The sequence below is a fragment of the Chanos chanos genome, chromosome 5 (genome assembly GCF_902362185.1).
Source record: "Chanos chanos chromosome 5, fChaCha1.1, whole genome shotgun sequence".
Taxonomy (NCBI): domain Eukaryota; kingdom Metazoa; phylum Chordata; class Actinopteri; order Gonorynchiformes; family Chanidae; genus Chanos; species Chanos chanos.
Window position 1 is genome coordinate 8456404 of NC_044499.1, and position 102360 is coordinate 8558763.

Here is a 102360-nt window from a genome sequence, read left to right on the forward strand (position 1 = left end):
AAAGCCGGTACCTCATTGCTTAGCACTACCTACAGGAGAGGAACATGCCTATAGTCGCTGTAGTGCTTCCGTGACATACTTATGAAATGATAAATTCATATATTTTCAGATTTATTTCGATTTTCATTCTATGTGACCCAAATGTGTAAATGAATGGTTCTACGAAAATGTCCTTAACATAATGAAAAGTGAGAATGCAAGCACATTTTGATGAGAAAACCCTAATTAGAAAAAAAAAATCTGGAAATGATCTTGGTAATGCTGAGAACAACAAAGCTACATTTTAGAGATTTGACCATATAAGTGAATTTTATAATGTCAGATTGCATCCACACCTGTTTTATGGATGTGACGGAGTAGAGACTGCAGTCCTTGATGAGCTGAGTTAAGCATGCCAAAGCTAATAATGCTGGAGGGAAGTAGGCATGTTGCAAACCGGATTTTATTAAGCAGCTATCAATATTCAATCAGTAAGTCAAGACATATTTACCCTATACTCACATGAAATGTCAGTAAAATAGTTTCACGAAAAGTTACAAAATTGCAAACCCAGACTGTAACCCAACGCCTGACATTAACCGTTAATATCAATCTTCATATGACCTCATTTGTAACATTATCAGACACTGAGAACTGAGAGATCCTTTCGAAAATCACTGACAGACTGTGGAGAAGCGATCGCATAGGTATTAACACATACCCACAAAATACATCAAATATTGATGCTTTTCCATTGTGTCAATATTTGACTTCTGTTCAATGAGACCAGGTTGCTGTGCAAAACTGCAGTAGAGGACCACATCTGAGAATGACGCAGACTTAACACAAGAGGTGAGAGTCAGGTCAGCCAAGCTAAACAGTGTCCATTATTCAGGCGGCGGGAAGAAAGCCGGATCACACCAGTGACTGTGAAAGCAGTGTGACAAGGGAAGCCATTAGTTCACTCTACCCTACGTCACTCTGCATATCTGTGATTGGAGGAAAAAGAGTTTGTGACTAATTTATGAACTGACAATGAGAGCATGATTAATTCTAGATGACATTTTACTGTGTAGGTCCCTCTGCTGCCTGTATGTTTTTTTCTCTCTGGTGCCACCTGTCAACAAGATTACACATGTAGAGATTTTACATAATGTGTAAAAGACTGGTCATGTGGATGTGGTTAATAGAGAGAGCTGTAATTATCAGGTTTCACAGGGCATTTGGAAGTGGTCACTGGACATTACTGGACAGAGGGGAGAGAAAGGGAACCTGGTTGAGAGAGAGAAAGAGTGAGTGAGTGAGAGAGAGAGAGTGAGAGAGAGAGAGAGAGGGTACAGGAACCACAATTTTTATTGTACCAGATCACAGGCAACTTTTAGGCTTGGTCAGCACATCTCTTCGTTCTCTCTTTTCTCTTGAGTACTTAAGTACAGCCTCATTGATTCTGTCGTCAGACGAGCGAAGGAAGGTAAATTTGGGGATGCTGTTTGCACTGGGGACTGCTACTGCTGAAAATCACATGGTAAGTTGGTCGACTCGGGACTGACAGAGACAAGCAGGCAGCGACCACAGTGCCATTTAGTACCACTGCGCCGCATCTCATGCTGAATCTTCCTACACTCAAACTGTTTCGCTCTCGTTCGGTAAGTAGACGACTTTCTTCAATAAAGATGTATACTTATACTTGAATTTATCTCTTTTTTTCGCAGGTCTTTAGGGAGCCTGTGGCTTATCATGTTTGCATGTTTGTTTCTTTTTTTAACCTGACATCGCAGGTTGACGATAAACAGTAGAAAACAAGCGCTGTTTGCAAACATATTGCTTTCATGCCTCATTAATCTTTTCTGAAACATGTTGCACTAATATTTTCAGCGCTATGTCATTTCTTAAACAGACCGTCAGTGTTAAAATGCAACTTTGTATCTGAGTGGCTAAGTTACAAAATCATGGCAGGCGTCCCATCGCGTTATTTCGTTTGTAATTTCAGAGCACATACCGACTCGCCTCTAATCGTATGCATGATTTACACTGGGACACATCCTAAGGAAATTGTTTTACGATGGTATACTTTTCCTGAACTGATATTTTTTGTTCACTGACAGTATAGTCCCGAGGACAAAGGAGTTCTGAAGTGTGTAATATATTAATGCTGTCTTCATCACGGTCGTAATGGCAATAACATATTCTTACACACTACTGCTTCTGTAATTAGTTTAAAAACAATAATCCAGTAATCGTGATGCCTGACAGTAAACCAGTATTAACTAGCTTGTTTTGTGTGTTCTGTAATTACACAATGTGGTGTTACATTCTGAATTAGGGGAACATCACCTGCAGTAATGAACAACGCTATTGATCTGCAGCCTGCCATTTCTCGGAAAAATGTTAATGGATTCGTATTCCAGACTGATATTTTTGCTTATATTTAGGATTAAACAGTAGGGAGGCAGGAGTAGGTTGTGAATGTCCTTGGTGCTGTGCTATTCTGTTTTACAAAATGCATGTCTAGATACCTTAGGGAAAGTGTCTGGGGTTTCCTGACGGAAAAGAGAACCACGGGTCGTTCCAATAGAGAAAAAAAAGTATTGTTTGTATGTCGTATATAAACCTCTTCACTCTCACAGGAACAGCGCGTGGTTTGAAAACAATGACGTTCTACTTCTAAATCACTTTTGGATGATTTATGCTTTGCTATAGCTTCATCTAATGAATAAATAGTAATTTCCTTTTATTTATGCAATGACGCACTCAGCATGACCATCTCAGCACGAAAATTGTTATTTGACCACTTATCTTTTATATGTCTTATTCTCCTTTTGTGTTAAAAACAACTAAGGCCACCCAACTATTATCATTTAAAGAGTTACTTCATATATATGAGGCTTTCTTGTCAGAAATATCATAGTCAAATGAACATAAAGATGACATTTTGAAGCAGAAGAAGAAAAAAAAAATAGAAGAGGAGAATTTTTTTATTCAGTCTGAGCAGGCCAAGAGATAGGTAAGACTAGTCATCCATGAAATATCCTTTCTCAAAATAATGTTTCCTTCTCATTGGCTATTCTTGGAGAGTGGGAAGCAACCACCATACAAAATCTCAAAGTCTGCAGAGAATGCCACCTGAGGTTAACCTGAACCAAATGTTTTCTGTTTTCCTCTCAAGCCAGTGAAAACACCGAAAGGGTACATTAACGTTGGAATATCAAATTAACAAGCTTTATTATTCTGCTAGAGTTTAATAAAATATGCTCTTTGAGATCGGGGTCAGAATTAGGAACTCCCACTTGCCAGATGTTGATGTGCAGAAATAAACTCTTCACGTCACACCCTATAGCTTTTGCAGTGAAATCTATGCTCTTTGACCTTAGCTGGCATCTGTATTCATCCAAAGCAATATCCTCTGTGTCTGTGTGTCTGCCAAGTACTATCAGATATGACATTTCAGTGTCTAGTCACAGGAATACACACCATCAGTACTCTTTTTAGTCTCATCTCTCTTTATTGAACCACTGGGGCTTTGTGAAAGCTTCAAGCTACATAAATTATCCCATTGCACGTTTTCTTTTTGAGTCTGATTTCAGAAACATAAAGTGTCTGTTGGTTAAAATTTAATCTTGTAAAACTGACTATGTAGCAGTCCGGGGGACCATAGATCCTGTTTTAACTGATGGTAATCTCTGCAGCTAATTTACAATGTGAGAACTGTATGCAAAACTCACGCAGGTCGCAAAACTCATTCAATGACAGGAGAATTTCATGTGTACTTTTGTGCTTTATTGCTTAAACTAGTTATGTCATCATCGTTACGTCGCCGTCGTCGTCGTCGACGTCGTCATCACCATCACCATCAGCATCATCATCATCATCCTCATCCTCATCATCCTAATTATCATAATAATATATATTTTTTTTATCTGTTTCATTATTCTTGTTTTATTCAACCGTTTTACTGGAAATTGCTGGACAGAGATATTTTCAGTTTAAGCTTTGAGTTCAGCGGTTATTTCAGTACCATGGACAGACGCCAGTCCAGTTAGTAACGTGAAATGACCGAGTGATTGCAACCTCAAATTGACTTCCCTACTTCCTCCACTCACCAGGATTGCCCTGAGTCAATTCGTATTTATTTCAGATCCCTGCTGCATATTGTCACCAACTAATTAGTCACGGCTCTAGTGACCCACTTACTTATGCCTGGTAGAATCAGTTCTAAATTTGGTCTCACCGTAAGGAGGAAATTGGAAATTTACTGAAAAATGATGGAGAATTTTATTAATACGTTTTGTAGTGTGATTGAAAGACACATACTCAATTTCACATGCAGTTAAGCAGGCAAATATGAGCATTTTTTTATCACCTGTTTATGTTAAAATCCAGGTAAATAGACTTTTTGTCGGCTCTGGTTCTGTAACATCCTATGGCCATGCAAATGACACGTATGTGTGTGTGTGGGTGTGCAGGCATGCATGTGTGTGTGTGTGTGTGTGTCTGTGTGTGGGTGTGTGTGTGTGTTACATAAGGTAACGTCGAGAGAATATCATCAAAACCAACAATTACTTGCATTTGAACAGTGAATGTGACAGGATTATTTGATACCTAATATATTTTGGTCAAGCACGCTAGGCTTGTTTTAACAGAGGGCTTTGGGTGAATCCCAGAGTGCCAGAAGGAAGAGCACACATAATATAATAATTATTGTGATCAATACATATGTACTAATATAGGGAGGTGCAGTAGAAACAGTGTTGTCTATATCTCAGCTAGCTAAATTAGAGTAGTCAACCATCAAAACGCCTATTCTTCCTCAGCTGGAGAGAATAATTATTCCATTATAATTGGAAGAACTGGGATGCTCAGCTGGGCACTTCTGTTCTCCAGCATTAAACTCCAACGTTAGGCCTATAGATTTAACGTGTGCTATGCATTGATTATTTATGTCTAGCCGAACGGAGACAGGCTGATAAAAGATATGCTATGAATAGCTAGGTCTGTCCGTCATATGAGTTTATTTCTTTGATTAAAACACCTCCACCAGTGTTTCACAGTGCCTAGAATCCCAGGAAAGCCTTGTTCTTGACACGGTGAGATGACAAGGGGGAGGGAAAGGAACCTCTAAGATGATTACATGCATCAAATTCTCAGCGCCAGTCCCCTCCTCTTGTATTCATGTATTCAGTGCGATCTGTCGGAGAGGGGGTCCTGTCTGCCGAGAGGATCATCTGACAACTATATATAGACATACAACGGAAGAAAACAGATGAAAAAAAAAAGAAAAGCGCACCTTTTTCCCTTTTTTTTTTTTACCGGACAAACAGAAGATTGTGTGGAGTAGAGAAGACTGTATACAGCAGCACTTTTTTAACAGTTTAGAGAATAGAGAAGGTGGTTACACTTGCTGGACGTACTCTAGCGTGGTCCAGAATATACAGTGGTAGACACAATATAGCAATGCCAATAGATCCAGAAGGTACTACACGTTTATTTCCAAATGCCATGGAGCCCCTGAGCATTCAGTGCAGTTTGATATTGTACTGGTTTGATGCAATAAATCCGAACATGCCTTTCTGGTTTGGTAATTTGTAAGACGCGTAAAAGGCTTTGGAGGATGGGAACAGTTAGCGCAAAAGTTACCATTACTGTAAACATCAGTTAGTCATGTCACACTCCTAATTAAACTGGTTGCATCGCAATCTATTAGCCCTGTTATTGGAAGGAATGTAAAGTATGTTTGATCAGCACTTATGGGATGATCATTCAGAGCTGCAGATGAAAGAATTGCTGTTGAACAATCTCTTGTACAAACAAGGTGGAACATTAGCCATCTCTATTCTTGGAAAATTATCTGTTGCTCTAAATGTGATAAAGTGGGGTACAAGACACATAATAGTGAAACAGGTATACTTTGTGATCTAGTACGTCGCCCAGCTGTTGTGCAAGCTTATAATAAGATAATTTATTATTATTTAGACACAGACCATAGCAGGTGAAATGTTAACGATCAAGATTTATAGATTTTTTTTTTCAGTGAAAGGGGCTAATTCCTCATTATCAAAATCTTTCCACAGGTCTCCTGCCAGTCCTAGTTAGCTAACATTTTGAACACTTATTTGATCTTGGGAAGTAGAGGGTGTGCAACTTAACTGTTCTGGACAATGACATTGAATTTTCTAATGAATTGGTTAATAAAGCATCTCTGCAGACTCATGCCATGTGGCTTACTGCATAAACCTTAAAAGCCTGTACTGTGTATTTATATTTGAAGGCTGTATGTGTGTGTGTGTGTGTGTGTGTGTGTGTGTGTGTGTGTGTGACAGAGAAAGAGAGAGAGAGAGAGAGAGAGAGAGAGAGAGAGAGAATGTGTATTTCTGTGTGTGTGTGTGTGTGTGACAGAGAGAGAGAGAGAGAGCACAGGAAGGGGAGATGTGTCAGGGCATTTCATGTTATTGCCTGCAGGATGAAGGTTGGTCAGTCAAATGGACTATATGTACATGTATGGTGTTCAAGAAAGTAGTCATGCAATCTACTTTAAGCTGAGTGTGAAAAGACAGAGAATTGAAATGTCAGATCCAGGCAGTGTTTCAACCTGTTTCTATCAAGCCTGTCAGTCACGCCTGAAAGACAGAGAATGGGCTGAGGTTATTATTATTATTAATTCATGGAAGTGTATGACAGCTTATGATGAGTCAGTGGCTTGGTACTAATGAGTGAGGAGTGAGGCTTTGGTTTGAAAATGACGAAAGTACATGTCATTCTGTAGGTGTGCTTTTCAAAGCATGTATCTATCTTCACTGTGATTGAATGATCTGTGTTTTCCCACGAGTGATGACCTTGCTTGGCTCGACAGAACATGCTGGAAAAGTTTAAGATTATGCATGGGGAGCATGATGGATTTTCTAGTTTGATAGATCAATAACAGTCCAAATGAAAAGCATACACAAGTGATACTGTTTTTAGGCGTAGTAAAAGTAAAATAAAGCCTGAAAAAAAAAGCATTGCTTAACTTTAAATAAATTTTGATCGACAAGATAATGTTCCTTATCGTATGTTGCCTGTGTTTTTGGTTTGATGTAAGGGATTGAAGTTAGGACATAAATCTTAAAGGAGAGCTATTTGTGTCTTTGTATATATCTCTCGCTGTTTGTGCATCGGATGCATGTGTGTGTGTGTGTGTGCGTGTGTGTGTGCGTGTGCATATGTGTGTGTAGGTGTGTTTGTGTGTGCGTGTGTGTGTGCGTGTGCATATGTATGTGTGGGTGTGTTTGTGAGTGGGTGGGTGTGTGTAATATGACCTGTGAAAGGGAGGTGAGACTATTGGTGTCAGAGCGAGTGTTCCTCTTTGTATGAATCTCACACCTCTGAGAACCTGCCTGTAACTCCGCCATAGCCTCTCTCACTTTGTCCCTGTGTCAAGGCAAGAGTGCTAAGAGGCAGAATCACTCCTTTATTTCACCTCCCTTCTGCTTTTTTCTGCTTCATCCTCTATTTAATGTGACGGAGGGGAAATAAAACACACGACTTGAAGAAGATTGAGAATAGGACACTCCATTAACGTTTTTTTTTTTCTTCTTCTCTCTCTCACCATATAGCAGCAGATATTTTACATTAGGGCAGGTAATACCACTTAAATACCCCCCGAGCAAGTGAGTGTGTGTGACATGCTGCGCTGAAATCTATATGTGTACGTGTTTGTTCTGTGTGTGTAAGTCCAAAACTCCTCCGTTTTAAGTCTCAGTTTCCCCATAAGTCCCAAAAGTGACCTTTTCTCATTTCTTTTTTTTTTTCTGTTTCTTTTTCTTTTCTTTTCTTTTTTTTTGAGGGACTGAGTGCATGAGTGCTCACTGCCTGTTTCCTTGGAGACAAGTCAAACTACACATCTTGTGCTATACCTTGCTAAGATCTTATTTTCACCATCAAAAGAAAAAAAAAATTAAACATGACTTCTCACTTCTATCTTTGGTGTGTGTGTGTGTGTATGAGAGAGAGAGAGAGAGAGAGAGAGAGAGAGAGAGATATTTCGGTCTGGCCATTTTGAACACCATTTATTGAATGTACTGAAGCTGTCGCTGTAGCTGTTTTCAGATCAGTAGCAACAGTAGTGACAGTGGAGTTCTGGCTGGACTTGTATGGTCAATCTATGTGCTGTTTTCTTGAGCTATGCTTTATGTAAATGTTTTCTGACCTAGAGGCATCATTCATTCAGTGCTGTAAATGCTTTTGTGTGATGTGAACTGTTTAGTAGACTGCTCTCAGATCAGTGTTATGCATATTTTAACTACTGGTGGTATCCCTAAAAAATGTCTTGGCTGGTTCAAGTTGTATCCCTATAAAATGTCAAGATTTTCTTGAAATTATTTTGTAATTTATGAATCTTTGGTTTTGAGATGTGTAGATAAAGAACAGTGCATTGAACATGTCGTTTTCATGCATATTGTATTTAATAAAATCATTACAGTCATCATTTAGTGTTTGATTCTGAAATATGGCTATTGATCACTATGTGTGCGTATGTTTATCAGGAGTCCGCATTCTGAAGGAATGACCGGTAAGACACAGACGAGCAACGTGACCAATAAGAATGACCCTCGTTCCATCAACTCCAGAGTGTTCATCGGAAACCTCAACACCACCGTTGTGAAGAAGAGCGACATAGAGGGTATCTTCGCCAAATACGGCAAGATCATGGGATGCTCCGTGCACAAGGGCTTTGCCTTTGTTCAGTACGCCTGTGAGAGAAATGCACGCTCTGCCGTAGCAGGGGAGAACGCCCGAGTCATCGCAGGCCAGCCCCTTGGTAAAGCTTTACTTTTTTACCAGCATACTTCACTGTTTTGCCTGTTTTTGTTTGAGAAAGAGACAGAGAAAGAGAGAGAGGGAGAGAGAGAGAGAGAGAGAGAGAACCAGTGCATATACTGTTAGATCTAACAAAATACTAACACTGAACCCATGGCCAGAGGAGAACCTTAAAAGGCTTTGCAATGATATAATTCCTGAAATAGACAGACAACAGTTATGCACAAGTACAGCAAGTACACAAGTACAAGTACAGAGTGATAGCTTGAGTCCAGTGATATGAGTAAGGCAGTGTAATAATGTTGATGATGATAATACTGATGATGATGATGATGATGATGATGATGATGATGATGACGATGACGATGACAGTGATGATGAGAGTGATTATGAGGAGAAGGAGGAGGTGCAAGAAAAGTACAAGCACAGGGTTTAGTGGGATAAGGGAGAAATAATGGGGATTATTTTCGCATGCAGACTCCTTCAAGACCACTGGGTAAATCTCCACTATTACTTATTGATCATCTTCCGACATCCTTTATTAAAAACCGAAACATCTTTGGCTCAGGTTTAATATGAACAGATGACTGATGGGTCAGTTCACTCAATTCCGTGCAGCTTTCACCTCAAGGCAGCGGCTTGGCGTTCACATAGCTGAAGATTATAGTGACGAACCCACTGTGTCTCTCTTAAAAAAGCTGGAATTTGAACGGAGCTGTGTTCTCCACTATTATTGGATGCCTGAGAATGTTATGAGGTTCTCAGAGATGATGCCTACAGGGCTTCTCCTTCTCCATAGGAACAGTGCTTTTCTCTGCGTTTCTGAAGATGGAAACATACTAAATATCTCTTAGTGTGGAATATATTTAGTTAGATGAACATGCTGTATTTTTTTTTCCTCACAGTTTCATCATTTAAACAAATCTGAATATCTCAGGAAATGTGTAATGCATCAGCACAGTGAATTGTAATAGATGCCATTAAAATACTGGGAGACAAAAGAGAGCAATACAGATGTAGTGTGTTTGTATCTGCACATCCCTAAATGTAGTTAGAACAGGACTACATTGTACATATTGCTTAAAGTACATTATGGCATAACTCCTCATGGATGATTTGAGTGTTTTCTTTACAGAGGAATTATAAAACATATATTCAAGTGATACCACAGTCTGCTTTTGCTCTAAAAACATGTACACACACACACACACACACACACACACACACACACACACATACACACACACTTGTACTTCTATCTTTGTGAGGACACTCACTGACATAATGCATTCTCTAACCCCTTGCCCTAACCTTAACCATCACAGTCATAACCCTCAAACAGCCCTCTGAAGAAGTGAGGACCAGCCAAAAAGTCCTCACTTTCCCAAAATATCCTCACTCCCAAGGTCTTAAACTCAAACTAGTCCTTACAAGGATAGCATGTACATGTACACACACACAAACACACACACACACACTGCTACCTGCTTTACATTGGGCAGAATTTGAATCTGTTTTCCAGTGCAGCAAAACATGTGGTTTTTGTGCAGGTTTCTCCATGTCTCTATGTGCTGTGCTGTATGTATGTATGTATGTATGTATGTATTGTGTATTTACATATGTATATACCTATGTATTATGGAGGTTTCTCTAAGGTTGTGCAGTGTTGTTGGGTGTAGGTGTATGTGTATGTGTGTGTGTGTGTGTGTGTGTGTGTGTGTGTGTGTATCACAGAGGTTTCTCTGAGCCTGTGCTGTGTTGCTGTATGAATAGCCTAAGTGCTGTTTCATTGTGGACAGTGGGCGAACTGCAGAAGTCTGTAATTTCCATGGCAGTTTCATCCCTTCAGTAGAGCACTTGAATTTTGTGCAGTCAGAGTGATTCAACTGGGCATAAGCATAAAGTAGTTCAGTAAGGGAGAGGGGCAGATAAGAGCGAGACAAAGACATACACATTTCCAGGTATCAATGAGCCAAACGGGTCATAAGTGAGCTGCTTCTCTTCTGATAGTAATAATAATTATGGATATTCTAATAAAACCCAAATAACTAACAGGTAACACAGGAAACTAAAATCAGGAGAAGCTACAAAAACAGCAGCGTTTTTATTGCATGCCTCTCAGCTCTTCAGTCATTGGCAAGTGCAGATAACAGAAGAACTGGCACGTAATTGTCATTTATGTACTTCTTCTGCCCCCTTGTGTCTATTGATAGAAATGCAATGACAATGTCTGGTTTCTCTTCAGTATTTACATGAAGTATCCATTTATGAGCTACACTTGTTTTAGACGATTATTTGGAGAATGTATTTGGTTTGGAATATAAATAAATAAGCACCATCCTTAATCTTAGCAAAATACATAAATTGCTAATATTACTGAAACACAAGTCTGTGTTGTGGGTATGTTAACTACAGAGTCTATGGAGCGGGACCGTGATTTTCAGCGCAACACAAGATGGCGATAAAAGACTGTTAATGATCAATACCTGTGTATTAGAACAAGGAACAGCTCTGTTGCTCATAAATGGGAATTCAATTAATTAAATTACTTTAATTACGCTGCTTTGTAGCCCTCATTGTTGACTTAACCCTGTATGTGATGTACTTTCTATATTTTTTTCTTTGTAAAGCAATTTGCCTTACTATTTCAAAGCACGATTTAGAGGAAAAAAATCTTCGGCAGTCTTGGCCAACTACTTTGAATTCTGTCATGCTTGTACATTTTATTAATTAATTGGCTTGGCAAAAAAAGAGTCAACTCACTCTAGATAATTACATATGTCAGATAATATTGAACCATGTGGTGGTCCTCAGTTTAAAAATGAAATATGCCTTTTTCAAGCTTATCAGTACGGAAAGAGGGAGGAGGAGATGACATTGTGGGAACGACAGTTTCTGATGAGGACAGCGTCACACGTTTTCAAACGTGAAAGTTGCATGAAAGGCCTTTGAAGCAACTTTCTTTTTGTTGATGTGAAGAGGGAATCGGCTCATCCTCAAATAACTTGTCATATGTCGCCCAGAACAAAAGGTTTTTTTCATAATAAAGACGTCAACTAAGCTAAAACACATCCAGGGAGCTTCTGTCAATGTAATTAGAAACTTTCTTTTCCAGAATTAAAACCCAGCAGGCAAGAGTCTTTCAACTGCAATGATAATAGTACGGTATCTCTCACAGGAAAAACATCCTCATTTTTCCTCACAAACGGGCTAAGCATATTTCCTTAGCTCCTGCTTACATAACGCTATGATTAAAAGCCATAATACCTTGGTTATGTATTACGTTTGAGACCATTTTAATCTTATGTTTATTGTCATTTTTACTCAATTTGCCTCTTCTAACTTTATCACTACGGACTCAATAAAACGTGTAATTTTTACATCGCTACCCCTCTCACACACAGACTTTGGATATACTGTGGGCCATTCATGAGAAATGCTCAAGGAAAGAAAAAAAAATTATACTCATGTTGAAACGGGGCACATGGCTGCTAATGTGTAGGCACAGGTATCAGCAGTTTCTTAGTAACTTCAATACGTTCAACACCTTCGCTGTCTAGACGCTTGAAATGCTGGCGCACTTCAAAGAGTGCTCTCAGTGAAGCCTATTTGTTCACCCCCCGAATGATCATGCCAATGGTACGGTCAGGACACGTTTGGAGCAGCCTTTATATATAACACCTAGGCAACTTCCATCAGGGAAAAACTCTTGACAGCGACTGGAGCCGCATCACTTTTAATTCATCGAGTCGCATGATACCTGACTTTCGTTGCATAAAGATGTACATGGGCAAGCGTCGTACTCAGAAATGTGAGTATTAAACAAGGCTGTTGAACATTTCATTGTGTTTTTTATGAAGTAAAGTTTGTACTAATGTCTATATGAAATGTGTTCTGTTATTTGGATCACTGATGTTGAGTGATAAGATTAAAAAATCGTACAATTAAATTAAATTGTCATATTTTCTTCTCATTTTCTACCGCAGAGAGAACTAATCCGTTCTATTCTTTTTATGAATGTGAACACAGAACAGGTCAGACCTTTGGCACCGTAGCGTAAATTACATCAGTGTCTCCTCATTACACTGCATTAGAATTTCTACTCTCTTGAACCGGCTGATGAGTTGTTTGATATTAGCCTGCATACACAGACGAGAGGACTGTGAAACTGTCTTGTTGTCGGGTTAAAAAGAGTAACAAAAATGTTGAAAGCACGTCACGAGAGGGGTGAAGACAGCGATACACTGTTTGATCTTCTCCCATGAAACTAATGAGTAAATCAGTGTAACGTTTTGATCCTTCAAGGTCCTCGTATGGCGTGCTTTGCTCTTTAAATGAATAAGAACAGATAAAAGTGTGCGGGTGTTTCATCCCCCGTCACGTTTCTGTATATATATACAGCGCCTGTTAAGCCATGCTGGATGTACATAACTGGCTGTACATAACTGCTTTATCTACTGCGCTAATTAACACAAATTGCGGATGCCAAGCTTTCCATTATGTATAATAAACGCATTAAGTTCAATATATCTTTAAATTCTGCTCGAAATTCCTGCTCAAGATCCACGCTACATGTGCACAAATATCACGATTTGTTAGACTGGAAGGAAAGCAGAGATATCTGGTTAACAAACTGGTTGTTAAGTGAAGTATCCTGTTGAGTTTCATCAAGACATCAACTCTGTGTTGTTTCTAGCCTCTGGATGTAGATGTCCGTCTTAAGATGACACATCAAAGCTCCAGTGAGGACCTGTGTGTCTGGGAACTCAGCAGGCATGAATGATAAGCAATTCTGCTTTTCAAATGGTCTTCCTCAAGGCTGTGGACCACAAACTGTTGCAGACAATTGCACACACCAGTTTCATGGTTACATCATGACCAAAGAAGAAGAAGAAGAAGAAAAAAAAAACTCAGGAGATTGGCATGACAGTCAATATATGAATAAAAGAAAAACCTTCAGAAGTAACAATTTCTATTAAATGTTCTTTTTTCCCCAGTTCTTTAAAATGGTGCGAGTTAAATGATCCACCAACAGAAGTCAAAGCAAAATAGTGCATTTCCTTTGCATTTTTTTTATACATTCACCGGTCTGAAAACAATGATAATGGACTTTTAGATGCAGTATTTTCTTTGTAACTGGAATTAAGTGTGTGTGTGAAGTGTTCTGAAGCTCTTCAGAGTCTCGCCTGTTGAAGGAACGTTTATTGACTTAGCTGTGGAAGTTTGGCTTGCACTGATATGCTCACCTAATCCTTATGCATTTTCTGCATGAGTTTTGATGCACAGCAGTCAGCTACTCCTTGACATGAAAAATTACATATTGTTTTTACCACATCTTCATCCTCAACTCTCACCCACCCCACCCCTCTCTATCCAGCTCTGTCTCTCTCTCTCTCTCTCTCTCTCTCTCTCTCTCTCTCTCTTTCCATCTCTGTCTGTCTGTCTGTCTCTCTCTCTCTCCCCCTCTCTCTCTGCTGCTGCCGCTGTGGGATAGTAATGACCAGGAGTGTCTCTCCCTCCTCTTAAGCAGAGACAGGTTGATTTGGTGACATTGAGTAGAGGTCATCACTGCAAAAGATGTCAATCTCTCCTCTGCCTTCATACTGTCGCTCCTCTGAACCAGTGACAAGAATACTGATCACAAGCACCCGATAGGGACCTGAGTTGAAGTAGATGCTGTTACCTATTCTTCTCAGTTATCTGTATCCATTTAGGGGTGAGTGTGTGTGTGTGTGTGTGTGTGTGGTGTGTGTGTGTGTGTGTGTTGTGTGTGTGAGTTGTGTGAATTTTGGGGTTTAGCAATTTAACAATTTTTGGGTGATTTTACAATTTAAAAAGTGATGCTGAAAAAACAAATACTCATGTATTGCAATTTATTCAGTTTTGTGTGGGGATTTAGCATTTATTGGAAGAAAAATCATATATCTCTATTGCGCACTGTATACAAGAATGGGATAGATGATGTTTCATAGAATTTCATGTGTGTCATTTGCTCCAGCAAAATATATCCTGATAACTATTTATTCTACCAGAGAATAGTCTTTTCCTACACCCCGCCCTGAGATTCAGAGATTACACAACATGACAAAACTCTGAGAACAGTCAGTTAAAGTCTAAGCAGAGCCGTGCCATGTTTATATGGTAAATTTAAAATATTCAGAGGATGCTAACAAGCTAAAACCCTAAGCATGGCAGATAAAGTGACGTTATTGTTTTCATGTCCTCTCTCATTAATCCATTATGCAGAACAGGAGTATTGAAAGCATGCAGAACAGAGGGTACCCAATACAGAAGAGTGGTCTTACGCTCTCAGAACAGACTCCTCTTAATAAGCAGGTATTATGTATGAAGATAGAGTCAATAGCTTGAGTGCTAATGTACAAACCCTTCTACTCTTGTCGCCTTCGCTGAAAGGGAGTTGAGATGGTTTGACTATAAATACTTCATTTTTATTCTGTGACCAAAATTTCAAAAACCCATTCCAATCAGGCTAGCTTGTTTTTTTTTTTTTTTTTGACTTTTCCCTTTTTAAAATCAATCATCAAACGGCAGTTATATTCATAACTGTGACTAAACATTGATGATGCAGTGATACTCAAGGACATATAGCATCGGTTTTCCTGAAACTCACACACTTCAGGGTGCTTGTTAATGCCTCTCCTTGCCCTTGTCATAAATATGGATGAAAAACAAGTAATGAGTTTTGCTAGAATGAGAAGGGGATGTTGGGATTTGCCTCTGAAGCAGCTCCGCTAATGTAATATTAAAAACAAATTAGGGCTCTGCTGTTTTTCTCCTGTCACTGTTTTGACATGTTGGACCTGCCTCGGGCATATCCGTTTTTTGGGGGGTTTTTTTCCCCCGTTTCGGTTTGGGTGCTGTCTTTTAGCAAAGAAATTAAAGGAATATTTCCTCATTTCTTTCAAAGTAAAAATTTATTATGAATTCAGGATGGATTTTGAGATTGCTTTATTTGACAGAATCAGTTTCAAAGAAGATAAAACTGTTGGATCATTTGTTTTGTAATGTAGTCTACAGTAAATTGGCAGTATCGCTTAAGATTCAGCTGTTGAATTGAAATGAAACTATTGTGTAAGCATAATCTGAATGAGTGTAGTGTTTCAGATTTTTGTGTGTGTGTGTGTGTGTGTGTGTGTGTATTTATATGAGACTGAGACAGAGACACGGGGGGAGGGTAGAAAGAGACAGAGACAGAAAAGAGAGAGAAAAAGAGGGTAGAAAGAGAGAGAGAGAGAGAGAGAGAGAGCTCCTGTGCTCCTGGTACAAGGTAACCTATACTGTCAAATATGTGTGTGACTACTATTTTTTCTCTCAGCATTAGCCATCTGTTTGTAGGACCATTAAAGTGAGGGCTGAAATAGCTTGTAACTGATTTAAAGCTCAGATTGGCTGCCTGCTTCTTCAGTCCGCTCTCTGTCTCCTTTGGCGACCTTGAGGAGTGTTCAGGAGTGATTGTTAAAAGGACTGTGGGTAGAGGCTTGCGCGCTGATAAAAATGTGTCTGGCTCATGAGTCTGTGGAACGGCTTCTGTCAATCAGACACAGGGCCGACGCTTGGGCCGGTGACAGGGCCATCGACCGTCTTTAATTCAGCACATTCATATCCTTCCAAAACCCCTCGCCAAGGCTGAGTTTACACCATAACAACACCACAGACTTCCGACTGGATTATACAAAGGAATGTTTCAGACATCTGGTGGCTGGTGAACATATCAGAAAGCAGTATTTAATAGTCCATACTTGCTCCTTTCCCACAGATATTAACATGGCTGGGGAGCCAAGACCCTACAGGTCAAAATTAGGGTTTAAACGACCCCTCTCCTGCATGTACAGGTAAGAACCAAATCCCTGGTTTACCTTTCTGTTGTCAGGACTCATCATTAATACACTGGTGTTGCTTTCACTTTGTGGTTTATGCATAAAAGAATCAGCTAAATTATTTTGATCATATGTCATTTTAGTTCATGTTGATTAATATTCCTATTGTTTTCACAGTGGCTATGATTTGGACTATGACTACTACAGGGGTGATTTCTGCAGCAGGTATGGTTGGCCTTGCAGATCTGAGCCCTGTGTGAACATAATGACACAATTTCTGTGACTTCAGCAAACACAGATGACACTGATTAGTTGTTTGATATCTGCTGTATCAACGTTAATGCTTTGCACTGTCTAATGTTTGACTTATGCGAGGTTATAAAGTCATTGTTGATCTCTCCTTGCACTTTCCTCCTGTCTCACAAAAGCTCCCTGACACAAAAAAAGAAAGGAAGGAGAGACAGAGTGTTTGAGTGTGTGTGCGTGTGCGTGTGTGTGTGTGTCTGTGACAGAGAGAGAAAGAGAGCGAGCGAGAGAGAGAGAGACAGAGACAGAGACAGAGAACAGAGAGCGAGAGAGAGAGACAGAGAAACAGAGAGAGAGAGAGAGCGAGAGAGAGCGAGAGAGAGACAGAGACAAAGAGACAGAGAGAGACAGAGAGACAGAGAGGAAGAGAAAAGAGATGGAAGGAGTCCACTGCAGTTGTCAGGAGCTCATTAATCAAAGTGCGCTGTACTTTTATTTCTTTTGCCTTTCATGCATCGCTCTGGCTAATGATAGACGCTCACATCTCATCTCTGCAGTGTTAACCAAATGTCTGATGCCCTCCAGGTCGGTAATGAACCAGGCAAGACAGGGCATCTGTCCTCACTCTGACATTTTTATCTTGGTCTCTTCCTGTCTTTTTTTAGACTTGATTTTTTTTTTTTTTTTTTTTTTTACGCAGCTCTCTGGAAAAAAGAATGAATCCCATGCGGACAGTTATGCAACAAATTTGAAACAGTAATATGATTACACAAGTGGTATTTTGTATTTTCACCGTTGGGCAGTCTACTCAATCTGTTAATGGACTTTATAGTGGATGCATTTCCCAACTCGCTGCCTCATTAGTCCGAGTTTTCCAGGCATCACCCTAAGAGCTGCTGCGACTCGGTACGGATCCTTGATGATGAAATTCGTTTTATGTTTACGTTGCCCTCTTCAGTTGAGGCAATGCCGTTTGGAACGCACTGGATATTAAATGCTGCTGGTTTACAGGATGGTTTTAATCCAGGGACTCTGGAGTAGACCTCCAATTTTCCATTTTCTTGATGGATAGCTAAATATTTCACTGACACGTCACTTTAATTAGATGTCACCGTTTCATTGTGCTGCTCCTCCGTTTCTGACAACCACCCCGTTGCTCCTCGTCTCCTCAGATTATTTGACTATCACGGACGAGTGGCACCTCCTCCGCGGGCGGTGATACCCATCAAGCACTCCCGTCTAGTCGTCCCCTTTACACGCAGGGCAAAAATTTCCATTGCAGGCAAGATAACTCCTTCCCTCTCCTCTCCTGCCTCTTTAAAACAACCAGCCACAAGCTCCTCAAACTCTGGACCCAAACGTAAGCCTGTCACTTCGTTTCCTCATTTATGAAAAGATATTACCTGGAGATCATGCCTTTCTACTCGAATATCCAGTGTTTCACACATGTAACTATTAACTAACCTGAAATGAGGATGGTAAATTGTAGGTGTTTCATAATATTCAGGTTGAACACTGCTCCTAACAGGTTTCATTCAAAACTATTTCCATTTGTGTCTAGTTGGAAAACGGAAAATGATGTAAAACTAGAAGCGATAGATAATGGATGTGATGCTTTATGTTGTCATCTCGTTATTCATTTAGATATTGTTATGACACCGTGAATTGTGAATATATTTTCGTTTCTTTTTTTTCTCCTTTTTTCCGTGTTTCAGTGAAAACAGATCAGCTCCTATTGGTCAAGCAGGAGCTGACACAGATCAAGAGGAAGATTGATTCTTTACTGGGTCGACTGGAGCTGATAGGGAGGCAGCATACTGAAGAGACAGGTGAGAGAGAGAGAGGGAGAGAGAGAGAGAGAGAGAGAGTGTGTGTGTGTGTGTGAGAGAGAGAGAGAGAGAGAGAGGCTTTCTGTCATTGTAGAGGACATGCTGGCAGGGGGTTAATGAAAGATACTTGCTTCCATTACTTTCTTTGACAGTTCAAGTGATGGGGCAGTTCAAGTTCAGCACTCTAAGCACAAATCATACAAACAAAAGGAGAAAAAAAAAGAAGTGTGTTGAACTGTCCGGTCGTTTAACCCATTTGTTTAACTGTTATTTTGTTCTGTTTCTCTGAAATGTGAACTTTTTTGGATGACACCGCGGCATGTTTCCGTTACGGAAGTAACGAGGAAGCACAAAGCTCATGACACACTTGTGAGAAGAAGTGTTTGCGGGATGGCCGAAAATGAAGGAGAGGAGATCGATCAGGAGCAGTCAGAAGGAGAGACCAGCGAGATGACAGATGGAGGCGAAGATGACTCTGGTGATGAAGGTGGTAATGATCTGGTGAGAAGCAATTTTGCTTCATCCTAATTTTGAGGTTCTCATTGTCTGGGACAGACTGTGGGGTAAAATACTGTTGTAAAAGCCAGTGTGTTTGGCCAGTGTGTTTGGAAGGGGATAAAAGTTGCCTCGGCAAAGCCACGGAGAAATCGGCTTAAATGTGTTTTATTTGTGTTTAAATGTGTTTCACGGTCATCTGGCTTCTGTTTGTTCGGATATCAGATTTATAACTATCAAAATTCAGATTAGCCAGCATTCACGAATCAATCCATTTGCTTATATAACAACATTAACAACAATGTACATATTGTTATATATAACAATGGCTTGTTAGATGAGACAGCGAAGGTGACATTTGTAAGTGTGATATTTTAATTTTAAATTTTATTCTTTAGATAGAAAACCGGATATCCGATGTTGACAACTGAAAAAGGTGTGTATGCTCCATTGATCTTTGTAGATGGAGAAAACTACATTTTTGTGCATGACTGATCATATGTCTATGATACCTGGGCTCCATATTCACTAAAATCATTTCAGAAATTATTTCAGGGGTTTTTTTCATGGATGTAGTGGGGAATTGTTTTGAGTTTTCTTCTTAAAAAGAGAAAAAAGATGGATTAATGTCATGGATTAATGTATAATGTCATGTAATGTTTCTCATCTAACGTTCCTCACATCAACGTATATTCTCAGCATTTAGCTTTAGAGCAAGATACTTCCACTTTTAAACAATGTACAATAGTTTTGACCTAGACCAACTCAATTTGGCCTCTATTATCAGTCAAATTAATGGTTCACAGTTATTTTACCACATCTAACAGTCTGCCGCCCACAACCTGAAGACCACACGGCAAGACTAAATGACATAGCACACATCAGAGCATGAGTTTTCAGGCTACTGATCCTGTAGTCTTTCATTTTGATGTTTTTATATGCAACAATCAGTCCAAACACAATTTATTTGCACGATAATCATCCGGATGGAATGTATAGTAGAATTTATTTGTGTAAATTTTTCTTTTCAGGAGTTCAAAAGCCAAAATCACATGCTATTTCGAGAAAGTTGGAATGCTTCATGTCCTGAGATACCTCTGATATGCAGAAGAGTGTTAGACAAACATGACATCCACCTATTGCGTTCAGCAGTGAGGACTGTCCTCTACACATCATATAAAACTGAGCTTGAGAGAGAGAGAGAGAGAGAGAGAGAGAGAGAGAGAGAGACTGTTGTGAGAAGAGTCTTTAGTAGTTGTAGGGAGATCATTAATCTATGTTTAATTTATCAGGGAGTGAGAGAAAGAGAAAGAAAGAGGGAGAGAGAGAAAACAATAATAAAACATAATATTAAATGGTTGTGGAGAAATAAATACATCTACCTACAATTTATCTTTAACTTCTACACCTACTTGTGCTTTGCTGATGCGACTTTGTTTGGAGCAAACTTCAAATAACCATACCTGCCAAGGTCTAAATTTATTTAAGTTTATTAATGGAGAGTCCACAGAATAATGTGAACCACTTTGTATTCAAATAAGACATGCACTCTGTACTTTGTTGTTTATCCATGCTACAAACTGATATATTAGAAGTTGAGTTGAGATCAAGTGTTATTGTTAAACTCATATTTCTATGGAAACTATCCATATTATGATGCTCTTTATTTTTCTTATTGTGAATCATGTTTCATGTTTACAATGAAATCCTAATTTCTGAAACGATGGCATTCATCACTATGTAAGATTTTGTTTACATTTGGGTGACATTGAATAATAGAGTGATGGTGATCTATTTATGTATATTCATGTGAGAGTTTTGTTCTAAATGTATTTAACTGCCTCCAAATATCTGACCCTAATTAACAATGTGATGTTTACCTTATGTTTACCCTCATAGTACTTGATGTAAAGTCCTCCAGTTTATGAATGTATATTCTGACACTGTTGAGTATTTAACCCTGTGTTCAGACTTCTGTCAGCAATGAATGAGTTATGTGGTTTAATCGGTTTGCGGAAAACCCTCTGGCTAAAATGTGAACAGTAAACACATTTTATAAAGATATTTTATTATCTGTACATTGACAGCGTCATGAAATATTTCCTTTATTTTTTGGTTGATATTTACTTCATTTCTTAGTTATTTCCAACCATGCACAAACAGAGAAAGACCTATAAAGCTTTTGATACTATGTATCCTAAGGTGTTAAGTGGTTTTAAACTTATTTAAATGGGAATATTCAAGCTCACTGACCAACACAATTGCTCATCAGAACAGCATACTTAACAATATATTTAAAATGTTTAAACAACATTCACAATTATCAAATTTCTGGCACTCTTAAGAGTGCTTTGACTTGAAAGTTCAGAACATATTTATGTATCTAAGATATGTTGACTGCGCTCCTGGGATATAAGTATGAAGCAACTTTTCATCAAATGAAACATGCAGCGGCTAATATTTGAACTAGAACACTATATCATCCAAAAAGAGCACACATCACTACTTTGAACCATTATACTGGCTATTTATATTACACTCTGTCAACCACTGCAAGATAGTGTACGATTTAGCAATATTTTATATTTACATGTCCTTAAACTACACATATATAGAACATACAGTATATGTAGATACATATGTGTCCTTAAAGATTACACATATGCTACATGAAACACAAGAAGGTTTCTCATTACGATGAAGTCAAAAATTTAAGTGTGGAAAATAGTTTTAAATCCTTTGAATGAAATTATCATTTTGTATTTTATCCTTTATTTTTTTTCTTCAAAGGTGTTTTCTTTTTTGTAATGTTAGGAATTTAATTTAATTAAATAACACGTCTGTCTGTTTATGTGTTTATTTCACCATTCTTTAGTACTGTGCCTTTCGTATTCACAACTGCTCCTCTAAGATTTGCTTTTCTGATTTTCATCTCTCTCTCTCTCTCTCTCTCTCTCTCTCTCGCAGTTGCCACAATCATTATTAAACATATAAATAGATCACATTATCACATCCTTTTGTTAGTTTTACAGCTATTATGTATTGCAATAACAGTCATACATAATGCATCCATCTTTCAAAAGAGACGCAGTAACTAGGCCTGCCTCTTGGGTGAATGCATATAGTCAAGCGCAAGGAAATTACATACTTGCCTTCCTACGAGTTCAAATGTGCTGTAATTATCACAGTTTCAAATGGGATTACAAATGAAAGCTGATAGGGACTGCGACAAAGATCACTGCTTTTGCTAAATAGCGCTGCCATTTATGGGTGATTAAGGTGTACTGATGGTGAACTTCAAAGCTCTGTCATGTCTCAGTGAGTTGGACGGTTGACTGGGTGTTTCAAATGACAAAGTGGCCTGTCCAAATTATGCAGTCAGTCACTACAAACTCATCCGTTCCTAATTCTATCGTAAGTGAGTTTTTCAAATTAAGGATAGATTTAAACTCAGATTAAATACTGGCCTTCTTAAATTTTTAAACAGCCATTAGAACTTTGATCTGTATGCAAATTTTCACTTCAAATCACTTCAGCTTGACAAGAATGCAAATTTCTTTGCAAGTTCAATCAAGTGTACATGTTTCCTCCATTTGTGCTGGAATTATTTAACATACTGCAGACACAAAAGTAGATTTCTTTTTTTCTTTTTCAATTTCATAACTAATTTCACACACTTCAAATAAATTATTTTTAACTCACAGAAACGGCAAATATCAATTCCATCAAGAACAAGAACAGAATAATTTAGTACATTCAAGTTTCAAGTTTATTTAGAGCCCAGTATCACTGTTTAAAGTCTCAAAGGGCTTTACGGCCCTTGTGTGGAACAAGTAAGATTTAATAATGCAGGCAGTATGTTGTATGTGTTAATAATCCTTTACCTCTGCGTAATGTTACTTGTGCGAGTTGGTCATATCAATTACACAGATCACTACGCATTTCGCCTTGGTACTACGATGCCCCAGTAACTCTGATGTAATGTTATTTAACATTTAAAGCCCTAGTTAATTTATTATTTACGAACTGTTATAAGCTCAGCGCACAATTTACGACTGTAATTCAGTTAGACATTCCGGTCACACGTAAATTCTATAATATAATCACACTACCTTCTGTGCGGTGTGAAGGACCTGAGGTCATATTGGTGTATGATTGGCTGTCTTTTATGCTGTACAGGAAGTTGTATAATGACGCAACGTAACAAGGAAATGCGGTAGTGGTAAGCGGTTAATTTAACTTTCTGAATACCAAAACAAAGTGGAAATCAGAGGATTCTCAACTCAGCAGTCATGTTGAATATTGATTTTGGTACGTTCCCAAGTTATGAACATATCATTTAATATTTTTGACGTAGACTAGTTGTCATTCCTTATTTTTTTTGTCCTCTGCTTGGATTTTAATGATCCAATGCTATGTTAGCCACTCAGCCAACATTAGCCTGTTATCCGTTGACACGCAGTTAGCAACCAAGCTCTAGGGATTCACAATAAGAAAACTCGGCGATCGAAGTAGGAACACTGCTTCACCGGATGGATATAAACGGCCTCACATGAGATGTATAAGTCAGCATATATCTAGGTTTTTTTTTGCCAAATATCTGTCCTAATATTAAACATCATGTAGTTGTATGGTACTGACAGCCGCACGACTTGTTGTTGTCTCGTTTCAGTTTATCTATGCACATGTTGAATATGTTCATTATGTAAGTCATGTAAGTTCGTTTGAATAAAAGCGTCAGCCAAATGTATAAATGCAATTGCTTTCATCTCGGTTGCTTGTAAACAAAGCCTGACGTTGCCTGTTGTTAAGGACGTCTAGCTAGCAGTCTGTAACGAACTCCTGAACTTATAGCAAACAAATAATTTTAGGTAAGATAAGTGTATAATGTAACTGAAGTCTGATGGTGTGATGCTGTCTGACAAGGTAGCCTAAACCCGTTTAACGTAATACTGTGTCCCCCAGCAGGACATGGCTGACAGAGAACTTTGTCTGATTGACAAAGATATATCGAGGTAATTATGCATGGCATTCATGATATTAGTCAGTTTTCTCACTACAGAGAGAGCAAAGAAGATTTTAATAACAGTTCTTAAAACATTTTGACGTTGTGAATGATCAGCCTCAACTTTATGGTTTTCACATTTCTATTTTTTTTTGCCCCCAGACTGCTGAATAACCTAATTTATACTCATCATCTTCCTCTCCAGTTTGTTAGAGGTGCCTCTGAACTCTAGAGTTACATCTCTTAATCTTCACTGTAATCAAATTAAGAAGATCGAAGGATTGACAACTGCATGGCACATACGACATCTGGACCTTTCGTCCAATCACATCTCTCACATCGAGGGCCTTGGATGTCTCTCTTCCTTACGCACTCTAAACTTGTCATGCAACTTGATCACCAGGGTTGAAGGTAAACCATAAGTCCAAATTTACTCTCTTCATCTGTACAAATTAACATTATGTGCTCTAGCAAAGTAAGATCAAGGGCAGGTGTGTGGCAGGTTCTTTGAATAATCACTAATCATGTCAGTGGTTTTGCTTGAGATAAAGAAATTTTAACATGATAGCAGTGGTAAATTGCACCTATATTGGACCATTGTTCATGAGACATGAATTGTACACGTGTCTGAGGTTTTAAATCCTCCTCTTTGTTTCAGATAGTTAATACTAGTCTTAGTACTATTTTGTGAATACTGGTGAAACGCTTGCTGTCTTTTTTCAGGTCTTAATGGACTTGTGAACCTTACCAGACTGAACTTGTCCTATAATAAAATAAACGACCTTACTGGTGAGTCTAAATTTTTAATTATTGTGTATAATAAGCATACAGACACTCCATAGCACTCTTTAACTCTAATGTGTTATCCGTCTGTGTGTCGAAAATATTACAACTCAGATATTTTGCAGGGTTATCAAAGGCTATCCCTATCTCAAGGCAAAGAATGGGTTTTATCGTTCTTAATATGACTGACACTCTTATCCAGAACAACAGTGGTGAGAAATAAAATATGAGGTCACTAACCACTGCATCTTTTCAGGTCTGCTGTACTTACATGGACCTGGATACAAACTGAAACAGCTACATCTCCAGAGCAACCATGTGGACAGCATGAACCATATGTTGCAGTGCATGGTGGGACTGCAGAATTTGAGAAACGTCACGCTCTATACTGATGACGTTGGTAATCCAGTTTGCGCGGCTCAAGGTTAGTGTGGAAAGAGAAAGCTCAGTTACAGATGCCGGGAGTCATGTGGCACCATTTTGACGCCCATATGTCTTGTCTTCCTTAAAGGTTACAGAGAAATAGTGCTTCAGTCCTTGAAACAAATTACCACTCTGGATGGAGTGGGTCGTCTTGGCAACCCAGTACCTTCAGAGGAGGACGACCCTGTAGATGTGCCTGGTCTTGAGGACTTTCTAGAATTTCTGGTCTCATCTGATGCAGAGCCTGTCAGTTTTTATGCACTTAATTTCTAGTTAAATACTATCTTTTTGAAGTGTTTTTGTCATAGTAATCCCCGACTGAGCATGCCATGTGTGCTAATCATATAGGTAAAATCAGATGCACCTCTAACTACACCACGGATCGATGAGGTTCTGACCCAGTTTCGACAGCGTACTGAGGCTCTGGCTGAGACAGGCGGACCGGTGATATCAGAGAGATTACAGCCTGACCCAGACAGACGAAGCTCAGCATTAAACCACCAGAACAATGAGCTTCGCATTGAAAAGCTGGAGCAGCAAGTGTCTCAGCTCTTTCATAAGGTCGACCAAGAGCTTTAAAATTTTGTGCCCACACAGAGCAAATGTAGTACTTGGCATATATCTAATAAAAACTATTCCAGAATGGATGGTGCCTAATTGGACCATTGTTAAATCAAACACAGTGGCCATTTTCTTTGTTCTAAATCACATTTTCTTCGTACGGTTATGATACTTGAAATTTGCTCTCCTTTTGAAGGTTTTTTTTTTTTTTTTTTGGTAGCTTTTGGCAGTGAATGCAGCCAGTTCTCTAAACTTTGCCTTTGCGTTGCATAGCTAGACATTTTTACATTCCTCCTTTCAAAAAGTGACTTCTTCTACACGTTAGATGAGGTTGTTTAATGACTTTTTGAATTGATACTTTCATTCACACTTTAGTGCTCACTTCGTAAAATTCATAATTCATGAGATGCTTTGCATGAACTTTAAACAGAAGACATATCGTTTGTAAATGTTTTATCTCTATTTCGCCTCTACCGCTGATTCGTGTTAACTCTCTTTAACTTTTTCCCAGGCTAGCGGAGAAGATCGTTCTAATCTGAATGTCAAGTCATCCTCTGCGGTACGGAAAGCAAAAAGGGACACTGATCTGACATCAGAGAGTGAAAATGACAGCGGCAAAGAAAACCAGCACCGCGCTACTACCCCGGCCCGACCCAGGAGTAGCGTGGGGAAAAAGCCAACCAGACTGCCTAAGGGCAAACCAAAATCAGACAGGTACACATGGCCTGTTTGACCACAGGTGACTTCGCCACTGCAATGACAACAAAATATGTCAAATAAATCTCCATGGAGCAGTCATTAACATGGCATTTTCTTATGGTTCGTTTGGTGAATGTGTATAGCAGGTGCCCTCTGAGTGCATTACGCGACCGATCCCTTAATTAGAAGACTGAATCATAAGGCACATGACGGGCAGCTTTTTATTGCTAATTATCTCTTTTTGACATTACCTGGGGCTGCATTATGTTCTCTTATTAATGGTCACGAAGAAGAACACTTACCTTCATTGATTATTCAATTATTTATACTGTCCCCTAACATTGACTGTCTGAGTTCTCTCATCTTGTTTTAAAAAAAATCGCAGTTAGTGACACCGCTCGGCTGTCTGTATGCAGTAATTCCTGAACGAGGATCACGCCATACGGCAGTTCCTTTAACAATGTATATTTTCCAGGTCATTAGAAGAAACTGCAAACGACTGTCGGTCAGGCGGCCTTTTCTGTCTGACAGGCATTAAACTTTCTATTCACTTCCAACATTGGGTTGAGGTGATTTTCTTAAGAGTAGTCATGTAATACTGGTGTGAGTTGCCCAGCGTATGCATCCCGCTTTGCCATTGGCCGAATTCAGTTTAGCTTAGATTTGTTTTGTTTTTGTTGTATTTTTTTTCCTGCGCAGTGAATCAGAGGATCGTAAATGGAGAGGCTCAAAGGCTGTGGTAAACCCACAGAGGAGAACAGCAGCTCAAAGAGCAGGCTCCACACAGGATGTGGGGGCTTCAAAGAAAGGCGTGAAAACAAGCAAGGCTAAGAGGAGCGCTAATCAAACTGAGGAAGATACTTACAGGGTACGTGACTTAGACAGAGCACGCTGTGTATTTAAACACTTATCCTGCATATAAATAATGCACTGCATTAAAAAGTTATCCTGGGTTTTCCTTGGCAAGTCCTTAAACATACAGTTTTGTGTATATATATATATATATATATATATATATATATTTAAAAGTATTATAGATAGAATTCAATAAATATTCTGTGTTGTTTTTTAATATCAGAATTTGTGATTATCATTTGTGATTATCAGTTATATGTATGCCATGAAAAATACTTATGTTGAGCTTTAATCTATTATTTTGCAGTTTCTCCTGAACTTCCTTTGTTTTTATTGTATACTATGATTTATTAAATATGGTAAATGACAGTCTTATGATCAATATTACATTTTATTATATGAGCACTAACAAAAAAATGAAAGGCATTTGGACCTTGAGGAATACAGAGCAGCAGTGTTTGAGAGAGGATTAATAATGAATCTGGGCAGGCAATAGTGGAGGAGCGTGACCAGGAGAGGGAGCGTCGCTGGAAGGCCGAGCAGGCTGTGAAAAGGCTCACAGACCAGGTCAAGAGTCTTCAGACACGGGCCAGTGAGGAGAAAGAGCTCCAGAGCATGGCTCTGCACACTACGGATAGGTCAGTACACACACACACACACACATGCATACACAGACACACATTTTCAAGGCAAGGTCCTGCCCACGCGTCACAGACAGGTAAATATACACACAGTCAGAGTGTGTAAAAGCATACAGAGTGTACTGCTGTTTTTTGTTATGTAGGGAATTTTGTCTGGCATCTACCAAAGAATTAGATCAAGGGTTTCCCTTTTGAATGTTTTGAGTGTTTTGAATATCAGTATGAAAGTGAAAGCACAACTGGATGCATCATGGGAACGACAGTTCAGATTGGGTTAATGAAACGAGTAACCTCATTCTGACAAAAAACTCCCCCCAAAAAAACAGTGTTTGCTGGCTTGAAAAACTATTTCATCCTCTTCGTCACTGTAAAATAATTAGGACCTCGAGTCACGGCAGTATCACTTGGATTCAGGCCTTCCTTCACTGTTATGTCTGGCTCACACCATCATCATCTTTTGGATGCAACATTCAGTTGTGCGAACGACTTTTAATTAGTGTCAGCTCTAGCTGAAGCTTGAGATTTAATGTTTCTGGTTATAATTATGTTCAGTTGAATGTTCCCAGTGCCCTCATAACCCAAACCAACGATGCCAGACTGTATGATTGCATCCCAGCGTGCGTATATTGGTGGTAGCCTCCCTGCTGCTTTTAAACGTTTTAGCAAAGACTCCTCCTCGGTGATAAATCGTAATTATGATGGAGATTAAAGCCCCAGTGACGGGCATATGACTGCAGAGGAGCATAAATCAACCGCCACCTCCTCTAGAATGCCACTGCTAATGACTCCATATCATTATTAGCATTAGAGTCAGCCTCATTAACACTTTCTCTGCTCTGAAAAATGTATGTGTACAAATGTAGATTTGTTGACGGAAAGGTACACGTCCTGGGACGAGGTGTATCGGTTTTGATTACTGAAGTGTTCTTATTTTGTTCTTACTTCTTTTATTGGATATTTGAGTCTCTTTTTTCCACTCACTCACTCTCTCTGTTTTTGGACAGGTTGAAGGAGGTGTTGTTAAAGGAGCGCTCAGACCACAGAGAGCTGCAGTCTCGAGTTGAAGAGTTGGAGGAGAGATGGAGGACTGCAGCTGAACAGTTGGAGCAGGCCCAAATTAGGGAGGACCAACACAAGAGGGCGCTACGCAGCTTAGAGGACGCCGCGTCCCGGGGTGAGGCCCTCAGGGCCCAGCAGCAGGCCGAAGAGGTAACCCTGCATCTGATAAAATATATTTAAACAGGACCTGACACAGTGTGATAGATGAGCAGATATTGTTACCCTCTCTTGGTATGATACCAATTGCAGTTCTGACAAAATATTAACTTCACGCTAATCTATAACCCGCCGGGGTTAGGGACTGGGCTTGAAGGGGTTCACACAGAGGGGCTGTACTTGGAACACCTCAGAACTGTATTACTTGGTTCTAGCTCTAGGCACCCACAAAATAGGAGCACAGTTTTTGTTCTAGTTTGCACAAATGAACCTGATTCAGCTCATTAAAAGCTTTATGATTAATTGTAGAACTGCTGAAAGGTGGAAAACGCTGTGTTAGTGCTGAGTTACAACAGTAATTTGCATTCTGGTCGGCTCCCAAAACTAGCATGAATACACAATCAGTGTAATTGACATAGTATAGAAACTCGTAACTACTGTATTTTTAGGTTTGTTATCCTGTGTTTATGAGTACATATGATGTCTTTAACTCTGCACCCCCTCAGATGAAGAGAAACCAGGAGCTGGAGAAGAAGGCAGCCGCTTTGAAAAGGGAAACTGAGATCCTCCGAGCATCGTTACGGCAACATAAAGACAAATTACAGCAGCTGCATGAGCTGCTGGCTGCCAGAGAACAGGACCACAGGTAACAGCACTGCACCTAATTATTAACATCAGCATTCTTCTTGCGTTGCTTGCGGTGATGACTCCACGACTCCAGTTTACAAAAGTTCATATTTAATGCATCTTAGAGTGTATGTGGATCATTTATAACCATGTGGGACTGAAGATTTGATCACTATTTGTCATTCTGTATCAGGAAACAGGTGTCTAACTATATTGTCTTTATTGCGGAATAAAGCACTAACGCTACCATACCATATGCCAGGGATAAGGTTAAAAAAAAAGAAGAAATAGAAGCCTTTATGTTTGTAACAGGGGTCAATCAAGATTTTTGTCTTAACACTGCTTTTTGCCCTGTTGTTTCACTTTGTAAAGGAAAGAGTTAGAGTTGAGGCTGGTTCCTGGTGGCCCAGAGTTTAGAGAGGCAGTGGCGAGAGAGGTGGAGGTAGTGGAGCAGAAACATGCTGAGAGACTGGCTGTGATGGAGCAGAAGATTGCCGACTCTCAGAAGCAGTACGCTGATCTAGAGGATGAGTTCCGCATGGCCCTCACCATCGAGGCTTCCCGTCTCTCTGAGGCACGGCTGTATTACTAAAAACACACACACACACACACACACACACACACACACACACATATCTATACTCCATGGAGAAATGTTGATGTAATTAAATCTCATTAAAGATTAAGTCTACTTAATAAATGTAAGGAGTTGTCTCATAATGAGGGCTTGTGTTTGCAGGTGAAGGAGGGTTTTGACCAGGTCTCTGCAGAGCTTACACAGGTCAAGGTACTTCTGACACAGTCTCAGCAGAGAGAGAGACAGTCTGGTTCTCTGGTCCAGGAACTCACCACCATGGTGAAGGAGCAGAAGATTCGCATCACCGAGCTCATCAAAGCCAAACGAGAGTCTGTGTCTGAGCTGAAGGCAAGGGGAAAGCTGCCATTAGTCATACTGTTTTTTTGTCTTTGCTTCTGTCCTGTTCAGGTTTTGACTTGTGAGCACCTTCAAATTCTTCATCTCTGAAAAGGTTACAGTGGCAAATACATTTAGTTGCTGTTGTTGTTTCACTGAATTATACTGACTCTTGACACTGCACATTCCTCACATTTCAAGGTTATTCTTCCGTATCCCATATTTCTAAAGTATAAAAACATTAAATAAGTCGTTGTCTGCCTTTTCAAGACCAAGTTTATTATAATCATGAATGGGAGGTAAAGACGGTGTCAGTGTAACAACCAGTGCTTACTCCTGAATCTCTCTGTGACGTTTGTGTCTGTCAGGCGCGTATACAGTCGCTGGAAGCTGGAGCAGAGGAGAATAAGCATCTCGGCCTGCAGGTGGAGCTGCTGAGAAAAGACAAGTCCAGGCTTCTCTCCCAGCTCACTGCCCAGGAGTCCGTCGTAGACGGCCTGAGAGCTGAGAGGAAAATCTGGGGCCAGGAACTGGCCCAGCAAGGTAATGACAACTCTGTTCACAGTCTGAGGTATGTCAGGCACGGAAATGTTCGCTAATAAAATATTATGTTTCAACTGTATGGCTTGTCAGTGGATCCAGTAAGTTTTACAATGTATTATGTATTATTGCCTTGTAAGTATTACTTGTGGATTGACTGAGAAAGACGTACGCGTGTATACGCAGGGGCGTCTCTTGCACAGGACAGGGGTCGCCTGGAGGCACGGATTGAGGTCTTGTCCACCGAACTGGAGACACAGAAAAAACAGAATGAGAGAGACAACGATGCACTGAGGATTAAAGCCAAGATCGTTGACGATCAGACAGAGACCATTCGCAAGCTAAAGGAGGTCATTCTAACTGCCAGTCAAAACTAACAATGTTATCAGTTAATCTTTTTTTTTTTTTTTTAAGTTTGGTGCTTTATGTTTGTGTTCCTTTTCCTTTATGTTCCTGTGTATCCCTCTTTGTCCATCAGGCGTTGCAAGAGAGGGATGAGCAGATCCGGAAACTGCGTGAGGAGAACCTGCAAGCCCAGCGCCAGTTTCAGCAGCAGCTGGAGGAGGAGACTGCTCCTCTGTTGGAGCTCAGAGATCGAGTCGAGCAGCTCACTCTGAGGAAAGAGGAGCTCAAAGAACAACTTCAGGACAAGGAGACCGAATTAGATGAAATCAAAGAAGCCTACAGGTGCAAAAGATGTACCATGCAGTTCACAAATACAGCTTATGTACCAAAGTACCAATTTGTCCCTCACTCTTGAATGCACTTCACTTTTTATCAAAAAGATAATCTTACATGTTTTAAAATACCCTTTGTTGTTTGTGATTTCTTTATCTTTTAACGATCTTTGAGACCATAGTCTGGCTAACAGGCAGAAACTATGTTCAATTTTAACCTTGGCAGAGCCTCCAATAAGAAGTGGCAGGACAAAGCGGACCTACTGACAAAGCTGGAGAGTCAGGTAAAACGCATGAAAGAAGGCTTTGACACCAGAGAGAAGGCACTTGTGGAGGAGAGGGACAAGGCCTCAAAGGCCCACAAGTAAGTATTTTCAAGTCCACCCTGTTCTTAAGTCTGTTACATTTGTTCAAATAGTTTTGAATGCCTTGTTTGCTTTTAGTGATTCAGTAGAGTCATGTTCATCTATACCTCCGTCCCTTAAAATATGCCGGTTTAGCATTCTCAAAGTCACAGAGTCCACCAGGTGTCTGACTATACAAGACTGACAATTTCAAGGACTAGGCAAATACATCATGTCACGGTTTCTCAAATCTCATCACGGAGATCTGGAGTCCTGCTGGTCTCCTTATCGACCAAACACCGTAGTCTCTGATTGGCTGAGGAGTGCACATCTGTTTGCCAGATGAATCATAGTTTCTTATTAGGAGGTTGAGACAGAAATCAGCAGGGCTTCAACCTTGCAGGACTAGATTTTAGAAAGCCTGTTGTAGTATATAGCCCGTAGAGGGGGGAAAAAAAAAAATATTTTGGTAATGTCTATTGCATATTTTCAGTGTGATTAATTATTTCTTTATTATTCTTTCAGAGCAGCTGTGGAAAAGCTTCATGCTGTTGACGATGCCTTCCGCAAGCAGCTGGAGTCTTTGCAGGTTTCCCATCAGGCCGAGCTGCTCAGCCTTGCCAGTGAAAAAGAGAGACAGATCGAGTTGGCCAATCAAAGGGTACAAGAAGAAGAACATTCATGTTGCTCTGCTACATTGCTCAATATCCACCTGGCCTCCTTGCCCCCTCCCCAGTATCCCATTTGTGTTCACATATCTGAGAATAGGCTTAACAGTTAGGGTAAAGTGCCACACAGGCTATTACTGGGTGTGATGGATTCATCGCTACTCATTATTTCCTTTCATACTGCATGAATCTAAAGTAATTGAGTTTAAATGAAGGGGTTACTGACTGGCTCTGTGGGGTTAGGTTTAATTCAAGAACCAATCCCCCACACCTAAATGATTCAAAAGAGAAGTCCCCCCCCCCCCCATATCAATGTTGCATGTCCTTTTACTTCTGCATGAGGTTCATAAGTGGAAAAATTACCAACAATGTGAACTATGCAAACTGGTCTAACTGAGCTCTTTTGACTGATTCAGGTGTTGGAGGTGGAGGATGAGATGAGGCAGCTTCTTCTCGAAATGGAGAACAACAAAAGGACAATGGAGGAGAAAATGAGACGTCTCACCAACGTGCTGAGAGAATTCTGACCTCAGAAAAGGCATTACCCTTTCATTGCCAATTCTCTTAGTTGTGCCTTCAGGATGGCTGGTTGATTCAAACGTGACATAAATGTGAAGTCAGCTCTCTGAAGGCTCAGATGTAGTCTTCATATACGTCAACCTCTGTTCCAAAAAGTCTTTCGACCCCGTCCTGTACTGTGAGGCGTGTCTCACCATCACAGATAATGCAAGATAATGTCCACCTTATGTGTTTATATCATATTTTTAAGTGGTGTTGTGTTTTTTGTTGTTGTTGTTGTTTTTTTAAAGTAACCTATTTATTTTTAAATTGTAGCAAGTGATGCAACTTGTGACCTGGTCCATGGGTTTAACAGTCTTTGAACCCTCTGTATGAATGTTGTTTTGTTCACCAGTTTTAATTTATGACTTTAACCTGCACAACCGAATAAATGCTGTAATTCAAATCTAAACGTGTAATTGTCCTGGATGCAGATATAAAAATCAGAATGTATTTCCTAGGTTCACTGTGGCTCCGTCTGTCGTTACGTTTGCCAAATGATAAAGATGATATTTTCTCAATAAAACAGCAGGTTTGACCAAGGTGTTCTGTGTGGCCCTTCACTACAATGTTCTTATGAGTAGCAGAGCTATCTGAAAAATCGAACTACATTGTTTTGTCCATGGCCTGTTACTTAGGGCGTGTGTACTGGACTGGAGGTTGTTGAATATACCGGTTGTCTTGGCAACGGTAACCGAACGTCATTTCCTTTCATTTAAAAGCCCTCGAGCTGCGAGGGCTTGAGTTGCCTCGAGGTAAATAAAGTGAATGAGGAGATACTGTCTGTGCTGCTGAAATTATTGTAGTTGCTGCCAGGCTAGCATTTGCCTTATTTAACCAAGGCTGTCGGAATATTTAAGAACTGTTGTAGACTGAAGGTGGAACTATGGCTGAGTCAAACAACTCTAGCCTCTCAAATTCAACACCGAACGGGTCTAGTCGCCATGAGAAAAGTTTGGGTCTACTCACAATCAAGTTTGTGTCACTGCTGCAAGAAGCAAAGGACGGAGTACTCGATTTAAAAGTGGTCAGTTCATAAATCAGTTCATTTTTCATCGGGGTGTACTTTATTTGAATACAATGGGAAAGTTAATGTTAGCTCGCTAAACCTCCGAAGGAAATGTCAAGCAGACACACAAAGAAAAGGCACTCACCTGGAAACCTGCTGGCTTAGTTAAAATTCTCATCTCTGCAAACTGCCTGGCTGTGTCCCAATTCCCCCAGAGAAGACTGTTTTAATCAAAGAGGAAGTGAACAATTCAAGTGACAAAAGTTGTGTACACTATAGCTGAAGCAGCTTGTGAGGCAAATTATTCATTCTGGCAGGTGCTTTGATTTTTTTTTTCTTTTTAACCCGTTCGCTGAGGTAACTTACCTGACAGGATAACGAGTCACTGTCAACCGCTTCCAAGTAAAGTGTTTTTTAATTTTAAGCGAACTGACAGATACCTAAAGACCAGTTTCTTAAGTCAGATATTTGTGAGATAAAATCAGTTAAGCGGTTCTGTCACAACAAGATATTTAACAGGTGTGCTCAGCTATGTGTTATGAATGACTGGTTGTAGTCTTTCGGAATCCTCAAACGGTCGTCTTGGCGCGGTGATGAATTTAACTGTTCAAACATGTATTTCCCCTTTGTTTGCCGAATAATTGTTCCACTCCACTAAACTGACAAAAAGTTCTCGCCAGTTTTGTCTAAACCAGCTACGTGACGACAAAACGACGCACCACGGCATAGTTAGACTAAGTCTGTCTTCAGTGGAGTGAACATTTTCATCCTGGTAGAATTTGTCCTAAATTGGTGGAAATATTTTACGTATCCTCAGAGATAATATGATAAGACGTACTTAACCCCCCAACCCCCCCCCCCCCCCCCAAAAAAACCGCGCGGTTTCTTAGAGGACCATCACTGAAACGTGGTTAGAAAATTCATTTGTGACTGATTATGGTCTAAAAGGCGAAAACAAAGGCAAAATTTGGCTTATTAAATCTGATTTTTAACCACGATTTTCCTCTCGCCTTACACCTTTAGCCTTTGGCTGTGACTTACCTTGTTTAGGATTCCTGTACATTGAAGCAGTACCGGCTGTATTTGCGCAGCTGGTCAGGTTAACTGACTGCAGCACTCATAACACTGTCTTATCGCAGTGGCATGTTTAGTCACGGTAAACATAACACTGATTTCTCCAGTATTGCAGAGTGTGGAGGTGCCCTCTTCCTTCAGCGAACAGTTATTGGTTAATGACCCGCTGCCCCTGATAGCAGATGAGCGTTGACGGTTCGGCTTACCTGAACTGATAATTACATACACTCTCATTCATACATTATCTGATGATGAAACTTACTGTTGATTTCTCGAACAGGCTGCAGACAGCTTGGCTGTGAGACAGAAGAGGAGAATCTATGACATTACAAATGTTCTGGAAGGGGTTGGACTCATAGAAAAGAAAACTAAAAACACCATCCAGTGGAAGTGAGTAAAATTACTTTTATTCAGATTTACATGCTCAGTAAATGCTAAAAGCATTCATAAAACACACAAAAAAAACCCCTATAATGTTTCTTAGATTATGAAACAAGGAGAAAAAGTATAATTAATATGTTTGAAATCGTATGGTTCCTTTACTGCATGTAGGTCAAGGTGTTTTGACCATATAGTATGTCTTGGACTTTTTGTTGTAACATTAATAATATTAGAAATTGATCGTTTTCTCCTAATCATTCTCTGCCCTGGTCAGGGGGGAAAATTCAGGGTGCCAGACACAAGAGGCTCTGGAGCAGGTTGAGCAGCTGAAGATCCAGATCTCTGAACTGGACGTGCTGGAGAGAGAACTGGATGTTCAGAAAGCCTCTTTACAGCAGAGCATTAAACATATGAATGAAGATTCAGTCAGCAGCAGATATCCTTTATGAATGCACATCACTGAGCAGAGGCTGTCCTTTGCATGACCTCTAACAGCTTTTTATGTCCTTCACGCCCCAAAGAGCTTCAGTAACTGAAAACTGGTTTTGGGAGCATACACTCATAGAAATCATTTATTTAAAACTCCTTTTCAAAACCAAGCGCTGATATTAGGAAGGCGTAAACATTCCATCGAGTGGAATGCTCAGAATCTCTGGTGGTGGGCACTTCCATCTGAATCATTTAATAAGTGATGACTATGTCTGTATAACTGAGCATTCCAGCATTCTGTCATTTTAGCTTTATAACATAGGGCTTAAAGTCTGTAGGTTTCTTTAAACGCTGTTGTTTTTCAAATTCTATCAGTCCTCCTACATCCACCCACTCATGGCCCTTCTTAAACCATTGAATTAACTGATGGGAGTCCTCACATTATGAAAAACAGAAAGGAGAAAAAAGAAATATGAACTGGGTCCAAGTCTTATTGTCAGTGCAGTGTGGCTAATTATATGGGTGATAATTCATATTTAAAGAGGCGGTTGCAATTTTGTGGTTTCTGGTCAGTTAATCTTGGCACAGTGGACTTATTCCAGTTTTTCCAGTTCACATTCTCAAATTTCACTCCACTTAAAGTATTTGTCTCTACTTGTCCCACTTGTGTTTCCTATCACATTAGAACTTAATGAAATGGCTGTCAAGTGAGTGCCAAGTTAGTCTCACTGAATCAGTGTGTGAGGTTGTTTGACATGATGCTGGTATTTCCTGAAAGGCTTTGAGTTTAAAACAGGTTTTTCATCCAGCGCTGTGAACACTATGGTGTGGGTTTCTTAACACTTTTTCACATATAACTATGTGACTCATGAGGACATCTGTGATGCGTTCAGTGAAGACACTCTTCTTGCTGTTAGGGCACCATCAGGGACACAGCTGGAGGTCCCTGTTCCTGAAATGGTAACGTAATCACACAAAGCACTACTTATCTCATCTGGTCTGATTAGGCTTTTTTTTTTTTGGTCCCCCACGTCTTAGTTCACCCCCCCTCATCCCCTTGCACGAGGTTCTTATGAGTCATAGAATTTCTTGGATATAAAATTTGGAAAAGTCCACTGGAAATGAGGAAGCCTGGGGATTTGATAGTTGATGGGGATTTGCCATGGAATTTCAGCCACAGTTTTAAAAATGAGTTATTTAGCCAGCAAAATACATTATTTCACATGTAGAGCATTGCCTTTTTTGAGTTATGTAATATTGAAGTTGCATTAAGTAGATATTATGATTACATGTGCATTACGTTAGTTTGAGATCATGGAAAATCAGCATTTTAATTAAGCAAAGTCATGGAAAAGTTTAGTAGTTTCATTTTTGACTAAAAATGGAAACCCTGTCAAGCCCACAGAAAGTGATGGATGTTTCGTGACTTTGAAGAGAATTTTTAGTAATTGGCATCATTAAGCGAATGATAATTATGATTGGTCAATCCATTTATGTACACTTCTAGGGCCAGAGTGGTCTGAAGAAATATCAAGTGAACCTGAGGAGTGAATCCGCTCCCATCCAAGTCATGCTGATAAACAGAGAGACGAGCAGCTCCAAGCCTGTGGTCTTCTCCATTCCACCTCCAGACGACATTGCCATGATGCCCACCCCGCCCAGCACCCCGGCTGGCCAGCAGAAATTCCCCCTCCCGTCGGCAGAGTTCTGTGGGCTGCAGCCTTGCCTGCTGAAGGACACGCTGCCAGAGAACCAGCACACCCCTTCCTCCACACCCCCAGACATTCACATGGGTGATTTCTTTTGTCCTGATCCCTAAGGGTTACTGATGGGTGGTTTTGGCTTTTGGAATAGAGTATACGACATGAACGCTCTGTTGATGCGATCTGTAAAGTTTTTTTTACTCGTAGTCTTCTACCGTTGGAACTGGAAAAGCCGCAGCTTTCTTTCCTGACTTCTAACCTCACTGTTAAATCGCCTGTTGCTATTTATAGGAAGCATAATATTGTTACTTTACCAGATAAGGGCGTTTATGATAATCTGTTCACGCGCTTTATTTACGCGCAAGCAAACACAACAACCTTTTTGAAAAGTATTTAACATGGAAGAGTTACAATCTTCGTTTTCCCCGCTCACGTTTTTCTCAGAGTGCCATCCTGATTCACCGGCTAGTCAGTGCTTGATGATGCAGGAGCCTCTGGCTGACGCGGAAACCGATGTCCCGCAGCATGGGGAGATGGAAGGTCAGGACCTGCAGTCCATGCTGGACATGGGCAGTCTGCTCCGACTCAACACGGTGGACCAGATGAAAGAGGAGAGAGAGGGTGAGTGAGAGGGCACAGACAGAATAAAGTCGCGTTAATTTATGTTCTACAACAGTTTTAATCGCTTTTTAATCATTACCAGTGCAGCAAAGTGTTTTTTTTTTTTTTTGTTCAGTGTAAGTTCTTAGAAGTTTATTTGTTTGTTTGTTTTGGTCTTTCAGGAGTTGCAGACCTTATAGATGAGCTGATGTCATCGGATGGTGAGGGTTTAAAAGCGGATGGTCAAATATTTATGTTTCACTAATTGTGATGTGTTTGTTTTCATAATCGAACAGTAACACATACTCCAGAGAATGTTCAGCAGATGGGTTAGTAGGAACTAGAACTCAAAAGAGGGACTTTTTGCAGTGTTGACTAGTTTTTGTCAGAGTATCTTATGTCAGTCCTTTTTATGCTTACATTACCGTTTGAGTGAGAAAGGTTAAACAGGGGGGAAAAAAATCCAGAGTCTAAAGATTGTGTTTACTTAGGGAGGTAGTCCTCCATGTTCAGCCTGTATATCTGCTTTATCTAAACTGCTATAAAGCACAGTGTCCTCACAGTTACCATATAACTAAATATGAACTCTTCTCCAATGATATTCATTTAGTATCAGAAACCTGCTGAATTTCACTTAACCAATGTCTCTCTTTTTTTTTTTTTCCCTCTTCCCCTCACAGTTTTCCCCCTATTACGACTCTCACCTAACCCAGGCGTGGATTACAATTTTAACCTGGATGACAATGAGGGAGTCTGTGATCTGTTTGATGTGCAGATTCTAAATTATTGAGACAAGGAGAGGCAATGCTTCACTGAGCCTGATCTCTGCATGATCAACAACATCCCTTTTTTTTTTTCCTCTGCCTTTACTGAGTCAAGCTTTACATACCAAAACAACGCCTCTGTGCCTTTGTAGATCCTAAACTCCTACACTTGGATCTTCTTACAGAATGTTAACTCTCGGTGTAATATTTAAAACGGCCTGAAATCCATGCTGTCAGTTTTCCTAAGCAATAACCCAACCCCCCCCCCCCCCCCGCTTCATTTCCTTGGACCTACTTTAGGTTTGTCAAGAATTCACCTCTGTTATGTAGTCAGATGGATGGATCCAGAGGAGTGTGTGTCAGGTATCAGAGCAGTGATTGTTTAGTTGCAGATGTCAGAGAAGGTTATGGGTGTTGTGTGGCTGAGGTTCAGTGTTATATGAAGGAAAATTGAGCTTTTTTTTGGATTCATCAAACATTTTTTTTGTATCCTTTCTTTGATGCAAACGTATTGAAATTCTGCCTCAAGATTGTTTTTATTTATGTTCTTTTTTTCATTTAATGAGGATCTTGAATAATCTAGGCCACTGCTAGTGTTTTCTTTACCTACACAATTCCATTGTAATATATATATAGTTCACATCGATGTACATAAAGCACACATATATAAAAATGTAAAGGATGTGAAGATGGTTTAGCATGACAGAATATGGTATTAAAGCTTTAGTGATCTTTTTCTAAACAGACTAATTAAAGGACATGTGATATGTCTAAATATCAAAGCACTGATAATAATACAGGGACTATATTTTTGTCCTGTCTTATTTTTTATGTGAATAATTCATCCAGATTGTTTCACATGGAGTATATGACAGGCCTGTGGGCATTTATACACTTGTTTTTGGTGTCTGTTCCTTTCATTTACTGTGACACTGCCATGCTGCAGTCTTTGACAAGAGGTTTTTGTGTGTGTGTGTGTGTGTGTGTGTGTGTGTGTGTGTTATTTGCTAAATTATTTACTTCCATATAGAATCTCTTTTTTTTTTTAAGACTAATTTAAGTGCAGATGTGTTTGATTTGTAGTTATCTTAAAAAAGGTGATGTTAAGCTTGTTTATTGTTATGGGTAATATGTAATAGGCATATACTGACCAAAAGAGAGTGCCTTCTCTTGCACTTTTTCTAGTTTCTCCTTTGTTACTTGTTTAATCAAAGCTGTACTATTTTTGTTTATTTGTGCACGTTTGTGTTTGCCACAATTTTATATAAAACACACATTACTGCCTAGAGACTCTTGTCATGGTGTATTTTGTGCTGTGAATTTGATTGGACATTGGTACTAAAACCAAATGCTTTCCATTTCCATTTAGTTATCTGACATGTACTTTTCCCCAAAGCATCTTACAAAAGAGCACAGCAAAAGGGCTTAAATCAACATACCTCAGCACACAAAAGCTAGTGCCAAGAACCACTGCAAGGACACTAAATGAATGACTGAATGCTCGACTGGGTCTGAAATAATTCTTTTTTTTTTTTTTTTTTTCAATATACACCTCGCACCTAAAATACAGACAAATAGAGTGATATTAGTGGTTAAGAAGTCAGAGAGATTTGAAAGAGATGAGCTTTGTGATGTTTATTGAATGTGTGCAGTGTGTCTGAGCTTCTGACGGAGAAAGGCAACTTGTTCTGCCGTTTTGGAGCTAAGTTTGAAAAGACTCCAGATTGAGACCTTGACCCGTGGCCAGTCAGTACCACTAGTCGCCATATCGGGCTATACTTTTTATTTACCACACGGTTTCAGATACGGGCACAAACTAAATGAGAGAGAAATGTGATCTTTCATTCAAAGCCGTGCAACTCCTTTATTAAGTTGTCTGAGCAGTTTATATTAGTAAATATAATAATATACCAAAGGAGGGCAGTATAATGCTGTCTATGGTTTAAACTTACACCAGCCAAAGTTTATGTTGACTCTTGAGTTTCATCAGTGTCTGTTTCACAGGGTGAATATGTTCCTCGATGTTTTAGTTAGTACCCCCAACTCCGTATATTAGATGTGGCATGTAGTCTTCTGGGAAGACTGTTGGCTCACGGCATGTCCGTTGTGATCTTTCAGTAGAACGAACTTAAGAAATGAACAAACAAACAAAAAAGTTATTTTCAGCTCCAATTTGGCCTCAACAGACTGTGGTTTTCTTGTATCTACATTTACAAGGAGTTAAAGTAAAACAAGTGCTGGTTCATTGAGCATTAAAAAGCTCTTTCCTTAAGTGGAACAAAATGTTTAATTGGCGGGCAAAACACAGAACCCTTCAAGTAACCCAGTAAGTACAGTCCTTTAAAACAAAGCATGCATGTGTGCATAGTTTGAGCCCCTTCCTCAAGTCATCCCACATTTCTGAGATGGCATCTGTATTTAATTAAAATAGTGAGACAAGGAACATACACATTCCTCAGGAAGAACACATGGATTTGAATTCTGCGTTTGGAATTATGAGGTGTTACTTCTGGTGTTAGGCTTTGATATGTGCATTAAAGTAGGCTGGGTGGGTCTAGGTTGGTCTTCTTGGGTACAGGGATAATGGTGGACGTTTTGAAGCATGTGGGGACAACAGAATGGGACGGGGGGATGGGGGAGAGCGAGAATGCAGCCCCCCCACTACCACAAATTATGCAGTCGAGATTCCTGCATTTAGGGGAATTTGCACGGGTCAGCATAGCCTAAGTGCAATGGCTAAGCCTCACCCTGGGTGAACCACCTTCATGATCCTGGTGTCTCCCCTGCCAGGAAAGTATGTTGTGACAGTCTTTACCAGCAGGTCATCAGGCTTCTCAACTCCAAAATCTAAATATTACACACCACATATTTGCTTACCTGCTTGTCTGCACTGTTTACTTTTTACTGCATTATCAGCCATGACTGCTGCGAGTGAATCCAGGACTGCTTCACACCCAGTGTGCAGTAGTGTTGTATATACTCATCACTTTTACATATTAGTCCTCATTTTCTGATATGTATATAGTGTTATATTTTATTTATATCTCAATCCCATTTTCATTTTAAATCTATTTTATCTTATATTCTATATTTCGTACAACTAGCGCTCTGACTGCTGAGCTGACCTATTTTTCTTGTCCAGCACATTTCATTGTGTACCGCTGACCCTACGTATGACTAATAACTCTGAAACTGAACTGAAACTGAACTGAAATACCGTAATTGTCTTCTCTGTGGTCACGAGGAAAGCTTTTTAGTGTTGGTACGATTTCCGGGGCGACCTTCTGAATGTTTGTGTGAAATGAATGAACTGTGCAGCTTCCTAAAAGCCTCTTTTCACTGAACATCTGTATAAAAGGAATTCTGACAGTGGATCTTGTCCGTAATGAATATACCCATTCCATTTAAACAGGAAATGACAGTGGGATTCTCCAGATCCCTATGCTGACAGGAAAAGGATAATTAATTTTTCAGTTGTTATGGTAATATTTTCATTCGCACACAAGAAAAGTAGTCAAACTGACATGCATAACTGAATGTAGCAAAACTGTTTTTCAAATGAATAAAGCTGTTTATTTTATTCTATGGGTATGATAAAAGAGGGCATTTGCATGCATGTGCTTTTCCGTTAAGCTGACTTTTTTGGGTCCACTAAATTATTCAAAACAAATGAAAGGAAATGACATCAAACAACTCCTCAATGAATAGTTATCCATGTTTTTCCACAGTTTATTTTCATATAAAAATGATACATATAATTTTTTAAAAAAATCTCTTGTGAAGCTGGCTGAGCTTTGTAATAACATGGATGAATCTGCCTTGCACTTAACAAAGTATGGCCACCAAATGACCAGTTTAATGAGATCATTCATTACAGCTTGTATATACAGGCCTGGTAAGAATATACTGTAAACAAAAGAACAATCTAGCACATTTCCAGAAACCCTCCTCAGAAAGAGTGAGAGTCATATAATCTGCCATGATAGCAATGCCTAAACAGGCTCTTTTTGTCACATGGTAAGAATCAGGCAACCAAACAGTGCCAAATTTATGTGATTGCCTAATAAGTTACACTTCCGATTTGAACATGTGTTTGTACATATGTGATTATTTGCCTATTGCACCTGAATAATCACAAACAACCCCCCCCCCCCCAATTATATACATCGTGGATGATTTTCCATGCTGTGCCAGTATTTCTAAGTTGAGTAAGTTCATTTTACCGTTAGTCATAACCGCAAGATCAGTACATTTACTTGGAAAAGGGCTACAGTTCCTGTTCCTGTTTCATGCCATGGACTCCCCTTTTTTCGTATAGAGGCTAGGGCAGTGCCCGTTGCAGGGACTTTGGATGTGGCAGTGTAGCTCTTTACTCGACCACGTGCCCTTGCTGACGTCAACCGTGGCTCAGCCAGGCTCGAATTCCCGAGCCACCAAGCCACGGAGGCTACGTAAAAGGCCTATAGTGGTACTTCTTTTTTTTTTATTCCATTTTCTCCTGTAACATGCAGCGAAAAAAGTGAAACATTTTAATTACATTATCAATCAGAACACACTTCAATGTCTTCTAGAAAAGTTATGAGAGCTGCTTAGAGACGCACCAAAAGTTGCTGCTGCACTTAAGCAAAACACTGCTGGCAACGTCTAGTAAATTTAGTGATCAAAAGTCCAGGCATTAACAAAGTGCTGTCAACACTGTTATAAAACGGCTAGATAAACTTATGAAATAGATAAGGCTTGTGTGAAAGGAAACCACTCAAGCTTTCATGCTGTGTCTTGTGTGCGCCAGTTGAGCTTTTAATACTTTGACCACTGAACGCTCAATAACTTTCTGCCTTAGCGTGGCATAAGGTTTCATCCCTGGACGTGACATCACCTCTTTTACCTCTGGTTTACTGTGAAACATAAAACACGATACTATCATAATGTAATCCCAATTAGGTGAGACGCTTTCTTTTACCATGACGCTGAGTCCAAAGGACATAAAAACACTTTCGATAATGAATAACGATGCAATAACTTTCCAATAATACAAGAAAAAAAAAAGATGTAACAGTACCCCCCTATGTTTTGAGTGTTGGAATATTATCATCTTGGAGATTTAAGGAGATAACACAAGCATTTTGCTCTAAGTGGTGAGTGCAGTCACGCACAGAGTAGCAACACTGCTCTGAAAGTGCAAACATATATCCTTACGTATGTCTTCTCTTTCTCTCACTTTGACTCATATGGAGAATGTACTTGTCTCTTCTGAGTTTGCCTGGGAGTTCAAGGAGGTTTCCATTCCTATTTCCTCTCTCTGTGCCAGGGTTCTTCTCTTCCTCTCTCCAAATTCCTTGGCGAACTTCATTAAGTGTTGTCTGAATGAGGATCCAACAAAAGCATACAGGATTGGGTTTAGGCAGCAGTGGATCAGGGCCAGGCCCTCAGTAACTTGGCTGGCCCGATCCAGACCTTTGCTCACACCGCAGTGAGTAATCAGCGTGTACATTGTGTCCACTGCCCGACAGAACTTCACCACGTTGTATGGCAGCTGGGTGACCAAAAAGACTCCTACCATGACCAGCAACACACGGATAGCTTTCCATTTCCTCCCTCTCCTCTCCAGTGGGAATCCCCGAAGGACCTTCACCACACGGTAGTAGCAGAACAGCATTACCAGTAGTGGGAGCAGGAAACCTAGCAGCATCTCCATCACTTCCAAGCTAGTCTTGGCTTGATGGAACATGTGTGATGGATACATTGGCATGCAGATCTTCCTGGCAGACGAAAACTCCATAACAGAGGAAAAGACCAAATCTGGGATACCAAGGGAGAAAGCAAAGGCCCACACCACCAGAGAGATTTTGACAGAGTGTTTTCGCCTGTAAATTAAACCCAGGCCCCGTTCCCTTGCCCCTGGTATTAAAGCCAGGTACTGATCCATGCTGATGCAGGCCAAGAGCATCATGCTGCAAGTGAAATTGATGGTGTACATGGCAGACACAAGCTTGCAAAGAACTTCGCCCAAGTTCCAGCCATGGACGGCAGCAGCCGCCCAGAAAGGCAGGGTTAGGAGAAGCAACAGGTCAGCCACAGCTAGATGAACAATAAACGTGTCTGTCAGCGTCTTCAGGCGCTTGTGATACGCATATACGGCCAATACGAGAGCATTTCCCGCTATTCCGAGCACCAAAGAGATGCTGTACACCGCCGGCACGAATATACTTGCAAAGGAACGAACATCACTCTTCTCACAAACGGTATGATAATCTTCATAGCTGAAGTTGTGGCTGTAGTTCTCATGGTCATTGTAGTCATAGTATTCCTCTCCCATTTTCACTTGATGTCTGCAAAACACACACAGTCCCTTAGTTAATATTCTTTAATGAATTATTCTTCAAAAAAAAAAACAAAAAAAAAACTTTGTTACGTGTCTTTTTCAACATAAACGAGTTGAAGTACTTATTTGTTTTACTGGTCTACGTGTATTTAACGTGCAAAATGCCCTCGCTTAAAAAAGGAAGAGAGAAATGAACGTGAACATGTGGTTGCCAGACATTCTGATAGAGGTTGCCATAGGCGAAATACAGTGTCGTTCCAAACATTCTCCTGCTGCTCACTCTAACACTGTGTGCATTTTATGACGTACACACTACCCTTACATGATCATTACGCAGACATGACTGAAACTTATCAGAGGCAGTTAAATAAAACCAGCATGAATTTTTTAAGTACACTGACTGGATCTCTTTGAAGGATTTTGGATATTTAAGCACTGACACAATTCAAGGCATCATTTTAAACCCAGACACAAACATTTGTCATACTCTGACGGACTTGTGATGAACGATAATATAACTGGAGGAATGAATCTGAGGAGAAAAAAAAACAAAAACTTGCACATCAATGAGACTACAGCAGATTTGTTGATTTCTTGCTCAGTATGTCGACTTTATGGACTGTGTAAATGAGCAGACTGATCATGAGTCAGGGAAAGCACCAGGACTGCAGGCTGAAAAGATCTTGTCATAATTTAACATTTAAAGATGGCTACTGAAATTAATGTTGCCAAATTCAAACTGAATGAGACTAATAAAGAATGAAGAATGCACAAACAAGGTTGGAAAAAAACAACACATATTCAGTTTAGTTTTAACACAGTCTATTACACATAGCGTTACAGGGGACTTTTTTTCACTGTGTGTGTGTGAGTGTGTGTGTGTGTGTGTGTGTGTGTGAGTGAGTGAAATACAATGTGCTCAAGACTTGAAACATTGCCTTATACTTGAAACATGACCTTCTATGGTTTGGGTTCAGATTAATCCAATAATAGGCCCAAGGACATAAAAAATTACAGGGTTTCATTCAAACAAAACTAATCCATAGGGCAATTGTTCATTAAAAATTTTTAGTGAAGACATCGGGGCAGATTTTAGGTAGACTCAGCATCTTTTTCATGTTGAATATGTCTCATTGCAAAAGTAATCTGATTAAAAAAGAGACTTTTACACTAAGAGACAGTTACACTACTAATGAACTGTCCACAGACTTGTCTGGACGTTTGGGGCAGTTTTTTTGGGAGGGATACACTGACACTCCGCAGTACACTTTAATGTAGGTTCATATGGGGTGAAGCATGTTCCTCAAGGTTACATTAACAGAAGACAGTAACGTTAAGGAATCAAACCCACCTTCTTATGTTTACTGTTATGTGATATGACTTGAATAGCACTGACTATGTAATAAAGCACAGCATTAAGATAAACACGAGCGCTTAAGTGGACTGGAAGTTTCAAAGTCCGCTAGACTGTATGTTCAGGTAGCGTACGCTTACTGTAAGTGACCCAGAAATAAAAATATTTTGTACATTTAATGCAATTTGCAATTCATGTAAAACAAGTACCTCATAACTGAAATAATGGGCAGTTATCTGAGTTCATGTCATGCAATAATAAGTTAAATTATGTTCTATGTATAAACAACTTTCTGTTTACATTAGCAGTACAGTGGAGGTAAAAACTAAACAAATTCTCTCATTTTCAGTTCACAAAATCGCACTTTCCTGGGAAGGGAAAAGCTGTCTTCTGTACAATCCTGTGGTTTTAATGCATTTTAATGCATTTTCCTCTTTCTCAGATCGACCATGCACTTATTTGCTTGTCAAACACTGCTCAGGAACTGAATCAAGGTTATAAGATTAGTGTGCTAAACACACTACGTCTGTCCAATTTTTCTTGATAAACATACGACTTTTTACACTCATCTCAGTGCTCCACTCAATGCAATTTTTAGACACAGATCTGCTAGACCAGATAATGTTCTCTTGAGACTTACCTTATGTGTGAAGCAGAGCCGAGAATGAGAGCTTGGCGAATCTGATCTCTGCTCTGTCTTCTCTCCACTGAGCTCTGTCAACACTGACTCTATGAGTCATCCCATTTGAATGAGCTTCAAGCCTGTGGAAACACCTCTCCACACTGTGTGTGTATGTGACAGGAAGACAGTCTTCAGTGACCAGTTTCGAGAGAAATCCAGATTCGATTTGAGAAAAAAGGTAATCAGTCAGATCTTGTTTGTTGTGTTAGTGATTACATTCTCAGTGGTTTACTGCCTTAAGGCATGATGACATGCTGGATTCTGATGTAGTCTTTGATTCTCCAAAGTACGGTTAATGATGCAACTACTATAATAATATGTGTTCTCTGGGAAAAATACCATCTGAAGAGAAAACAAACTCTGATGTGCACAAACTCAATGGCTACTGATTTTTTCTTGCACTTTTGGTACACCTGCATTTAAATTCTCTCTTTCTCTCCCTCTCTCTGTCAACTACCACCCACCCACACACGCACACACACAAACCCACACACATATATTCCGTTTTGGGAGAGCATAAGGTGGTATTTCAAAATTCTTGTCAGTCATTTGAAAAACTGATAATACTTTGACAGTTTTGCTCAGTTATATCAGACACATTCCTCTCCTTCTCAAACTAACTAAACGCTCTAAAAAAAATTAACAAACCGTTTTTGTGCAAATAAAGAAGATGTAGGATACAAACAGCTTTTACACAGTGAATAACATTCTACTGAAAAGTCAAACAAACACTAAAACGTTATGTGATGGTTTGTAGGAAAATACTTGTCCCCGTGGCGTGTCAAGTAAACATGCTTCTTCCAGGAAAAAAAAAATAAGCGTAGAATGCTTGGTGGAATTAGGAAGCCTCAGTTTAGGCATGATCATTTTTTGAAAAGACAAGTTAGAGATGATGGATGATATTGTTATTTCAATCTTGTCTGATAATGTTTGAATGAATCTGAATATCTGAAAGAGTTCTGATGACTCTTCTTCATCTCTCTGTGCAGAAATGAGGAAGGAAGTGAAACTTGCACTATCAGCCAGAGTTGCTGATTTATTTTTCTTACGATTTGACCAAGAGATCTTAAGTAAATATTTTCTATCTGAGCTCTACTTTTCTGGCACATCAATCAAGCTGCACCACCCAAAAATGTTAGGGTGGTGATAAGAGCAGTCTGTCTGAGACTGAAAATCAACACAACTGCAGATGGAACCATGTTCACATTCCATTCTTTATATTCAAACAGTCCCGTTTCTCTACTCAACGGTCGCGGCAAAGAGACACTGTGACAGCACAAGATACCTGACTCAACGCGATCCTTCAAGGCAAATTGTCCAGCCAGTCACTAGAGAGTGTTGCCAAATTTAGTTCTGCTCACAATGAATCAATTTTCTAAACTTCATTTTACTGTATACAGTATTTAAATTAAAAATATATATTTTAACATTTAAACTTTCTCTCTAATATGGAAATTCAGTTTGTTAAAGTAAAAACAATTGTCTCTATCGGTTTTCCAAAAACAACAGTGAATCCTGACTGATATCCTAACATCTTTAATACTGACTGCTGCTACCATCTACTGGTATAAAGTGGAATCGCAAAAATTGAAGACAAGGTGTGAATCACTCTTAATTTATTGTCAAGTGAAAGTCAAGAATGAATAATTATTGATTGATACAAAAATAGGTGCATAAAGAAACACATGAATGGTTATGTATTATACGTAAAATGCATCGGTTATGACTCACCTCTTTCTATTTGTGTATTTTATATCACCACCGACTTTTTATTCAATGCTCATTGTCCAGTACTAAGATAACACAGTTCTGAAGGACTACAGCATAATCAACCCCATCCCGCCAAATACAATTAAATAATAATTTCTGGTGCTATTTTAGGTAACAATACGATTACAGTAAGGTAGGCTAGGTTAGGTAACAGTGAGATAAAAGCTTTATTTATTTTTCATTCGCGCCATATAAGAATAATCCATCGATATCAAAGAGCCCTCTTTGGATTAATGTGTAAAATTTCTTTTTTCTTTCTATCTTTCTTTCTTTTAGCTGTCCATGATTCTTTCCCGCAAGTTGTGCTCCAGACGTCTCCATCTGAAACGCGAAAGACAAAACAAAATATTACATTAGCCTACAATTTGAGCATAACTAGCCACCATCAGTGTGTTACACCACATTCGTCCCAAACATATATCTGAAACAATGTTCACTCCTCCACCGTTATTTAGCCTACCAGCGTAGAGCCAACCGAAGATTTTAGAATATATGCATATTTTTTTACCTACAGTGAATCTGTAGACCTTATTTTGCTTGACCCTCGTTCTTCATGTTCGGTGGATTCCTGGTCTATTAGAGAGAACGCACGTGCTTTAAAAATGATTGAATTTGCGGTCTTCGAAGGAATCCATTTTCTTACACAGAAAGATATTCCATTTTTAAATCAATTAATTATATTTTGCCTTACCGGGCCAGACATAGCAATCAAGGAATGTTGTCCTGGCCTTTTCCCCCGCGAGCGTCGTTTGCCGTTCTGTCTCTTAGAGCGTTCCAACTTGACGATCATGTCTAAACTGAGACTTCCCACATCCTACAAGGCAGAAAAGCAGAACAGTAACATTATTTCCGTTTTTCCAATGTAAGACATGTATCTCCAAATGACGACAGAATAATCTGATCTTGCTTTTTGTCGCTACTGTAATTGTCTAATTTGACAGCAGATAGATGCACTGAATTTCACCGGTTCCGGGCCAGGAGGCGCTCCTATAGGGCTGAATGCTCCCGAGTTTTTCTTGTTCTTTTTCTTGCCACTTCTCCTTTTCATTTTGGCCGAATCCCTGGCCAACTAGGGTGGGGAGAAGGGACAGGGAAGAGAGGTTTAACAGTGTGAGGAGCCAGCACATTGTCTGTCTTCTTTTCAAAGATGTTATGTAACCATATTAGTTATTACATGTTTTGCTCGAATGCTATACAGATACGTTAAGTACAAATATAACGAGTGCTGTTATCAACACACAACATACAAATACGCAAAACAAGGCGGTCTTATTATTTTAAATTTCAAGTGATAAATACTGCAGCCTATTGTCAGCTTTGAAACCATCATCAACATGGCTCCTGGACAGTTTTTGTTTGTGTGTGTGTGTGTGCATGAAAGGTTAAGGACAATTTCATTACTTACCGTTGTGTCAAGTTCTGCTTCCTGTCTGGGTCCAGGAGCAAGGGCCAGGTCAGTGGATTCAGGTGCTGTGACTGTATCTGCTCCATGCAGGATTGTAGAGAGAAGACAAACTTGCAGAAAAATCAGCATCAACAACACTTTGGTCTCCATGTTGCTGTGTGTAACCCAACTACGCCACAGCAGGGCTATATAATCACACTCCTAATTACTACCAGATGAACGGGGTGGGGAAATGAAGCATGTGCATCTGACAGATAGATATGCTAGATAAAGGTTGTTTTGTGCAAAGTATGGGACAAAAGAAAAAGTTTGTTTTTCAGAACTGTTCCAGTTTTTAAACGGTCACTCCATTAAACAGATTATTTATTGCTAATGGTTTGGGCTGAGTGACACATCAAAGCAATGTGGAAGACTTAGCTTTTGCTTTGTATTAAGTGAAGGGATAGGTGTCTTGCCCAGTTTCTTCAGATCTGGTTGGCATTATTCATTTGTTTCTTCGACTCTGCTCCTAAGTTAAAGTGAAGACGTTCTGTGATAAAAGTTACTCATTAGCAAAACAAGATCTTGATCTTAGTAACTTTGTAAATCCAGAATGACTTTAGTAAATAGGTTGAAAAGTAATCTAGACCAATCAGTTGTGGTAAAGGTAATTCTAACTTTATTCCTTTTTGGTGAACAGCGTGTGTTACTGCTAAGTAAATACAATATGCGCAGCGTGTTTGCTTTTATCCAATTAGCAGCGTGAAAGGGACAGTCCATTCCAATGTGCTTCCAAGAGTGCTTAGTGGAGATGCTTCCTTAAGGAGAAGCTTAAGCATAGTTTGTCAGTGAAACTATTTTCCTTCCCTGTAGCAGTAGACTTTCAGCAGCAGGATGCGTAAGCAGCATATAACTGGCTATGATTTGAGAGAGAGAGAGAGGGAAACACAGAGTATTCATCACAGAGTGGCAAGATTTTGCAAAAGGCCCACGATCTGCTTTGTAAAATGCTACTCGATTCCCATAGCCCATGGCCAGGGCACAAATGACCTTAAGTTTGTTTAGCAAAGCCATACAAGCATCCCCAAACATCAAAACAATGATCTCCTCCACCCTGCATAGCCTAAACAAGACTTCCATAAAAAGCACAATCTACAAAATCAGCGCCAGTGTCTCAAGGGATAATGCTCTCAGATGTCTACGTGGCTCACCACCAGTCTCAGAGCTCTAAGACCATATTCAGCACAGAAACTTAGGTCTTCTCATCTTTGCAAAGGCATTCAGAAACCGCAGTCTCAACTGCGACATAACACTGAACCACACAAGCGGCAAAACAACTCAGAGGCCAACACATCTGGACCCTGCTGACCGGGTACAACCCGTGTAGCATCCCTGGCTGATTAAAGGTCCTGGTCTTCAATGGGTGGTTTATGAAAATTGTTTTATTGGCCATATGTTCCTTACAAACACACCGTAAGAGCTTGTGCCCCTCAGCCGGGTGCTCAACATTAGAATGCAAAAAACAATCCAACACCTTATCCGTAATAACTCTCCTTTTTACCGCCGCTACTATTAACAACTGCGCATGAACACTAGATAGCGCAACTGAATTTCAAAATAAAAGCGCGTTTTCCGTTTTTCAAGAAATCGTAAATCAATAGATACAAACATAAGAGAGGGGATACAAAAATAACAGTAAAATTCAGTGAAAGGTTATTTACACTCCCACCAATCATCAGTGGTTTTCAGAATGCAAACATGAATGATTTATAAACTCAAATGACCTTTACTCCAATAATCACTTAATTAAAGTCTATACATCCATGCAATAGTCTCTAGCATAATGGCAGTTACACAGCCTCTAGCAGCACAACCAATTTCTGAACCGGGCGCTCCATGATGGATAACTTGCTGAAACGCTGTCTTTCTCCTCCCAGTTTTCAGTCTCCAAGACATATCTTGGCTCTTCTCACAAGTCCATCTTTATCAGTGGTAGTCTCTACAACTCTTCCCAGCCGCCATTCATTCCTGGGCAGATCATCAGCTTTCTCAGTGACGATATCACCTATTTGAAGATTTCTCCTTGTAGTATGCCAGCGCTGTCTGGTGGCAATGTTGGACAGATATTCTTTTCTCTATCGACTCCAAAACTGTTCTGCTAGATATTAGACATGGCGCCACCTCTTGCGTGCATACATGTCTTCCCGGATGAATTTGTCAGGTGGTGGTAAGGCTGCGACAGATTTGATGGTGAGCAGGTGATTTGGGGTGAGGGGTTCAAGGCTATTAGGATCATTCAGGTTGTCCACAGTGAGTGGTCGACCGTTTACAATAGCCATAGCTTCGTAAAAGAATGTGCGAAGGGAGGCATCGTCCAGCCTGCCAGGGGAGAGTGACAGCGTGGAACGAAGGACACTTCTCACAGTTCTAATTTGTCTTTACCAGACACCGCCTACATGACTTGAATGAGGTGCATTCAAGTTGAAGTCACACTGCTTCTTGGCTAAAAATGCTGTCAGCCGATCAGTGTCCATCTCTTTGAGAGCCTCCGTGAATTCATTCTTGGCTCCTACAAAGTTGCTGCCTTGGTCACATCTAATCTGACGTACTGACCCCCGTATGGCAATAAAGCAGTGCAAGCCATTGATGAAAGAATCTGTAGACATGTCATCCAGCATCTCAATATGAATGGCTCGGGAGCAAAAAAATGTGAACAGAAGACCGCACCTTCTGTGTACCTTACGTCCTTGTTTGATGAGAAAAGGGCCAAAACAATCCATACCACAGTATGTGAACGGTGGTGATGGATCTAGACGTTCTGACAGAAGATCTGCCATTCTCTGTTCTTCTGTGGGTCTCCTGAGCTTCCAACATGTCACACACTGATGCACATAGGATGTCACAACTCTGCTGACTCCTGGAATCCAGTAACCATTTGATCTAATCTCATTAATGGTGAGGCCTTTACCTTGGTGCCTGATCTTCTCATAATAATGAGCAATTATCAATTTGGTGATGTGATGATCTTTGGGGATAATCACAGGGTGTTTGACTGAGTAAGGGAGCGATGCAGCACAAAGTCGTCCTCCCACCTTGAGCAGTTCATCTTGATCCAGGAAAGGGTCAAAGTGATACAGCTTACAGCGAGGTAAAAGTTGGATTCCTTTGCTTAGTGACTTCACTTCTTCAGAATACACTTGTCTCTGTTAATCCTTGATGATGATACGTTCAGCAGTCTCACGTTCCACGACTGTGCTGAGACTGTTTGACTTGTCCTTCTTGGTCCGACGATAAAGACGTGCTACTGCTTGAGTAGCTTTAGACCACGAAGACAACTTTGACAGACGATCTGAAAGACTGGATCGCTCTGCTGTTAGTGTACTCAGTGTCTGAGCTCTTTTTACTTCAGGGTCTCCTATTGTTAATTCTGTGCTAACATCTGCAACAGGAGGTATATCCTTCTCCCATAGAAATTTTGGGCCTGTAAACCAACTGGATGTGAGAAGCCCTTCAGCGCTTAAGCCCCGCGAAGCGTGGTCTGCAGGGTGTTCTTCAGTGGAGATATATCTCCATTGCTGAGGAGTCAAACTCAGATGTATCTTCTGCACTCTGTTTGCCACGAATGTGTGAAAACGGCGTGCTTCATTGTTGATGTACCCCAAGACTACTTGGGAGTCAGTCCAAAAGTATTCTACAACATCTGTATATCCCAGTTCCTCTTTAAGCATACTGCTTGCTGCAATTGAGACAACTGCAGCTGTCAATTCAAGCCTAGGAATAGTTGTGACTTTAATTGGGGCAACTCTGGATTTTCCCATGATTAGGGCACAATGAATGTCTCCTTCTTCATTCACGAGTCTCAGGTAGGTACACTGGCCATATCCACAGGTGCTGGCATCAGAGAAATGATGGAGTTCTCTTCTCATGACCCTTCCAAAATCATCAGGCACATAGCAACGGGGTATGTTGATCTTCTCCAGGTTGATAAGATCACCTTGGCTGCAACACATCGGGGGGGGGGGGCTCATCCCAACCCATGCCATGCCTGCACATTTCCTGCAGCACTCTTTTTCCATTGAGCAGGAATGGAGCAACGAACCCCAGTGGGTCATACAGGGAGGCAACTGTGGACAGTATGCCACGGCGTGTTGCTGGCTGGTTCTTAAGGTTGACACAAAACCTAAAACCGTCTGACTCAATGTGCCAATGGATCCCTAAGGCTCTCTCCAAAGGCAGGTCATCAAAGGCTAGATCAAGTGCCTCAGTATCAGTGGCACACTCAGAAGGTGGTATACTCTCTAAGACTGCTTTATCATTGGACACAAATTTGTGCAGTCTAAGTCCACCTGAGGCACAAAGTTGACGTGCCTCTTGAGCAAGCTTAATGGCTTCATCTGTACTAGCTATGCTGGTGACGCTGTCGTCCACATAGAAGTCTCGGTCTGCTTCATCCACGTGGAACTGATGGAACATTTTTTCAATGTCACACATCAGTGCCACAGGGTGTCGTCTGAATCGTATAACAACACCAGTCAGATTGTTCATCAAATCTGGTCCAGAAAGCAAGTGATCATTTAAGCTGGTTCCCTTGTATTTAGCGGAACAGTCAAACACGACATGAAGTTTCCCTGGCTTCTTGGAGTGATATACTCCATGGTGAGGAATATACCATTTCTCTCCTTCCTTTCCTTCATTATGAACTTCCTCTGCATCACCATTTCCAATGACCTCACTCATGAACTTTACATAGTGTTCCTTATACCCTTCATCCTTAAGCAGTTTCCTTCTAAGATGACTGAGTCTTATAATGGCCAGCTGCTTGTTGTCAGGAAGGTGAGGTCTCCTTTTGAATGGGAGAGGCATCTCATAATGACCATGGCTGTTCTTCCTGATGCCTTCTTGTAGTTTGTTCAAGAAGAGGATGTCATCTTGAGACACCATCTTGCCATCTTTACTGGCATCCTTGAAATCGGACTCTAATACCTTGATAATATCTGCTGGAGTGACTGGAGGAAGCTCTTTGACAGTAACCCTGTGACACATATTGCTGACATCTGGTGAGTGGTAGCATGGTGATGAGCAGCCCACAACGCTCCATCCTAGGTCTGTGCGAACTGCATAGGGTTCGTCATTTCCTCCCAGAATCACTTGTCTAGGTGCCAGTGTTCTTGAACAACTGTAACCTATCAAAAGACCAACCTCACAATCCTGCAGTGGTGGAATTTCATCCGCTATTGAGGTAAGATGATTCCATTGCCTGGGCGTTTCACAGGTGGGAATGTGGGTGCGGTTCACTGGTATGTAGTCTTTGGTGTAGGCTGGGGGAAGTTCAATGACAATGGTGGAGCTGTAGCCTCTCACTCTTAGACCTGAAACCTTTTCACTTTGCATGACAGAGTCCTTTCCAGCCAGAGTGGTTAACTTAAGTCTGACTGGGATTGAGTCAGCTTGTAGTTCATTGCACACTTCCTGTTCAATGAAGACAGTGTCACTTTGGGTGTCAAGTAAGGCATAGACGAGTTTTTCAGAACATGGATTACTCTGAGAGGATACCCACACTGGCACAATCATTGAAGTGTTAGCAGATGATCTATTAGACTCCACATTGAGAGTCATTGTGGTAGCGGTTTCGTGTGTGCTACTCTGATTTGAAACTGTTGCAGTTTTATCTTTCTTCATGAAGTCATCATCATGCAGACATGTAGGATGCCTTCCTTTACAGGTTTCACAGGAGTGTCTATGACGGCAGTCTTTTGCACTGTGGCCTGGCTTCATGCGACCATAGCAAAGTTTATTTTCTTTCACATACTGTCGTCGCCACTCTAGTGACTTTGTCCCAAATTCAGAACATTTGTGAATCTGATGTTTACTGTCTTTACAGAATATGCATGGCTTAGCATTTCCCTTAGTGGATCTTTGATCCTCGTTCTCTGTAACTGTTTGAGTGTGGAGGACACTGGCCTTACCCTTCTTGTTGTCTCTGGAGTTGCGTTTCTCTGTAGTAGGCTCTGAAGCGTGAAGAGCACAGAGAGAGGTGATTGGATTACAGGCAATCTCAGCTTCCACTGACATGAAGGCTGCAAAGTCCTGAAAATTTGGAAATACATTAGTTTCATTTAAGGCCTGTGTGACTTGACGGTTCCATCGAGCTGCTGCCCAATCAGGTAACTTCTGAACAAGCTTCTGATTCTCCTCAGAGTCATTTAGTATGTCAAGTCCTTTAACATGTGGCATGGCCTCTTGACATGCATTCAGGACATCTGAGAAGCTCCTGAATCCTTCTGCATCCTTTGATTGGATCTTTGGCCAGTTTGCGAGCCTTTGTCTGAATGCTCTCTGTATAACAAATGGCTGGCCATAACGGTGGTTCAGCTTGTTCCATGCATCCTTGTAGGCTTCATCGTCATTTCTATAGAAGATGCCATCAAGGATTTTATGAGCGGGGCCACCTACATACTTCTTTAAGTAATGCAGCTTGTCTGCTGAAGAGATGCTTTTTCTATCAATGAGTGACAGAAATGAGGCCTTCCACTCAATGAACTGGATGGTATCACCACTGAACACAGCTGGCTCAGGCATCGGGAGCCTGTTGAGGGCTATACTATCTTGGACAGCCTGAGCAAGGCAAGACACATCTGTGCGTGGAGGTAAGGGTGATGCTATGACACTAGCAGGCTGTGGGATCGGAGGTAAAGACACAGTTTGCTGGGTGGGTAAGCTAATATGCTGCTGTGCTTTGGCATTGTAGTCAGGAAACTGAAAGTTGGCTTCCTGTATTATTTCTTGATTGTAGACTTCCAGTCTGGCTCTAGCTGCTCTTACGTCCTTCTCCGCCCGTAGCCTTTCCAACTCACACTTCTGAGCATCAAGATCTCTCCTCTGTTGGTCTTCTAAAAGCTGTATCCTTTCCCTTTGTCTCTTTTCCTCGAGTATCATTTCATACTCTGCTTTCTTTGCTGCTAACTCAGCTGCTGCATCCGCCCGTTTGGCTGCTATAATGGAGCTCGTAGAGTATTGACTCATGAGTAAGCTAGACTTGCAGCTTAAATGTGAGGCTGTGGATCCATAGATAGAGAGGGCATAGTCTCTATCAAGTAGCTCACGGAGATGCTGTTTTACGCTTTCACCATCGAAATCTCCGTCAATACCTGATATCCTTTCATATGCGATTTTGACAATGTCCTTTGTTACTGCCTCACAAGTGTCAATCTGGCATCTTATTTCATTGGATGGAGTGATGTGATCTCGAATGTCCGTATAAATGCTCATAACATTGTTCTTTCCATTCTCCAGAGTGTCAATAAGTGATATGAGTTGACTTTCAGGAATGTCCGACTTAAGCTGTTCTCTTACTGTGCGGGCCTGCACTTTCCATTGTTCATACATATGGGTAAACCTTTTCTCCCTTTTATGGGCCTCCTCCTTCTTAAATGCAAGCATCTTCTCCGTTGGATTCTGTTGTCGACCAGAGCGGCGAAGCTCCTCCCTTTCTGTTCCATTATGAGGGGCTTCCATCTGTTGGTCTGGTTCCTTACAGTCGAGAGGTAAGTTTGCTGATGCTTCCATTTTTCATACAGGAGTACCACAGCTTTGGACCGTCACATCAAACCTTTGCATAACAGTCACGGACTTCAGTCAAAAGAACAGCAGGACTGATGAAGTGGAAAAGCTCTTACTGTAGCATCCCTGGCTGATTAAAGGTCCTGGTCTTCAACGGGTGGTTTATGAAAATTGTTTTATTGGCCATATGTTCCTTACAAACACACCGTAAGAGCTTGTTCCCCTCAGCCGGGTGCTAAACATTAGAATGCAAAAAACAATCCAACACCTTCTCCGTAATAACTCTCCTTTTTTCCGCCGCTACTATTAACGACTGCGCATGAACACTAGATAGCGCAACTGAATTTCAAAATAAAAGCGCGTTTTCCGTTTTTCAAGAAATCGTAAATCAATAGATACAAACATAAGAAAGGGGATACAAAAATAACAGTAAAATTCAGTGAAAGGTTATTTACAACCCGGGTCTGCCTTAGCTCAGATACCGTGAGCCCTGATATCATCAATGGGGAAAAGAGACAGAAGGCATCGTGGGGACCACTGATCACCCACTAACTACACCTGAGAGCCCAGGGTCACCCAACACGCCGTGACCTCCTCAGCTACAGGACTTCCAGCTAAACTAACCTGAGGCCAAGGCAGAAACAAGATGCCCAGGCTCAAGAAAGAGACAGCAAACAGATGCTCACCCTCATCTGGTCATGGATCATGGGGTTATGACCCCTGATAAAACAGACAAAGGACATCCAGAAAAACTATCTGATACTGTATGTACTCTGGACATATTAACACAAAACAAACCACAAGTAACTTGGTCTAAAAAATGAGCTCTTCAGGCATAATTTGCTTGTCTGTGAACATACTGAAAGAGAAAATCAGTATGGCTTGAAATTAGACTGTACCTCAAAAATATTCAAATCATTAATTGAACCACTTTAAGGCAATGAGGTGTGAAGTTTGCTAAAAGAGCATAGCTGGGCAAAGTGGGATCAACATGTCCCGGGTATTTGCATAAGTACTCTAAAAGCACAAAGAGAGTCACATAAAAACACATGCAGGTTAAGCCTCGCTACTAAATATCCAAAAAAGAACCACCATTTTTCGGGGAATGTCAAAAAAAGTGGTCCTCTCTAATGCTACCACAATGTCTCGAACTGCCTAGAACTGAAAATGAAGTGAACTTCCCTCAGCCCACAGGTCCAAAGCATTAGTGGACTAATACTGATCAATTACAAGCCAATGTGGGAAAAACTAATTATAAAAAGTCCAATTTGCAAGAAACAAGGAAATAATGACACAACAATGACACAAGCCCCTATAGAGACTGCACACAGTAGCATCTTACTGAGCAGCACAGATGATCAGAAAACTCAAACACAGACAATGTACCGACTTGGCACAGTCTGGCCATAGAAACTGACACAGACAAAAAACCTACCAGGAGAGGACTGCTATGCTTCCACTGTGACCAAAGACAAGTGGAAACAGAGTAGCACTTCCTCACACAGTGCAGCAAAGCAGCAAATACAGTCTAATTAGAGACCGATATTTGTGCATGTGTGTGTGTGTGTGTGAGAGACAGAGAGAGAGAGAGAATTGGGGGTGGATTTAGAGGAAGCACAACTAAAATGTACTTTGCCCCAGCTCTGCCACTGTTCACGTCACCTGACTGGACTTCCATGTGATGAAGCTTAATGGTGCGAGAGCTTTCAGCCTGATTTATAAGCCAAACGGTTTGATGGTGCAGATCAGAGTTTCCCTCTGTGACCATTAGGGGACAGAGTAAAAAGGCCTAAACATGAAAAAGTGCAAGAACAATCCACCCCCCCCCCCCCCCCCCCCCCCCCCGCCTTTTCCCCTACCCATGCACATAGGATTGAATGAGTACAGCATAAGAGTCCCCCTCTGCACAGAGCGACGGCCTAGAGGAATGTCTGTGTTTATTACACTCTCTAGAGCATGTACAAACATTTTAATATGAGAGTACATAGACGACACATTTGATTACAATGTTCAGCAATAGTGAGAATTAAACTTACATGTCCATGGATATTTTGAAAAGCCAAAACAGCAGAAATAGCAAAATTTGTACTGCATTCAAGTAAACAAAAAGAGATAAGTTGGGGCTAACCTTGTGTTGTTCAATCGCACTAATATGCATTCTTGTATAAATAATATTAGTCATTGTATATTATAGAATTTCTTCAAAAATCACGCATTAAGTGACTTTGACTGGAATTGTTTTGATATCATGTCATTCTTGGACTCACAGTTTTAAACACAGTGACACTTAAACTCACGGACTGTTGGACTGTTCCACGTGATGTAACCAAAATCTCAGGGACTGTTTAAATTGTTCTCTCTCTCTTTCTTTCTCTCTCTCTCTCTCTCTCGTCCAGTAAATGTTTCTAAGTTTCAGTATTTTCAATGCTGGACACTGTTGACTACGCCGAAACAGAGCCATGAAACGGTACAACGAAAGGAAGTGGAGGACTTGCTCTGAGGTCCAGTCAGTAACACGTCTGCAGTAGCCTACTCAAATCCCGTGGCTGGCGCGCTACGCTTGAGCGCCTTAGGTGCACAAATAGCCTACTGTACAAATCTATACCGAGAGAAAACCAACTACGGGTCGTGTAAACGGCAGTTTATTTTACGAATAACGGGACTCTCTTTGATATGGCTACTATCTACATGGAGTTATCTTAGCACATGGGAATGAAAACTCTGTCTTTCCTTCCCAAACCATAGCATCTGGCGGTGAATGATTTTTTTAGGGGTGGGATTCACAGACGCAGAGAAAGGAAACGGTAAGTTCAGGATAGTTTTTTAGAAGTAAATTTCATTCGTTGTTTCATTTAATAATTCATACTTAATGTTCCTGTTTACGCCATAGGAAGACTTTGATACCAAAAATCCGGTAACACTGTTCAATTTATGCTCTAAGAAAGTGGACGACACCTGAGCATTGGTCAGGTGTTCTTTTTGTAATTAGTGAATTTCATCGAGTTCGACAGGCGAGGAGGTTACATGGCTAAACTGATATTCCTCCGGAAGTTAACTGAATGGAATTTCAATATAAAATATCAGTTAGTTTGTTTTCCTAAGTATTGCTTGGTCCACGCTGAATGGCCAACCTGACAGAAGGCAGGATAAACACGATCTGTCGCAAACGTCAGAGGAGTCGCTGCGTTTAGAGGAGAGTTAAGATAATTTGGTAAATCTCATAATGACCTCTTTAGACTTTTCTCTGCTGACGTTTCTGTAAACTGTAACTTGGTATTTTTGTTTTTACTCAGTTACACAGTCTAGCCACAAAGGGTTGGCTTCATTGTTTATTTATTTATTTACACACACCCTATCGTTCTCTAGGGTTAAAACGAATTCCTTTGCATTACTTCAAGATTGTCTGTCTGTAAATACATCTAAACATCGTTTGTGGTAAAAGTTACAACTGTGCTTTGGGTCTCTCTCAACATTCACAGCCTGTGTTATTGCTTTACCACGCTTATCCTTCACACATGTGATTCATCTGCATCTTAAGATGGATGTGTTCCAATCACTTGCCTTTCTGAGATGTTAACAGCTGACAGGGCTTTACTTTAAAATGCCTGCTGATCTGTAGGCTATCTAAGCCACAGGAGAGGTAGCTCTCTAAAAGATCTTCAAGCTGTCACAAACCATTTTTTTCTCTCTTTTCGCACATTGTCACGCTTTGACAGCAGATAACATGTGTAATTATGCTTCAAGGATAAGAGGTTGGTTTGTGTTTGCTCTTTCTGCTGATTAAACAGATGATGTTAAAATAACAGGCACTAGCGTGACAGTTTCATGGTGTGAGCGACAAATCTACTTTGATTCGTTGCACCGGCGTCGGTAATCTAACAGTTATGATTTTTCCTCAGCGGGACAATGTCTGATTTTAGACGACATTACTCTGCAGAATATCTTAACCCCAACTCTAGTTTACATATAGAGGTAAATATGTTTTTGCTGATTGTATTGAAAGATTATGTCTGTGAAATTACGTCTGACACATCGTGTTGTAACTGTCCTTCTCTGAACCGTTGCTCTGTTTATCATACAGACCATTTTGACAGCTCTTAGCCCTTGTAAAATCCAAACATTTATTCTATCATTCCGAAAAATCCCACTAAAAATTGAATGTTTTTCTACACATGAGTCTTACAGGTAAAATGACTGCTCTAACATACTACTCTATCCACATGCAGCGGAAGACTGGATTAAGTCATTTATTACATATTACTAATACAAAAAAAGACATTCTAAGATAGACATATACTTTTCCTTCCTAAGTCATTTCCTTCCTAAGTCCTTGCTTTTCCTTCCTAAGTCATTCAAAAGATGAGTAACTGTGGTCGGTGTGCCAGAAAAAAATAAGTCATGTGATTTTGTATTTTTTGCTGAACCCCTCCTTCAAGTGATTTTATAATCCAATCCAATCCCAAAGATGTGATTTAGACTAAGCCTGTGGGGTAACACTCACAGTGTGTCGTTGGGTTAAAGTAAGTGTGACTGTAATGTTGTCTGTATTCCTACCAGACTTAACTTGGGGTAGACTACGCAGCTGATTGGCTGTGAAGAGCTGAGTGATGGGTCGGAAGCTGGATCTGTCTGGTTTGACACAGGAGGAGGCGGACCATGTGTTACAGGTGGTGCAGAGGGACATGAGCCTGAGACAGAGAGAGGAGGCGCGTTTAAGGTGAGTCCCAGCCACTCACAAACATCCTAGCTATGCCTTATTACATATTTATTATGTATTTAAATGAATAGAGTATGAACGAATGAAAGGATGTATTGTTATGAATTAGTAATTTCTATACTTCATGACTGTAAGTGTTGGATTAACTTCACTAGTGGCATTTAATTGCATTTTTCCCCTGGATAGCGTTAAACACCCTCTATCATGTGTCAGAATCTGCATTCCAGGCATTGCTAGAGTGCATGGTAGATTTCACATCCTGCCTTTTTCCTGGTTTATGTCCGAAAAGACAAAAGCCAGGAAGGGCCTTCCCTTCCCTGTCGGACCGACTCACTTCCTGTAGCCCACCGTCTGCAGGATTCAAACAACATGTGTTTGTGTTATTGTTTGTCTGCATAATTTTAAATTATTAGAATCTTGAAGAACAAAGAGATTTAAAAACAAACAAACAAACAAAAAAGACAGAATGCTAACCGTTGTACGTCATTGTGCATCTGTCAGTGTATATTATTGATCCTGAGGAGCAAGGCTGACTAACTGTTCCATTGAAATCAATCTGGATGTCCTGAGTGGATGAAAAGCATGATGCTGGCTTTGGGTCAGAGATGAAAAATGACCCCCTGACTTCTTTTCCTCTATTTACCCAACAGAACATAATGGAAGGAAGTGACTTGTGGTCTCTCTGAATGGATCTTCAATGGTATAAATAGCAGGCTGTAATAATGTTTCTATTTATTGACTAATGGAAGCGTAGACGCAGCTGGGGACTACAGTATACACTCCCATATACTGGGAACAAGTTATGCCCCTGGATCACACACTTATTCAACAGCCCTCTTTCATCATCAGAAACTTTGTTTATCCTAACTGAAATGCATATTTCTTTGCGTTATTTTTATGATTTGTTGAAATGAAAACTTAAATATAAAAATATAAAATATATTAATACATAAAAGTGAGATAAAACCCAACCAGAATGAATTGTGCCATCACTGGTCTGTATTTACGTTGTGCTCCTGTCAAATCTACAGTATGTTTCAGGGACAAATCTCCTAAATTTCGCTACAAATGTACCTAAACATTGCTCTGTTCTGCTCCCCCAAATGAGTAATTCATTAACCAATCAAAGCTCCAGAGCTGTGTTTGCTCTGTTTCATATACTGACGGGCTGCATGGTGTTCGGTTGGGTCATGAATTGTGTATGTCTGGCTCACTCCTGAGGACTTCTTGAAGATCTACCTGTCTGGCCATACTACTACTACTGCAGGTTGAAACTGAATATGAAAAGAGCAGTTCCCTATCCTATCGCCGTGTTCACCGCCAATGATAAATAAAGGAATCGCTGGACTGTCTGAATAGCATGACATTATGTTTAGCTCACGTCAGAGCATGGTTACCTGAATGTCTTCGCTTTTTCACTCTCAGCATGGGGTGTATTATCATTGGGTGATAAAATTAGTAATGGATTGTTCTTTTCTGTGACGAAATTAAACCCACAGCTGTGTGATTTCTTATGGAGCTTAAAGCTGACGTTCAGGAGAGGCCTCTGTGCTAAGATCGTTGGATCGGCTCTCAGAGATTAGCATTGCCACGCTTGTTTTGTTGGATTGTTTTTCCTAATTATGGCGGTGTAATTACCTGTCTGACCGCTAAGGAAGTGTTTTTTTTTTCATTGCTGGGACCAGTGATGATGTGTTTTTCATCACTGGGACCAAAAAAAACACGAGTTCCCAGAAATCCGTTAAGCAACACACACTTGTTGCCAAAGAATGATATGAGAATGCGATCACATGACCATATCAATTTCCTGCGGCTTTAACGAGCCATGGAGGCCTGCACACCAGCAGATTTTAAAATGATATTTTGATTAAAAGTAGCTTGTGAGAGATTGGATTTTTATATTATTTTTGGACTATGAGGCCTGAAAGATATTGGGACTGTGCCTAACTGGTTCATTTCATGCACATGGGTAGCTTTCAGCCTAGAACTGTTGTCTTCTGCCCCCTCTTTTTTCCTCCCCCAAGTGTGCACTGTCTGCATGCATTCTCTGTTTTCAATTTCTCCACTGACAACGTGAGAGAGTGTCGCAGAATCTCAAACAGGGATGAGAGACAGTGCTAAGGAGGAATGAAAGGCTAAACAAAAAAGGCCCTCCTGACAAACCTGGAGTAATACTGTGTGAGCTGTAAAGCGTCCACTCTAAACTCAGAATGTGACTCGGCATTTATGTCGTCTGTTCTGAGATTCTGGTGAATCTGATTTTTTTTTGTTTGTTTTTTTTTTTGTTTTTAGAGAATGGTACTCTCCAAATTCACCAGTGCTGAATTAACTGCGAGCATTTATTTATGAGTCCACGTGGACTCTGGTGTACAGTCTCGGTGTTAATTTGACAGCGGTGAATTTGCTGTGTTAGGGGAAATCCACAATAAACGTGAAAAAGCATCATGTAAAGATCAATATCATTTCTGTACAAAATGACAAAAGGAGCTGAAGAAATGTATGTGATCTAATTATATTTACATCTCACTTTATTTTGCAAGCTGAGAATCGGTGGAATTTTAGAATCGACAGAAATCTCAAACGCAGCTTTTGGATTCTGAGAATCTGTTGAATGTTCCGTGATTTGTTTTCAGCAGAGTTGTTTATTTCCTTGTTTGTGTGGGTGTGTGCTCAGTTTCTGGACAGATGGTCAAGCTTGCTGTAGCAGGCATGGTTCCACTGTAGATGCTGTGAAACTGCGCTATAGTTTCACATCTCGCTTGCCACCCAAACCAAAAGCCACTGAGTTGTAAATGAGCTAGACTCAGATGAGTCAAGTAAGTTCTTTACGCTGAAGTTAAATGAATCAATAATCCTTTCTAGTGCAGTGAAAAAAAAAAGTGAAGCATCAAAAAAAAGGAGTAAAAATGACATATATAGCTTCAGCTAGACTGTTGATATCAGGTTGTCGGAGTGAAACCCTGAAAAGTCTGTCTGTGGGATGAAACCTTTGATGTTCTAAGAATGAGAGCTGGACACTGGTATGTGAATAGTAGAAAAGACATGTCTCTAGTAGAGGGCGATGTTGGAAACGTTAGGATACTCTACCTCCCTCATATTCTTTGTCAGAACAATTTAAGTCTCATAATTTTAGTCTTTTCAGCACATTCTCGTGTGGTTAGAGTTTTCATTTTTACCCTGTTCTTTTCACGTTGTCCTCAGCAACAGCTTAAGTAGTACAGACCAAGTTTTGTAGTCAATATTAATGCTACGAAAACATGTTCTTTACCATGCTGTGTTTATGTTCTGTCTCAGAATTTCAGTTACACAATACCCTTCAGTAAATGGAAAATAACTACTAATGATCATCAGCTTTGAGCTAATTAATCAATTAGACTTTAAAGCATTTCAAGATATTTAAGTGTTTCAAGTGTTGTTTATAACTCAAACTTGTGTTTTTTTTTCTCAAACCATTGAGGAATGCAGCCTTTTTTCTTATGACTAAAATGGACTTCTTTGTTCATGATTCAGATTGTGTTGTGTAAACCTGTATTTGGTTCCAAGTTAGTAATCACATCTGAGATCTGGGGAGAAATGAAAGTTGCTCCAAACTTTCAGCAGGGTTTCAGGAGATACTTTCTCTCTCTCTCTCTCTCTCTCTCTCTCTCTCTCTCTCTCTCTCACACACACACACACACACGTACACACACACACACGCACACGCACAGCACTTGCAAACTCTAAAACATGCATACACACTGAAAGAAAGGGAAAGAGAAAAGAGATTAATTTTTTTTTATCTTCTTTACAATACAAGCCTTAAACCAACAGTACTCAGCTACAATGCAAATAGAAAATTCTCCTACATACTCAGACTGATTAAACAAATATGCCTGAAAATTAAAGCCTCATGGCACTAAGTAATCCCAGAACTGCCACGTGCTTATCATTTCATACAGTCAAGTTCATCTCACAGATGAGAAGTACAGTAATTGCCATGCACAGTGGATGCACTGTTTGAATGGAGTGAGGTGTTTAGCTGGAGTGTGTATATTTGCATTCTAAACAGGTGATGATATATTTTAGACATGCGGTTTGCTTTCCTGAGTAAGGACATACTTGTTTTACCATCTGTCGAGCTCAGTGCTTCCGTGGTTGATGGTATATCTGCTTTACCCTTATAATAAATGGGAAAAGGAATATATTGCAGCTTCATTTATCTCTCAGAGATCTGCTGCCCTGCAGAGATAGCTGGTGTAATATGTGATACCAGTGCTCAATGGCATATTAAACTCTTTTGGCATCCCATGTGATCATGTGTACGGCTCTTGAGAGAACTCAGAAATAAGTGTAGAAATAAGTTTTTACACTCTTCAGTTGACGAGAGATGATAGTGCTAGGTTGAGATGAAAACCAGCGGAACTCCATAGAGCCATGATTTGGACCTTAAGACCCCTGACATAGCTCATTCTGTATTAAACATTGTTTTGTGACTTAAACGTATTGCTCCGTTAGATTTTCCGTCATTTCGTAGGGCTTACCGCGTTCGCTGGATATCATTTAAGCAGCTGTTCTAGAGCAAAAGGATTCATTGTTGCCAATACAGGAGCTTAACGGAGGAGCAGAGCTTCTGAATCATCTGTTTTAAAAAGCGGTCAGAGGAATGTAGGGATCTGTTCCATAGGGTTTTGGCTGAGGTTTTTATTCCGTAAGGATAACTGTTATGGATCATTGAGATGGAAACAGAAGTAAAATTCCTCTAAGCTCTGCCATCAGCTGACCTCTGGAAAGAACAAGAAATGACTAAAGTGTGGTGATTATTTACGAGAGCTTCTATTTCCTCTCTCTGTCGCATTTAGCTGGAAAACATTTTTGCGTTGAACTCTAATAAAACCTTTTGTGAATGTGAGGTGTGGGGTTTTACATCGGTCTGGTTGCAGTATTATTGGAGTTAAAAGAGTACACGAGTAATATTAGACTCAGTAGCATGGCCATTAATCATGACGACGCTGCTTGTTCAATCGCCAATCAGACAAGCATCTGAAGCCACTCATTGTGTAACAGTGTAGGATCTTTTCATATCTGCTATGCACAGAGATATAATATCTTCAGTATGCTTGGAAAATGAGAGTTGTCACTTTTAAAATATCTTAGAGCTTTCGTTCTGGCCTGTTACTCACACTTGGGAACTGCTGAATGTTTATGGAGGCATGCTGGGTAGCAATGTCTGTTGTAAGCATTCGTTTTCGACCAGTTCCAGTCTGGCTGCTTGGCACGAGTTTTTCTGCTGTGTTCCCTGTGGACATACACCTCCTGGCACTGCCTGTGTCTGGATGAACTGTGCCAAATGTGCTCTGATGAACTAATCTTAACTCTGTGGATGAGTGCGTCCATGACAAAATGAGTTCAGAAATTGATGCAGAATTACTTGGTGATCATTCACTAAACACTGCACACACACACGTGTGTGTGTGTGTGTGTGCGTGTGTGTGTGTGTGTGTGCATCTGTGTACTATAGCCATTGAATACATTTTGTGACTGCAGAGTCAAACCACTGTGGTGGGATGCTATTTATAACCTCCTGTTATTGCTAATGGAGGCTAACTGTTGCACCCAGAGGTTAATGTGCACAGACAGAAGACACGCATCATGGCACTGGTACAAGCCTTCTGTGCCATTGTGCTTTTAAATGCTAGGATACTTTAGGCAGAGAGAGAGGGGTAGAGAGAGAGAGAGAGAGAGAGGGGGAGAGAGAGAGAGAGAGGAGAGAGAGAAAGAGAGAGAGAGAGGATTGCACGTTGCGTCAAGAATTAACATAATATTTTCATTATATGACCTGTTGTTTACCAAGGAAGTGTTTTTTGTCTTCCTTGCTTTATAACTGGTATAACCCAGTCTGTCCTCTGTACCCTGCATGGCCTCTCTCTCTCCCTCTCCCTCTCTCTCTCTCTCTCTCTCTCTCTCTGTCTTTCTCTGTCCCTTTCTTTCACTCGGTCTGGCTGGCTGGCTGGCTCTCCGTTCTTCGTGAGCTTAGCGAAGAGTGAATAATTCATTCAATTATCTACCTTTAATCATCCGCAGGATTACACATCCACAGCCATGTGCACGATGAGGGCATAATCATTTAATATGCATTCATTCATTCACTCATTCACTTGTTGTTTAATCGGTCGTAAGGTCATTCTTGAACGTCTCTATAAAAAGACACCTCTTAACTTTTTTTAGACCAAACTTAAACTAGTCAAATGAACCAACACAGGGATGGATACGTGTTGGTCAATAATACACTCTTCTTTTCCCCTCTCACAGCCTGTCTCCTATAGCATGAGATTTTGTTTGTTATAAAGCAACGGCAATCTCTTTGAGCATCACAAACACAGCGACCTGTGCTTTAATATTCTGAGTGTGTCAGTGACCAGAGCTGCAATGAATCACAGCCTGTACCTCTGAAATGCTGCCGTTTTGACATGCAGTTGTACTCTCATCTGTAAACTAGTCGCTGCAATGCAATGCAATGATGATAATAAGACTACATAGTAAATGTAGCACAGCTGTCAGTGTGCAGCTGTCATTTAATCTGATCGGTCACTGCGCTCTTCATTTGCTGAGGGGACGTGATTACTTTTTAAGTGTCCATTTTATTAGAGAGGTTACATTATCTCTTTATCTGTTTGCCTCTCCTCTCTGCCCTTTAAACCCCCCCCCCCCATCACGAACATATACACCCTCCCTCTCTCTGTCACTCTCTCTCTCTCTCTCTCTCTCTCTCTCTCTTTCTTGCAGTGAGATGAAACAGAAGCTGGATGAGGAGGTTAGTCGGTGCTCTCTGCTCTCCAGGCAGCACAGGTTTAATGAACGCTGTTGCATCCGCTGCTGCTCTCCCTTTACCTTCCTGCTCAACCCCAGACGCCCCTGTCTTGACTGCCGCTACAACGTCTGCAAGGGCTGCTGCTCCTACAGCCAGGGGGACCGCGGCTGGATCTGCTCCGCCTGCCAGAAGAGCAGGTCAGTGTTGAACACTGGAGCACGTTTTGGGATGCCTTTGCGCGCGCGTGCGTGTGTGTGTGTGTGTGTGCATGTGTGTGTGTGTGTGTGTGTGTGTGTGTGTGTGTACGATAAAGTTAACGGGGGACTAGTGCTGCTGTTGGTCAGTCATATATAAATGATCTATAGAAATGAAAGGGATCTTGGACGAATAACGATCCACTAACCTGGTGTATTGTGCTCATTTAGAGTACTCAGGCAAAGAAACTGTTGTTTAAAAGGCTAAAGGTATTCTGGTTGCATTTTATTATGTGTTAGATAAACCCAGGGGCTCAATATTCCTCAGGAAAGACATAGTTTTAAGAAATAATATGCTTTCAAAGAATAGCCATGTAGGAGTTGAAGGCATGTTTAACATGTTCTTGTGTGTGTGTGTGTTGTGTTGAGTGCGTGCAGGTGTGTTTTCGCGAGGACACTTTTGTGGTTGTTTTGTACGGGATGTGGCTGTCAGTCTGTATGTGCCTGGGCTCTGAAGACATGCTGTAATTGTTTGTGACAGTTTTTGCTGAGTAAGTGCGAGCTCATTAGATGAGGGTGGTTGCTTCCAGCGTTAACAGAAAAATATCCAAGCATGACTCTGCAAAAGGAGTAAGCCGTGTGAATTAGATATACCCTTTCGAAACACGCACACCCACCCACACACACACTCCCACATGCACACACAGTGGTAGGGCGAGAGAGAGAGAGAGAGAGAGAGAGAGAGCGAGAGGAAGAGCGAGAGAGAGAGTGAGCATGATTAACATTTGTTACATTTGACTGTCATGTCAAAACGTTTTGTGGTATTTGGTATTTAAGGATAAAATCAAACAGAGAATAATGGTATTACACATGGAAGGCTTTTAAAACTGACTTCATACTTTGTCTGATTTGCTTGCTCAATTATTTTCAGCCACTAGGCACATACAAAAGGAAATTAACGGATCCAAGAAATTGTTGTCTATCTTCTTTGTATGCATTTGACATACAACGTGCAGTAAACCAATATGAATTGATATTTTCCTTCCCAGGGACTCTCTTGAGGCAAAGAGAAAATCCCATTTCTTGATTCATTGCAAAGACAACATTCCAAGACAACTATTTACTGTTTAGAGCTGATGTGTGTGTGTGTGAGTGTGTATATATATATATAATTGACAAAGAGCAGATGTAGTTTGACAGTAATATCAGGTCTGGTCATTGGGCTCTGGTTTTGATTAGCTGTGTACAGACGACTTAATTTGAATAGACCAGAGGAGCTTAGAGTATAGAATCAGAGAATCAGAGAAAACCAGAAGGGAGTTTCTGCAGGGAGAATGTGATTTGTCCTCAGGACTATCTGCAGTGATTAGAGTCATCTTTAATGCATGGAAAACCCCTACACTACTTCTTTGATGATATTTTAAGATTTACGCTAACTGTGGCTAATGAAGCTATCTGAAGCGTGTCGGATGTCTCCTTGAAGGGGCGTCATGAAATTGCAGTGTGATCAAAGTTTATTTATGATTTCTGAATGCCAGTCCTCCTTATGAATCTTATGATTGAATCAGTGGCTATATGAATACTATTTCATGTAACATTAGTAATATTTTTTTGGAAACATGGTGGATTGTTATTGGGTTAGTTAGTTACAGCAGCTCCAAATTGCTAGTTTGTCCCAAAAAGGGTGGGTTTTCACAGGTTCATGTTTAACAACTGAAGTAGTAAAAGCACTTCCTGTACCTCCCTCACAAGTTAGATTTTGGTTTTGAGGTTAAGGGAATATGAGAAAAGAAAGAGCCAAATTTTAGCCAAGTCTGGAACCTATCTCTTAGCTCTCTGGTCTCTATCTGCTCTCTGTAACACTAAACCTTTTGGTTCAAATCTCTGTCTTATTTAAAAGGTGTGTATAGACAACACTGTGTGCCAGTATATCCTTATTGTGTCCCTGTTATGGTTTGATTGGTTGGCCTTGTTACAGAGTTAAGACACATTTGTGCAGCAAGGACATGACTGTGATGCTGAAGTTGACCAAACAGGTGACGTAGACCAATTCAAAGTGAAATGAATTGGTGTAATTAGGAGAGCCGCAGACTTATGTTATGCTAATGTCCGGTTACTCAGCGGTCAATCCTTTCAGGCCTCCTCACCTAGCCTAAATGCCTTGACTTGTCAGAAAAGTGAACTAATTATAGGTGTTCTGGGGGCTAGAGTTTGCACGCTCTGAATTTTTATAAGCTTTTGAGCACTCTTTCGCCCCTGTTCCAGCTGGGTAGTTAGCTAATGTTCATTCAAGCAGATTTTCAGAAGACCCACACACACACACACACACACACACACACACGTAGACACCAGTTGTTTGTATGTGAGAGTGACTAAATGTTTGTATGTATATATTCCGTGTATGTTTAGATCTTACACCTTCAGTGTCATTGCCAGTGTTTTCATTCATTCGTCAGCAGAGTATTATTCTTGTGTGTCAGTGACCTCTGTGTGTGTGTGTGTGCGCGTGCGTGCGTGTGTGTGTGTGTGTATTTGCATTGTAAGGCTACTGAAAACCCAGTCACTGGAGTGGTTCTACAGTAACGTGAAGAGGCGCTTCAAAAGGTTTGGCAGTGCCAAGGTCCTCAGGACCCTGTACAGAAAGCACCTGGTCCAGCACGGGGCCCTGCCAGAGCTCACAGGTACAACGCTTTTCCGGATGTTCCTCTGTTACTCTCACGTTCACTCTCGCATTTCAAACGTACACATCATGACATCTTTCATCTGTGTTGGTCCTCTCAATTTCATCTGTCTAGGATCCGTCTGTTTGGCTTGAATGTTATTGAGGGGTTGTTGTTTTTTTTTCTGGACTACTTTCCAGCACTGTAATAACACAGAAACAACATTACGAGCCTGTAGGCTTTCAATTTATATAATAGTCTCTCCAGAGTATAGTGCAAGGGACAGCAAATGTTTTGGGTTTGGAACAACAGCGGCCAAATACAATGTTACAGTGAGGCAGTCTATATTTGTGAGAGTGTGTGTGTGTGTGTGTGTGTGTGTGTGTGTGTGTGTGTGCATGTGCGTGTGTATGCATGCATGCCTTTGTATGTGTGTGTGTGTGTGTGTGTGTGTGTGTTTGTGTATTTACTCCTGTTAGCTGTCCCCACTAAATCAGAGAGACAGCAGAGAGGTGGCAGGGGGTAGTTCACTCTGCCTGACTACCTCTGGATCCGATTTACCAGATGAAGGATTTCAGAGAATTACTCATGTTTGTGGAGGAAAGGTGCGCATGCATATGCTCTCTTACACAGGCTTAGTGATCGTTTTTTTTCTTCCCTGGATGCTTGCAGTCTAAAATACAATTTTCAACCTAATATAAATCATGACACTCTCTGTACTTGCCTGCATCAACAATTTGTTAGTGAAAATGAACACAGTGTAACCATTACAAGATTAAAATGATTTTTGTTTTGTTGATGCAGTAAACAGCCTGTCAAGCACTTTTGATGCTGGCTGTCTATAAAATGATTTATATGCCTGTAATATTTTTAGTATCTCTAATTACAGATCATCTTTATGTAAGCGAGAGCGTGATGCTAGACTGTATAGTCTTTTGTTTTCTGACCCCCTGAAGCTGCCGTATTGGTGTTTGTTGGCATTATATCCATTTAGAACACTCTTGTGGCCTGATGGCTTAGGCTCAGTCTCTTTGTGGTTGGAATAGACCTCTGCAGCTCAGAGCTTTAATTGACCAGCTCTGTCAGGTCAAACATGCTGTAGCTTTGACAACAAGAAAAAAGTGTAGGGTTGGGGAAAAAGCCATGTCTGGTCACATTAAGTATTGATGAAGGCTTTTCGCTGAAGATACACAAGTCCGGGCCTTGATTACCGACGCCTGAATGAACCTCTGTGATTTCAGACAGAGGATGAAGAATAAAATATCTAACTGAGGAAAAAGCCTCCAGAGCAGGAACAAAGTACTGCCACATTGTTTGGAAGGGATGATTGGTGAGGTCAGAGGAGGACAAGAGCAAATTCACTACATAATCCCTCTTGGAATTGTACCAGAACTTACAAATATGTTCTAGAACATTTTTTTAACCATTTTTTTTTCTGCATGAAAACCTTGCCAGTGGGGGATGGTTAGGTCTTGACCATACATCCACTGCCGTATCGGTTACCCCGTCTTTTCAGTTACCCAGTTTCCAAACGTCTCCGTGGGACTGAAGCATGTGTGGAGGTGCACGCTGTTTCCCCGGACACACCCGCAACTGTGCTGACACCTTAACGTCCAGGACGAGTCACCGTTCTGTAATGGCAGAGAGATGACAGAGAGAACACAGCCAATTGCGTTCTTAGCACTGGGATTCAAAGCTCCAGAACTCCAGTTTGCGGCTCAGTGTAATAATCACCTAAACCGCCCAAGACAAACAGGTAGTGTTTTGGCTTTGACAGCAAAATTGCTAGAATTAAATTAAGACATGATTTTGGCAAAATTACTGTGTGCCGCACCGGTCTCTGAAAAAGTCCAATACGACTTCAGCTGTGTAAATATTCGTGTTATCGAGCACGTGGAGTGTGTCGGTAGGGTGTGGTTGAAGTACAGTGGCTGCTCATGACATTAGAGGCAGTTCAAACGTCAGTAGTCCGGGGGGGGGGGGGGGGGGGGGGGGGGGCGAGGCCTTTGAGAAGCGAATGTGTGGGATTGGGATCATATTGATGTGTCAGAGAAGTTATCTGTCAAAGGATTTGCCCCTCGCAAAACCCCGTTTGAATCTTTTTTTTTCTGCCCTTTTCGCTGAGAAAGGCAGTAAATTCCCATAGCAGGCAGTAAATCGCATTATAGGACATGGAAAAACCCCGCCGTTTTTTCTCAGATTGGATGATCCCTGAGTTAGAGACGCTGACTAATGAAAACCAAATCACCTACCTTTGTGCCAGAGGCCTAATTCGTTGAGCCCTGCTAGACTTTATTTTCCGCGTCTTCTATTACTGTTATTTATTCTTTTTGCACAGTGCTACAGCCACATTTTTATCGATCCGTTCCAGTGCTTTTAGTAAACCAGAGCACTGTTCAGTCCCTGCAGAATGACATGAACATGACACTGAGAAAAAAAACTGCTGGACTAATGTTGCCATTTTGTCAAAGCGGTTCTCATGTCACAATGACACTGGATATTAGCACTAAAGGGTTCTTAGAATGTGTAAATACTGATGTAGGGGAAGGACTAACATTACAGTTCATCCATTCTTAAAGAGAACCCTAACACAGGGAAAGAATTAGAATGTGTCCAAGATTCTGACTCTTTTCATCACAATTTACTGGGACATTGGCAGAGCATGGTTTTATGAATCCGAATGTCTAATGAAAACATTACAGTTTTCTTACTTCTCTCTAGTCTCTCAAGCTGTTTTGAGCAGCCTCTTGAATCTGAATCAATACTTTATCACCAGTTGGCAAGTGGCGATAGTACCTTACACAATACCGGAGTAATTCAGTTTCATAACAGCTTTAAACAGCATTGTTTTTTGTACATGAAGATGGAGACAATAGGTGAAAATTCACACTGAATATTAAATCTTGCCCTCATCCTCAAACAAATATGGAATATCCACATGTGAGCTTTCTCTTCTCTACTTCATATGCCATGTCGCTTGTATGTGTTATTTTAAGCTTTCTGCTCACACGTTTGGTACTGTGTTTGCTCCATACAGAGGGAAGCACATATGAAGAGAGCACTTGCAATGAAGGAAGCGTGTATGAGAGTGACTCAACATTCTACAGGCAAAGCGAAGGTGGGAAATCTACTCGAATCTCTCCTCTTTCCTCTAAAGAATAACGTGTGATTGCCACATACGCTGTAGTCTACAAAAATGAATTTACTCGTATATGTAGCACACATTGTTTTTTGAAAGGCCTTTTTTATCCTGGAAACATCTTTTACCCTGTAAGACAGTTATGAAGATGTTCAGTCCTCTCAGCCAACCGACCACAAATGATTTCGCTTTGAGTGGCTCTTCTGTTTGGTGCTAATAGAATAGTGTTGTGTCTACAAGGCTCTGACTGGCTTTAATCCCATCAGGTGGTTAATAAAGAGCTCTGAAAAAAGCTTCTAATCCTCCTTGAACAAATGTTATTCAGTTATCAATTCAAAGGGAATTTCCATGCGTTCCCATTGGATATGATGCGCAGATATGATGCGTAAATGAATGTATGTTTTGAAATGTTTGATTTCTCACTTCAGAGAAACTCTGGCTGATGCTTTTTTGTTTTTTTTTCAGTTGAAGCCGACCTTGAGTAACATAATGCATTTTTTTTGTCTTTGTCCCTGTATCTAGAGCATAGTATGGCAGAGACAATCAACGTGGCTTTGCGTGTAGCAGAAGAAGCCATAGATGAAGCCATCACCAAAGCGGAGGGTCAAACTGAAAATCAGGTTAGACCTCTGAACAGTCAGGCATCTTTATGTGTTTTTTTTCTGTGTGCATTTCTCTCACACTGCTCATTTCACAGACAGGGCTGAATGTTAAGCTGTCAGTCAGTGAAGTTCAAAAGGACATGTAAATCCATGTAAATTTAAAATGTTTTTTTTTTTTCTTTATCCTCAGAACTCTTATAGCAAAAGGGCTTTGATGTTATTGTGCACCATCCTTGTACACTTGTTTGTAGGGGTTGAAAAGGCTCTGTAGGTCCACCTCCTGAAATCACTAAATTTTCTGAAGCACTAACGGAAATCACATTTTTTCATTTATTAATGCCATTCGTAAATGCAAAAGTGCACTAGAGTCAGAATGTTTGTACCACCCGGCAATCTGCCCACATTTGATGAGATATATAAAAAGCGTGGAGCTTAAAAGAGATCCTTATTGATTGGTTGAGCTTTAATCAGCTTTGATATTATGGAGGGGGCGGATATGTTAAATTCTGAGAGGAAGCGCATACATGAGACAGAAAGGGAGAGAAAATGAGAGAGAGAGAGAGAGAGAGATGTGAGCTTTCAAGTCTGGTCTACTTTTGCAATGCTGTGTAAAGCTTAGATAAACGGGAAAGGGCACATAGTTCTGTGGGCAGTTTATCATCTCTTCGTATGCCAGCTGTCGGAGCAGATGGATGCAGATGCACATCTATGTCTCAATTCATGCTAAAGTATCATACATCACCCATGACTTATGGTTCACAGCAAACATTTCAAAAAATGTAAAACAAATTATCCTTCAGATGTCTGCTTTCATTGTGTTTCCTTTGAAAGGAAAAACAGAAGGAGAGGCCCAGTATCTACGAAGAGAACAGAGGAGAGCTCGTTGAAGAGTTAGCCACAACAATTGTGCCAAAAAGTGAGCGTAGTTTGTTTATTTATAAATACAAATGGAAATTAATTGTTATGAATGTAATTTAGGGCACAATTATGTACATAGGTTTAGTTATGTTTTTAACCCAGAAATGGCCGCCAGTGAAATACAATACAACGCTCCTCTGAGATCTTGATGTATTATGCCTCTTTATGATGACACTAGTGCTAGTGCAGTATTTATGAAGATATAACATAGTGCGTAAGGTTATTTCATAGCTTTGATTCCATCAAATTTTGAATAACTTAATCAATGTTCCTAAGTGCCTCTTGACCCCCCTTGATCATGGAAATCAGAATGATCTATAATAATGCCATCCCTCCCTGACTACCAGATAATCCGCAGGAGGAGGGAGCTCTCAGATATGCGACCCGAGTATAATCCAGACTGGCTAGCTCAGCGGGAGAATGAGCCGTCATCTCCTGGCTGCCCTACCAATCAACCTCAGAGTGCTTTTCCTTCACATGCTAGCCTCAAGACCTCTCTATGGGTAAAAGCTTAGGACTTCACACTTCTTAAGATGACTGAGTTGGTCCAAATGCATGGTTCTCCTGTTTTTGCTTCTTGGCACTGAATTCTTATTCCTGTAGTGGACTAAACAGTTCTTTTCAATGTACACAATTGCTCAGCATTAGCTGGAATCATGAAGATATGAATTTTTGAACACATTTGGCCAGGTTTTTGAATGTCTAACGGATTTTATTTGACGAGAGCATGTTTCAGGTTTTCCTTTGTGTGCAGTGTAAATATCCTGCCTGATTGTCTTTAAATTCTGATCCTTGTGTGTTCTGTTAGAGGTCCCAATCTGCCTTTTCTCTTCCTACTGATGACATGCTGGACCAAAATGGGACAGCCCAGCAGAGAGCTAGCCTCTCCCCTGACTCTGCACAGAGGCTGAAGAAAGAGGGAACAGTCCTGCCTTCCTGGAAAAGTGTAGACCGACTGGACAACTGCAGTAAGAGCTATAGGATCTATACAATGGAACCTGTTGGACAGTTTAGTCCTGTCTGATATGTACTGAATGTGATGAACTGACAACTTAGGAAAAAACTGGCAAATGAATGAAATGTATACCACTCTCATATTTAATGTGATGATTTATGCATACTTCAGTTGCACTGCTTTGAAGTAACCACATGGTGGTGCAAACACACCATCATATGTCATCTTTTCCTTACGAGACTAAAGTTTGCCATTTGGTGTGTGTCTGTGTGTATGCGTGTGTGCGTGCGCATGTGTGTGTGTTTATGTATGTGTGTGGACGGGTGGGTGGATGTGTGCGTACCATACGTTCTTGTCTGCAGGTCCTTCCTCAATGCTGAAGAGTCCAGATGGCAACTGGATTGCCCTTCAGAGCACCCTGCTATCTCGGCCGAGTTTACTGATCAAGCGTAAGAGCCTTGTGTTTAGCATGCTGGAGAGAGAGTCAGGTGTCGTGTCTGCATACGATGGTATGGGTTCAGACACAGAAGCTGAAGGCGCCGCCTTGCTTGAATTCCGCCGCAAAATGACCTCTGGCCAGAACCAGACCAACCCGCAACCCCAAGACAATCAGTCCATGCCAGCATACACTATTCCAGACCACTTTGACTCTGCAAATACCCTTGAACTTTCCTAATGCAGACATCCGAGAGTTCCACTGCCCAATCAGGCCAGGACGCTCCACGTCTCAAGTCCCACAAACCTTTGCTGCACCTAGTGAAAAGGAAGATCGCCCTGGAACACAGGCGAGGGTCTTCTTCTCGTCGGCCCAGCGTGATGGACATTAACTTTAACCCAGAGGGTGCAGAGAGCAGTGAAGATGGTTTGGAGGATAGCAGGGTCAGGAGGTCACGCCGTAGGAGAAGGAGCAAGAAGGAGGAGTCAGCAAGTACTGCTTCCTTGCTGGTGAGTTAGACACCGTCAAAATTTCAGAATATGTCAAAATGTGACACTTAGGGGTTATGACCATAAATAATAATCTATTCAGAATGAGCTGTCTTGGTTTAATAGGGGACTATAATCTTTCTGATTTACAGGAGTCAAGTGGCAAGCTATTGGATGCTCTAGAGAGGAGGCGGGACATTAGGCAAGAAACACCTCTCCTGAGTGACCAGGTTATGGATGCTGAAACCACTGACACTGCTACTCCAGATATTCTTAGCTCTGGGTTTGTGACTCCTGATGCTTTAGACTCAAAGGACAATCCTTTGGGTGAAGATATTCACTCAGCCCACGGTGTCATAGGTTCTCTGGATCAGAAACTGGTGTCAAAACTCCAGGAGCTTGCCAGTCAAGTCAGCGAAGCACAGTTATCCTCTACCGAAGATGAGCTTGACAAGGTGGAAAAGAATCAAGCAGAGAAGGATGACAGTAAAACAAAAGAGATGGAGAGAGAGGAGATGAGGGGAGAGGCAACATGGGATATGGAGGTAGACCTAAATGGAGAAAGTTCTGGAGAATCAGAGGACCAGGAGGAAGAGCAGATGGAAGCTGTCAGGGCGATAGCGATGGAGATAATGGATGAGGGGTTTGGGATAGTACTGCAGGGAGAAAAGACTCAGGTCTCCCCAGCTGGTGGAGTGTTAGATCATATGGGAGTGTTGGATGTAGACCACTGGATGATGGAGAGTGACGGTGAGAAGAACAGACAGGAAGAGAAAGGGAATGTATATGATGAATTGTGTAATAACACTTATAATGAGACCAAGGAAAGACATGACAAAATCACAAGTGAATATGAGACAGAAGAACCATATGAAGGGGAGACAAGGTTGGGTACTGAGAAAGGACCAGAACTGCTACAAAGTGAGGTAGACAGCAAGGAAGAAATGGAGCCAAAAAGGGGGGCTGAAAATATTGAAGATCTAGTCATTTTGATTAAAACAGAGAGGAGTACAGAACATACTGACTCTGAAAAATATCTAGAAGAGACAACAGATGTACTTAAGAAGAATCACACAGATAATGTGGAGACACTGACAAGGACTTTAGGATTCACGGAGCAAGAAAGTCAAAATAAGTTAGAAAAGTCAGAAGACACAGGAATTGAAAGACAGGATCAGACTGAGAGAAGATTAATTCACAGTGAAAATGAAGAAAGTTTTGAAAAAACAGAAAGGAGAATGGAAGACACTCCAGGTAAACCTCATACAGATATTGTTGCCCCTGAAGAGGAGGAGATGCAATTTGAGGGAACGATTGACAACATTGTCAAAGTTTTGAATGATATCGCGGGTGAACTGGATGAAGATACCGATGAGAAAAGACATGTACATATACATACAACACAAGAAAGGTCAGCAGATGTAAGTGTAGAAGGAGAGGGAGAAGTGGAGATAGTTGCACAAGCAAAAGTTGAAGAATCAGATGTGGAACAGGAAACGGCTAGGAGAAGTGAAACTGAGCCATCAAAGATGTTAGACTGGGGTCATGAGGTTGAAAGTGAGAGCGGTCAACCTCACTTTCAGGGAGAGAATGAAGGGGAGAAAATAGGGGAGGGAGCACCAAAAACAGAGGATCTCACAGCTGATGAGGAGAGCGCCCCCTCTGTTCCAGAGGAGTATCTGTCTCCAGAGGAAATCTACAGAGTAAGGAGTGTGCCGGGTATACCACAGAACATCTCTCTTATGGCTAACACGCCTTTCTCTGCTGCGTAACTACTCATACACTAATCACTTTTTTCTCTCTTCTTTCTTTACTGTGCTGCGCCTACTGATCATTTCTCTGCTTTGTAGAATGGGTTTAATCTGGACATAGGGAGCAACCTGCATTTAATCTCCACTCTTTTACATCGGGTGAGACAACATAACCTAGACTATTTCCCAACTCCAACCCTTCCCTAACTCTCTTTTAAACAAGCACTGCTTGAACAAAAGTCATTCAGCATGGTAAAGACTTTATGTTTAGTTTTGATGTTTAAATGTGTTTGGGCTTAGCTGAACAAAAACAGCTGTCAGGAGCTGTTATATAGCAGTCCTAGTTTGGCTTTTATTGGATCTGTCTTGGGATATCCTGTCCTGAAAAAATGTCAATATTTATTGCTCAGTGAGTAAGTATAATATTTAATTAATAAGAAATGTTAATTGTGTTGTAAAAAACATCTCTCACTTGAATGAGTGAGAGCCTAATTTGTAGGATCGATTCTGTGATGTTTTCCATAAGTTGTACTGCAAGATTTGGTTTCATTTCTGATATTTGTTTTTAGTAAACTTTTTTTTTTTTTTTGGTATTTGTTTATTATCAGGTTTAGGCTTAGTCAGGAGTGAAGCTTGTGCCTTTGTTTCTCTGTTCTGGGTAAACAGAAATACACAGCAGTGTCTCTGCGCAGTCTCACCACTGAAGTGCTAAAGGTTCTAAATGCCACTGAGGATTTGATCCAAGGCACCATGGGAGATGGAGAGAGCCAATCAGAGCACAGAGATGGGTCCAACATCCCCCTTTCCCCAGCTGAGAGCAAAAGACTGGATGAGCAGCTCAGCAAACTCGAGGAGAATGTATGGAACTCTAAAAAAGATTTAATCCTACCAATTTGGTCATGTACATTGATTTTACTCTCAAGTATTCCAAACTACTCTATTTTAAAGTGCAGTTTTTCCGACTGTTAGCTATAATAGCCCTCAAGGGAAACAACTGACTGATTAGAAGCATAAATTCAAGCTAAAACCAGCAGTGTTTGACGGTGTTTTCTCATCTTACTTACTGCGCTTTCTGTGAAGGTTTATGTGGCAGCAGGGTCAGTGTACGGACTGGAGGCAGAACTGGGAGAACTGGAAGCATGTGCTCGCAGTATCAGCAGTGCTACCACAGACATGGAGCTAGCCCATCTGGAGGAACAAGTAGCCTCTGCAGCAGCCCAGGTGCAGCAGTCTGAGCTCCAGGTGTGTGCAGCCTGGATGCTGTGTTCTTCTAAACCTCTCCGTTTCCTGCTGGACTTTCTACACATCTCCTCCTCACCTGCCCATACTGCTGCCCATATATGTCTGTGGAGTTTTTTTTAACAGCTAACCTCAGCATGATGTTTTTCATCCCAAGTTTGAGATGTTCAATAACTACAACGTTTTTCCATACCTGCTTTTATAAATAGCTTGACCACGCAGTTTTTTATTCTTTCGTTCACACGGACTAAGAAGCACATTTGAACTCACCCGCTTGTACAAGGACACTAACTGCATGTTTTTTCATCCCTGATTTTTCACAGTACACATAGAGGTTCTGGTACATATTTACAGGGTTTTTAATGACCAGTGTGGCCTCTCAACTTCACAACATTATTTATTTATTTGAGATTGTAATGCCAAAATATTTCCCCTGAAGACATAGTAGAATGGTTCTGCTCATTTTACCCATAAACACCCATCAACGTTTATTAACATCGGTGTGAACATTTTTATGGACTCCTGTATCATAGGCAATATCAGTTTTCTCATTCTTTTAAAGACGTTTCGCGTCAGGTAAAATGTAAGAGAATTAAGAGAGTAGGAATTCAATAGTTTAAGCAGTTCAACACTTCACACATCAATATTTGTGTGTAAAACACTGTATACATGAGTACTTTTTTTTTTTATAAATTTGTAATCTTTTTCAGGTGTCAGACATTGCTGCAAGAATTGCAGCTCTAAAAAATGCAGGTCTGAATGTAGCACCACAGACGCGCTTTGCCAAAATCAAGGTGAAATCTAAGGTATTACAACAGAATTTTCTTACTGATGCTTCTAATACATTTTTTCGTTTAATAAGCCCACTCACAGACACATATACACACCTATGTATATGCAAAACCAGATATAAGTTCAATGTTGCTTTCTGTAGCCAGAGACCATAGACTCATCCCGACAGCAGAGGAGACGATTGCCAGCACCCCCTAAGAAAGGTAGGGGCTGAAGCGCTCTTCTGTCCCCCAGTTTCCATAGACTTAGACGCAAGAAAGAAAAACATCAAAATGCAAATCTGATCTTAAACCTGAAGGCTGTGGTATATTATTGATAAAAATGGCCCATGCTGTATTTTAATACTGTCTTTTTCAGATAAAGAAGCTTACTGAACTCTGAGCCAGTGTCCTGGGAATACTAGCGATGAGCAGACTGGTTCTCCAGCCTCACACACCATGCCTCTGCTCACCAGTGCCTTGAGTCAGTCCATCCTCTGAGCTGTGATATCTCTCCGCAACTGCCTTGACCCATACAAGCTGCCTTAAAATAACGATTTGGAATCATAAGACACTGTTAAGACTCTGGATTTGAAAGACTATGTTTCTCTTTACACTTCAACTATGTTTATGCATTTGAACTAATTTTCTTTTTTTTTTTTTTTTTGATGTGTCAAAGTCTCAGTCCGGTCACTTTGATTGATCACTTCAGCAGGTGACTCTCACAATAATTTAATATTCCAAAAATTGCATAATTGTTTGCGGAATGACTGGATCGTGTCACTTGTCTTAGAAATTTGCAAATGTTGATGTCTGTAAAATTATTTTATAATTTCCCAAAGTATGCTGTATCAAGGCTTGCATAAATATTTTGTTTTTATTGTGATTTGTATGTAATAATATCGTTACCAAGACCATAAATATTTTCATTTCGATTTGATATGTCCGTGTGAAACATATGGATTTCAAAAAATGCTACAAACCACAAACAGACTGTTCATTTAACAGCTAGAGCAATTAAAACAAAAATCTTAGGTGTAGCACTGTATAAATTGGGATTATTCAAAAGATATATATTAATATAACTTCTAATTTATTGTGAATGTGTGACTCAACTTTGTGTAAGTTAATAAATATGGCATTCTCTAACTTTTCTACATTCTTTAATATCTTTTACTGTGGTTCACTTAGAAGTCACAGAGTCTAGATAAACAACAGGAGATATGGATTCAATATTTGTTTACATTTATGACTGCAATTCATTTTTGGTTCTCAAAAAGACTATATAGATTATTTGAGAAACTGATGACAAGTAAATGATTCACAATCCATGTATTCAGTGAATGCATGTTAGCGAATCACAACCACTAAATATGCATATACAAAACTGCTTAATGTTTTACATTTATGGAAAACAAAGATCTTCTTACAGAGAACATGGAATATCTGTTTTCATTTCAAAAGAACAATTTAGCTACAGCTGCAAATATCACCAAGAATAACAAATATAACAAAGAATAACAAAGAAAAATAACAAATAAATATTTTTGTTCAGAAATATTTGCTATGATTCAAAAGTAGCATCATTTATCCTGCATTTTCAATCATTAGTCTTCATTTAAATAATCCTCAGTTAAAATGACTGGAACAGTTGTGTTTTCATTGGGACTTTTCATCATGCAAACCAATGAAATAAAAGAAAATCAAAGCATGCTTTGATGAACACATGGTCGAGAACTTACCCACATGTGTCTCCCAATCAAAATGAGTAAGGGACCACCAGACAGATATTTCACGAGTAATTAAGCTGATTTATTGGTATCATTGTCACGGCATAATAAATAGAGGGTTATGGAAGTATCTTAAAGTCCTCAGTAGTAATAAACGATTGGGTATGTCAGCAGCGCTCCATGACGAGAAAGCGTTCTCTCTGGTCAGGTACAATGAAACCATCCTTTTGGTCTGTCACTATGAAGCTGTCTCTGTGGTCTGACAAAACGAAACTGTCTTTTGAGTCCATAACAATGAAACCCTCTTTATCCCGACTCATTGACTCCACATCCGCGTAGGCAGGGTGTCCTGAACCCCTACGAAACTTCATTGTCGGCCAGCGAGCCGGTCGTCTCTGAAAAGACAGAACAAAAAGTACCTGCAGTGACTCAGGAGATTCTTCTTTTGGTAGGTGACAAAAAGTGAAAAAAAGAACAACGCACTCAAACATTACAACACTCCTAGCACTGATCACATTAAAAAAAAAAAGGGAAAAATATTCTTTAGTCAGATTTTCTTTCTAGCCCTGTGCCGCTACGTTGGAATCATTGGTCTTGGTACTGGCCCAACCAGAGTACCTGAGGTTTTACAGAACTGGTGTGATCTCACCTCTATAAAGAAGAGGCTGACACTGGAGGTAGGGTGTGTGTACATGTACACAGAGACCAGTACAGCAGACACCATGAGGACCGTGGTGAGTAGGATGCCGATGAGGAGGCCAGTTTGCAACCGCTCCTCTCTTCGTTCCTCTGAGTCATCAGACAGTGAGGCTAAAAGATCAGAACATAAACAGATATCTGTACTAACATCTGGCATGAATTAAATGTGAAATTAAACGACAAAAAAACCCCAAACCAAAAGAGTGAAATGTTTGTTAATGATGTTACTAAAATTCAGTTTTGTTAAAACACTGATCACCTTATGAAAGGCATCCACATAATATCATTTTCCACTAAACTAGCATTTTCTCCAACATGTCTGGTTAACTGACTACAGTCAGCTAAAAGCTCTGACTAAGTTCTGTGCTATATATTACAGTGAAAACCGACAGATTGATGGGTCTGTAAAAAATACCACATGGTAAGCAGTCTGCTTCAGCCTGATGCACCTAAATGGCCCGATTTGTCTGAGAGATTTAAGCACACAGTAATAGGCCGCAAGAAACATCAAGTCATTTTAAAGACACATAAAACACGACTTACATCCTTCATCAATCATGTGAAGTGCAATCTTGGTGTCATCTGAAAAAGAAGACGGACTCAACCAAATTGAAGTAAAAGCAACAAAATAAACATCTGCTTTAACTCAGTATCTAAGGAAAAACCTCTATTTCCATTCCATTTTCAGATTTTCAAATGAATCTCGTGTTGTAAAAAAACAAAACAAAACAAAAAGGAAAAAAGCCCTACTTGTATGCTACGCTATAGAAAAGAACTTAATAACCTAAAAACAAAGTGTTATTCGCTCCAGCCAAAGTTATTTGTGATTGCCTGGGGCAATGCAGGTTTAAATTAAAGTGAGGTCCTGTTACCAGAGGCCAAAAGCAGTTAAGTATAGCTAGTATAAGTCAGGCTTTGATTTCCTATCAGATTTACTGCACAGCAGAGTTTTCTGGGGCAGACAGAAAGTATGAACGAGAGCTTGTAAACATTATATGGCCTGAATGCAGGATACCATTAAAGACACTGTAACTCTGCCAGACAGATTCAGGGTTTTTGTTGTTTTTTTTTTTCACTTTTTGCTTACGACGGTGAACCGTGGTATTTTTCGCGTAAGCAACTGGAATTTTTCACTGAACGAATGAGCAACTCGAAGTAACCAAGAAAGTCAATAAAGCAGCAAAATAGTTTCATTCAGATATTGGCATTTCATGGTGAATCAGTGGGTAAAAAATAGATGATTGCCTGATTATGGAGGTAAGGCACAGTACAGAGGTCATCAACATGTAACAACATTAAAAACAGATTATGGTCTGTGAGTCGTATAGCTCGATTTCATCTCCTGATAACAGTTTGGGAACGACCAATCAGTTCCAGGCACCAAAATTTGGACTGGGGAAAAAAGGACTCCTTAGGAGTCAGGTACTGTGACAGGGGGCCTGGTTCGTTAAGAACCCTTTAACCCAATCCAGAGAGTACCGACCTTCAGTGGGGATGCTGGTGGGGATGTGGGTGGTGGCTGCACTTGTGCTGAACATTCTCGAGGTGGTGGTGCTGGTAGCAGTGGTACTTGTGGGTGGAGGAGATGATGTAGATGTGGTGGTTTTGTCTATGACTGTTGTCTTCATGATTGGTGTAGTGGTCAAAATGAAAGGTTTTGTTGCGTTCACTGTTTGGATGCAGCTCTGGTTCTTTCCCTAAATAAAATAAAATAAAAAAGAATAATATAAACAGCAAATAATTTGAAAGCCATAAATTGTTCCATATTCAAAGAGAATCTACAGAATTTGTGTGGACCTAAACATTCTCTGGTTCACCTTTCCACATGGAGGAACAACATATATATATATATATAACAATGTAAAACAGGAATATATAAATACTGAATCAGTTTTTTGATGACACTTCAGTAATTTTCGTTGTGATTTAAACATGAGTCAACATAAAGGTCCATTTCTAAGTGATATACATCAAATAAAGATGTCAGAGGCAGAATGTGAAGATATGGGTCAGAACCTCATCAGGGCATCCACTGTCGACCCACCCCTGACGATTACGATCAAAACCACTGGAGCACCTGCAGGAAAACACAAAAGAGAACTAAAGAGAAAAACTCAATTTTATGTGTGTATATATATGTGCGTCTGTGTGTGTGTGTGTATAGATAGATGGATAGATAGATAGATAGATAGATAGATAGATAGATAGATAGATAGATAGATAGATAGATAGATAGATAGATAGATAGATAGATAGATAGATTTTTTGTTTCCAAAACCTGCTGAATTGATTCTCTGTTCTGGTGAAACATGCCTTAAAGGAGGTAATTCTCTGTTTTCACAGAGGACAGCCTATCCACAGAAGCTTCACATGTTCAGTCACTGGAAGTAGAGAGTAACATACCTTTGTAGGCGGTTGCACCAGCTACAGTTGAAACCAATTTGAGATGTTGTACACTGTTCACAGCTTGTGAACTGATGGCAAGCTGAGAGAGAGAAGAACAAACACATTTAATACACTGACAAAATGACTGAATTCTACATGTCTAAATAAGAGCTATGGGAAAACTAACGGGATGGTAAGGGCACAACAGTAGCCAGAAAAATGTCACATGCTTGCTAGATTTACTGCTGGTAGATTCAACGGCATCTGAAAGTACAGATGGTCTGTGTGTATCATTACATTCCACAACATGGCCGGACTGAATTCTTTCCCGTTTCAGTTTGACGCATTTCGTTCTGAGGCTCTAACTTACTGGGTAAAGGTAACAGCTCCACAGCAGTTGAGCTGGTGATCTTGGTTTTGGGAAGATCTACCCGATGGTACTCATAGATCGTTCTTCTTCGCACGTCTGATGCAAAACAGAAACGTTTTTGCACATGAAAAATGAGCCAAGTGCAATGAGTAAGTACTACACTGATTATATTTATAATAATCTGCAATTCCTGATTCCACATTTGCAAAGACCTTTACCATTGAGGAGGTATCTTACGATAGTCACTCACTGGGTATCTGCTGAATCTTATGAAGCACCACAAATGCATCAGAAAGCCCAACTTTGACTGGGTGGTTCACTGAGCTGATCTGATTGATGTCAATGGGAATCTTTGAAAAAAAAAAAAGCAGTACAATTTTGTTAGTTGCAATTAATGTCATTAATTAATTAATTAAACACCCCTCGCTAATAATTTAAAGCATGGTGAAATTTAATGAAATTTAGTTGTTTTTTTTTTTTTTTTAAATTTAAAAAAAGGTGGGGAAACACAACCTCCTTGTAGGCAAAGACAATCCTGCCATCGCTGTGCAGTGAGACTTGGAAAGTGAAACTTCCTAAGTCAAAACCATCTTGGAGATACACATGGTCCCACTGCACCACCAGAGCTGTGCCTACAACGTGAGGACAATAGACTAGAGTGATACACCACATTACATAGTGTCTCCATATTGAACTCTCCGGTAATTCAATTTGCTGCATGGCTAACTTCAGACTTTTGGGCCTATAAAGAGATGGATTTTTTGGGGGGGGCTCAGATTAGGTTCAAAAGGACCTTTCAGATGTGTACATTTTTCTTTTAGTCTATATGAAACCTCACTGTACCAGTATCAAAGTAAATGACAGTTGAGTTCCTGGACACACTAGGGTCAAAGTTGGCCATAAGAGGGGCAATGTATTGAGTGGCCGTCAGCATCTTGTGGATCACATCTCCAGTGTAAATGAAACCTAAACAGAAATCAGAGAGGGAAGTGACTTTGTCATTAGCTCAAGACAAGAAGAGGGCCATTTATTAACTTAAGAGAACAATCAGCATAAAGCAAGTCAATCATTTGTGAATTGGCAGCTTTGCATTTGCAGGAGCTTGGATTACTTACCACCAGTGGCAATGGTAATCTCTCTCAATGAATGTCCATAAAAGGGAAAGTCAAAGGACAGATTGACTCTCTGCAGCAGAACACCAAACAGACAACTGTGTTAGTGAAATGGATCACTCAGAATAGGCAATTCTTTTAAAGGTAAAGAAACAAATACTCCTAATCCAGGGACCATAAATCACAAAGCATTAGACTTTCAAAAGTCAAACAAGGGTTACATTCGCTAAATTTAAACACAAAGATCCCCTATTTATTGTTCTGTCATCTAATCTCTTAACTCTGTCAATTGGCAGCAGGGTTGTACCGAAGCTTGTCTGTGAGTGTTGGAGAGGACTCCATGAATTTTTCCTCTGTCCATCTGTGTGATGTTCACCCACAGATGCTTGCCTGCAGGATCTGTAGCTCCATATATTTTGGATACATAGTAGCTGTGGTCCATGTCTCTCTGTTCAATAAATAAATAAATAAATAAATAAATAAATAAATAAATAAAAATACAAGCTAATTATCCAGTTTTAAAACTTTTCTACCTGACATGTTAATAATTGTGTGACTACCAGATGGTAAATCTACAGATGGTAAATCTACAGAGCAATTAAATAGGGCTCTACCACATACAAATGACAGTCATTATCTGATCCACGGTTAAAAACAAAGACAAGCCAGATGCTGTGATTTTTTTTTAAGTTTATCAAATGTTTATCAAGGTCATGTGCTGACTCTGACTCATATTCTCCAAGTCTGTTACTAAGTCATAATTTCACTTCACGACATTGTATACTGTTATCAACTGAGCAAAAAGCCTGCAAGTTGTACAGGTAAACAACAAACACTGCGGAAAAACCTACATCACTTAAGAAAAAAGCCTTTTTTAAAATGTTTAACTGTGAGACAAACACGATGATGTAACTACATTTAATTTTGTCCGTCATACTTCAATCTGGGAGGTGTTGTCACGAGTTTCATCAGTTACTATTTCAGGGAAGCGTTCTGAGTCGGGTTTGTTTTGGTCATGGTATTGGTCCTCAGCTGGACGTGGGCTTGGTGAGGACAGCCACCGCCTCCATCTCTTGTTGGGGTGCCTATAGTCCACAGCACCACTCTCCACAGGAAGAGGGAATCTCTCAGTGTACGCATAGGAGACACCTGGAAATTGACCAATTACACATGTTATACGCTGCCTCCATTGCCTAACCATACAGTGTTCCAACCAATGAAGAGAGACCATACATCCAGAGAGCTGACAACAAATGGCTTACTAGATATGTGTCAAATTTCAATCCTATTTTTTTAAACTGAGTGCATAACCTGAGATGTTTTCCAAGGTCCTAGCAGTGGAGCTTGCTCCACGACAGGGCAAGCAAACACTCTTATTCTTACATTCTGCCAATGAGAAGAGCGTGCCCAAACTCCCCTTTTTCACGAGAGAGGGTGAAAACATGCCTGGCATTCCTCACAGAGGCAGGCTTGGAGAATACTACAGGGTTAGTGGCCATGTTTTGACTGTGCTGTCGCAAAGCCTCCATGTGTCTATCATTGGAAAATGTACAGAGATGCTGCATGTGCTGTATCCTTCCTATCTAAATTCCTCTTCAGTGCATTACATAGCACAAATTCCGAACCTCTACTGTCAATTCCAACGTGAGCTCTCATTGGAAAGCTGCGTGGAATGTGTAGAAACAGAAATAAAAAAAAAGAGGGGAATGGAGAAAGAGACATGACATTCTCCACTGGCAACTTCTCACCTCTGAACCCATTTTCAGTCATATAGTCACAAAACAATAATGTAACCATAAGGTCTATCTTTCAGATCCTTAATCAATGCACTTTTTGCTGCTGGGCAGGATTAATATGTCATGACCTCATTATTAGTCCTGATGGGAAATGAAACATCTCTGACATAAATGTGTTGCAAAACAGTACCAAGATATCCATACCTATATTATTTGAGAGCTTTTAATAATCCATGAAGCAAAGCAAAGCTTCTAAACCATTTTTTGTGTATCAGCATCACCAAGCAGACCGTGCAACCACACGGCTCCGAGCTGTTTCATTAGGTTACTTTCAAAGGAAAATCAAAAGCTATTTCACACCTTAGTAATCATCAGTCACTCGGGTAGCTCATGTATGGACATTAGCTACAGCGATGCATTTACCGTGAGAGACTGTGTGTGATTACACACATGGAAGTGAACAGGAGAGTAGACAGAGCCGACTGTACCACAGGGAATAATCAAAAGCACATGCAAAGTCATCTAACATGTAAAGAGTTGTAACAAAGTACTAAGCATTTTAAACCAGAGAGAAAAGTCTGTTAACGAGGAAAAGACAGATATACAGAAACACATTTCAATAAGATGAGACATGGCTTTTTGAAGCGAACTTGAAAAAAAAAAAGTAAGAAATCTGACAAAGAGGAGACTTTGTTTACTTCCCTGTCAGAGTCTGTGTGGTTCAGCAATCTGTCTGATTTACCTGTCATGGCCAGTTCGCTCACAAATACAAAACTAGATGCCCAAAACCACTTTTAAGACACACTACCCAAACAGTATTGAAGACTGTGAATCCAGGGCAGGTTTCCTGGAATCTAAAATGTTCATCTGGCATTTCTTGAACATGCCAAACTACAGTGTTTCGGTGCTTTTCCCCCTTGACATCAGTCTAATTTAAACATAATAAGGACGAAAAATTTGAGCTAAACATTGGTATAATAACCAAGAAGAATTACATCCAGGCTTACTGCACACTCTTGGCATGGTCATTACGTTATTACTCTTATGTCCCATAACCTCTAAACTCTTTTGAAAGCGGAGTCGGGGTTATTTCAGAATGAATATTCTAGCTATGTTAGATGTTCGGCCAATCGATTCTGAGAGTTAATCAGCGTGGTGTCCAGATGTTTACTCAAAGAATTTCCTGTTCTCAAGTGAGTATGACATACGCAAAGCGTCGTCTTTGCAGACACAACAAGTGTCAGTCACTTGCGAATTTATTCATCTGGGCATGCACCTTCCGCTCACTGTGTGTTTCAGCCAGAACAAACAGAAGCGTTTCAATCAACTGTTTGACACAGGCGGTCCAAACAGAACACAGTTCTATCAAAGACACTGAGATGATTGTACTTCAGTTTATAAGGAAAAGTAATTTGGCAACAGATAAATGATGTATAATGCTACAATATTTTGTAATGTAAGGCCGAGAGAAAACTATATATAGGCCTATAGCCTGTTTTTTTTTATATTACAGTCCATATCTGTTGGTTTTAACTGACTATAAATTCACCAACTAAATACGATAAATCCACAAAACTTCACATGGAATCCACTTAAAAGTACTTATATTTGTCATTATACAATTCTAAAACCAGGAAATTAGCAACAGATAGACAAACAAAAAATAGGCTTTTGACAAGTCTACTCATACCGAAACAAATATCTTCAACTGCATTCTATTTTCAGTTCATCACTTGTTTACGCGGATCCTAAATAAAAAAATGAGTTTCAACATGCTACCCCAAATAAACCTCAGTATACATGAGCCTGTCTTGTATGGAATATGTGCAAAGAGCAATCAATAGTTTTAACGACAGATTTCTAACTCTCATATTTGTAATAGAGAAAATTTAGGAAATGCGTTGCATTGCCATGAGATTAATGCCCGCTAACCTACGCGTGTTTTGTACATTAAAACAGCGGGAAATAAACTGTCTTCTTCTTTCACATGTCGACATTTCTGTACGTACCCAACCATGAGACAGGCCAGGGACATAAGAGACCTAAACCCTTCGCTTAAGTAGTTACAGTTGCAACACTGGCTCCTCTCAGTTTTACATAAATCAAAGAAGGCGTCCAACTAAAATTCCAGAGTGAGATAATTTCTTGAAGTGCAGCGGAGGTGACTTACCACTCAGTTCCAAATATTCAGTGGACATTTTCACCTGAATAAGCACGACCACTCCAACAATGAAATTAAATCGCATCGCTCGGAACATGTCTGTTAACACCGTGATGCACGGACATGAATTCGAGTTTTTTTTTTTTTAAGTGTAACTTCAGGTACGCATCCCCAACTTCTGCTAGCGCACACTTTCACCTCCACTGGTTTACGACAGGCGCACAAATCGCAAATCAGTTGATTTGTCTGTGTTGCGTTGATACACTGCCACAGTATAAGTTTTATAAACAAGTGGAGTAGATCCGACTGATGAAGGATGAGCGCAGATATACGATAACTTGATGCCGAGATCTGCGAAGACGAAAAGATGAGCGTGAGGTTCTTTTTTTCGATTACATTAATTCTACACCCCCAATGATATTCTACCTGGAGCTGTAGAAGTAGTAGTATCCTTTCAAGCACAAAGTCGACTCATCATTTCCTATACTTTCTAATTATTGCACACTCTTGAGGAAGATTCTGACCGTCTGACCGTTTTATGCACGTGTGCGTGCAGTGTGGAAAAGCTTCTCAGTATGACCTGCACTGTAAGAAGGTAACAGGCGGCAGACTGAAAATTCCTGGAACAGACAGAAGGAAATCTTTAAAGGGGAACGTTGATTGATTGCGCTGAATCCTGTCACATATCTTCCACAATTTTTTCTGGTAGGCTATTGAACCCCACATTATTGAACCGTATGAACTGTGAAATTACGGGGAACGTCTGCTGGGCTTACTGTTGTCTCTATTTAACGAGCCAATCTGGTTATATAGAAGTTTGAGACCTTAGCCAGGAGCACGTATCTTGCCTTGCCAGGTCTAGGACTACAACCACTTATGAATCAACGGAGGAAATGAAAAGCAGTCCACCCTCAGGCATATACCACGATTAATCATTTTTTTTAATGATGTCAAATTAGTGTTATTATTATAATTATATTTGAAACTGTACCATACTATTACCAAAGGCAACAAATCCATCTGGAGCACTAACAACTGTGCTTCCTAAGCGTGACCTGAAAAGCAGGCATGCAGTGTCAGCGCAGTGAAACTCTTCAAATTAAATAGTGGTTTAAGAAGCCATTAATCAAACATCTGAGCATAGGACATAGTCCTCCCCCCCCCCCCCCCCCCCCCCCCCCCCCCCCCCCCGTGTGTGTCTATTGGCTCACCAGTGAGGAAGCTGGTTCCTGTGAGAAACGAGTAGATTAGGGGAGTGTGACATGTCTCACATGGCTGACAGAACTGTGCAGCCAGGGAACAGGGTATAGACAAGCCCTCTGCATGCCTGCACCGTAGCCAGGGAGCAGGGTATAGACAGAATCTCCACACGCCTGCAACAAAGCCAGGGAACAGGGTGTAGGCAAAATCTTCACATGGTGCCATAGCCAGGGAACAAGGGCAAACTCCCCACATGTCTGCCCCACACGGACACGGGTGGTCGTGCTGCTATCAGCACACTCCTGCTAAAGGTGGTTGCACTAGTTATTCGTCTTACCCCTCGCTATCCCCCCTACTTTGCTGGGAGTCATTTTGCTGGGAGAAACATTTAAACATTTTGAAATGAATACAAAGCCTATATGGAGCTAAGCCTTTAGTTCATAGCACAGGTCAAGTTAGTTTGGGTCTATTCTACTCAAAGAGAGATAAGGGAGTAAAGGAACACTGGCGCATACACTACTGGCCTAATGTCTTCCAAAACCACAGAGGAAAGTAAAATACGGTTTAGACCCCGCTTGTGCATTCACTGACTGCTTTCCTAGTACTCTAATGATAATAATAATGATAAATAACCCTTGAAAATCTCTCAGGACAGGTCAAATTACATTCCACAGTACCTGTAGAAGGTTTGAATCTGTCCTGAACTCACTGTTAACCTGACAAATGAATTTTGGGGGCATGGACTACATGTTGATGTCTTACTGTCAGTTCAGTTCATGTTTACTAAACTGCATTGTCTTGTGTGTAGAAGTGAGGCTTGGAGGACCATGCTTTTTAAAGATTAAAATGGTGTATAGATCTAACTTACAAGCTCTGACGTGTTGCTAGTATTTACCCCCCCCCCCACCCTCACCCCACCACCACCATCATCACCACCTCCACCATCACCACCTCCACCAATGGATCACAGAAAAGCATAGAATAGATAATTGAGGAAATGATACTTCATAAATAAGCAAGCATTTGGTCACAGTTCCTGTCTTCCCATCTGGGTTGTATTCACAGCACATATCTTTTTGTACACAGGTTGCATTCCATATTTTATTTGTATATTTAAGTAGGTATCTGACAACCAGAAGGAACTTTCACTAACAAAAAGAAACATTCACTAACAGAACAGTTATAATTATAGACTTTATAAATCTGTAAATCAATGGACACACTTGAGCAAAATATTCTCATTGAGAAAATAGTATGGCACGATAATTAAATGAAAAAAGCTTCATTTTTGCAATGGTAAGCAGGAGCTTGGTTGAATTTGACCATAACTAGCAAACAGATTTGTTAAAATCATAAATAATGAATCATGTGAGCTTTTCTGTGTAGGCCATATGGGCCCCCAGTACATCCTGTTAAGAGACATTGTGATTAATCAATTCTCCAGTTAAGGCATTTATGAAATCTTATCAACTGGACCACAAAATTGAATACACGCAATAAATATAGCTATTAAAACATATTTATAATGTGCTAAGTATAGTTCTCTTCCATCTGAAAGAAGTGTGTGGTAGCAGAAATGCTACTGACATCAAGGGAAAATAATCCTTGGTAGACTAGACTCTACAATTTCACTGGAATGTTCCGTCATGGTGCTGAAATTTGGTTTGGACTTTGGGTAAGACCTCTTGTAAATGCAGAATGGGTTTTAATGGAATTATTGCTGACCGCTCCTTTGCTCAACTAGCATTGGGACACTATAAATCCAGACATTTATTACTTCATCTTCCCATGAGAATTTAATCTGGCTGATTTTGGCAACATTATTCCGGGTTCAAAATATTTATCGTCATAGGCTAAGCATTAATCATTCTAATTCCATATTCCAGTTTCTCGTTTTTTTTTTTTCTTCTTTTTTTTTTTTTTGCATCTACAAAACAAGACATTTCCAAGGACTGGGCATACAGTCCTTCTTTATGGTTCATATAAAATGTTAGAGAAGCCGCTGCCATTCTCCTGGCCTGACGCAGAGCCCTGTAAAAGAACAAAGAGAATTCTTCATAAGGATTCCCAATCAAAGAGTGACTGTAGGCACATCTAAAATCTATATGCATAACGACAACATAGAGCTTACGTTCAATAATGCACGCAAGTGCATTTTTATCAAACATAGGGTAAAATCTACGGTGGTATTGTTTCAATAAAAGAGTGCAGTTTCAAAGTACAGGAAGAACCAAACAGCTTACGCTTAACTGGCCATCATAAAGATCAATTCTGTCCAGCGTGTCATTATCAAGAACGCAGTCCCTGCAAAAAAAAACAAAAAACAAAAAACAAAAAGTATGGAGATCCATCAGTGCCAAAATCATCATCATCATAATCATCATCACCATCATCATCCTCATCATCATCAGCAGCAGCAATAACAACAACCACGAAAGCAGTGGCGGCTGCAGCACAGGTATGGTTGCCAACAGTATCACTTACGTGTTTCTCTGTTTTCTGTGCAGGATGAAGACAGCAGCGATGACTATGACCATTAGAATCAGGAACACTCCTACTCCCACTCCTATTCCTATTGCTTATGAAGTGGAGACATGAATCAATTAGTATTATTTTCTCTTTCTTCTCATCCTCTGCCTTTACTGTTATTAATGGGACCTCTCAGAGCGTGCCTTGCCTTTGTAGTTACGGTCCGCACTGTTTTCTTTTTATAAACAAACACAGAACAGTTCATACCATCAGAGGAAGGGTGTGTGGTGGAGATATCCGGACCACAGTTCCCTGGACTTAGATGGATGTCGTCAAGAGCCACATGTCCACCGGAGCCCTCTCCCTTCTGGTACACGAAAATGAACTGCACAGCAGACAGAATCAATCCTTAGAGTTAGGGATATCGTCAAGTCAACCCTCCCCTCCCCGCCCAAAACAGTATACAGTGCATTTACTCATATAGGTGCAGTGTTCAGTTGACATTGAGACTGATTACCCAGAATGGTTCTTTGAGATCTACATAAACATGGGCCTCCTGCCAAATATTCCCCTGATTATTAGATTCTGTCCATATCATCTGCTTTTTCAAAACCCCATTCTCATACATGGTCCTGAGAGAGAGGGGGGAAAAAAGAGAGTGCAATCGATAGTGTTAATTAAAGAAATGCCACCACACATACAAACATATGTTCTGTAGAAGACTAAAGATTTTCTTTACCTGGTACTGCTGTACAAGCTAAGAGTCCCAATGTGATGGCCATACATATTATACCAGAAAGAGAAACAGTTCCCACCGGTCTTAGGAGCGAATACTTCACTCAACAGCATAGCTTCATCTCCCCACTGTCCCACAGAACTGTCCACATACAGGTAATAACCTAAAGATCCATTTATGACATAAACATTTAAGTTACCATGATTCAAGTGTAATCACAGTATATTCCAAGACTGCCAATTCTTGGACTGTGCTCTACTAAAAGAAAAAGAAAAAAAGGTTTTCCTAATGGTGAACCTCTCCATCTCTCTCTACACTAATTCCCCTCACTTGTCCTTCTGTACTTCTTATTTTTGTTTTAAGCCTGTAGAATAACAGTTGGTTCGAATGAGACACCACGTGATAATTGACTAACCCGCTGAATTAGATTGTTCAGGCCAGAAACATATACAGGTTGGGCAGGGCAACCTTGAAAAATTGTCCTCTAACAAATCTGTTTTTTATCACGGTCCTGTGAGAAATTTCACTGTGCTCTAAGGAGCCTGTTTACCTGTAGAGGAGTTGGTGGTGTGATCAACAGCAGGTCCAGAACTGGGGTTGAGTGTCCCTCCCTGGCCCCTAAGCCAGTCTGTATCATCCTCTTGTTCAACGTTGGTCCATCCACAGAGGTCAATTTCAAAGTCACACTTCTCAGGGTTGGAGCAGGGGTAGGGTGAAACCAGTATATCATCAACTGCCATACCTCCCTGCTGACTGGACCCTGTTATCCCCTCCAGCACGATCTGAGACAATTTAAGAACAGGAGCAATGCGCGACCTCAGCCTTGCAGTCAACCAGCAATTGCATGTGCTTCAGAATTAAGATTATGGCAGCTAATGAGTTACGACTGCTGGGCACGGCGGTGAAATTTTTAAGATACAAATAACGTGTGCTACATTTCGTGAGAGGACCTCTCCCTGTTGTTTTGGTATGTTGTGGATGCTAAGCTAATCACAGAGCTGACTCACTCTGTAAGAAGTCTGTGTGTCCTGCAGTGATGCCTGACCAAGCCTCCACCGTGTCCCTTGTTGTCCCCCCTGTTGTCCTGACAGTGTAGACAGTAAGCTGTGATCCCCATCTGAGTGCTGCTGATATATGTTCAGTGTCCAAGTATTATGTTCCTGCACATAATACCACACCTGCAAACACTTGCCTTTTTCTGCAAAAACAAAGGATAAGGACCACTAAGGATCTTAAGATCATTTAAAGGATAATTTAACGAGGATAATTTAAGTTCAGTAAGCAAAGTATATGTAATCTCACCCAGAGGAGCCAGTGGAAGGCTATTTTCATTATAAACTGTGAGTTCTCACCTGGACGAAACATAGGGGAGGACATTTTTGCTTGTTGGCCAGGCTTCTGGCTGGAGGAAGGTGCCACGTGAAAGTAATGTCCACCAACTGTATTGGTTGTGTGGTCAGTGTCGGGTCTGCTGTTTGTATTGGGATCATTTCCAGATCTTCTGACCCAATCTAGGTCATCATCACTCAGCTGTGTCCAGCCACAATCACCTCCCTCAAAGTCACACAGATCTGCAGAGATCAAATCAGTGATTATCAGAACATGATCTCAAATGTCAATGAAAGAACTAAGGAGCTTAGTGTTAGAGGCTGGAGTTGTGCATTCAACCAGTTCTCCATAGCAACAGAGTTTTATTAATACCCCCCAAGTACCCTGTTGAGAATTAAATTTGATTGGAAATCTGCAAAATAAATTGTATAGTGAAATCTGAGACCAGATTTCAGACAAAAGAAATGTTGCACGCAATAGGTTAGACACTGAATCACATGACTCAGTACCTCTGAATGGACAGGCTCCTGTGGAAATGACCATATCGTCGATGGCTATGTCCCCAGCTTCTCCCCCAACAGAAGCTTCCAGAATAAGCTGATGAACTTCCATTAGCTTCACATGAATCGAAACTTCCTGCCATTTATCCCCCTGAGACCCCATCCTCTGCCACACCTGTATTTAAAGGATGACATTTGTGGTGACAAAGAAATAATTCAGCACTCACTATTGTGATAGTCAAATCAGAATATAGAAGCGCATGAGATAAACAAACAAACAAACAAACAAACAAATAAACAGAGGAGCATTCAGAGAAATCCACACAGCTATAGGTGTAGTCTCACCAGTTTTGTCTGTTTAGAGCTAGTGCTCTGAAGAAACATCTTTAGAGTACCCACTGTTGCTCCAAACATGTGGTACCAGAATGTAAGACAGTAGCCCTGCTGGCCAGCAGGGGGCACAAGAGGTGACTTCAACTGGGCTATGTCTCCATTTCTGCTGGGCTTGGAGCTCTCAATGTACAAATAGTAACCTATGAAAACAAACAAACAAACAAACAAACCCCCCCCCAAAAAACACTAATGCAAATCTGACAAAAGCAAATTAAACACAGACAGATTCAAATGTATGGTAAAGAAAGTGCTTTTTATGCTGTTTGACAAACCTCTGCCACTTGTGTGGTCCTGAGCAGGGCCTGTGTTAGCCGTGGGTGTTGGTCCTCTTCTTCTCTGCCAGTCTAAATCATCAGAACTTCCCTGGACCCATCGGCAGAGGTCCTGTTCAAAGGAGCATCCAACCGAAGACAGAGCTGAAACCAGGAGATAGAGGTCAGACTGAATCAGTCATTTGAAATTTGAAAAGTCACTCTGATTTTTAAACCTTAAGATTTGTGGGATGTGAGACATCAGCATTCCAGCTTCACAACATGGAAAAATATAAAACAAAGAAATGCAATGGCTTTCCTTACTTTATGCAGAACAACTATTTAAAAATAGTGGACGATAAACCCATTTACTATGCGTGGGAAGACAGACCATTGTAAAAAAAAAAAAAAAAAAGGAAAAAAAAAAGATCTCTTTAAATCTCTCTCTCTCTCTCTCTCTCACACACACACACACACTCACACACACACAAACAGTGTTCCCACCTGGTGGCTGATAGGAAATCTCACAGTTGTGGAAGGAGAGGTCATCTAGAGCGACAGAACGGGACATGGTGACTGACCCTGACGGTGTCAGCTTGGTCTTACTGCTGAAGACAATCTGGGCAGAGCAGCATCACAGGTTAAAGTCAAGGTGATGCACCAATAAACAGGATCTGTCTCAAAAGGATTACTCTGCAGTGGAACACACTCAAGCAATGAGGTATTGATTTTACACTGGAGAGTTTGTCTTGTCGATCACGCCAGTGTCCCTGTGCATTTGCCTGCTGTTCAAAGAGACATAAACACACCCTGTACTGCTGCGTGTGCTCCCCGAGGGGCAGATATTCCGGATTCCACTGAGAGGCGCTGTTGTTACATCGTGACCACAGTTCTGTCCTCTTGTCCTGGCCCTCCTGTAGCACTAGACTCAGACAATCTTGAGAGTCTCCGCTCATATGGAAGTGAAATCTACACAGTAACGGAAACAGCAGCAGCTCTAGGAAACACATTGCCAGTGTAGCTGTCACAGTGTGGTTTTACCACCAAGTCCAAAATCTGCACAAGACAAAATCCACTCATACGCATAAACACCTATGACTCATCCTACCCACCCCCACCCACTCATCGACCCAGACACCCACAAACACACACACAGACACACACACACACACACACACACACACATACGCACGCACACAGACACACATAAAACCTGCACAAAACAACATCCACTCATACGCATACACACCTATGACTCATCCTACCCAACCCCAGCCACTCATCAACCCCCCCACACACACACACACACACACACACACACACACACACACACACACACACACACACACACACACACACACACACACACACACACACAAAGTGCAACTCACAAGAGCTGGCAGTACAGAGAGGAGGGAGGCAGTAGTGGGCTCTGGAGCCAAGCCTCGTCCTCAGAATGCCCCTGACTGAAGTTCACCCGCATGTAGTGACCTTACGGGATAAACAGGGGTTCAGTAATCAAAGTTATTTTGGCTTGCTCTCAGCTTACACAGAGTTAAATGTAATAACATGAATCTGCACATCTGTGTACCAGAACTGATTTTATTCTGTCAGCTCTGGGAGGAACATGTAGGGATTTGTATTGCGTGTGCAGTGTAGTGCGTTGTTACCTGTGCCTGTTGTGTGGTCAGTATCAGGCCCTGTGTGATTATCTGCTCTCAGTAGTTGCCATCTGTTTGCCCCCTGACTGATGTCATTCCACTGACACTGGCCATCCTCAAATGTGCATGGGCCTACATACAAACACACAACCCATATAAAAAACCCATTAGGGTTTCTTTTAAATGTATGCAACTACTTGTGAGTAAGCTGTGACTTCCTTTATGTGCACTTTGCTTCTCAAGAGAGAACA

The 102360-nt window shown here is 40.6% G+C and overlaps 6 protein-coding genes, 1 long non-coding RNA gene and 1 other non-coding gene across 10 annotated transcripts; 4 read left to right on the forward strand and 4 right to left on the reverse strand.

Moving 5' to 3' along the window:
* The first annotated feature begins 8517 nt into the window (after window positions 1-8517).
* LOC115812099 (RALY RNA binding protein like) lies at window positions 8518-19611 on the forward strand. The gene is made up of 7 exons (XM_030774587.1): window positions 8518-8773; window positions 16550-16625; window positions 16788-16835; window positions 18029-18216; window positions 18572-18685; window positions 19023-19186; window positions 19579-19611. The coding sequence occupies exons 1-7, from the start codon at window positions 8518-8520 to the stop codon at window positions 19609-19611; spliced, it is 879 nt and encodes a 292-aa protein (XP_030630447.1).
* Window positions 19612-23449: 3838 nt separating this feature from the next.
* On the forward strand, window positions 23450-33658 carry lrrcc1 (leucine rich repeat and coiled-coil centrosomal protein 1). Its single transcript, XM_030773306.1, has 20 exons — window positions 23450-23491; window positions 24146-24195; window positions 24391-24596; window positions 24909-24974; window positions 25225-25392; window positions 25480-25649; window positions 25740-25952; window positions 26464-26666; window positions 27351-27519; window positions 27996-28144; window positions 29152-29356; window positions 29869-30008; window positions 30362-30563; window positions 30729-30914; window positions 31271-31445; window positions 31629-31792; window positions 31921-32129; window positions 32346-32483; window positions 32989-33124; window positions 33548-33658. Exons 2-20 carry the CDS (start codon window positions 24152-24154, stop codon window positions 33656-33658), a joined length of 3054 nt encoding a protein of 1017 aa, XP_030629166.1. The 5' UTR covers window positions 23450-23491; window positions 24146-24151.
* Window positions 29927-35828, reverse strand: LOC115811198 (uncharacterized). 3 transcript variants are annotated; one of them, XR_004025278.1, is made up of 6 exons: window positions 35740-35828; window positions 34844-34919; window positions 31615-31690; window positions 31237-31432; window positions 30767-31009; window positions 29927-30577 (listed from the first exon to the last, which is right to left on the reverse strand). It is a non-coding gene; the product is annotated as an uncharacterized LOC115811198 (long non-coding RNA). The 3 variants fall into 3 exon arrangements; XR_004025277.1 differs by having other exon boundaries at window positions 30767-30908; window positions 31615-34919; XR_004025276.1 differs by having other exon boundaries at window positions 31615-34919.
* Window positions 34576-39675, forward strand: e2f5 (E2F transcription factor 5). Its single transcript, XM_030773307.1, has 8 exons — window positions 34576-34716; window positions 36053-36162; window positions 36428-36589; window positions 37434-37542; window positions 38090-38375; window positions 38730-38906; window positions 39068-39106; window positions 39566-39675. The coding sequence occupies exons 1-8, from the start codon at window positions 34576-34578 to the stop codon at window positions 39673-39675; spliced, it is 1134 nt and encodes a 377-aa protein (XP_030629167.1).
* Window positions 39676-42281: 2606 nt separating this feature from the next.
* LOC115813489 (U1 spliceosomal RNA) lies at window positions 42282-42447 on the reverse strand. Its single transcript, XR_004025352.1, has one exon. It is a non-coding gene; the product is annotated as a U1 spliceosomal RNA (small nuclear RNA).
* Window positions 42448-43354: 907 nt separating this feature from the next.
* Window positions 43355-48053, reverse strand: ackr4a (atypical chemokine receptor 4a). The gene is made up of 2 exons (XM_030773936.1): window positions 47966-48053; window positions 43355-45978 (listed from the first exon to the last, which is right to left on the reverse strand). Exon 2 carries the CDS (start codon window positions 45963-45965, stop codon window positions 44874-44876), a length of 1092 nt encoding a protein of 363 aa, XP_030629796.1. The 5' UTR covers window positions 45966-45978; window positions 47966-48053; the 3' UTR covers window positions 43355-44873.
* A 13424-nt stretch (window positions 48054-61477) lies between these two features.
* myripa (myosin VIIA and Rab interacting protein a) lies at window positions 61478-83845 on the forward strand. Its single transcript, XM_030774588.1, is given in 18 exon segments — window positions 61478-61525; window positions 63279-63438; window positions 70201-70422; window positions 72964-73100; window positions 76117-76197; window positions 76741-76838; window positions 77652-77733; window positions 78084-78241; window positions 78547-78706; window positions 79056-79366; window positions 79369-79638; window positions 79770-81320; window positions 81468-81527; window positions 82035-82226; window positions 82449-82610; window positions 83318-83413; window positions 83542-83602; window positions 83757-83845. Coding segments are annotated over 17 exon segments (3768 nt in total). The 5' UTR covers window positions 61478-61525; window positions 63279-63328; the 3' UTR covers window positions 83774-83845.
* A 1429-nt stretch (window positions 83846-85274) lies between these two features.
* On the reverse strand, window positions 85275-93655 carry plxdc2a (plexin domain containing 2a). Its single transcript, XM_030774589.1, has 14 exons — window positions 93580-93655; window positions 90611-90822; window positions 89981-90121; window positions 89677-89746; window positions 89405-89527; window positions 89075-89193; window positions 88812-88911; window positions 88562-88657; window positions 88210-88291; window positions 87823-87883; window positions 87290-87428; window positions 86350-86388; window positions 85757-85917; window positions 85275-85502 (listed from the first exon to the last, which is right to left on the reverse strand). Exons 1-14 carry the CDS (start codon window positions 93653-93655, stop codon window positions 85275-85277), a joined length of 1647 nt encoding a protein of 548 aa, XP_030630449.1.
* Between the last annotated feature and the right edge of the window lie 8705 nt (window positions 93656-102360).

Excerpts from the sequence above, each read along its gene's own strand:
- ackr4a (XM_030773936.1), bottom strand. The coding sequence starts at position 45,965 with ATGGGAGAGGAATACTATGACTACAATGACCATGAGAACTACAGCCAC.
- lrrcc1 (XM_030773306.1), top strand. The coding sequence starts at position 24,152 with ATGGCTGACAGAGAACTTTGTCTGATTGACAAAGATATATCGAG. Across the intron at positions 24,597-24,908 it reads CTTGATCACCAGGGTTGAAG|GTCTTAATGGACTTGTGAAC; the intron begins GTAAACCATAAG and ends GTCTTTTTTCAG. Across the intron at positions 24,975-25,224 it reads TAAAATAAACGACCTTACTG|GTCTGCTGTACTTACATGGA; the intron begins GTGAGTCTAAAT and ends GCATCTTTTCAG.
- plxdc2a (XM_030774589.1), bottom strand. The coding sequence starts at position 93,655 with ATGCGATTTAATTTCATTGTTGGAGTGGTCGTGCTTATTCAGGTGAAA. Across the intron at positions 89,747-89,980 it reads ACACTCACAGACAAGCTTCG|AGAGTCAATCTGTCCTTTGA; the intron begins GTACAACCCTGC and ends GTTCTGCTGCAG. Across the intron at positions 88,912-89,074 it reads TTGTCTTTGCCTACAAGGAG|ATTCCCATTGACATCAATCA; the intron begins GTTGTGTTTCCC and ends TTTTTTTCAAAG.
- e2f5 (XM_030773307.1), top strand. The coding sequence starts at position 34,576 with ATGGCTGAGTCAAACAACTCTAGCCTCTCAAATTCAACACCGAACGGG. Across the intron at positions 37,543-38,089 it reads AGGTCCCTGTTCCTGAAATG|GGCCAGAGTGGTCTGAAGAA; the intron begins GTAACGTAATCA and ends GTACACTTCTAG. Across the intron at positions 38,376-38,729 it reads ACCCCCAGACATTCACATGG|AGTGCCATCCTGATTCACCG; the intron begins GTGATTTCTTTT and ends CGTTTTTCTCAG.
- LOC115812099 (XM_030774587.1), top strand. The coding sequence starts at position 8,518 with ATGACCGGTAAGACACAGACGAGCAACGTGACCAATAAGAATGACCCT. Across the intron at positions 8,774-16,549 it reads CATCGCAGGCCAGCCCCTTG|ATATTAACATGGCTGGGGAG; the intron begins GTAAAGCTTTAC and ends CCTTTCCCACAG. Across the intron at positions 16,836-18,028 it reads AGGGGTGATTTCTGCAGCAG|ATTATTTGACTATCACGGAC; the intron begins GTATGGTTGGCC and ends TCGTCTCCTCAG.